Source organism: Triplophysa dalaica, chromosome 2 (genome assembly GCF_015846415.1).
Source record: "Triplophysa dalaica isolate WHDGS20190420 chromosome 2, ASM1584641v1, whole genome shotgun sequence".
Classification (NCBI taxonomy): domain Eukaryota; kingdom Metazoa; phylum Chordata; class Actinopteri; order Cypriniformes; family Nemacheilidae; genus Triplophysa; species Triplophysa dalaica.
Window position 1 is genome coordinate 6,428,835 of NC_079543.1, and position 121,896 is coordinate 6,550,730.

The window sequence follows — 121,896 nt, forward strand, 5'->3', positions numbered from 1 at the left end:
AAGCACAACACAATGTGTCTCCAAGTGGTTTAAAAAAAAAACCTAACCCTTTCTCTCAACAGGTATGATATATTGCTCACTAAACTCTTTGTAAGTCGCTTTGGATAAAAGCGTCTGCTAAATGACAAAATGTAAATGTTTACAAAGCGTCATATTTTCCTTCACAATAACCGTTAAAACATAGCAAACTTGAAGCGTGACTGCAGGCGAGTCGACCCGAAACTCATTACAGAGGCAGCACAAACGTTTTAAAATGCCATTGTTAATTTATCTGCAAATGTGGGCTGTTGCACGTGGCCTAAAAAAGCCTAAAGAAACCAGCACTGTTCCGATCAGTGAAGCGATGAAGTGAGTCCTATTGTATATTAAAAGATCGAATGACATGCTAAAAAACAAGTATGTGTGTAGTGGAGTGGGCGGAGCGAGACCGTGAGTCGAGGCCGGTGAGTGAATGTTAATGACCGTCAGCTGTGCGCGCACCGGTCTCGTATCACGGAGGAGATCGGGAGCATAAGAGAACGAGCGACCGGACCGTCAATGAGAGAGGACCAGGCCTGGATATTAGCTGTGGTTTGTTTTATATCGCCGGCAGTCGTCTGTGAGGGGCTGCCGGCTGTTTATGTTCTGTGTTATTATTTGATAAAATGTTTGCCGGTTCCCTCCTCCTTCCTTCCTGTATAGTGAACTTTGTTACAATGTGATTTGGATGATTGAAGAAATGTTATACAGTTTATGTAATATGTCTTTTTGAAAGATTTTTCACATTCATTACTGTCTCAAGCAAAGACAGACATGAGCCAATAGCGCTTGAGTGTGAGCTCTGTCAGAGCGTTTCATTGGTTGAATGTACTGATAAATACGCCCTTCACTGAGCAAACGAGTCAATTGAGTCAAAATGAGACTCAATGCACTGGTACATGTCGTTCATTGTCTAATGTTCTCTGTGTTACAACAATGCATATCCAGTAGTAACTCAACTTTTCTGAAAAATAAGGTAATGGGCTTCATTTAATTCCAAGGTAAAGTAAATTATGTTGAGACAGTTAAATCTTTGTATGGAACATTTAATTACAGCAACTAAATGAGTTAATCCAGATACATTTTAGTAGACTAATGTAATGTAAATTTTGTTGAATAAAAATAGACTAAAACTATTATAAATTGGGATGACTAAAAACTAAATTGCGTTTCAGTCATAAGGCTATGACTACAACTAAATCAAAATTTGCTGGCAAAATTGACATTGATCTTAATTCTAATTTCAATTAAATTCTTTATTAAATTGTATGTGCAAAAAAATAAGTTACTGAAATTGTTGATATTTAGAAAATAAATGTTATTTTAATGTTGTTTAAAATATCGAGATGTGTATCTTATCGTGAACCCAGCATCGAGATACCGAATCGTGAGCTGAGTATATCGTTACACCCCTAGAATCTATGGATTACTTGGGTTGTTATAGACAAAGTTCATGTCAACAGAATGTTTAGAAAAAGGGTGACGTGTTCAATACTTATTTTACTCACTGTATTTGCGGTTTAATGTTATTTTATGACCATTCATATTTATTATTGGCATCTAATACACAAACAGAAAGTATGCACACAATTTTTTTCTGGCAAAAGACAGTATTTTAGTGTAACGTCTTGGCACTAAAGACAAGTTGAACTATTTTGGGCATTAGGCAAAGGTCATTAGATTAGAATTAGAAATTAAGGTTTCATTACATTTAGAAAGCTAGGTATCTGCTACGGTTCAAGTGTAAAAGGAGGTCATACCAAATACTTGCCACTTTGGCCTATAGAATTTGATTTTAATGCAGATTTTCTGTATTATCGGATTGTATTCTAATAATACAATATTTTAATAATTATAAATCGTCATTATACCATTGCTAACACAAATTTAATGATCTAAAGTTCTGTAAATTAGGATATACAGCCACAGAAAAAAAAGGCATTTTTAAACTGTTTTCAGTTTTCCTAAATTCACCATTTACAGGTATGTGTTAAGGTAAAATGATTACTTTTGGTTTATTCGGTGAACTAATAACAATATTTCTACCAAATTTCAAATAAAACATTGTTTCTTTTTGCATTTATTTGAAGAAAATGAAAACTGGAGAAACGGGTTTTCAAACGGACCTCAAATACTGCAAAGAAACCAAGTTCATGTTTACTTTTAAGCAATACAACAGTTATATTTGTACATGTGTTAAGGACAAGTTCAAATTGAAATGTATTTTTCATGTGATAACCTAGATTTTCATCACAGTTTTCATGTGTCTTGTCATGCTGTCAGTCTTTCACATTGCTGTTGGATGACTCTATCACTCCTGAGGTTTGATTTTGTTGAAATTCAACAAACACTGGGCAGGAATGGCCACAATACATCTAGTTCATCTGTTTTAATGAAAATGTGGAATGGTCTCTTAAAGCGGCCCTAACACTCAGGGTTTCTGGCAATCTCATTTTAATCTTGAGTTCCTATAGAGTAGTATTTCATACTTCATATCTTCGAAGAGAATTTAGTTTGATCACATTTATAAAAGATGGATACAGCTGTAGGGGGGCACGGTGGCTTAGTGGTTAGCACGTTCGCCTCACACCTCCAGGGTTGGGGGTTCGATTCCCGCTTCCGACTTGTGTGTGTGGAGTTTGCATGTTCTCCCCGTGCCTCGGGGGTTTCCTCCGGGTACTCCGGTTTCCTCCCCTGGTCCAAAGACATGCATGGTAGGTTGATTGGCATCTCTGGAAAAATTGTCCGTAGGGTGTGAGTGCGTGAGTGAATGAGTAAGTGTGTGTGCCCTGCGATGGGTTGGCGCTCCATCCAGGGTGTATCCTGCCTTGATGCCCGATGACTCCTGAGATGGGCGCAGGCTCCCCGTGACCCGAGGTAGTTCGGATAAGCGGTAGAAAATGGAATGGAATGGAATGGATACAGCTGTACCATTACTTCCGAAATCATACGGCGCGTGCGGGGGGGAGGGGTAGGCTGAACTAAAGCACATTGTCAACAAAACACAGACATCAGTTTCACCCACCGCATGTGGTTCAAGTCCAGCATCTTTTAGCACTAGGACGGCTCCAAATATCACTTTCAAACGATCTCCAAATTCAGTGTTATATCCACAGTTTTTATAACATTCATCACCCAAATGCAGTGAACAAACAAACACTTGAACTTCGCGAACATATGCTCCCTCACTCTCTCCTGCACACAAGTGAAAATGATGTTTGCGCAGGCTCCTTCTCCTGCTCTCCTGCTCTGGGCTTGCCGCGTGCTTTTCCGGGAGAATCGTCCAAAACGGGACTAATAAAAACTGTCACAAATAGTTTTATATGTTCCAAAAAAACTCGCTGGGGAAGTGTATGAAGCACAAAAATACTACACAATACGCCCAACTCGTTTTTTGACAAGTTGACCATTTTAAGAATGAGAAGACAGCATGTTTAACATTGTAGTCATAGAAGTCAGATCGCATGACATATCGTTGCAGCACCCCTTTAATCTTTTCCGCAGCTGTATACCTTGAGCGATATTCATTTTATTGCAGAACAATAGAAACCAAATTTAGTATTGCTAATTGGATCCAGATCCGAGGAGCGACCAGGTGGTTTTACCCTTTGCGATTCTGAAATCTGTATATACAGCAATAATTCAGTCCTCCAAGTATAAACCCCTAACACACATGTAACCATACACATCCATATTAAAATGAAACAGGTTGCTATTCCCTAGTTTTCCACACGTTGCGTGAAAGAGCTCGTTTTAAATATTCTGTCCCCTGAAGCTCATAGCTTCTGTCTGCTTTAGATGCTTGTGGACCTGAGACACCAGACACGCACACACACAAAGCACACAGGTGGCTGGCCCTCTTCCAGAACACCGATATGGAAGCTACCTCTGAATGACTCGCGCACACACACGCTCATAAAGAGAGATAATTCCCCCTCGCCCACATGAAAGGAGCAGGCATTGGGCTGCTTGCCAGGTCTCGGCTACCTGGAGACAAAAGAGCGGCACCTCCGGGTGGGTGTAGATGCTCATCGGGGGTCGAGCGTGCTGACGGATGGTATCTAAGACGTGTGTGTGTGTGACGGTGCATGCATGCTCGTGTATGTAGACTTGTACATTATATGGGGTGTGCTGCCTGTAAGCTGTGTGTTCCCAAAGCGGTGTTCAATCACAACCTGCAATTAATCTGGCCAACATTCAGTCTTCCCTGTGGGTAAGACCCCGCTCCCCTCAGCCTGCCATTGATCCTTGCGGTAGGGGGGTGGGTTTTGCCAGACTGTGCCAGGGTAGCAGACAGTTGTATAATCGGTACTTGTGTACTGTTAGCGCTTAGTTGCTCTACTATAGTATTAAAGATGCAGTGAGAAATCTTTAGTTTTGGGATTATTTTAATTATTTAAAAATGGATTTAGGTGCATGTAATGTAACAAAATATTTCCCATGAAAGGTGCAGAGTGAAATGTATAAGAATAAGGATAATAATTGAATAAAAAAATGGCATCTTTGCCCTGTGTCAGCAACCGTAGTGTTTTGAAAGGGGAGTGAGCCGTTAGTTGCAGTTCACAACCTCACCGCTAGATGCCGCTAAAATTCATACATTGGACCTGTAGGAAATATTGCATTTTCAAAATGCTATTTTTCCAATCAAGTCTCTTAGTATGTTCATAAATGATATTTATAAATGGGCCACTCCTAATATGTTGCCCCACAGGAAGTGACATCATACACTGATATGCTGTAAAGATCACAGGGACCATAATGTCAGGTAAAGCCGTATTATTAACATTGCAGGTTGCTTGTGATTAGCATCTGTAGAGTCAAGCCAGAGTGAATTTGTAATGAAGAGTGTTTAAGAGAGAAATTGAGAATGTTTGGAGGCTTATCTGCGCTTCAGTGTTACATTACTCTTAATTAAAAGCTCTAACAGTGGCTTTGAAGTTAATTGAGTTAGTGTGGTTACGAGGAAGATGATATGCAAGAGGAGAGATATTTTGAATCGGCCATCTTTGATTCAGCTCTGTGATTCTATCTTATGTTCTTATTCTGCAAGTTACATAGTTTTTCACAACATATTTCCAACACAATCTTACAGGAATTTGTGACCATCTTACGAAATGGCAAATTCAAATGAATTTGTAAGATGGTATTCGTACGTTAAAGGTCGATTTGCTTTTGTGCCACTGACGTTAGATTTAGGGGATGGGGTTTAGTTAACATCTTACAAATTAGCCACTTCGTTAAATAAGATCAAGTCGATATTTTTTAACTTACTTGCTCAAACTAGTCAGTTATTCAGAATGTTATCTGTCGATGCTGTAATGCTTAATATTTTCTATATACAGAGCAGAAATGTATTGCATCTTCCTGTTTTCTTTTCATTGACCGTATATATCGGCCCTTGTCATCAGCTGTTTTTAAACAACCGCCCGATAGCTGATAACTGGCCAATATATCTGTATGTCTACTTTAAATTTATATATTGGCAGCAGATTGGTGCATCTCTGCCCCCTTTCTTTGTCGAAATGATTGATTCAGATGATGATAACCTTTTGGTAAACCCTATAAACAAACACAATATGCGTTTAAGACATGTTTGTCATTTCATCCCTTTTTCTAGTGTGGACTTCAATATGTTCAAACGTTATAGCATCATGATAAAGTTTTATGAACCCTTCCACTACACACATGTCATCCTGTATTGTCTCAAGTGCCATCATGAAGATGATTTCATACTGCCTCAGGTTTACTGATATTTATAGATCCTATGTTAAGAAAATATTATTTTACCAAATTAAAACAGTCTGTACAGCTACAGCTACATTAAACCACAAATGCAGTATACTGGTTTCACCAAACAAAATAGTCAATAATCCGCATTGAATTATGTTTTTGTGTTGCCAATAATGAGATAAACAAAAAGCTTGAATATTTTGACCCTGAGATTATCAAAATGAAATGAGACATTTGGCAGGTTGTATTTGCGCCCGTGGGCTATAGTTTTCCATTCTGATGCAAATAAATAGTCCCCCGTGCCCATATGCTGCCCATCTTTTAAATGCTAATTAAAAAGTGTTTAGAGACCAATTGTTTCATTCATTTCACACACAATATGAGAGCTTTAGTGGAGAAGAGCTTTTTAATAACCAGACACACTCAGCGAGCGCTGTGACACAAACAGATCAAATCAATGTGTGCTTGATACATCTGTCATCATGACGCGAAGCTATTAGCAGTCTAAAGCCGGTAGAAAGAGTTTGTTTGGTTATTGGTTTGGCGTGGCCTATTTGCGGCATGGCAGACACGTCTCCTGCTTTTGAGTGCTTTCGTTTGTTTCAAATTTAACCGCACCGTCTCACTCTCTTTCTCTGCCTTTGTCTGAACTTCATCGGCACGTTGAAAGCTTCGTTTTATTCCTCTGTTGTTTTTAACATCCTCGTTGACGTTTCCTGCTTTCAAAGCCCTCCGTTTTTTACCTCTGAATTCCCAGACACTTCACCTGAGATTCCAAAAACTACTGTTTTGTTCGTCTGTGTTCAATTCTTTATTCCCTCAAGTTGAGTAAATTTCAAAAGTTGTGTTCATCTTGCTATGGGGGCCATCGGCGAGAGCGTAGCCGACTGCATGAAAAAAGTAACACAGAATAGTCCAAATAAACGTTTTTGAGTTGGTTTGTTGTCTGTAGGTCTTGTTGAATCATTTATTGCCCTGTATTCTCGAAAGGAATTTTGAATGTTTACGTGTGAAATCGTTCAAGGCCTCAACAATTCGTTGTTTTTTTGTAGGGAACAAACAGTCGTGTGCGGACATCTGTCCTTAGAAACGCTTCTTTTTTTCATTTGCAAAATGCTTAGTACTCAGCAGAAAGACGCAGGCGTTTGAATACGACGCTATTGTGGGAACTCTTCAAAAACGCTGGCCTACTCCCGCATTCATGCATGAGTCTCCATGCATTTTGGAGCACTTCATGGTTTCGGCAAATTGCTTCTTTGTGTCTAGAGGTGTAATTCTCCGAAGCATCTTAAGAGAGGTCCATATCCGAGGACGTGGAGGTTCTTGCCACTCTCGAGGCTTTGTTCTGGATACACTTCGCTCATCAACCCCCGCCCCGCGACATCTCCCTACGGGTTCGACATCAGCGTAATTGAAGATCATTAGATGGCCACAATGCGTCTTGACGGAGCTCGGGCTCCATAATGGAGCTGAATAGCGGGACGTACTTCAACGCGTGCCGCTCGGGAGAATGGAGGGGAGAAGCCGAGGAATATTCCCAATTGAAATGGAGACGGGATTTCGCGTGCATAACGCCAAAGGTCCTCCAAGGAGGTGCAATAGCTACTTATTATTGGCTTACGTACAGCCACTCCGGTTCCTTATTTATTTATTTTCAGGGGGTTGTTTTGTTTTGGCTGAAGTGGGGTTGGGGATGTGGGGGTGGGTGGGGTTGCCTTCACACTTCAAAAGAATTTGTAACAAACCTAATTCATATGAAGCGTAGGATGAGCTGGTAAGGAAGATGAAAGTCTGTTGGCATGGAAACTGAAAGCACATCAGTGCCTTGCGCTGAACAAAAGGCTGCCTGTGTTGTGTTGCGCTCGTGAGAGCATCCAGAAAGGTTTTAAGTAGTAGGATAGATTTGCTAAGAAAATTACCCACTGAAGATTATTTGATCAAGTTCTGTTTCGACTTGTTTTGTACATTACAATCCACTCTCTTCCGACGGAAATTAATTTACCGGGCCACGCACGCCATTTATGCTGAATCATCTTTTCCTATAACTAAAACTAAGGCTTTTGAATCAAAATTTTAAATTGACGACGCCAAGGAAACAATGTATGATCAATACGTTACTTTGAAAAACATTTCTCCTTGGAATCAGTATCATCCGCTTACATGTTTAATAATATTTCAATTTAATAATTGAATTTTTTTGTACGATTTGCCTTCTCCACGTCCTCGGTTGTTAGGTTTTGGGGTGGGGTTAGGGGAGGAGCTTAGTTCAAATTGTTCGAATTCATATGAATTAGCCACTTCATAAAAAAGGTACATATTTCCTTAAGATCAGGTTGATATTGTTTTTTTATTTTTCTTACATTGTTACTAATAACTACCCTTATGGAAATGAATCATGGTTTAACTAATAATAGCAACAATTTGTTCTTTTTTATGTAAAATCATAGTAACCCCAAATGTACCATGGTCTTATATAGACCATTCTGCAAGATATAAACAATATACTATAACAACTATAATTATGTCTTAAAAATGTGACTTTTCCATTCGTTTCTAAACGTTCTGCTGGTTGTACTTGTACTAACTTTTCTGTAGAAACGTCTTCCTTACTTTTTGCAGGTGTATTGAAAACATATTTTAAATGATATTTAAGAATAAACTGTGATAATAAAACAATAACCAGTCTGCCAAAAAACATGAATAGATTTTCCTCAGGGTAGCATGTTTTTGGTGGATGTCTGTCTGTCTGTCTGTCTGTGTAATGTTCACAGGTGTTGGCAGTAAGAGTTAATTGGAGAGTGAATGTTTTGCAGAAGGGGAATTCCACACCTCAGGCTGTGCTACTCTTTTCTATGACTCCGAATATCTCATTCACACACGCAATGTGTGATTTACAGTAAGTGTACACAATTTATAAGCTTACATCATTCACAGATTTGCACAGTCTCGCGCAGTGACAGACCCTTCAGCTCTAAACTAAAAAATACACCAGCATTATTAAAACTTTGTTTTAGTTTATCGTGAACAAGATAAAGACATTTGTTGTTTGTTGTTTGCTAAGATTAGAACAAGTTCCTTTTATAAACACTCATAGATAAAACGGCTATATTAGGCAATAATCGTGTTAAGTGCCCCTTCACACTTTTTCTAACAATAAAATACCCAAACAGATCCGCTGGGCCTGCATTCATAACTTTTCATGTTTTCTATGCAGAGGAGGAGTTTGATCTCTCTGCCGATCCTACGGTGTCACAAATATGCAAAAGTAGACAGCCGCTTCAAAGACCGTCACTGGCGCGTTTTTTTAAAGAATAATGAAGTATTCGTTATTAAAGTGGAATAAAAATAAAAGTGATATCAGTACAGAAAGGGGAAAGAAGTCTGTGACAGGACTGTCAGAAGCGCTGCAAACATAAAAAAGCTTTAACCACTCTGTTCTGTTGACATCTTTGCCATGAAACAATGATGTAAATAGAGAATTTTCTTCATTGTTGTCTATTATTGGCATTGTGGAGAGTGTGGTTATTCAATTTGAAAGGTACAATTTGAAAACACTTGCTGAATAACAAATGTTATTCTCCACTTACAATACATTACAAATTGTCTGTATTTATGCGTCTTCCTTGTGAAATGACCTCATGATCTTTGCATTGAAAATACGCATTGAAAACGCAATGGTCTACAGTACTAATGTAGCTACACAATACTGCCATTCATCTTTGCATTATACCATGGGCTGTTGAATGCTTCAATCTGATTGGTTGACAAGCGTTCTATGGGTATCCATTAACTTTTAGTTAAATGCACACCTATGAAGGTGTTCCAGGTTTGCCGACTGAATTACAGTTCCATACCACTTCGCCAAGTTTAAACAACAGAAAGGTTATAGTGTAGCCATGACATCACCTCACACAGGACCCTGCTCTTGATCCGACGTCTAGAATGTCAAACTTTACTGTTAATGGAAACGTGAGCAGTATCGTTTCAATAAACAAAGCATTTCAAAAACAAAATATTTTATAAAATTTGTTATAAGGAATAATTGATGACGGGCAGTTCAATCATTCGAAAGATAATGCATCCGCTTCGGGTCGTGACCACAGTCCCACCTCAGGGTGGGCATTAACTTTCAAATAATTGAACGGCCCGTCGTCACTTATTCCTTACTTGCCACCTCGTGAAACTCTGGGTTTTAGCTAAATTAGCCTTTGCGGCTGTGGTTTTAGGGGTTTGGGGTGAGCTAAGATGGTTAGCTACCTTCTGAAAAACAGTACGTACAACTTGTTTTGATATCAGGTAAATATATAAATGTACAAACACACTTGGACCGTGAATTAAAAGTCGGGCTGAGTGACACGAAAAATGCTTGTGCTGACTGACACGAAAAATGGGAAATTCGTGTCGATGAACACGAATCAATAGATTCCAAATTTCGTACATATGCCACAAACTGCCTTGAGACTGGGTTGAGCTACAGGAACACAAACACAAAGCATATGCTGCTTAAACCAGCTCAAGACCACCTTAAACCAGCACAAACCAGCTACAAAGCCTACGTAACCAGCATGGATGTTTGCCACCAAGTCTGTGTTTCTCCTTCTTTTTTGTGGATCATTAGATGTTGCGCCGAGAGCGTCTTTGATTTGCCTGATTTACTCATGATAGCAAAGACGCTTTCTTTCCCTCCAATTAAAACTTTCTATGAATCTGTAGTTTGTTAATGCAGGGCAATCTTTCGATTAACTGGTAGCAACGTGCCTTCACATTTTGAGCTTTTAGAAAGTGACCACAAAATATAGATAAATGAAAACCTCATCTTTTTACCGAAACACAGCTCGTATTTTAGACTTGTAGCCCCAGTTGCGTTCATAATTGAACAAAAATTAATTACTTAATGCGTTTTATTGCTCTCTTTAGCAGCGTAATCTGCTGTCAAGTGAGGTTGATGCTCCTCGCCAAATTTGACAGCTCATTTTCAATGAATTTTCTCGAGTTTGAGAGGGATAATAGCCGCTGACAATAAAAATGCAACTCTTTCAGCCGTCCAACCGGACCTTTTAATCTGGCGCTCGTGTGAGGGCTCAGAAATTAAGCCCAGAGGAGGGATGGGATCCGCTGAGAATTCGACAGGAGGCCTTGAACAACAAGACCATCGGTGGACTGGATGACATTGGCACTCAAACCTTCTCTCATGCAGAGTTCTAAAACGGTCCTTCCAAAATCCATACATAAAACAGCCGTTGGGGTTTCAGGGTGATGACGGATTGGTCCTGCTTTCGGCAGCCTTGTACTTTAAAGCGGGATCCCCCGTCAATCTTTTCTGACAGTTTCTTTGGAAATTCCATTGGGAATGGAGGGGCTTGAGCAAACACTTACTTTGATTGTTTCGGTGGTATCTGTCTTTTTGACACAGATAATCTTTTTGTTGTCAACACAGACCAAAGATAATCCAGAACTCACACAGAACTGATCGTATTTTTTAAACAGGACCACGCCCCTGAGATCCCCTGAACACAAAAGGGAGTTTCCCACTTTGACCATATTCCTAATCTACCACCAAGGATGTCTGGCGAACATTTGAGCGTTTTCTTCTCTGACGATATCTTTTCGTTTTTATTTCTGCATATTTTATCTCTGCTCTCATGTTGAAAACCAGGCTCTTTTTTTATGTGGCTCCAATGGTTTGAGGCCTCAGCGAGAGGATGTGATAGCTTTACTGATGGCTGCGATGATAAGGGCCTTCTGCACCTTGACTCACAGAAAGACCCTTACTTCATTTAGCGCCAACAAAGTATCATGGTTGTCATCTGTCACCTTGACTGTGTTACTATGTCACTATTTCAACTACAAAATAACTATGAGAGCTGAGTGACTCGAAAAAGCTTGTGCTGACTGACACGAAAAAGGGCAAATTCGTGTCGATGAACACGAATCAATTGATTACATTTTCATGCCTAAGCCACAGACGGCCTTGAGACTGGGTTGAGCTACAGTAACACAAACACCCTGTTGATAAAACCAGCGTATGCTGCTTAAACCAGCTCAAGACCACCTTATAAAATAACTATGAGCGCTTTTCCACCATCGCGCTGAATCTTTCTCGTTGCTTAAAGAACTAGGTTGCTTTTAAATAAGCCCCCATTGACTTTCCATAGTAGGAATAAAAACTACTATGGAAAGTCAACTGGGGCTTATTTTAATGTAACCTGCTCCTTTAATCGTTCCTCTCCATGCTGGTCTGGGCCAACCGGTGCGTAAATGGTTACATTTTCCACCGCAGGGCTATAACGAAAATCTTTAGAATGTAAACACAAACACCTCACGCGCTGCCTTTGTAACACAAGAGACTGAGCTATAACGTTTCTGCACGCATTATTATGGTTAGGCAACCGTGACGAAAATTCCGAGCCGAGGACAAAACTGCAACTGTTCTAGACCCTGTTTAGAGCGGTTCGCCGCAACGATGGAAAAGCGCTCTATGATAGTCAATGGTGCCCCAGGTGTTTGGTTTTCCACATTTTTCCAAATATCATCTTTTGTGTTCAGCAAAACAAAGAAAGTGATGCAGGTGTGCAACAGTAAAGAGTAAATGAGAACAGATTGTTTATTTTAGGCTGAACTAAACAACTAAAGCATGTTATACCACGTGTCATTCTGCTCTGGTTCTTCTAGAAGCAAGGTTTGTATTTCAATTTTCGCTCTTAGTTTATTTGAAAATCATAAAGACCTCCTTTCCCAACTTTGAATTTCCTGGACAACTAAAAACAGATTCTCACTATAGGATTAAGGCCCTTAACCGTCCCTGTGTTGTTTCTCTTCCTATTTAGATTCATGAGCACCTCAGAGAGAGCTGTAGGAAGTGCGGCCCATGCTGGGTAGAGTCATGTAAAGCTTCACTGATAGTGTGCCAGAGTGACGCTGATCAGTCTCTTAAAAAGGCGCTCGCAGCGGGAACGCGAACGTGTGCGTGTGGATGGCCCTGCAATCTTGCGTGCTAATCCCTCCATCATTAAAGAGAAGACACCAAGTGACACAAAATGACATGAGGTCCTGATGTCAACCTTTGCTGCGGAGGCGGGTGAATGGAGTGCCGGAGAACAGGTTAGAGCAGGAGAATATGGGGTAAACAAATGTACCGCTGTGCATCCAGTAACAGGATTCTTCAAGCTAGGGTAATAGGATAGTTCAACCGAAAACTAAAAATCTGTCATCATGTATTCGCCCTCATGTTGTTCACAACCTGTATGTGATTTAATATTTTATTGTTCTGTCAATCACAAAAGAAGATATTTTGAGAAGTGTCTCCATGGTTGTGTGTCCATACAATGGAAGTCAATGGGTCCAGTGTTGTTTTGTTACCAACATACATCTTATTTAGTGCACTGCAGATGAAAGTCATACAGCAAAGCATTCTGGGATTTTTATGAGCAAGCAAATAGCAAGGTAGATGGGTGTCCTGTATTTCTGTCTGTCTCACACCTCCCCCAGTCTCCCGGGATGCAAATCCGAGTTGGCACATCTTCCACTTTAACCGTAGCCCCTCCCCTCTCCGCTGCACCGAGCCTTTGATCTGAGTCCAATGCCCACACAACCCATGGGGGTCAACTGCACTCAAACCTTTCGCAGGCTGGCACGTTCCTCCCTATTGGCAATGCCAATTCCCTGGCTGCCAGGGTACCTAGTGAGCTGCGCAAGAAACAAAGATGATGTGCGGAGTCTTCGCATTGTGCGACGACAATGGGGTAATTAACCCAAAAGCTGTTGGTATCCTTCTAGAGAAGAATGAAGAGTGGTTTGTAGAGGGCTTTTGGTTAAAACGAGGCTGCTTGGCTTCTTAATATAAATTAAAAAAGGGATGGTGTGATATTTTCAAAGGATCTCATATTTTGGATAATTAGATTGTATTGTGGTGAAAAATATTGTGTTTGGCTTTGTAATGCCTTTCAGAATTTTGCTTTGTTGCAAAGCAGCGTTATAAAATGTATATTTTAAAACAGACAGAAGAGACACAAGGAAAGAAACAACAGAAAAATACGATTAAAAAAAATCTGGAAAATATTTCAAATACATGATGACATTACAGCGACGAAATATGAATTAAAAATTAATATTTGTTTGTTATGTACATTTGTAATACTAACTGTTAAAATATTTTGGCTTGTAACTGTGAACAAAAGCATTTGTTTCTATTTGTATAGTATCTTTATCACTTAAAGGGACAATTCACCAATAAATGTACCAAATTTGTATAAATTTCTGTTCTGATGAACATAGAACGAGAGATTTGAAAGAATGCTTGCAATCAAACAATTCTTGGAACCCGTTGACTTCCATAAAAAATACTTTATATTGTTCTGTTGAATACAGAAGAAGATATTTTGAAGAATGGCACTTTTAACTGCCATTGTTATTTTTCCTACTATGGTAATCCATGGGGTCCAAGAATTTATTTATACAGATTTGGAACAACTAGAGAGTGAGTGACATAATTTTCAATTTGGTTGAACTATCCCTTTAAAGTAAAACTAATTATTTATTTATTTTTTACACTCTTCATAAATGTAAACATTTAACATTTAACTGCTGTGGTCACTTGGACCTTTGTTAATAGATGCAAATCAGTTTCTTTTACGTTTGACAAAAAAAATAACGGCATAAGGGTGGGCAAATAATGATGAGATGTTAATGTGGGGCGTACTGTCCTTTTAATGAACCTTGTATATGTGATGTGTGTGATTTCTGTTGTCTCTCACACCTTGTTCTCAAATAACGGCACGTGGTCTTTTCCCTCTTATAAGCTCATCAGTATTTACTCCAAGCTCGTCTTCTCCGGTGATGCTGTATGTAAATAAACTCCATTCACATGCAGATGTTTATAAACCCCGTCTCATTTTTGTTTCCCACAAGCCACCAAGCGACACTCGTCCCACCTGTTTGCTGCTCCCTATAGTTGCTGACATCATTTTAACATTCAACAAATGAAAAAACAGTAACGTCTTTTTAACACTTTCACAACCAGGTGGATGAATTTATTGCTCTTAAGTTGCGCTTTTATTGCTAAGCAAATATAATGGTGTTTGGAGTTGTGTTTTAACTTTGTCTCTGATGTTTCTCTTCAAATTGCAGAGGAAATCATTTTCATTATGCAATAATAATTAATCAGACTATATAGCGACAAAAAATCTGTTCATTTTGATAAAATTGATGACAGAACTGTCTAATTCATACTGACATTTTTAATAACTTTGACTTTTAGTTGCTGACTTGACAAATCTGAGTTTGGTTTGGAGAAAGAACTGTGATGCAACAGACTTAAGCAAGTTTCCTTTGTCCCTTCATTAAATTTGTATGTTAAGAAAGACAATTGAATGTTGAATAGAGACAGTATCTCATATGTAATCTTTCTTATTGGCAGGATTGTCGTTTCTTTTCATCTCTTCTGAAATGAGAAGGCACATGCGGTGACACAAGTGCATTGAATGTTTGGGTAATATAATAAAAGACCTCTGACGCCTTTTATAGATGACGTGTTTAAAACTAAATTGGAAGCTGCCACAAAGACTTACTTCCATGTGACGTTTTGAACAATTTTAAAGTTTCCATTTCACTCTAAACTGGTACTTTAAAAACTAGTCTTTAGCCATATTTCACAGTTTATAATACTTTTGATTCTTTTCTTAAGCAACTTTTCATCAACTTTTCATCTTTACCTCAGACAAAACTCTCCTGCTGAAACTGAATGATTTCAGTGTGTAACACCAATACTGCCATGAAACCGGCACCTACTTGCAATTGAACACATCCTAGCGCTCTTTCCCCGCGGTTAATGTAGGCCTTTATATAAAAAGGAGGAAAAAAGTTGCGGCAACTTAGTGATCGCTAATTATGTCATGCCTCTCAGTTCTGCAGCACGGGCTGAGTTGGTGGGAGATGAAGAAAAGGGAACGCTGGATAACTGACAGCGCCCCTTCCCTCAGGAACTCATTAGGCTACGGACTAAAAGCTAGTGGGCACACAAGCTGGTCTCGCTTCCCCTATTCCTCTTTTAGTCTAACATTCAATCAGATGGAAAAAATAAGTTTCTTATTTCAGTAAGCTGCAAGGAAAGGAGGAGAAAAACACGTCTTATTTCATCTGATCAGACGACGCTTTAAAACCCAGAGTTTTTGGCCTTTTCTTTTAATTATAGTTTCTTGGTAAGAGATTATTTTGCTCATTCAGATGTTTCCTCTCTTTTATATTTCCTCTTTTTATTAATGTACGCGTGCTCTCTCTCTCTTTCTCTATGACTGGTTCGGGTCTCTCACAGGCTTCTGAGGAGGGTTTTAAAGTGCTCAGCCCTTGGAGATTCTCAGAGACGTTGTAAAGTTCACATACATTTCCAGAAGTTTCCCTTCCCTGGAATAAGTTTGGTTCATGCTTTTATATTTGGTGTACTGATAGCACTGTTTAAAAGGGAACATCAGCGGGAATATGGGAGATTTTGGCCTTTGATTTGTCATGCGTTGAATGAGTATCATTTTTAAAGACATCAACCGGAGGCAATAGCTGAGCTTATGAAAACCAAACTTCAAGTAATTCTTCTATACATAGGAATTAGAGTTTTTCATAGCATATTTATTTTATATGATGTCAAATGTTGTTTGTTATACAGCCTGTAAACTGTTTCAACTGATTATGAACAATAACATTAAAAGAAAAAGAAAAAGTTACTTTAAAAACTTTTAAGATGAACAATGAAGAAAAGAAGATAGAGTAGTTTGGTATAATCATGGATTGTAATTTCTTTAAATGAATATCAGCTTGTAAAGCAGTTTTGTTGTACAGTTACTAACGTTTGAAAATACGGCAAATAGAAGTCAATGTGTGGTGGAAGAAACGCACACAATGCCATTTTAGTGTTATTTCTCAAGAAAACCTTACAAGAGGAAATGGTGTCATGGGGGGAAATCGTTGTTATGACTCTGTCTTGCAAAAAAGTTTCAAAAGGTTTCTTTTTTTTTAGAAATATTTTGATAACTGTGATAATATTGATTTGATGTTTGCTTTTTAGTATCTTATATAGACAGTTTCATCGGATGCACGTGTCTGGCACTGAAGGTAACTTCCGGTCTGTGATTTGACATAACAGGTATATCTTTTTTTGATCTATATTCATATTAATTTATATAAATATGTTTTTTGTATATTTATTGTATTAAATTATATTAAAACTACCCAACAGTTATTGATTCATTGCGGAGGTCTACCGAAGTTAAGTTTGGGTCACGACTGCTAATTTTCAGGAAATTCAAAAAAAGTTTTTTAATCCTTTTCACTAAAATGTATTTAAAATAAGTGAATATTTGCTTAACACACAGAAAAATATTAGGATTAACCAATAGGGGCTGTCAGAATGATTTCGTAGTTCCGGAACGACTTGCCGCAAGTACCCACTTTTAGTTGTGTTCCTCCTGCAAGAACCGGCCGGAATTTTAGTTCGGGAGAACCTTTTTGGAGGAACACTTCAGCTTCTTCTCTGTGGCAGTTCCGTGACGTAAACAAACGATTGGCCGAACTTCTGTTGTTTGGTTGTTTGTCATTGTTCGACTGACACGCTAAAATTATGGTGCGGTCGACCTGCTTATGACACTATTTAGCTCCTTTTGCCAGATCAGGGAAATGGCCTCGGTTAAAACTTAATTCACGAATGACAGCCCTCTATCCAGAACTTTGTTCCTGACCGAAAATCGCCTATTTATTGAGGAAAAATGTAAAATCGAAATTATGAAAATTGAGAAATTAAGTTTCTGTCCAACCGCAATAATAGGTTATACTTTGACCCTATGTTAGTGTTTTTTAATCACCCTTGTTTATGTGTTCTTAGATGTCTTAAAGCCTATGTCTTGAATAGACGCTGATGACATCACAATGGCCCTGCCTGGATTTTGACATCATGAGTCAATACGCCCTCAAACGAATTCGGCAGGCAGCTATGCTCTGTGCTCAGCCAAAAGAAATGATGTGCGATGCTCGGATGGACACATTGTAAGTCTTTCTATGTTTTAAGTCTGAGGAGCTCAGAAAGATAAAAGGCTCAGTTTTCAAGGAGTCCAGCTATTAGCCGTCCCCAATTAGAGCGGGAGGGTGTAGGGTTCTTCCACAAGCCTAATCCCCTCTTAAATTAATAGAGCCTGAGTCACAGCCACTCAGAGCGCAGGATCTGCTCCACTCACTAACCGCTTTTCATTATACATGTACAAAACACACATCCACACACATTCAAAGAATGACTCTCATTTCAAAGCTACTGTTGCCCCTTCGTTGGGATTTGTACACTCAAGCAAGACGTCTCTCAACCCTCATTTTTACCCTCTTTGGCCAATTTATTCAACAGGCAATGGATTCATATGGCAAAGAGCTATTCATGGCCCAGACCCTCTGCGTTTTAGGGCAGTGGAACGTGCCATATGCTTATTAGCATTTGAAGAATGTTCCTAAGATGCACACATGTAATATTTTGTGTCCGTTTGAAAAGATTTGTTGCGATGTGAAATTATTAGCGTTCGTATTGAGCTTCTCTGTTTGTGTTTTCGGTTGTAAATAAATAGTTTGGTATGAGCGATTGAGTAATTTTCTCGCGAAGAACTCGAATGTTTTGGAAAATTATGTTTGAATTAAAGAGATTCCACTGTATTGTGTATGAATTCGGCACCGAAACAGGATTTGCCAAGCTGAAATTAATGACTGTTTTGAAGGCTTTCTAAAAGTTTTTCATGGTAATCCTACAGTTTCGTAAAAATTAAGAAGAAAGCTTGAAGATCAGTGGAGTTTGTTTCCCATCAAATCCTGTTGCTTAACGTTTCATTTGAAGTTTCGAGCGAAGAGGCTCATTTGCTGGAAATCAAAGTGCTCCCGCGATTTGGTTGTCTTGGGCTCGTGATGTGTTTTAAGAGTTTTAAGGGTTTCAGTCGTAATCTAAATATGAACATCAAATGTGATTAAATATCGACTCATTGCTGTGCACAAACAATAGTGATCCCAAAAATTCCTCAGATGAAACGAAACATGAGTCAACAACAAACAGTGCCCAGATCCGCCAATAAACCGTCGACATGTCATTGCATCACCGTTGAAGAGTAATTTTTGACATCCTGAAGAATGTTGGGAAGCGACCACATCATACGGCCAAGCCAAACACAATTGGAAAGAACTCATCATCCAAACTCAATAGAACTACTCGTATATAACTCTTGTAAAGCGGTCTTGTATAACATTCCGAGGCCTGAAGCATAAATAAATTGTGCTCTGGATGGTTCACAGTTTTACAGAGTCCCACAAAGAACACGTTCCAGTCAGAGCTCCCTGGCACACTTCAAACCGGCTGCAAAACCTGTACCCGACCAAAGACCTTCAGTACCGAACCTCTCGAAAACCAAACCCAAGATTAGCTGAATGTGGCCTGGCCCGAAGGCTTTTGTGTGGCGTTGAATGCTTTCTGACGTTCTCTCGCTCCCCGATTCCATCTGGCTTGTCTGAAGCGACGGGCATGCTCGTCGAACCCCTCCGAGGGCACAAAGGAGGGATTACTGCAGATGCCAGTCACACTAAAACCCTCAGCGACCCGCACCCTCACCACCGACAACGTCTTGAGCCCTCATCCCAGCCTCTCACAAAGGGACGTCATTAGCACGGGACAATGGAGGATCTCGACAAATCGCCAGAATTAGTCAGGCAGTCATCTTCGCCGAGTACACACTGTACCCTTGTTAAAGCCGGGCAGGAGAAGGTCCTGAAATATTCAAATTAGAGGGAGATTCGCGAAATGTGATTTATGATGATTTCGCTCATCAAGAACAACCTCATTTTCAGAGACTTGGGATGGGTGGCACAGCGTATGTTTTTGCACTGCGTTATTTGAGTTACAGTGATTGAAGTAGAGTTGTAAGTGTCATAGGAGTGAGAAAAGGTTGATTTCTTTTCTTCTCTTAAGGAAAGCAAGCATGCTATAGTGCATTAAAAAAGCATAGTGGAGCTGAACAGAGAGCAGAATGGCGCTGTGTGCGGATGAGGTTGGATTAGGGACTCATTTTCTCAACCCCTGGGATCCAATCCGCTGGCTCGCCACGCTCCCCTCAGGGGCCCACGGTTTCAATGGGAAAGATCCTGTGTCAGATGGTGAACTGGGGTCAGATACAGAAAGGTTTACAGACTACTCCAGTGGGTTTAATGGTTACTGTAGGTTTTTTAGAAATAGCAACCTTAAAGGGAGACTTCACCCAAAATAGAAAATTCTGATATTATTTACTCACCTTATGTGTATACATTTCTTTGTCATGATGAACACAGTTGAATACAATAGTGGGAAAAATGCAATGGTCGTCAAAAGTACCCCAGAACGGTTTGCTGTACTACATTCTTCAAAATGTATAATTTTTTCCTGCTATGGGCAAGATCTGTCATCTTGGGCACGAAAGTCATGCAGGTTTGAAAGGACATGACAGTGAGTAAATGATGAAAGAATTTTCAGTTGAGGTGAACAGTCCCTTTAAGAGCATTGTTTGATTCAGAAAGACAGGGGCTAGTTGACACATTTTTTTTCTAATTCATTTGTGAATATTTTGAAAAAATATATTCTGAAAAAATCTTGAATGTTTCTGCAGTTTACCTTAATGTCCTGATATCAAAACATTTTTTTACAGTAAATAAGGTAAGCTTTCACAAAACCATGTTAAAATCAAATATAATACTACAAGTTTTACTTAATGTTAGTACATTAATGATAAAACATTATTTATTATGAAACATTATTCATAAAACAGCAAAACATTGCACTTGTACTTTAAAGTAAAAATGTAAAGTTAAGGTAATTTAGCGTGAATGACGATTAGCCCTGGTCTCCCCTACATGTGGTCTATATATACATAAATATATGAATTTATCAGAATTGCTTCAGGGGGATGATGGTAAATGTGAATCACACTTCACGCTAATATCTGTTATCTTCTGTTAGTCATCCAATTATCACATTCTGGTGGGATGTAACATTTTAAATAGCACTTATACAAAATTACTGCTAAATATTACCTCTGATTTGGACCTCAATTTCTGATTTTCGTTAAGACTTATTAAATTAAACATAAAAGCTATAATGAATCATATATAAAGACAATTATCCAGACAACCGTTTTACCCACAATTCCATAACATTGCGGCTCTGTTAAAAGTGTTTAAAAAAAACAGTTATTCAGTGCTGGAAGGGTTTTTAAAACCTACGTAAATATTTATGTCTATATACTTCACATCTGGAAAAATATAATATACCTTCCAATTTATGGTTATCTCCAACTCCAATCAGAAGCTGTAGATGAACCGAATGTTTGCGTGTCTGTAAGGGTGCAAATATTTTCCTACCCTGTCTGAGGTTAAATCCGTTCTCTCCAGACATACTTTATCAAAGCGCTACCATTTACGAAGTGCTTAAAAGATGAAAAAATTGAGAAAGACCACTAGGGAAGTGTGTTTATGGCACTGATGCGAGAAATCAAAGCTAGGGTACAGCAAGTGGGAGATGGAGAGGTGGAGAGAGCTGATTTAGGGAAGGATGATCTGTCGATGTGGAAGAGATACACCGAGAGGAAGCCCGTATGATGAGATAGAACAGTCGCCCATGGGAAACAGGAAGGACATCGGAGTGCACGCCCTCCCGCATAAACACTGTAAACAAACTTGTCGGGACCGTGGGGTCCTCCAGAAACGCTCCCTGTTTACCCACGAATCCCCTCGCAGAAGAAACGATTCATCGTCAAATGAAAGGCAGCAAATATTTACAGAACCCTGCTTGGCCGATGCTGTGGTGTTGTGTGAATTCATGAAAGGGCTCTTTGATTTCTGTACTCCCTTGGCTATTGATGATAGGGCTTGGACAGATGGTTAGGTAAGGTAATGACTAGACGGTGTAAGGGGAGGGGTCTAATCAACTGGGCGGGACAAAGGGGTTTGAGGGTGGGGGCATGTACGATAGATGGTGGGAAACCATCAGCAATGAAACTGTACTTTATGCACATCTGAGTATGACAAACATTAATGCATTTTGAATTTATGAGGGTAATTTGGTCATGTGATCTTGACACCGAGAAAGTTAATGTCTGTACTGCACTCATGGGTTCCTTCAGCCCATGGTTGGGTAAAAGACAAACTGTTGGGTTTAAATTAAAGTATGCTGGAATTTTTCAACCCATGATTGAGTCAAAAATTTAATTTAAACCAACGATTGTATACTTCCATATTTTACCCGACAATGGGTTGAAACAACCAAACACCATTGTTAAGCATTGTTCATTTTTGTAATGAACACCCCAACTTCAAAGTAAGAACAAAAGTAAGCTGACTACTCTGCTTCTAAAAATATTAATATTTTATCCACTGTGTGCCTTAATGTCTTTAGCTTTCAGAATTTGCATCAGAAATGTTTTTTTGACTTAATATTTATTTTGTTTAGTTGCTAAGGGACGGGATCCCAGACAAGGCTTATATTAAAGGGATAGTTCACCCAAAAACAAAAATCCTGTCATTATTTATTTACCGCAATGTAGTTTCAAACCTGTATGACATTCTTACTTCTGCAGAAAACAAAAGAAGATATTTGGAAGATCGTTGGTAACCAAACAACATTTGCTTCCATTGTATGGATACAAAACCACTGAGACATTTCTCAAAATATCTTCTTTTTTGTTCCACAAAAGAAAGTAGGTTTCCAATGACACGACGTTGAGTAAAATATATATTAGGACATGTAAATAGCTTTTATGTACATGCATAAGAAACAAATATTGCAAAAGAAATAAAGATGTGCATCTTGAGACAAAACAATGAGACATTTATTTTGATATTTTTCATCGTAAGTTGTTTTCAGTTAAGACACCTCAAACGTTTAAAAATGTGGTCTTGGACTAGGTCTACTCCTCATCTATGAAGCCAGTCCTACACGTCCAGCGATACTCACGCAGTGAAATCAGCTCCAATTAAATGCTTCCTTTAAAATAATATATAACGGAAAAAAAACTGAAACGCTGTGTTGGATAAACATTTATCATAAATGACAAAACATTATTAAAAAGGCTAAGCTTAGTCATGCAAATCTCAAATATTGTTAAATTGGTAGCCCAGCACAGCTACTTGTAAACTTCTTTCCAAAACTACATTGTACACCAACGCGATATGATCTATTTTAAGTTTGATTTCAGTGAGTTTCCTTAATAAAGCAACTAAAGTAATGGGCTTTTATTTTGTAGTGAAGATTATTTCATCACACTTTGACTGTCAGTAGAGGAAAGAAACTAACCACACAAGGAGGGTCTACTGAAAACAATGAACAGAGCACATTTATTAATCATCTCTTTCTGAATGCGTCCTTTACATAAGATACTCGTCAGAGTTCACAGATTTCCCTCCTGCCCAGTTTGTCTTAGAGTTTTTGAAATGGGTCTTAAACTCAAAAAGCGTTCACTCAAGGTTAAAAAGCAAGTGCCAAGTGTTTTGGAAAATATGAATCACTTGCGAATCACTGAAACAAACTCAAAACTCCATTGTTTTCAGTTGATTTGTTTAGAACGATCACATATATCGTCGTCCGTTATTCGGCAAGAGATAGTGATATTTCTTGTTGTTAAGTATTAAGATGACCCCCTCGAGGGCTGTGCATGAGTGCACGCTCTGTCTGCTTCATTATAAACTGGTCTGGGATTCTGTGACCCCTCAGCAGGATGGCCGTGACCTCTGACACCTTCTCAGCAGGCCTCTACAAAAGCTCAATGTGTTCCTTAATAACGCGGCGAGATGAAATGACACAGACAGCATTCTGGGCTGCTGGTGGACTTCCTCTCTGAAGCCAAACACGGCCTGTGGAAATTGCATTGTGTCGCGTCTACGATGTGAACCCTGCGGATATTGAATGGTTTGACTCATAAGCCGCAAGCTCACATTCTGGAGTTGTTGCCTGCTTTGCGGTTTTGTATATTGACTCGTATCTGTTTTTAATTAAAAATCGACTCCGTTTTAAAGAAACTTCGGATAAATCTACTTCTTCAATGGTTTTGTGTTTATTTGTTAAATGTCACTCGTCGTCGCACATGTGTTTTGAATCTGAATTTTAGTATTGAAGGAAAGAATGCTGAGACAACTTTTATATATTTTTTTCAAAGTTGTTCAATTCTTGATATGATACATCTTTCCATACGAAATTCATTTGTATTCTGTGATGTTAAAATATTAGTTTAGAGAATTCACAAAAATTATTTCAGTTCATGCATCTCCCTCCCTGTGTGACAACTTGCCCCGCATATGTGTATACTGTACATACACAGCATTATCCTCCACATGCCCCTCGAAGTGTTTTTATTTTCATTTTTTTCTTGAGACTTGTTTTTTAAGATTGCTATGTGTGGAAAACTCCAAACTCAATAACCTAGCGTAACAAATTTCCCCTGTTGGGCGTTTTCCCCTCCCCAGCTCTAACCAGAATATGATTTTATTTTAATAACAGTATGTCTGCTTCTCGCCGTATTATAAATCAGCAGATCACAGAACAGACGTGGGGCCGAACGCTTTGCACATCCCCTGCAGACACTTTCTCTTCCTCTGAACATCACCTGTGTTCCCACCAATAAAAGAGTAGCGGAGCATCTCTCGCTTTAGACCTCACCCACCGTTGACTCTTCTGCATTTTTCGGCTGATAGATGGCTTTCTTCCCCCCTCTTAACTTTAATTGTATGCTGCTTTCATCTTAATGTGATGTTTGTTTCCTGTCGTTTATTACAGCTATAATTTTGGATTTGGTGGGACGTGTCAGAGCTCATGCAGGTGGAAGATTCACTGGATCTGTATAACAGCTGTATATCTAAGAGCCAAGGGTGGGGTTTTAACATACTGTACTGTAATGTAGCGTATTCTGCTGATTCTTCAATTAGTGGATCTTTATTAAGGTTAGAAGGATACTCCACCCAAAAACTCTGTCATGAATCCCCCCCCCCCCCCAAGTTGTTCTAAACCTTTTATTAATGTCTTTGTTCTGTTGAACACAAAGAACGATATTTGAAAATGTTTTAGCAACTGACATTTCTAAAGCATCATTGACTATAGAGGAACATGTAAATGGTAGTCAAAGGTTCCCTAGAACTGTCTGCTTTCCTAAATCCCTCAAAATATCTCATATTTTAGATACAATAATTTTCCTACTATGGATATTTAGTCAATTAAGTTCCAGAAATCAGTTGCTAACATCTTTGTTTGTTTGTCAACAGCACAAATAAATGTATACAGGTTTGGAACAAATTGAAGATGAGTAAGTTATGAAGGAAATTTATTTTTTGGGTGAAGTATCCCTTTAATGCTTCTTAATATCTCTACTTTTTGACATTAAAAAAACGTTAGAACAAAATACCACAGAACATTTATAACCGAATCAAAATAAATGTCTTTAAGACTTTAATGTATATGTAAGATTACAAAAAAGATAAAAAAAAAGTGAAACTGCTGGTCTTTTGGACCAGTTTTTATATCTTGCAAAGTGGTCTATAGAAAAAATGTCAAATTCAACATTTATCTCATTGAATATCACAGAGACACAATGTCACATAACAAAAATAAATGGTTTGTGTCACTTCATGTTGACTATCTGCAGAATTCTCATTCATTTTTTCGATCCACATTTTATTCATTTTGAAACAGTTTTAATCGTTCACACTAGATCAGCAAATTTCCCTTCTCGCTATATAGGTCGAGTCTGTTCTCAGATTACAGTTGAACCAAATTATTAATCCACGTTCCTTGATCAATAGCACTAGATTTATGAACATCACAGCACACAACCCTGCTCTGAATATCTCTACGCTCTAATTCTCCTCTAGATTAGCAGCGCTATGATAAATTATGCTGTGTTATGGATACGTTTCTGGTCCTTCAAGGTTATATAACATTCAATATGCAGTAGAAGAACGAAGACAACTAAATTCAGGTCAGGACACAGCAGGAGGTTTTCCTTTTCATGTTTGATCCAGAGCGGTCACTTCGGCAAACTCATTAAGACTGAAATGCAAATGATCTCTTTTAGTATATTTCCCTCTCTCCCTGTTTTATTAAGAAAAAGCCAATTATTGTGCTTCCAGTTACTGTAAAAGAAAATGTTACGCTAGAACTGTACAATCGAATCTAGTTCTGCTCTTAACCAGCACATACTTGATGCCATTGTGCGTGGTTAAGATGTTTGCCAACTGGTCCAGCGATGACAACGTCCGCCACCTAATTTCACTGGATTGTGGATTAGCTTTTGTTGTGCCTATGGTCAGGTCAAATATCCTCAAATTATTGGCAAATCAGAATGTTATGCTTGTTTTTGCATTGGCTTTCTGGTGTTTATAGGCACACAGAGCTATTGCCAAAACAAAGAAAAACTGTATTACATTAAAACCTCAATTAAAACTGGGAAATCCTTCAAATATCTGACGTGTATAAAACATCTTTAAATACAGAACACTGTAAATTTTTCAACTTCAGGCTTATATTGTTTATGGACGTTTTGTAGGGGTAATTTAGAATGAGCATTTTTGTACATGCTTCGTCTTATGTTTTCTAGCAATAAACCTGCAGTTCACAGCTCATTTTCATTTTATCTCTTTTAATTTACATTCTTTTTGCAGAAGCTTGTATTCAAATTGACTGCATTCAATGTATGCCTTATATTAATACTGGTGTGTTAACTGAGGGCAAAATTCCTTTTTCAGATTGTGTATTGACCATTTTATCAGTGTTCTTTCTAGTTGACTTGCCAAGGCCTAGAAGTATAAAGCCTGTCTTTAGAGAGAGAGAGAGAGAGAGAGAGAGAGAGAGAGAGAGAGATAAAATGTTTTACATTTTTTAAAATTGTTGCAGCATAATTTTTTAAGTATATCAAATGGCTGTACATGTCCTGACTAGTGATAAATTATCACTTATAACAAAAACGTTTAACCTTAATTATTTTGATGATTTATTGATTGCATATTTTTTCACAGTGTATGATCTTTAAACGCTTGTTCTTCATTAATGCTTTTATTGTTATTACTTGCTCAGCACTATAGAAAAACTCCCTGGTATTTTGCATATGGCTGTTGTCCTTCTGAAACCTCTTATCTCCATACTTCATGATTTAATATTTTTGCCATATATCATTATTTTTAGTCACCCTTTATGTTTGTCACTGGGTTTTGCAAAAATCTTACCAATAATGTCAATAAAATTGAGTGTTTTTTCCATTTCCTGAAAAACTTGGACATTAAAGGTTTCAGAAGGACGATATGAAGACCTACATTAGGCATGCAAAAAAATATACATTCCCACAATTTGTAAAAGTACCACATCAGCCTTGTCATATGCATATATTCTTTACATCTTTTTTTTTATTGTGGTAGCAAATGTGACTGTGTGTGTTTTCTAACAGTAAACTTGCCAGTTGCCCTCTCTTCGTAATTTCCATTAATTTCCATTTTTTGCATTTTTGCATTCAGCAGCGCTTTTATTCAAAGCAACTTAAAGTGCATTCAGTGTATACATTTTATCAGCATGTGTGATCTGAATTCAATCAGTTATTCAGAGAATAAGGGTCAGATCTGTTCATATTTAGATTTGTTGTTGATATATTGATCCCTTCCTGCATGCTTTCCTTCTTTAAATGAATTCTCAATTTTTATTTCAAACGCATATAATGGTTCGACAAAAATCCTGACATGGTGGATACTTTAATTTTCCAGACCTTGTGCTTTTTTATGTTAATTAAAGAAATGCATGACTTGTTTTTACCTTTGCCAGAGCTGTAGCAACACAGCATTTTAATTATGTATATAGAAAATATGAAATAACCAAGTATAAAAATAACTGCACACAGTTTGCTATAAAAATAACTGCACTTCAACGCATACATTTAAAACCTGAAAGATTGGATTGTTATCCTTGGAGCGTGTGTGCGCGCGAGGCCCGGTTTTCCGCTACACTCTGGAATGCGGCCAGTCCCTTCGTCTCTCTCCTCTCGCTCTCTTTTGAATCCGCATTCGAGTTCCAGTCCAAAGCCTTTGATCTTTCTCGCTGTGTCTCCTTTACCCGGAAGAGAACCCTCGCTTTCCCTCTCAGCTGGGATGAAGGCGCGCGTGGAAATGTTGGCCCGTCTCCATCCTCATACCAAATATGGTCATACAAAGGCTGGGGATGAAAGAGGCCGCCGCCGACAGATCAAAGGCAGCCGCGGCTCCGCCCACAAACCCCACCTCTGCCTGCCTTATAAAGATCTGCCTCCTGCTCCAAACTTATTCTCACGCAAGCGACAGAAACACTTCCCAATGTTTTTCTTCCCTCTTCTTGTTTTTGGCTACGTCGAGGGAGGGCCCCATGAATTTAGCCCGGTTTCATTTAGCCCATTAATCTCGAACACATTTTGTAGCTGCTTGCGTTTATGGTTAATTCATCGTGTAAACACAAAATAAATTCGTACACCGTGGTTGACATGATAATATTTAAATGTTCTTAAATAAATGAAATAGCCTACTGCTAATTACGGATTCTTTACATTTTTTACGTCACTGTGATCGATTTTCCCCGTCACACCGAGTGCTATTTATTCATATGATCAAAACATTTTTTAATTTGTCCTAATTTTGTAAATGATGTTACTTTAATAGTTCGTAATATAAATGCAATATTTTTCTTATTTTACAACCCATTTATATGATTAAAAATGTTTTAATTTGTCCTTATTTGGTCAATTGTGTTACTTCAATAATTTGTAGTATAAATGCAGTATTTTTCTTTTTTCATAGAATTTAAAATGAGATGATATAGCGTTTTAATAAAATTAAAAACATTTAAAAACAAAAAAAGATATCAAAATAAGAATTCCTATATTAATGTAACTTAAAATAGGGATTTAAGGACAATGCAAGACTGCAAGACCACACTGTTTTGTAAAGAAAAATACAACAAAAATGTGATTATTTTAACACGCCCCTGCCTTCATATACACAAGCAAGTACCTGGATCTTTTCCAACTGAATTTTATCCTCCATTACAGCTACTACATCTGTAAACAAATAAGACAAAAATGTAAATGCACGAATCTTATTTTCCAACGTACAGCGGATCGATGTAACACTTGGAGTATCAGCTGATTGTTGTTATTTTCTGTCAATACGTAACTAAATGTTTTCGTTTTTTCGTACTATTTTAATGTTTGAAATAATGCTTTAATAATACAATCGCCTCTATATTTTACGCAGTACATTCTATCACAGCGTTGACAGAATATGGTTTGGGTTATCTGATCACCAACCTTCCCGTTTACGACAATAGTGGATTCAGTGTTTTCTACCTTTTTACCTCTCTGCCTATTCTTTGTAAAATATGTTTAAAATCCCCCCTTTACTTTTGTCGGGAGAGCCAGTGTGTGTGGTGTCAATCACAGCGGCGGCTTGTGTTTCATCTTTATACTCAAGTCAGAGATCAGGGGGAGGAGTACAGCACTACACTCTCTCCTGCTCAACATTACACGCAGTCTCTGCTGGGCTCACTTCTGAAGAGGGACACCTTTTACAACTCAACAAAACAAACGGGAATGACATACAACTTTTTATTTTCTATTTTTTTAACCACGGAAACAGTCGAGACTGCGCTACATTCAACCCAACTTTAACTTGTGTCATTGTTTCTTTTTATGTACACCGAAGGAGCTGCTATTTATCCTCGACACTCGTTAAAAGCCGACCGGCGATTTGTGTATTTCCCACCTGGATTCACCGCGCAAGTACGCGCACCCCGTTGCCGTGTGCCGAACGCTGAAAGTACACGCGTGTTAGGAGCGCGCACGCTGAAAGTACACAGGGTCCTCTGTGGCACGCTTTCGTTCTGGGCGTTTTTAGGGTGAGGTGGACTTTCATTCACCCGAAAAATGCCGCAGTTGTCGGGCGGAGGAGGCGGCGGGGACCCGGAGCTCTGCGCCACCGACGAAATGATCCCGTTCAAAGACGAGGGGGATCCGCAGAAGGAGCAGATCTTCGCGGAGATCTGTCACTCCGAAGAAGAGGGAGACCTGGATGAGATCAAATCGTCTCTGGTCAACGAGTCAGAGATCAGTCCAAACAGCAACAGTCACGACGTGAGTATCAAACACACGGGAAGCTCTCGTGGAAACTTTACCGGGCATCGACAGAACGACGCACGATGTGCAGTTGTTGAGAAGTTGGGATTTGTGTTTATTATTCGTAGTCATGTTGCAAGTTGATGTTTTCGCCTCTTCCCTGTTGGCGTGTCTCGAGCTGCACGTGTCGACGACAACAAACTTATTTTGTTTGTGAACAAGGAAAGAGTAAGTCACAGGGGTGTGTTGTCAGTGGTTTTTATTAATCATAAAAATGCCATGTTATTCCAAACTAATCTACAAAAAAGACTAGTATTAAATTAACTTTACTATTAATGGTTTGTTAAATACAATAAGATATTAGCAGGGATGAATAAAGAAACTCTTATTAAAAGAAAACCTGCGACATACGCACGGATACGATATTTCTGATATTCGCACGTGTTCATCTATTCACAATTTTAATTGATTGTAATATTCAGTTAAATAGTGAAAGTGCAGATTTATATTTGAGTTTTCTTTCTAATAAATTGTAGTCTATTAATTGTTGTTATATTAAATAAGAAATTAAGAATTAAAATGCAGCCTTAGTATTTTGTGTGATCTCCGTTTATTTAATATCACTTCAGTTTTCCTCGATTCAATTTTTTTTCTATTACTACAAGGTCGTTTATAACAAGTTAAATGAATTGGAATAATAATAAAATACGTGCGTTTGTTAATGAAATGTATTTCCCCCTGGCATCAACAGCATGCAGGGTTATATTATGGCATGCCTAAGAACAAGCTGACGGGCTGCATGTTAATTGGGAAAGCGGTTCAGATCTCAGACTCTGTTGGAAGGCGCCCTGAGGGAGCTGAACTCCAAATGGAGTTTATTTCTACGCACCTCTGATTCATAATGCAGGGGAAACAAGAATAGTTGCAAAGCTTTTATTTTATGTTCACGTTTTTGGTCACCACACCAGACAGTCGCTGTGTTTGTCTGTATGGATGCTTTCTGCCAATGAAAAATGAAATCAAAACGGGCCCTTTCTTGTTAACATTTGATTGAACTTTCTTTGTTGAACAGAAAATGCTGGGAAATATATTTTGCTATTCCCTTTGTGTGTTTCAACAGTGACAATTACATCAGAAAATAAGCTGTTAATATCTGTCTTCTACATTTTTGAACAGGCAGCTAGACAGTCCCAAATACCACCAGACTCTTATGAGAAGCACAGGGACCATCCGGATGATGGTAAGTGGTATGAAAATGTGTGTTATGTTGTTAATTCAGTTCAGACTAAATACATTCAGTGGTGCCAATGAATTTTTAGTGACATGCTCTACAAAGTCATGCCGTTGTTATTCTTGCATAGTAGACAGTTTCTAGTTGTAAAATATGGCTTGTGTTTCCTTTTTTCAATGAAAGTTTCTGTCCATATTTGTTTTTTATGACAACGTTCATTTTTTTCAAACCAAATAAGTCACATTATTTTGATGTGTTGATGTGTTTTATTGGCTCTTTTAACATTCTTTATGTAACATCTTGGTGTAACATTATTTGGCATTCCTCGCTCTGTTTGTATTTGACACGTAGTGACACGTGCCAGGGATACTGGGAATTGCCCTATCTTCCTGTTACACTCCGGTATCCAAACACACCGTCTGGGACGCTATTGTCAGGGGCAGCATGTTGCTGTGATGGCCGGAGTTCATTTGATCTCTGTTTGCACCCGGGTCTTTTTTTTTTTACGCCGGGCAGGGTGCTAGTGTCACAGTGAAGTGACTTGATTGTCTTCGTCCCATTGTTCTCCGCTCGCTGTGAATTAGGATGCAAATGTTCTGCCAAACACTCCGCTGGCTTCAGAACGACTCCCCCTGTTTTAGATACTGTGAGAAACGGCAGGCTTTCCTGTTTGGTTTGGGCATCTTACATTAAAAAAAGTAGGTCTGGTGCTGTTTTCTGTTAATTGTTGTTGATTGGCACAAAGGGACTTTTTCTGTAGTTCAGCTGGTAGAGCATGATACTAACAGTGCTCAGGTCATGAGTTTGAGACCCGCCGTTTGCACATACTGTAAAAAAATAAATAAGCTCATCTCATCTGTTGAATGCACAAATGTGAAACTAGAAGTGAATGTTAACGGGCTACATGCAAAACTCATGCAAACTATTTTTGCATGACATTATCACAAATGCAATAGCGGAGTATAATTTAAATCAACAATTAAAGTGATCTTGTCATCTCTTTCAGGCAAACTCCAAGACATGTACTGCAAAGGAAATCCGTATCCAAGTTACCCAGGATACATCATGATGACAAATATGAACAATGATCATTATATGAACAACGGCTCTCTCTCGCCTCCCATTCCCAGAATGGTAAGTCTTACCTGTTCACTCTTCAGCCCTGTTTTTTCAAACAAAGATATCACCTCTTAAAGAACCATAAATGACAGTTTTTCCAAAACATTTTCGTCTTCTGTAATCACGTACAGCTCCGAGTTATGATGTTAGTGATCAATTGGCAGCGTGACCGTGACTAATGTTGTGACCCATATCTGTGCGACTTCGTTGAGGTGCATTTCTTATATCATCTATACGTTCCACTGTGGAATACGAAGAAAGAAATTATAACTGTTGTTTGGATGGTTGCTTTGAAGAGAGTCAGAACACAGAAGTTAGTGACAGACGTTGGGTGTATATTTTCGTGCGTCTTCGCCGTGCATCTGTCCCCGTCGCAGTGATTCTATAAATCGACCGCTGGTGGGGGGTGGGATGGATAGAAAATAAAAGATGGTGGATATGCTAGCAGCTGTCCCCTCTAATCCTGTTTGGTAGTTTTTTTGTGTGTTGAAGATTCCCCGTTTGCCAGTTGACTGGTGCCTGGAAAAGGCGGCCGCTGCGGGCAGTCTGTGAGCCCAGAAAAAGAGAGCGAGCTTTCTCAGCTGAGCTCATCTCATCCATTGTTTGCACAGCTCCTGTCTCAGCTTGCGACTGGGAGATTACGGTTTGGTTTGTCTTCGTTTCGCCACTGTGTTAATGGACATTGAACTCAAGATGATTCTGTCATTGACATAGTTTAATTTAGACATTTTGATGAGCTGTTTATAGTTGCATGCGGATGCATTGGATTTGGTTTCGTTTTTTAACAAAGCAGTTAGCAAAAAGTTTACATTTCAACATTGGAAGGGATTTAGATCCAGGCTGCTTTGTTACACAAGGCTGTTTAGTTTTCCTCAGATTATTTCTAAACACAAAAATAGCTTTGGCTCAGCAAGGTTGTGTGACCGAAGCATCCTTGTATATCCTTTGGGGTTTAAAACCATTACTCTGCAAGTACATTTAAAAATCCCCCATTTTATATTCGCTTGACAATGATTTTGCAGAGGTGTTGCAGAATATGCGGCTATTCACTTCACTCTGTATGCAGTAAAAGCACAATCATGCCAAATCCATTTCCTATCCAACCTCTATGTGTCTCTCTCTCCTTTGAGGTGGCTCAAATATTCGGACACAGTATCTCCAAAGTCTGGGATCGGTTTTCAGCGAGATCAGAGGCATCTTCTTTTTTCTCCCCACCCCCCTTTCATCCCCCCATAGTTTGGATTGATTTCCATTGGCCATGACATTCCAATGCCTAGTATCATTCCAAGATCTTTTTGGCAATGCACCCTGGTAAAACACCGGCTGTGTGACTACAATCCCATGGGTCAACTGTATTGACACGTGTGACCGTTGGCATCACGGCACCAGTGATCCATTAAAGCTGTACATGTTGCTGTAATGTAAAGCCTATCTGATGTCTGATGGGCGACATCTGGAAATGGCATCCATGGTTCCTTTGAGATGGCTAACTCGGGGTCAGCAGATAATGTTTCCAGGTAAACAGTGGAACTGCATTGTCTTTAGTGCCTGAAGCTTTGAAACGCCAAAATTTAAATTTGTATGAAATAGTGAATTGGGAATAGGACAACCTAGGAATTTCCTCCTTTTGAAACGACTTCCCTCCTTTTCTTTAGGAGTAGGACTTTTCGTGTAGTTCTGTTTATATTTGTCTCTCTTTCATCAGGAAGAGAATTGATGTGATTGGGTCTTGGATTACATCATATCTATATATATATATATATATATATTTGTCATGAACACCATATGTTTGACACGCAAGTTAACACGTTTGTTCAGGTGATCTTACAAAGATGCTTAAATATATAAAATTTGATCAATCTAAAGGCGTTTTTAAACCGAAATTGAATTAATTTAAGGCGTGTCCAATAGGTTTCAGATTGAACTTTCAGCAGGACAGGACATGTGAGGCAAAGCTTATATTTTATTGATAGATGGATTTCTCCCTGTTGTGGAAAACTTGTTTTTGTACAATCAGTGATGATTTCCAATGTGTATGAAAACAAATATCTTCAAAATTATTTTATCTAAAATAAGGTTTAGTGCGTTTAACGAAAAGTTTGTATTTGTTAACATTAGTAGATGCATTAGCAAACAAACAATGTCTATATAGTGTTTCAGCATTTATTCATCCTTTTTATGTGCATTTCTGTCAAGCTGCTTTAAAACAATGCTACATTGTCAAAAGCACTGTATAAATAAAATGTGCTTTCCTGTAGATCATTGCGAGGTCGTGGGTTCGATCCCAGGGGATTGAACAAACAGTTCTTACATTTTTCTACTATAGTAGTCAATGAATCCACAGAAATCTCAGTTGCCAAATGTTTTCTTAATATGGTTCTTTGAGTTCTGCAGAACAAATAAATTTATACAGGTGTGTAACATCTTGAAGAGGGGGTTATTCAGACAGACAGAATTTTCGTTTTTGGGTGAACAATCCCTTTATTGTGACGTGTTTCCAACATCTCTTTGATTTAATTAACAAATTGTACTTGCTTACTGTGAACAAAAGCAGTTAAACATTTAAAAAATGGACATTAAAATTATGTAAAGGGTGGAAAATAGGCTAATGATTTAAAAAAAGCTGTACAAATAATTATCGTTAATTCAAGTGATGGAAACAGCTTTTTTTCTAGCAAGGTTTTAAGGTTAACCTCTTGTGACTTCTGTATTGTTTTGATTTGTGAGCGAGCTCTCATAATACTCGACAGCTACTGTAGTGCATGTGGAAGATCTGCTGTCCATGTTCTGTTTTTCTCCACTTGGATTGGCCTCTGGCAGCGAGACTGAGAAAGAACCACCCCGAGATACACACTCTCAGTCCCACATCCACTCTGCTTTGATGTGGTATGTGACGGATCTTCTGCTTGCCGTGGACACGCCATGGAATCGCAAACCCCCCCAAACCCTGGCTTTACCTAAAGAGATTTTACGCAGCTGGGTCTCCTACTCCCAATCAGCTGCATTTAAGTAAACCACATTTCCCAGCAGGCCTTACACCTTGTAGTTGCGCAATATTTTGTGGCCATGCGACTTCATATTTCCCTCCTTTTGTGTGATTTTTTTTTTAATGTGATGCCAACAATTCGATCGCAATTGATGCTATCGCTCTGATGACGACATCCGAAATCGACCTAGTTAACATCATGACCAGTGTTCCACCCATATGGCCCCTAATGCTAATAGCGCATACCTTTACCATTTAACTTTGTGTCTTTCAACTCCACACATGGGCGATAAGGGGCAAGCAAGTAGCCGTATCAAATGCTGTGCAGGTCTGAGAAGCGGGCTTGGCCTAGACCTCGCACGTTTCGGCATCCCACATCCCTTTGAAGTGTACTGGTGCAGACCCAGGGTTTTAACACAGAGGGCTATTGATACTCTGTTTACATCGACCACTAACCACAGCCATATTGAATCCATGTGCTGGATTTACGACGAAAAACGCTGGCAGTGTTATTAGGTCTTTTAAAAGGCTTTGACAGCGTTAAGCAATCCACCAGCAAAGCATGAACTTTGCGATTTTTAATCTCATTAGCGACTCGATGGCCATTAGAATGACTTTGTGTCAGAAGCATAAAATTAGTAGATTGAGATGTCCATGAAAGGATGATTAAACTGTATTTCTCCATCCTGTGTGTACAAGCAATGACAGTGTTTATTTATCTTCTGTCAGCGTTTCGTAGCACATGGATTTTGATATATTTGAATCAAGTATGCAATCTTATGGAAAATTAGAGTATAAATGTGCTCTTTAGTTTTTTATAATTCTTCTAATACGGATAAATATCCAAAAAATAAAAGTTCTGTGATCATTTATTTACCCTCATACTGCTCAAAACCTGTATATGACATGTTCTTCTGTGGAACACGAGAATAAGATATTTGGAGAAACGTCTGTGGTTTTGAAAAAAAGTTTTTTGGGAACCAACGTTCTTCAAAATGTCTCCTCTTTTGTTCTGCAGAAAAAAGTCTATGTGAGGGTAAAAAATAAAAACATTTTGTGGTGAACTATCCCTTTAATGCTCTGCTATACTGCAGCACCTGTTGAGGGTATCCCGAGGCCAGATGCAAGTGAAATGCACTGTTGTGTTTTGTCTTCGCGCCACAGTTGTCATCACTCCATTGCATATTATGTCTCCAGGTCCAGCTGTGACCTCAGGCACCCTCCAGCGGTCCGAGTTTATTTTGACAAAGTGGCAGACGTCGCGTTCTTCCCAATTTAGGTTGCTTATCCTTATTGGTTTCTCACTCCTTTTATTGAACGTTTGTTGTTAAATTTACTTTGTTCTCGTCCCCTGTTGTCTGAAGCTTGTTTTGTCCTGAGGGATCTAGAATTTGAACACGTGTTGTGAAGCTGCATACATGGTAAAATCACTGTAACTTACTTCTACGGTGTGAGTGAAAATTGGAAGTTTGGATTTCTGCTAATATCAGCAGATACCGAAGATGATTAGATTTAATGTTAATTCAATGTTAAATGGGTTATTATTTATGTTGTACGAATGCAAACATAGTCACATTGGGCCTCATCATGAAAAATATGTAAATGAATGTGTAAATGTCGAGTCATTTGCGCGTAAAACGTTACCTGAAAACTTTCCTCCGGATTCACAAATACTCACAAATACAAATACTGTAAACGTCAGATGTGATGGTGAAATGTGTGTTTGTTAATAAATTCCAATCTCTCGTAAACAGTGCGCGCATGCACGCTCATCCACAATTAGCATAATCTCCGCCTCTGCACTACAGCTACGCAAATTGCGTATCTAGAAATGCTGGAAGCCTCTGGTCTTCATTCTCTGGTTTGGCAACATAATTGCATAAATGCATAATAGGCTATATGCTTATTAATGAATAAATCAATTAAACCTTGTCCACCAAACTGTGTCTTCTGAAAATGGCCAGCTGGTCATCACTTCGCGTTTTTCCGGAGACGTGTTGTTTCCTGCTATTTGGAATATCCATGACAGTCTTATGTTACTAGTGGCTTATTTTAAACAATATTACTGAATCGGTCGTTATAAAAATACAGCAATGTTAACTTCTCCATTGTTATGTATGATGGTTGTTCAATGTAGTGTTTGTCCCGCCTCTCCTCCACTGTGGTTGGACAGCTGTGCAAAAAAAGGACAGTGATGAGCTCTGCGTTTTTCCCAAAGTTAAAAAAATGAAAAAGACCGGACCAAAGACCTCGTGAAATGTCATTATGACTCACAGTGCATCAAATAGAGCTGTCATTAGTTGTCTAAACAAGGAATACAGAACGTTTGAATGTTGTGCGCACCATTTACATGTCGTAGCTGTACATTTCTTTCGTACTAACTAACATTTTGATACCGGAAATTTATGTCAAATAGACTTTACGAACGATTAACACAAAAAATGTTCTGCTCGTGTTTAATGAATGAGACCCATTGACTGTGTCGTCAAACCGTTGTTGTCTCAAAAGGCCCTCGATGATGCAAAAGCTTTCTGTGTTTACATTAAGCTCTGCGATGAACTTCATTTGCACTTGTTCCGAGCTGAACAACAGAGCCTATGTGCCACTAGGTTGTGCCACTTTTTTCAAGCTCATTATTTTCTGCCGGGCTGTTTGTGTGTGTGGGGTGTGAAGAAGCTTCACATGCTCCATGGATCAGACAGGGCTGAAATATTCATGCTCCCTGGTGTAGGAGTTTGGGAAAGGGCTTCTCTGAGTTGCAGTACAAAAGATGGCTCGCCACCAGGCTTTATTAGTTAGGCTGTTTAATGGTTACACGAATGCAGACTCCTTCTGTGGGGCACATCAAACCATCTCTTTGATTCCATCCTTTTGCTCTCTGTCTTACGCACTGTTGTTCTCTTTTTTTTCCCTCTTATTCTTAGTCATTCAACTTATGCTTACAGAGGACAGAATTTGTGGGGGAGCTTGGCTATCAGCGCTTTTTGTGTGGTCCCGGCCATAAAAAACACCCTGTTCTTTGAATGAGAAAAGAGCCTGTCTTTAATTTTTGGGGAAACTCATAAAAGTTTGTCGCTCCTTTCATATCTGCCGCAGAATTGAAAACAAATGCTCTCTTTTCTCGCCCGCCTTTGAACTGCCCAATTATGTAGTCGTGAAAATAAAAAAACACTCTGTCAATCTCTCGTTCTCCCTTTTTAACTTCTTCCTTTTTCCATGTTTCTTTCTTTGTGGCTTTCTTTTCGTCACTCTCTTGTATAAAGGTGTGCGTGCGTGCGTGTGTGTGTTGGGGGGGATCAGTGATGTCAAAGTCAAAACCAAGAGCATTAAGAAAACTGGCGAAATGCAATCCAGCTGCAATCCGACATGACGCTGGAAAACGAGGGCTGTGGAGCAGAGAGCTACGGCGTATTCCCAGGGCGCACAACTGCTCGCGGCCTTGGCTTTGATCTCTTCAAAGCCTTCTGCCTCCTGCTAGATGAAGAGTCTTGGCTTTCTTTCGTGAGCACTGGAGAGAGAAAGTGAGCGAGCGAGAGAGGGAGTGAGTGAGTGAATTAGGGGGGTTGTTTTGCATGCGCACGCATGTGTGTGTGTTAAAGGAAAAGACAGAGAGAGAATGAGGGAACTTCGAAAGTAACAAAGACTGGGCAACAGGAAGTTAAAGGTGTTTTTTTGTTGTTGCCCTTTTCGGGTCAAAATCGATCAGCTCCCGGGAGTAATTATGTGCAATTCCACGCAAGCCTCAGCGGGTTATCTGAGGGACTCTGACCTCAGAAACGGAGACGCGCCGCGATAAAGGGGAGCCCGGGCAGGGACGGGAGGGGCAGAGGGTGGGGAGGTGGTGTTGAAAAGCAGGCTGTCCTGTTGCCGTCCAGCAGAGCAGAAAATGGGAGCACAATGCAGTGATTACCCTTGCAGATGTCCCCATATTTATGCCGGCAATGTTTTGGTGGCGTAGGCGGTGGGATTGCTCCGGAGCTAACGAGGCCCCTCTATTGTCACAGAGCGTGTGCCCGGTTCTGCCCCCTCAACACCCCCAGCACGCCCCTATCCACCCCCTCACAAATAACCACATGAGACTGTAACATGGAACGATTCCATCCCAGGTGTTGCGTTTGTGCAAGATACACAGTTACTTAGCATGTAGATAAAAACACACACACGTGGTCAACTAATGTTGAGTATTTCATTGGCTGATTTTAATACATGTGTAGCAGCGTGGCCAATAGGGATGCAATGTCTATATTCAGCTGGTATCTGTAACTTTTTTTTTTAGGTTAAAAATAGGGCTGTCACAATATCAGGTTTAAACTTCATGGTTATCGTGGCATTCACTTTAAAACTATTATCTTTTTATTTATATATTATCTAATATCATGTTTTTTTTAAAACAAATTAATAATGTATTCAGTCAAATTCTTTAATTCTGTTTATTTTTTTTCTTCTGTCTGGCCAAGTTTGTGGTTTGTAACTGTTGTGAATTCTTTACGATATTATCATACGTATGCTGCTTTTTCAATGCAAACCACGGCACGGCACGGGACTTTTGGGGGGTTTTCCACTGGGTACAGTACCTAGTACCTGACACTTTTTTTAGTACCACCTCGGTTCAGGTTCCAAGCATACTGTGCCGATACCAAAATGTGACGTGTTTACACACAGATCACTGATTGGGCGGAGAGAATCATTACCAGTAACACATGAATACACATTTTAATACGTAATATTTGGATTTCGTTATATGCTTCGTGATGGTAGTACAGAGATTGAGACCCTCAACACAATGCTAAATGCTACCGTAGCTTACCCTCTTGTGCCGTCGAGCAAACCAAATGATCGCTGTCTGCTCTTTGCTGTAAGATTTTCCAAACTCTCTTGTATTAGCAGTATTTTGTTTTGCTGCTATCCGCCAATGATATGCTCCATTACTCCTATGTTGTGCTTGTGTTTGTGGTGTTCACCGTGATGCTACAGCAGTAGTGGTGACGCAACAACGATTATAAGTTTATAATCTCCACCCACTTTGACTTGCTACTAAACTGCTGTAGAAACGAAACGTGAGCCGAAGTGAAATGAGCTGGGCCGAGCAGAGTCGTACTAAACCTAACGGTACCATGCTGTGGAAAAGCGGAAATTGGTAATCCGAATGTTTAATATCACTGTATTTGTCGGTATCGGTGTATTGTGACGTTGAAAAAAAAACATTATTGTGCAGTCATGTTTAGCAGTATTCTTAAATTATAAATGGATGTTTTAAGCATGATTTTACAACTAATGTAATTTTGAAGAAAACCTGCAGGTTTATGTTTCTAACTGAGATGGCGATAGAGAGCCTGTCGCCGTTACTGATTGAAGCTTTAAACAATATTAAATGTCTTTTGATTCTAATTTAAAGTAGACAAATAACACGTATGCCAAATTGCTGAAATTATTTTATGTGAGACTTTCTCAGAAATCATCATCTTGCTTGATCAATCTACTAATATTTACCACGGTTTGCACAAACTACGTAAGCCGCAGCCATTACGAGTACACTGTCATGTCAGGCTATTGTTAATATGGTTCATCAAACAAATTGACTGCTCTGCCCCTTTGATCTGATCTTTCATCTCTGAATCTGGCATTCGGCGCGGCAGTTACAGATCTCCACAGGCCTGCATTGTGATGTTTTTTCGCTATCACTAATTGATTTGAACCCATGTGGAGTGCGTTCATTTATCACTGAAGGGCCCTTCACAGATGTACGGAGGATCAGATATGAGGCTGCATATCCAAATGGACTCTAAAAGGGGTTTGCTCTGTGCTGTATTTTTAGGATCCGCTATTATTCATCCAAGCACTCCCAGAGTGTCTCTCGCTCTCTATTGGTGCTGATGTCAGACCTGAGGAGAGCAGGACTTTGTTTACCTCGCTCGCTTGTTTGATGCTAGATGATGAAACCTGTAAAAATCCTACGCAAGAATGCATTTGTTCGTCTCTGCCTTTGTGCCACATACAGTCTTCTCCCTGCCTCTCGTACAGTTATTAACTTCATCTTTGACTCTCAAAGGAAGTGCACATGTAATAAGGATATTAAATTTACAGCTTTGTTCAGACCCAGAGCGCTGAGGGCGGGCCCGTGCAATGTTGTGTCTAGAGTCGTGAACGTGGGCTGAGGCGAGATTTGGGAAAGGACTGGGACACTTTTACAGAGAGGTTTTGAAACTAGATTACAAATGATCTAGCATGTGTTAGCATTTTATACAACAAGCAAAGTTGACCATGCATTGTCCATTAAATCCTTTCATCATTTATTCGCCCTCATGTCACTCCAAACCTGTATAGGGATGCAAGGCAAGGCAATCTACCGAGGTTCATTTATTAACCATGCTTAAAAACGTCACGGTTAATTAATCGTAAAGGCTCCGTTACACCGCATGTTTCTATTTCACGGAACGGAACGTTGCAACTTACACAAAATGAAAACAAAGTTACACCAGTTTAAAGAGCCATGCTTCTCAGACACACGGAGGCCACGACCCACACTAGATCAACTATGGCAGAGACACCAAACAGCCTATCTTACTTGTACATTCACTATCAAGGCCGTAGCGGTGACCATTGGGCTTTCATTGCAATGTAAACAAACAAAGCAGCATCTAAGTTAGCACAAGAAGCGTCGCGTCGAGGACAGCTCACAGGATGCGGACATTCTGTATGCACAAGCTAAAACTCAAAGTTTACTCCTGACGCAAGTTGAACCAATTCAACTTATTTTATGTTATATTTCGAGAAAAGGCTCTATATCACGTTGATAAATCCTTTATAGTTTGCTGTAAATGAAAACAGTGGAGGGAAATAACGTGTGATCCGCTTGCTCTTAAAGGGACAGCAGCATAACAAATGTATCTGTTTTAATGCTCGTCAAACAACAAAAAGCGAAGACAAAACCGACTCGCTGCTCCTGACTGATCAACTTTAATAACTTTATTATGGTTTGATCCATATTTGTGATATTTAAAATGTGATCCCTTTATTCAGTTACTGTACCTGATAACCACAGTTAGACCAACCTGAAACGCCTAAAAAGCCCTGATAATTTTATTTGTGTGTTTGCTTACATTTAATTGTGCTATTGCTCATAATTGGATAATTTGTTCTAAGTTTATTACTAACTGATTGACTTTTATTATTAGAGTGAGGCTAATAGTTTTATGGTATTATGAGCTTATTATTAAGATTGCATGGGTAAAACTGATCAAAAGACATTATTATTAATTTATTACTTTTTGTGGCGGGCAAGTAACATTTTTGTCAGGGCCAGTAAAAATATAGAAATTAATGTAAGCATAATAATCGTCATAATTGTGTAACTGTGATTATTCCTCAGACTAAAATCGTACCAACAAAATCTATAATCGTTGCATCTCTAAACCTGTATGACTTTCTATCTTCTGCAGAATTCAAAAGAAGTTATTTTGAAGAACGATGGTAACCAAACAACATTGACCCCCATTGACTTTGATTCTGTGGACTACTTTCTTATAATATCTTATTTTGTGTTCCACAGAAAAAAAGATCATATATAGGATTTGAACAACATGAGGGTTAATGAACAGAATTTACATAATTTTTTGAAAGGAGATTTTGGATGGTTTTGATTGGCATTGACTAACAGTTGTACCTGTGTATTGTTCCCCCATTTTTAGATGTTTGGCAAACATTATAGATTTCGTACAGGAATTATTTCAAAGATGATTCATTTCAAAGATTTGAACATATTTCAGAAATGTTGATGGATAGTTACCTTCCTTACTCTTTGTCCGCACCCTCTTGATGTAACGATTACATGATCTCATTTCGGGTTTGAACATCGATTCAGAATTACTTTGCAATACTGTCAGCAGAGCACGTCATCTTTATTTACATTTCCATTTATCTAAGGACATTTAATGGACAAAGCACAAGAATGAAATCCCAACCCTTTGCTCAGTGGACACAGGGTTAGGCAAATTTTATAAATCTTTATCAAACAAAAGCCACGTTTCTTTTCGTCAGACCAGATCTTGGACCTGTTCCCTCTCCTGTCCCATTATCTCTGAGTTAAATCACACAGAGTCGGGCAAAACAAAGGCCTTGTGCACGTTTACATACCCCGCCGCACCGTCTAGCCTTGTTTGAACACAGCCGATGTTTTGTTTGCTGTAGCCGGGACAATAGTCACAAAAACTCCTTCAAAAGTATCGAATGGGGGTGGGAGGTGCCCGTCCTGTGTCTGATCCAGCTCTTGAGGGCTTGTTGAAGTGTTCCCCTACTCATGCGTGGGCCGAGAGAAGTCATTTTGTTCTCCGGGGGATTATTGTGCGGGTGTGTGCGTTCTCAGGCTGAAGGTTTTCGACGGCTGACGGTAAATTGAAGAGCAGTTGTATTGAGGTTAACTAGCTAATTCCTTAACAATGTGGGAAGGCCAGATTTTATTCGAGATGTTTGTTCGTGATGCGGTTTGTCCTACCTACAAACAAAGCAATGAGACAAAAGCTGTGTGACAAAGAAGAGCAGGGTTGTTACAATTGATCCTGTAGGCTTATTGAGTCATATTCTTAAATAATGAATCATCTTTACACAAGATTTTGATTCAGTGGTTTGTGGTCTTTGAGATATATTGGATTTTCTATAAAGATGAAGTTTGCTATTTATGTAATGCTAGCGACACCACAAAGAATTAGCAACACTGCTTTTTCTTGGCATAGCATACTGTTTTTTCTGATATATTTGTTGTGATATTGACACATCAATAAGAACTTTAGGTACATATCAATTCCAACTGGTTTGTTTGGATGAAGCATCTCGTATATATTTGGGCTCTTTCTTTTGGTCACATGAACAACCTCCTAAACAAAAGTAACTGCAAAGCAACACCAAAATCCCTTTCAGGAAAGTCATCCCACTCGGCGGCCAAATTTGCAAGACCTCCAGGCAGGTATTTCAGTCATAAAACACAAATTCCTATCAATGTGAGGGTGGGACGTCTGGTATCTCTGAAATTGTTTGCTATGGTCGTAACTTAACAAAACTTTTTGGACCGAATATTAAACCTGGCTGTACCATACATTTATTTTCTGAAGCTCAAAATGCACAAAAATAAAACATTTCAGCTTCACGACATACAAAGGCACACTCCCAGAGAATCATCCGTTTTTAACAATTGATAATTGGCTGCTTTTACTGACAGGCGGGATTTGGATGCTAGAAAGGCTTTACTAAGCATAACGCTTTCTGGGATATTTTCAACCATCACATTCTTAAGCAAAAACGTTACTATTTTACGAAAAAAAAAATAAACCCATCCGTTGTGTTAAATTAACCCCAAAAATGTGTATATCTGACCCAGCCATAGGTTAAAACAACCCAGCATTGGTTGATTTAGAACCCAATGTTTTTTCTTTGAACCGGCGCTGGGTTGAAAATAATCCTGCATTTTTTTGGAGTGAAATAATAAAACAGTGACATCTTGTGAACATCTTTAATCTTTCATATTGAAACGACTTTTTTGCCCACATCATACAACATCCTAGAAACAAATCACGCTACCCTGTTCTGCACATACCCGTTTTCTTCAGAATCTAGTTCACGAAGAACTTTTTTGACAAGTTTGCTCGTTGGTTTGCTCCGTTTTATTTGAGGTCTCACAGAGGGGTCACAGGCAAATTGCTGTGATGGTTAACACGATCGAAATAAGATGCAGATGTTATATTGTAACAGAGACCCTTATGTTCTCGTGCCATGCCGATGTTTATGTAGCGTTTGGAGCACAAAGCCACATCTTCTGCTATGTAAATGAGCTTTCTATCGATGTCTCTGTCTCACCCTCCCCCCTGCTCTGCCTTCTTTTCTCTCTCAATCCTCAACTCTGGGCTGCGAAGCTCTGGCTTTGTTGCAGCGAGTGTGAAACTAGGTCACTACCCGACATCTGAAGTAGCTCCGTTCACTGCCGCCCCCTTCGTCTTATTTTGCAGGTGAGCTTCGTACATTCTCGAGCGCTTACATGCGTGCAATGCCGCGTCAACGTTTTAATCAAATATTAACCTGATACTCTAGGCCTGCAGAGATGGAACGGGAGGGAGTGGATTGTTGCACCCCTCCATCACAGGGACCCCCACAGGGTTCATTCTACTCTCTATGCTAGTTCCTCCCAAATCCAGAGTGACGTTCATTCGCACGGCGCATACCTGTGTGAATGTGCTGGCAAAACTGCACGGGGCAGGCAAATCCCATCCTTAAAAGTCAAGTCAACTGTTCGGAATGTGTCAACCCTCTCACCGTAATTTTTCTGATTTAAAGTCATCTTAACGAAATTCTCTTGTGTGATGCTTGTCCGCAATTTTCCTTGCCATGGTTGCTACGATGTTTTCGTTTTTTTGTCGTTCGTGCATTCAACATGAACTCTCATTGAAAGTAACCTGCAGTGCATTTAAAGTACCCAAATATGCATTGCATTGTGCATGTAAGCCTGTAGTCGGTCAAGAGATTTTATGCCAAAAATAACCAAGCAGGAGTGAAAGCTGGCTCAGAATAAAAGGAAGGAATATATTTTCAATCATATGCTTTCTGCAGCGAGCACTAAAAACGTACCACAGTTTCCACAAAACGGATCACACACGTGTGTTATTTTGGCACAAGGTAAAATTCATGTGACTGCGTGCATGCTCATGGCGTGTGCTTTTGGTCAGCGGGGGCAGCGATGCCTGCCGGACGGTCCCCTTTACTGGAATGCGTGACCTTTCCGTGGTGCTTTGAAGTGACCAGGGCCCGCTGTGAAAATGAGCCCTGCGTAAGCCGCGAAGTTGAACGTGCCGCGGGATATGGAGAGCTCTGCCAAACCCTTCCACTGGCTCCACGCAACGCCAGAAATGTAAACACGGTCTGTTAGTTGTCATCACAATCCCATCATTCTATAACTCAAATAAAATTGGTTTTGTCCAGTATGTTGCCATTTTTAGAAGCATATTTTCACGTTCAGCCTCATTTTGTTAGCAGGTATCAGATTTGAGTTTGTTTGACGGTTCGAGTTTGGTTTTGTTTTGGTGATGGTAATGTGGGTTTCTGGTTTCAAAGGAGATATGTTTGATGTTTCTGCTTTTCTGTTTGCCGCTGTCAGTTTTCTCCGTCGTACCCTGAACTTTAGCATGCCCTGCAATTTACAATTTTGAATTATCCAGTGGCTGTTTCAATTTATTTAAAAAAAAAGTTTTTACATCATGCTACAAATCATTTATTTGTAAAAATCTCAAGCATTTTTATATAATTAATATAAATTAATATTAATATATTTAATATGGTATACCTGCTTTTTTGGTTTAGCTTTTTTGCTTTGGTCTTAGTTTTCTGTTTGTGTGTGATCAACTATGGTGTTATAGAAAAAGTGACCGTGCTTTGTATAACCACTGTTTAACTGCAAATACCGTGGTGAAACTATGGTAAACAATTGTTAATTTGTGGTCACTGCTGTCATTTAACTGTAGAAACCATGTTTTTGTTTATATTTGTATTAAAGCCATGGTTCATTTCTTGTATGTGATGCCTACATACACCAACCCTAAACTAATTTAGCGTTTTAAAGGGACTTACTGCTGGGAATCCTAAGAATAGAGGATTGGGATCTTTCTCGGTCTCTTTTCTTAAAGCCCTCAGGGCAGGCTTTCCTTCATTCGTTCCCCCCTCTTCCTCTCCTCCAGCTCTCCCCTCATGCTCTTGTTTGTATCATTACCTTGGGCATGTGACATGTGCCACCAGAGCTCTTCATTAATTGGGTTTGGTTACATTAAGCCCCAGAGCCAAAAGGCCATCCTGCCAATATCACATTCCATTTATGACCTGCCACTCCAGAACGGGTCCCTGTCTTATTTAAACCATTCGGCACTGTGGTCGCTCACTTACTGTTTTTTTTAAAGGGACCACTATATCGAGTGAGCTGTGTGTGTTCATCTTTTGTTGTTTAAAGGTCATGCATTCACATGGCTGTGAGTATGAACACCTGGTCTGTCCTTGGTGGGTGTGGGTGAGAGCGAGAACTGTTTTGGCCAGTAATGTTGGGTGTGTTTCTATTCAAGAGCAAACTGTCTTTTGTCCAATGTTTAAATGGTTTAAAATCATCTTGTACTATTTCCTTTTTATCACTTTCTCTGATTTGGTCACAACGATACTAATATGATCCAGGTTTAAAAGAAGTCACACTTGTAGAATAATGTTGATTCAACAAAAAAAGTTTTACCTATGCATTGAAAACTTTAATTGGGTGATTCATTTAATGACCAAGAATGATATTTTGCTATGAATTCAAATTTGAAGGTTTAACTTGTACACATAAATTCACGGATTAATTTTTCCATTGTGTATATTTATAGGCCTCCCTTTTGCTTTTGCTTTCTTTCTTTCTTCTTTCTTTCTCTGTCTCTCTCTGTCAACAAACTGAACAGCAGGGCTTCACCTACATTTCTAGCTGTGTGGCAATCTGTACTTGGTACTTAAGTTTCCGACTCCCTGAATGTTTGCGAAACACCTAACACTCTTTTACGCAGTGGTTTTATTGTAGCTGCGGGCATGAAGATTTCTCATTGCATATAAATTACAGTAGAGAGAAGAGATCATTATAAATGCCCCCCCAAACACCACGGAAATTAGATAATTGAGTGGAGGACAAAGGGCGGGTGGTGCGAAGAAAACATTGGTGGGGTAACGTCAACAGTGTCGTGGAAGTGAGAGTGGAGGCTGACTATTTAGTGGTCTCTAGCTGACAGAAAATTTGTTCCCGGCTGTGTTTGGCATGATTTATTTCTTTGCTATCCCTAAGAAATGTTTATGTCAACGTGTTCCTAACTTGGTAGAGCTCTGCAGAGGTGATGGGTTTGATGTCAGGAGGCTTTAAAGGGGTCATGTGATCGTTTGTTTTGGATGGAATGTGTATACACAATTTAAGTTTCAAAAACGCTGTATTTTCCACATACCGTGCATGTTTGTCTCCTCTTTGCTCCGCCTCTCTGAAACGTGCACATTGTTTACTAAGCTCTTCGCACCGAAAAGTGAGGAGTGCTTTGATTGGCCAGTTAACCAGCGAGTAGTGATTGGTCGAATACTGCAAGCGTGTGACGGAAATGTAACGCCTCTTACCATATTTGGAACATCAGGTTCCAAAGCAATTGTACTGACAGGTACGCCCCCACCTTACTTGTTTATACATTTGGGCGGTCTTAGTCAAACCATACCATGAACTGACGTAGATTTGTGGGGGTGTGGTTACACGTGGCGTTTCAGGAAGGTCAGAGTGAGCTTTTTGATAGAATGCATCTTTTGTCTAATACATGCATGGGCAACTTATAACACACCAAAAACACGCCATACGACCCCTTTAATTCAATTCAAGTGTGGTTCCATTCATGTATAATCAAATAATTTTTTTTTTTAACAAAACTTTCCAAAGTACATTTCAGATAATTTTTTTTTGATTTTTAATCTCTTTGTTTATAGGTTTGTGTAACTTTTCTGTTTGCTGATTGGTTGAATCGGTGAGGTCTTGGTGGATTGTTGAAATAACGGCTGTCCATTTTGTCTACAAACCAGTTGCACCCAATTGCATTGCTTCTCATTTTCTCTCTCTGGAATTACTATGGGCCTTCAGCCAGCTTGAGTTCTGCACAATGAAATTTCTTTTAAAACCACATCTAAGGGGCTCTAGAGGCAGGCTTGGCCAGACCTGCTTATAAAATTCTAAATGGACATGCTTCTTTTCAGATGGCACCGCCTCTCCGCAAATATGAATAGAAAGACATAAGCCTATTATTTTCCTTCATAATAAAAAAGAAAAGGGGTGGGGGGCATATGACCGTGCTATATCCTGCCGCCGCAGCCTGTGAAAGTCTGGCCACCATGAGATCTTTGGGATAAATCGCCACTGCACCATCTGACCCGGTTCCTGCGGTCACTCTGGGTGTCCGGCCACTTCCTGCTCGGATTGGGCAAAAGTCATTTTTGTTTAATACGCCGTCGAGCTGGGCTGGGAACCGGGTGGTGCGGCTTGTGATCTTAAACCACCTGGAAAGCTTTGAATGGCCTTGAGTGGTGGTCGAAACCGGCTGCGTGACTTCTTTAAAACTATGGAAGGCCGAAAGAGCCAAATCCACATTTTTGGAAACCTCGTATTTTAAATTTGACATTTATTTCCTTTTTTTCTTCTTCCAAAAATTGAATGCTTTTTTGAGGTTGTGAAAGGTTTTGCCTCTGGGAGCTGTGAATTGGCACAGCAGTCTCGAGGTTCCCTGCTGGATTGTTGGCTTTACAGGGCGCTCTGAGATGGCAGTTTATTAAGAAGTTGAGCGAAATGAGTTGTGACAGCTGCAGCGGAAAGAACAGAAAAGAGGTTCCGATCAAATAAGGTGGAACGCGAAGTGCCACCGTACACTTTTAATGGGTCCTGTATGTAAGAACCCCTCATTGACACAATAGACGTAAAATTATATTGTGCAGTGTCTTTTTATTTCGTTTATTTGACCTGTTTTTAAAACTCCTTTTCTTCTTTAGACACAGGCTAACGGCTTAAGTAAAAAACACTATGCCAGTCTCTTATTTCTCTCCTGGTGGGAAAGCCAATAAGGTCGGAGAGGCGTAAAATGAAGAGGGAGGGTGAGGATGCTATCGTGAAGGCTCGTCTCGTTGGCTATTGGCCCGAGTCTCTTTATAGTTACGAGGACAAACCAGTAATAAGGTTGCTTATAAGGTTTAAAAAGAGTCTTTGAAAACTTGTCCAGAGAAGCACTTTTGACCATGAGTAGAATATCTAATGATATTTTTATAATAAGAATGATAGTACATAAAGAATTGATCGCTACTCATTTACCATGTTTTCAAATTTGAATAACAAATGATTTTTCTCAAATTTAAGGAGTTGGTTGGGTTGAGACAAAATCATTAAACAATTTATCAATGGGTCCATAATTTTCAACAAACAAGCATGTTCTAAAACCTATGAACTGTTTTACTGTTGTGTTATAGTTGCAGGCAGAACAGTGATGGATTTTCGGTCTGTTCAAATCATAAGGCCAACAGTACATCGCAACTCAAAGGGCATACAGATTTGGACAGCTTTTGCATTGTTAAATTGTTTCACAATGCCATAAAGAACCATTTTTTTTTGTCTGAATGGTTCAATAAATAACCAAAAGCATTTTCTTTCACAAAATGTTCTTCACTGTGAAAAAGGTCATTTAGATTCCCAAAAACAGTAATAAATGAGGAAACCAAATATGGTTCTTCTCTTGCATTAATAACCTTGTACAGCACCTTATTTGACTTTCTCTGAACTCTTACTTTAAATTCCCAAAAGTGCCTTTGTTTTCTTTCATTCATTTGTGTTAAGCCATTAAACCGCTCCTCAAAACTGACTCTACAGCTTCTGCTGTGCTACAACATAAAAACACAACTCTCTTGTGTGTGAGAGACTGCGAAATAACATCCCAAACCACAGACGCACGTTTCCCGCCCCGTGGAAGTAGCGTGTCTGCCCCTGAAATTGCTCTCTACACCTGCCTCTCTTACCAATTAGCTGGCTGGGAACGGCAACCTTTGCTCCCAAATTAGAACAAACCGCTAGTTCATGCCCGCAGGACTTTTGTAGATCATTTCTAACCCGCCTCGCCTTTCTGATGGTTCTGCGATTTATGATTCAGAGTCGCATTTAAAAATGATAACGGAACCTTTAAGGAGGCATAATGATAATTCTGATCAATATCTGTGCTTGTTTTTGTATGTAGTTTCATGCCCCTGTGACATGGCCCCCAACTCAAAGTCACGGTTGAAGGAAAACTCAGTTTTGCTATAGTAGTTGCGTTCTTATGCGTGCGTATTGAAAATACGATTCGGCTGGAACTCGTGACGTCACAGCGACTGCAAGCGTAAGGAGACTTTCACAAATTTCCTTTCATATGCGATATGCGGGACTGTGTGTGCTGGTTCCTGTCAAGAGCATGGCTTTGTGAATCAGCTCTAGAGTTGCATGCGTGTGTGTGTGTGTTGAGTCCACCGCTGACGTTATTAACCCTGCTTAGTTCCACCGCAGACAGCCGGAGCTCTGTAATGAACTCCCTTATTCACTGACTAATGACTCCCTTTGATCTTCAGCCCCGAGACCTCTGGTCTGCCTCTGCCCTGTGGCGCTCCCTCCCCTCCCTGTTTCTCATTCTCTTCTCCGCTCACCCACGCTTGTTCTACCAACCCCCCTTTTTCTCTTTTCTGCCCCAAAATATTGCAGTTGACTATCTGCACATCGTCAGAGTTGCGATGGTTTATGGGTGTGTACGTTAAGAGGGTCGTGTTCCTGTTACAAATGTGGGTTTGATTTTCGATGTGTATGCATTCAACGTGTTTGAATTAAAAGTTATGAATGTTGTCGGAATGTTGTAAATGCGTTGCGCTATATGAGTTTTTATCTCTGTGTCTTGCAGTCAAATAAGGTGCCGGTGGTCCAGCCATCGCATGCTGTGCACCCTCTCACCCCTCTGATCACGTACAGCGATGAGCACTTCGCTCCTGGGCCGCACTCGGGGCATCACCCTCAAGACATGAACCCCAAACAAGGTACAAAATCCGCACGAAGACACATTCCTTATAACGTTATAGTATGTTTCTATATATATATGAGTACATGTCGATGTTAAACTGCATTCACATACTTTCATAGGTTGAAACGAAATGGCTGAATATTCTTCTGGCAAAACTGTTGGGTGGACTTACCTTTATGAACCATGATAACCTTCACTTGATGGATTAAAACGTCCTTGAGCAGCACAGTATTTACTGTAATATAGAAATGATATTTGTACGGTAATGTTGAAATGATATTTTAATGGAGAGGCTTTTAAAAGTTCCCCTCAATAGAGTCCTACCACTGCTAAATTAGTTGAAGGGTGGGGTTAAAACCTTCTTCCGGTAGGACAAGGGTCAGTGGTTTTTGGTCTGTGAGCCAGACGCCATATGCACGGTTTCCGGCTGTTTCGAAGGCCGAGAGCAGACAGGATGTGATGCAATAAAGTGGGGGAGATTGAGGAACTATAAACAGCCTGAACCACGGCACACGTCCAGATTGACACATGATCCAAATACAGGCCATCGTCTGTTGTTGTCAAACAACAATACACTAACATACTCATGAAACTTAATAAAATCTGAAATAGCATGAAACTCAAATACATACTTATTGAAGTAAAATGGGTTGTGAATGCCATTTCATGTTGACTCGAAACTTTTATTAATAGTAGTTGTGGTTCAGGCACACCCTAGTAGTTAAATATTTCATCCTCAGGTAAAACAACACGGATAACACGGAGCCGCATGGAAATTTTGGGTACAGGTTTTGCCAGTTCTTCAGCTGGTTTTGACCGTAACCATCTTAATTTAAGACTTTTACAGGCGGCACATTCAGAACGCCTGCTTTCAGAAAATAATAAATGAACAAGGTTATTACGGTTATTAATTTGAGATGTTGGGGCTAGTTTTTATCTCAAAACGTTTGTGGCCTTGTGGCTGGCCGGGCCTTCACTTTTTCTTCTTTGATTCAAAGCTTTATACACAAACATAATCTTACCCTTGGTGTGCAGGCGTGTAGTTGTTTGTGCAAAGTACTGCAGACTAACCAACACAAATTAATCATATTAGCAGGATTTGTGAGCATTAAAACAACACCAAAGTATTCCATATCCTGCAATCCGCTTCCTCTGAACTCCATCAATGTCACACTGCTGTTCTCCAGATGTGTCTGTCGAACACACACACACGCCACTCTGATTTTGCTCTCCTCTTCTTAAATCCTGAAGCAGGTATGCCCAGGCATCATCCTGGACCTGACATTCCTAATTTCTACCCTCTCTCTCCTGGAGGAGTTGGACAGATGACCCCTCCACTGGGATGGTGAGTGTGCACATGGGTGAATGCTTATATTGGGGGAACTTCACGGTCGGCAAGCGTGAAACGAATGGATTGGATGTCTGGACGAGCTGGTTGTCTTGAATTGGAGACAGAAAGATTCTATTGGCTAAACTGACCACAGTCATGATAGGCTGTATGTATGCCTGTATAGACTATGTATTCTGTCATCTATTTATTTTCAGGTCATTCAAAACCCGTATGGGACTTTTTCTTCTGTGCAACACAAAAGAAGATATTTCGAGAAATGTCGTAGTGGTTTTGTGTCCATACAATAGAAGTCAATGGTGTCCAACGTTGTTTAAAATATCTTCTTTTGTGTTCTGCAGAAGATAGAAAGTCAAACAGGTTAGCAATGAATTGTCATTTTGGGAAATCATTCACTTTAATTTCATTTGACACAACTTTACCACACCTTCAAAAACAAATCATACGCATTCCTTCTCCCTCGAAGCTTTCTTAAGTATGGAACAGATTGTTGTCCCGTCTCTCACAGCCCCTTTTTGTTCACGTCAAATTCGATATGGCATCTGCCTTGACTGAAGTCAATTGCATTAGAGTTCTCCCGCAGAGAGAATCTTGAAGTACAACCAACGTTGTCTCTTTCACCGTGCCACTAAATTCCTTCATCGCTAAACACAGGCCCGATTGCAACAGCATGATTGTTCCACCTTGTTTGGCAAGTTACAACTGATTTATAGCACCATCATTTATGGTGAATTATTTTCAAATGGTTAAGATTAGCATTTACGTGTTTGCCGCATGAAGCACATGCTTGCTTTAATAGGCACATCATGTTTTTTCAGGTTCTCTCATCACATGGTACCAGGACCTCCTGGACCCCACGCCACAGGAATCCCCCATCCCGCCATAGTCAACCCGCATGTGAAGCAAGAACCACATCACGACTCGGAACTGATGCATATGTGAGTTTCTCGTCTTCATTGATATTTTTGTTCATTTGGTGAGATTTCAATCAATACAAGTACATAATTTTAGCCACTTCTGGAATATGTCGCCATAACTGAATTCTTAAAATTCTTAAATTTGCTTAAAAAATGGGTCATATCACGCACTTCTATAATTTCGTATAATTTCATTTATTGTCCCAATGAAGTCTTCTGGTCTACTTGAATAAAGAATGTAGGTTTTTGGAGCTTCAACATTTAAAGTCGTCCATGTTCGGCGTCTATTTTCTATTGAAACTTACGTTGCGGCGTGAGGGTAAATACATTTTCAAAATGGATAAAGAGTTCCTTTAAGATGGTTTACTGATGTTTGCCTGATATAGAGGTCACAGATGAAGGTAGAAAATGCGTCGGTTGCCCCTTTGGGAATCATAGTATCACATGGGAGTGAAATACTGGTTGAGTTTTAGTCGCGGAGTGAAAAGTAGGTTTGGATGCCATTACTGGTGAAGTAATCTCTCTGCATGAAAGCACCCAAATGGACATAATTAAAAGCCGCTGCGAGCTTTTCGGCACCGGCTCCCGGATCGTTCTCTCACGCAGCTCGGGGTTGGCGGGTGGAATCAGATGTTCAATGCTCTCACACTCAGTGGCGTCGCTGTGGCTTTGACGTTTTTTCCGCATCACTTAATAATTCCCCCCATACGCTTCTTATACCTCCTCTACTGTTTCTCTAGGAAATCTCATCACGAGCAGAGAAAGGAGCAGGAGCCCAAAAGACCTCACATCAAGAAACCTCTCAACGCTTTCATGCTTTATATGAAAGAGATGCGCGCCAATGTGGTGGCCGAATGCACGCTGAAGGAGAGTGCTGCGATCAATCAGATCCTCGGCCGAAGGGTACGTATATTATTCGCCATCACGCCTGGGGGTCTATCGCAGAACTTTTCTCAAACTCAATTTAAAAACCTCCTGACAGGTAGTGGGTTTAACGCGTTACTTCTTTTTGGAACTGGAAAAAGAGGAACGGTTGAACATGTTTAATGGTTTAACCAAAGCCTTATCGCTTTATGGCGGCTAGCCACAGCAAAGGACCGCTCTGCGGTGGCGTGGGGTAATTGCACCCTGACATAGTTTGAAGTTAAGCGGCGCTAAATTGGAACCAGTGTTTTGATATGAAATCGAAGTTCAGTGTTTTTTTGCTTTCCTTCTCTCGTCGCCGAATGTTAATCTCTTCATCATGTTCCCTTCCACCCCCAGGCGTGCCTGAGACACTTTTCACATGCAACATTAGATGGTTAACAAGGATTTTTAGCAAGACGCCAGCACGCGTCTCTTCGGAAGGAACTTGAAAGTGCGTGTCAGTAATTGACTGCTGTTTTTTGCTTTTCCTCTCTAATCTCCCTCCGCACCGAACAGTGGCACGCTTTATCTCGGGAAGAGCAAGCTAAGTATTACGAATTAGCCCGCAAGGAACGGCAGCTCCACATGCAGCTCTACCCAGGATGGTCTGCCAGAGACAATTATGTAAGTGTCCACACTAACACGACGCCTGAGAATTGTTGACTGCAAGATTTTAGATGTAATTCATTGCTTGTGAAAAATGTGCATCAGTTACTCCTGTAAAGTGCACGATTCAATCCCTTTTACCACACATTTTTATTGATGGTTTTTGTTCAAATGTTCATCTTGAGAGACACTATAGACCACTTCGCAAGACATGGTCCAGAATTTTTTTTTTTAGTCTTATATAATTAAATCTTATATTCGTTTAACATTTTGATTTGGTTGTAAATATTCTGTTGGTTGTATTTTGTTCAACCGTTTGTGTAGTTATGTTTTTCTGGACTAGCATTGGATCAGCTTGGGAAACGTTTTCCGAAGTGGTCTATACAGAAATGTGGCAAAACAATGTGTGTCAATAAATAATATGTGAAATATATGTGAATGAATCATATTTCTGTATTAGTTGTAGTGAAATGAGGTTAAGTATGCTTTTTTATTAGAAAAGTTTAAATGTCGACTCTCATAAAGTCCATAGAGAAGTATTAGGGTAGCCAATACTGGTTGCACAAAGTCTGATGTAATTTTGATATATGAAAATGTTCAAATGTAAAAGAATTGCAATGTATTGGCTACGATAAAGGAGATGATGTACACAATGTGACTGATTTGTGAAACGCAAGCGGAACGAATTAGTTTTTTCTGTGAGAATGGTTTTACAAGCGATTTACACAAATTTGTTATGCTTGTGTATTGTAAATGTAGTCCTGAAACATGATCAGGTGGAATTCCAACATAAATCGGTCGTCAATTTGGACATTTGATACTAAAATGAAAGACAAACAGTTTTCTGTTGTTTTCTGTTGATTTGCCTCTTTTGTGAGTGCGGCCCAGAAATCTGAGCGGAACAAATTGAGTTATTGGTTAACCTATTCCTCTGTTCATGCTGAAATATATACAGTAATACAAAAGCATATCAGAGTGTAGCTCTCAAATTCCTCCAAAGGTTCACCACTTCCTTTTGTTTGTCTGTTGAACCACCGTCACATCACTATTGCATTTTAGATTATACTATCGACCGTCACATGCTACGCCCAACTTTTGGAGACCAAAGTGTTTACGTTTCAGTTTACTATTTCTTTTCAATTTATACAATTATTTAAATGTATACAAGTATGGCAAATATCCAGCTAGCTTGTGTAGTTCCCATCCAAGAAATGTTGTGATGGCAACTTTCGACAACTAGCTTTTAACTGGCATAAATGTCACCCAATACATAGCGCCAGGACGTGATGCTAAAACTAAACACAGCCTTTCAAGCTAATCGTGGAATGGAAAGGCCACAGGACAAAAAAAAACACTTCAAAGATAGATGAACTTTCATCACCCACTTAAACATTAGCAGTGGGAACGGACTTGTATTTAATAGCGCTAAGGATTCTGAGCGTATCCCCGTTCTGTCAGAGATGTTTCAACTGCTCTGGGCTTCGCGCTTATGTCAGTCGGGGTTCGAATACACAGATTAGCGACTGAATAAGTGGATTATCAGAATTTACAGCAGGCAACCAGAGCGTGCCTCATATTGGACTGCGAAATGACACTGCGGCGCTATCTATACCTATAGTCATCCTGCCAGGGGATTCTGGGTAAGCCACAAATCCTAAAGCAGTCCAGACTTCTCACTCAAGTGGAGTGTTTGTCGTGTCAATTGGAGCAGGGGTAGATGTTTTATTCTCGTTTGACTTTGTGATTGGGCCGTTCTGTCTTGTGAACGAAATTAAAATCTGCGATTTCTCAAATCAAGATAAACGTTGATATTGTGGAGAAAATTTGACAAAAAAAAAAAAGAGTGCCCTTGTGGCTGTGAATGCTGGTGTGTTGCTTTAAATATATTTACCGGGATATTTTCTAGGGAAAGAAGAAAAAGCGGAAGAGGGAAAAGATCCAGGAACCTGCACCAGGTAAGACCCAGAACTCCATTGTTTTCCCTCATACCTGTTGTATTTTGTCCAGTTTTGTTCATAAATATCCCAACACAGGTTTATATCATTTAGTCAAGTGACATCTGGTCAGTGATGGGAGACCACGTGCTTGCTCACAAAAGAATGTTTTTACTTTTTGTAACGCTGCTCAAAACACTGGGTTTTGTGACTTACATACTTCTCTGAAATACGCAAAGCAAACAGGTTTACAGTCCGTGCGATTTCTGATTACTTCTTGGAAGTTTCCCCACATCACGATCAAGAACTGCACACATCACTCCACCCCTCCATCTTTCCATCTTGTTCGCCTCACAATTTAGTCTTTTAGGATTAGTCTGTTTTGAAGACATTGGGCTTAATTCAGTCTTTTCATTTTTTTGTGAATGACCCCGACACACTTTGTCCTATAAAAATTCATTGGCCGTGTGTATTTGTACATTCAATCATTCAGTGATTCTCGAAGTTAAACCTAAATGATGCAATGTAGAGTTAGGTTAAAGGGATAGTTGACACAAAAATAAAAATAGTCATTTATTCATCCTCACGTGATTTAAAACCTGCATATGAAAACAAAAGTGGATATTTTGAGAAATGTGGTTTGTGTCTATACAGTGGAAGTCAATGGGGACCAATGTTGTTTGGTTACCAACTTTCTTCAAAATATCTTTTTTGTGTTCTGCAAAGAAGCTTTGGATTTGGAATGACATGAAGATGAGTAAATTGTGAATAATCGTAATGTTACATTACATAATTGTCAATAAAGTGCAAATAAATACAATTTAAGACCAGAGATGTGTTACTTGTGTTCCTGTAACTGAAGATCATGGGTTCGATTCCCAGGGAACACACAAACTGATTATATGTATGCCTCTAATGCACTGTAAATAAAAAGCCTGTTCCAAATGCATAAATGTCAATTTTGGAGGCACATCCTGGTGATTAAAAGCTACGATTTCCTGCAGGTACAGGCCAAAGAATGAAAACGGCGTACATCTGAACAATGGTAAGAACTTCTTCCATACCTCTGGTCTGACTATCATAAATTACTTTAATGTGGTTTTGGCAATTGAAAGAAAAAACTAAGACTAATCCTAAAGGTTCACCAATCAACCATTCACCGTTGCATTGTGGAAACGTTCCTCCTAACTTACAGATGTATTACCTCCACTGTTATGACGGGTCATTTATTTTTCAGTACCTGACATCCCTTTCACATGTAGACCGATGTGTGGTTTGTTGCATCGGGTGCTGCTTTAGTGTTTTTTTAAAACCAATTCTTTTATCAATAGCCGTTTGTTTGACGGATCGCAGAACAGAATTATCTTGACAAAGTTGGCTGAAAACATCAAAGTCCACACTATCAGGCGTCTTTGTCCATTCATTTCTTCCATGTTTGATATTTGGCATACGTCTTTAAGACAGTCTAGCGGCTCATGTCTATTTTGCCCCGGCTTATTTTGGTCTTTTTTGAGAACATTTGGAAAGTGGAATAGTATTGAGAGTCGACCCAGATGTAAGCTAACACTTTAAGCGTTTACCCATATGGCCCGCATGTGTTATCAAGCCAGCTCTATGAATGAAGAATGCCTCAACCCGGCATATTTAGCCTGAACTGTCGTTTAATTTTTTTTAGCGATTAAACTAGCAAACGTGTGGCCTGAAGGTAGAGGATCTAACAGTCTACAAAAATAATAAGGATGTTAGCCAGCAATACACTATCTTATTTTAAGTCACTCCACATCCTGTTATTACATTTCTTTTTGCCATGAAAACTACGCAGATGTGCCAACTCGTCCAGACAAAGGTTTTACGCTTGATCAGTTCACTACGCCGTTGTTCCCGAACACAAATTGGACTGTTACACAGTCTCTTTCTTATTTTTTTCGTATTTTTCGCTAGCCGCGAAGCTTTATAAAGGCGCTGTATCTTTCATTCAATAATTAGCGGTGTCAAAAGAAGAGCGGATGGAAGCCCCAGCTGATGTATTGTGGCAGCCTTTAGCTCATATACATAATACTGAGAATATCACCAGTCAATTTATGCAGATCCTAAGAACTGAATGCCGGTTGGTGAAGCGAAAAAACGCAAAAACATTCTCTAAAGGAAATTGTCTTCGATTTTAAAACGGATAGCTGTGTTACAACATTGTAGAGTCATTTTCCTAATTTCTTAACCTCTTTCATGTTTCTTCTGTGTTTCTAGACATGGGCATCTCTTTGTTTTAAGTCTTAGGGCAATGGTGCTTGAGAGGGTTTGTATGTTTAGGGGGATCTACAGACACTAATGTCGCAAAAGGGGAATGCTGATTTATCAATTAAACCATAATACATAAAGCATATTCAAGTTGAACAGATGGCAACAGAGAGACAAAAGTTACGGATTGCAGCTTTACCATCTTTTACAGTTTTGAATATAGCCAAAGTCTGTTTATGGAAGTTGTGGCAGTCTGTGGCCATGTTTGCAATGCCTCTGGACAGTTATTTACGCCATAGCAAGTCCGCAGTCCAATCTACTTGAATGGGGGAAGGCAAAATTAAACTGCACATTTCAGATCAATAGTTAAACATGACTTGAACTCTATCATAACTTTGGCTTGCTAAGCTTAAATTGCGCCAAAAATCACCTTATCGGGGTCGCCTCATCTACTGCGCACAGGCTGGCAAGCACCTCACGAGAGCCCCGCCCAAGAGAATCGCCAGTCTTTACTGATTGGCGATTGGCTCGTTTCACGTGAAGGCAGGACTTCCTTCGCTAGAGCGGCCATATTGAGCGTTCCATTCCTCGCCATTCATTGTAACGCCAGTGACCAATCTTGTCAATATTAATATCTTTGATATAGTCTATATGATGTTTTATCCAGAGATCAGCTATGTATTTCTGAACAACCCCCACTATTAAAGACACCCTCTTTCTCATGTACATCTCCATATCCGTTTCTTGTCCCCAAACTGTTTTTTCAGATTTTTGAGTGTTTGTCTGACTAACCCTTGTGATTTACAAGCTTTGAGATTGTTATCTGACCTGGGGCATACATGGCCTCCAGGTTTCTTTGCCACTGTGCGTTTTTTTTCCTTGAGGACTGAGAAAGCGGCGTAACAATGCGAGTCTTTTAACACGGCTGCCTCTTAAGATGTTAGTCACTCAGAAAAGCCAAGGTTGTGAGTGACCCCAGTTTGGCACATTTGAACATGCTTCTTTGTGGCCACCTGGACACCGCCGTTGTGTTCTGCGGACTGTTCAAATGGACTTCATTCTTCTTCCAGGATTGATGTTGGTGCCGTATGAATAGAAGTGGTCAGCGGAAGGTTTAAGAGCTTTCAGTGTTCCAGAGGTGGACAACAGCGGGCCATTGTAGGAAAGCGATGGAGGTACTGGCCTCTCTGAAGTTCATGACCTGCTCTATGATGTGGAGGTGCTGTTGGACAGCTGTGCCCGAGTTGGGTCGTCTTTACCGAACTTCATTTCTGTGATGTGTGAGGCCAGAAGTCAGCCTTTGATAAAAACAAAAAGTGGAAGAACCAAAAGATCCTTGTGTGGCGATGAGAAGCGCCTTTCTTTGTAATCTTGATGTCCACCCTGTATCAACCCTATGGACATCTTCATCCAAAGCAGTCATTGTGGGCTTATTGCTTCCCTTTTTGGAGATGAAAGGTGCCTCAGGGGGAAAACTGCCTAGAAAGTGAAGGTTTAAGATCAGTCACTTATGATGTAGGGGTTAATATCATTGTAGGGAGAGAAAAGCGATTGACTAATGTAAACGTTCTGCTGGCGTGAGTCACGTGTGGCCAGACATAGGTCGAAACCCGCCACTCTAAGCGACGCAGGAATCAATAAAACTGTGTGGCGTCTACTACGTTTCCTCTCCGATCTCTTTCACTCCCCAACTATCGTCTGCGCTTTGCTGGAGTTTTTTTCCTAGGCAGTAAATCTGGCTCCCATTGTGAAAGCAGGCGGAACCACCGCTTCTCCTCCCCTTTTCCTCCACCCCTCCCGCTGCTGACTGCGAGCGAGACTAGCCCTTTGAAGCAGCCGGGCGGTGGAGGGGAGCAGTCATTGTGCTTTTCTTTGATAGTGCCGCCCTGGCTTGCAGTTCAGGATTTGCAAGAGCACGTCGTTCCTGCGCTCGGGCTGAGCCAGCAATCTCCAGTCACCACTTCACAGATGTGGGCAGACCCTTCTCATTGCCTCCACTCAAACCTTCTTCCCTGTGATGTTTCTCTGTTTTATAAAAGTGTGATTTGTTGGCGAAATCATATTTTTCCCTCAACCTTTTTGAAAACGGAAGGAGATTGTGAGAAAAAGACCTCCTCCCCCCTTTTTAGCCACGGTTGGTTTCCGTGCAGTTATAAAGACGTAATTGTGTGGGAGATTTTTTTTCTCTCGCTTTAACGTTACAGAAACTGCTGACCGAATGAAACGCTTTATTTAAAACAGGACTTTTCTTCCAGGTGCTGTTTTTATTACTCAGACCCGTTTTTTTTTTAAATCCCACTTCCTCCTGGTAGATCATTGGTCTACCAATGCCCGTTGAATTTTTATAGACTCACTGAACGTGATGCCAAGTGCTACAACATAAGGTCATTGGGCCAAAGTCGGTTTGAAAAGGACCTTTTTGCTGACTAGACTTAAGTTTGGGCTCCAAACTCATTTTCACCGCTAGCGTTTCATCATCGTCATGGATGTTTTAAAATTTCCCCTCTTGTTTCCAATCATTTAATGTACAGTTACGTGTCAGTAAATTCATTATATTTTTACATTGGAATTGCAGTTTTCAGGTCCCTGTATATGACCTACTTCATAGATTTTTGGGGGGGAACATTATACATTTTTCCTTCAGAAAATGCTTTGGCTTAAGATTTGCCCCAACATTCACTAAACTGAACAGTTAAGGCCCCAATCACACCATGAATGATAACTATAAAGACAACTCTTCCTGTAACTTTACTAACGTACAAACCAACTGATCGTAATGTTTCACATTTTAATCCGCATTTGTATTTTGATTGGTTGTCAATGTTTTAGCGTTGATCGGCTGAAAATTTGCTCTGTGATTGATTAAAAACTATATTGTTCCACTGTAAAATTTAGAACGATTTCAAACTTTATAGTCTATCGCTCTTGTTGCGAGCGAGTTTTAAGGGGTGTATTTTTCCACCATTATCATTATTGTTTATGGATTCTTACATAGTAACATTAGTAGTTATTATTGGAGATATCGTCAAAGTGTGAACAGTCCATTAAACTTTTTTTGTATTTCGATTAGTGTAAAATAAAATAAAAACCTCCAACTTTTCAATATTTGACTGGACTTATGGGGCACAAAATGATATTTTTGTGCATTCCAGGCTGTTACAGTGGCCTTCCACTAGTTTCGGGGGATAAGGGAAGGTTAGACGAGAGAAGGGGGTGTGTTCCTCCCAGCTGCAGGCCTTTTGATTTGCCCCAGGAGGTGAACGGGCCAATTGAGAGACACTGGGGCATGTCTGTTATCTTAACCTCCCACACTTCAAAGGCAGCCTCACTGCCGAGAGAGAGAGAGCTGACGAGAAGGACGCAGAGTGGCTGGCCCTCGAATACAGAGGAGCGTTTCATTTCCTGCAAGTCAGGGATCGGCATTCCACGCCGCAAATGGGAAGTAGCTCTTGAATGGATTTGTGTCCGAGCGGACTATAAAGGGTGGCCCGATGGCACCACCGCCCCCCGCCGTACTAACCTCTCCCACCACCCCAACACACCACCCCCCTTTCAACATGAGGCTGGCGGTGAGAGGCAGGAAAGCTTGCCAGTCTTTTTCATCTGCGGCCGGGAAGGGAAACGCTCTCCAGGAAGGGGGCATAGGGCACAGGGAAGCTTTGAGATCATAGATGAAAAGAGTGGGCAGGGGAGGTAAATAAAAGCGTCGGGCCCTTTGGCCGCCACCAACCCGGCCGCCTTTCCCCTCTCGCTTTATTCGGCGACTCTTTTTCTTTTCACGCGTTCGGCAGCAGGGTCAGATCTCTTTGGAAAAGTAGTTACCTTTCATCCACATGTGGTAAAGCAGTACACGAGTGCAGGGATGTGTGCTCGTATGTGTGGAGCCGAGGAGCTAAACTGACAGCTCGCAGAAAAGGTTGAATTCGACCTGAGCTTCAGGGAGGAGACAGTTACTAGTTTTATATTTAATCCATCCCTCTCTCTCTCTTTCTCTCTCCATCAGAGGTTTGCTCCTGTATCCCTGCTTCTCACTTTGATCAGGAATTCCATTTGATGCACTTCTGAAATAGCCCCATACAGCTTGTCGACCAAAATAGAGCCTGTTACATTTAATATTTCACCTCTCAAAAGGGATTCAGATTGGACAACCATTTTGTGAGATAGAACATTGGGTTTCTCACAAAAGGGTTCTGATTAATGTTGGGAATAAAGTGGGGAATGTTCTTTTTGAGCTTGAATGGTGAGCTTGGGAGTATTTATAGTATGGTGGGTTTTATTATGCTAGTTGAAATCAGCAAAATGCACATTTCTTCTTTTGGAACACAAAGGAAGATATTTTGAGAAATATCTTAGTGGTTTTGTGTCCATACAAGGGAACTCAATAGAGTCCAATGTTGTTTGGTTACCAACGTTCTTCAAAATATCATCTTTTGTGTTGTGCGGAAGAAAATAATATAGCTTTGAAATTAGGGCTGTCACAATTATTAAATAATCATCTCATGTCAATTATTTGACATAATTGCAATTATTTCAGATAACCATAATGATTGTAAATCCTTAGAAAACAAGGGTGATCTGCAGCATTTTTCATCCACCGTCCTTGATCTGTATTCATTGTTACGTTCAAATGACATTTGTACTTTTTGTGTTTATGAGTTTCGTTAAAGTGATTCCAGATTTGCTGCATCTACACAGCCAGACGACATCATCCTCATATGTCCATTTTTTATGTTGAGACCATCTTTTCTGTTTAGGTCACTCTGTGTTACAAGTTATTTATGAAATTTTCAAATTTCTTAATGTATCTATATTTTATTAATGGAATAAACTAATTGTAATAAATCTTTATAATTTTCAAAGCCTCTAAACAGAAAATTAATCAGAATAATCGCAATTATTTAATAGACAATTAATCGTCAGCCAAATTTCATCATCGTGACGGTGAATAAATGATGAAAGAAAAAATTATAAAATGTTGGTTTGAGTTTTTCACAATGGAGCATAAAAATGCATTGCTTGTCAGAAATGTGCCGTTTTGACTTTTAATATGAAAATGTTGGAATACATGTTTCTTTCAAAATGATTTTGTCTTTAATTCTAATTTTTCTCTCTCTTTGTGTTCTACAGGAGGAAAACGAAATTCTTTTTCTTCTTGCAAAGCAAAGACTGGAGCTACAGGCCCCCTTTTAGAGATGGAAGCCTGCTAGATTCCTCAACCTCTCACCCTCTCCATCACCCCTTGATCCCTGTGGAATTTCCAGAGGGTCCCGGTCCTCGCAATCTGCTCCTCGGCCGCAGGCGACGCTGTAGAGACATTGAACCGAGAACAGACAATCATCAACACAGGCCCTCACGCAGACCCGTGAATAACTCGTTCCAACGTTCCTTTTCATTTCTATTCTTAATTCACTCCCAAAGCCTAAGGCATTGCACTGATTCTGTTTTTGACCGTTTGTAGAGCGCACATATGACCATATGTAGACACACACTCACTCTTTCCTACACCTGTTCTTTAAGTTATTCTTTAAGTTATTTGGCACCTGTCCCTCGTGTGTTCACCGTCACCCCCTCACGTTCATTCATGCCTCATAAAATGTAGCATCACAGGCGCCGCCTGGGACACCTCACGCCGTTCTGTCGCAATATTTAGGGATCACGTGTTGCCCGGAAACGATCTCTCTAGGTTGCATTTTGCATTATGACGCGCCGGTGCAAAAAGGATCAATGTTGTTGATTTATCTGTTACATCTTGGGTTTGTTTATTTTGAATGCTTTTTTAATTCTCTTCATTTCTTGGTGTATATTTTAAGTGAATTTTTTAATCATTATTTTATATATATATATAATGGTATATGAAAATAAGCTTGGAGACAGGAAAGCCATTTTTCTTGTTGGAGCTTCTTGCAGAAATAACATTTGGAAGTCCTCTTTTTGATAACTATTTGTAACGATTATTGACCTCCGAGTCTTGCGCAGATGTAAAATAATGCTCAATGTGTACTTTTTAACAAGATGTCTGGATGTCACTTTTCTCTGTATTTTTGCAGGCAACATTAGGACTAAAGTGAAAGAGTAGGTACCCAGAGGCCTATATTTTATTGATCTAAATTGACAAATGAAGCAGATATATATCTATATATATTTACCCCAGCACTTGGTAGTCCTCCTTTTTATTGCAATGTACCTCTGTCCTCTCTGGTAGGTAATTGAGTGGTCTTTCACCATGTTTATTCCATGCAGACATTTCCACATTTTTTTTTAATGTTCTTTTACTATTTTCAGGTGTTTTTTTTTAACATTCATTGTCATATTTTGAATTGTCAGCTTGGTTTAGCACTTTGCTTCCAAGTAGTCACATCTGAACTGTTTCAACATGTCTTTTTTATGAAAATAAATAGGCATCTTTGACTGAAAATGATGCCAACGTGTTTTCTTTTAATAGCAATACACTGACATTTTGGGGGGAATATCAGTGTTCTCCGTATCCTTTGTTCAGAAGAAATCAGGATAGGCGTGTTATAAAACAATCACATGCATCTGTGCAAACTTCAAAGGATCTTAAAATGAATGGGCAATAACATATATAGACAGTTTCATTCATTTTCGACATGCATTTGAATATTCATTCAGCCCCAGGAACATGATTATAAAAATGTGAGAGATAGTATTTTCCTTTCACATTAAAGACAAATCAATACTCTCATATTTCATGATCAGTTTGGTCTGGTAGTATTATTGTTTATTTTATTTATCAAATTATTTTTATAGTTATTGTAGGTTACGTTAGATGAACTGTCGTAAAGACCGGACCACAGGATGTTTTGCTCTGCATGCATAGATGTCGGGGAAATTGAAAACTTAACAGAATTGCTTTTGAAGTGCAACAGCGCCACCTCGCGCAGAAAGTACAGATCGACGCCCACAGGTGATAATTTTACACGCATACGTGCTTTTTTTTAGTTCTGCCTTTATTCCTTATGTATTCAGTTTTACCTTGGTGTGCTCCAACGTAAACACTTTATGTGGCCAAAAGTTTAATTCTGATAGACATCCGCAAAAATCTATAACTGTTTGTATTGGATGGAAATGTGTTATACACAAATGTGTATAAATAACTTTGTTCTGCTGAACATAAAGATATTTGGAAGAATGTATATAACCAAACAGATCTGGGGCAGCATTGACCACCATAATAGAAAATTACAATGGTAGTTAAATTTGCCCTGAACTGTTTGCATTTATACTGTACATTCTTTAAAATATCTTCTTGTGTGAATTATTAGTTTGTTCTGTTGAACACAAAAGATATTTTAAAGAATGTTTGTAACCAGACAGTTTTGGGGCACTCTTGACTACCATAGTAGGAAAGAACTTGTGTGAATTATTAGTTTGTTCTGTTGAACACAAAAGTTCTTTCCTACTATGGTATTCAAGAGTGCCCCAAAACTGTCTGGTTACAAATATTCTTTTAAATATCTTTCTTTGTGTTCAGCAGATTATACAGATTTGGAACGAGTAAATGATGACAGAATTTTCACTTTTGGGTAAACAATTCCTTTTATCTAAATGCATACACTGTTTGGTAGTTTAAAGTCTCTATGCACCAGAAACCTATTTCTAATCATAGTCACATTGTAAAAATCCTTAGAAGGCACAGGAGTTAAAGAGTGTTTTAAATATAGGGCCTCTATATGATTGTTAATACACGTTTTAATATTCCCAGCCTGACATTTCAGAATAATAATGCCATCAAGTGATCAAAACATTCAATTATATGCATATGAACGTGCAATCTCATTAAATATAGCAGGAGTATTTTGAGTGTGAAGTGGGTCTATATCTTTATATTTTTTCTTTATCAGATAAAAAGCTTTGAAAATACTTATCTTATAATGACATTCATAAATAATTTACTACATTGGGTTGATGAGTACCGTTTCTTACAATGCAGTGTGTTGGAATAAGAACCCTTTTCTCTCATTTCCCAAAATTATTAAAATTAAATAATTGTACACATTTTTATGTAAAACAAGTACATTTATTTCAGATGAGACTTGCACAACATTTTCCAAATTTACACATGCAGCATGGTTTATTTTCATCCAACAATAAATTGGAGAACAACGACCTCTCGTGTCTAAATGTTATATATAACCCTTTTGCTATTTTCTGACGTTTCCATAACAATGATCACAGCAATCACAAACTATTTATTTTAATGTGACAGTCATTTATCACAGCAAGGCACTGGGTGTAGTGTCAACAGATGTTCAGAACATTCTCATTTTAAAGACCTATTTAACAGGTTCCAACTGATTCAGAATTTGTACTGTATTTTTAGTCGTCCTTGAAAAAAACAGGACATAAGATTACATCAGTTAAAGTTAATTTATAATCAAGTAGCACGTTCTTATAGTTTATTGCAGTCCAGACCAGGCCGTTGCTTCTTTTATTTGTATTTATAGAACCCTTCCCCTGTTTTCTTGCCCAGCTTCCCCTCTGACACCAGTTTGTTGAGCATTGGGCTTGGTCCAAACAGTGGGTTTTCGGGGTCCATTGCATGCCAACCTATACATCAGCAAATTAATAGGTTTAAAAAAAAATCAACCGAAAGGTATGACAACAGATTTCACATACGATACTCGAGTTATAGAAAAAGCTCACCGTCGATAATAAACTTTGAAGTGTCCAATCCCACATAATCCAGAAGCTCAAAAGGACCCATAGGATAACCGGCCCCAAGCTTCATAGCCACATCAATGTCTTCTTTGGAGCCGTCGCCTAGAAAGAAACAGACTACATGAAGAAAGACAGTCCAAGTTCATATGTTCACATCATACTTGGCTTGCCTTAAACATACCTCTCTCATATAATCGAACAGCCTCCATCATGTATGGAACCAGCAGACGATTCACTATAAATCCTGGAGTGTCCTAAGAAATGAGGAAAAGTTGTATTTTGAACACAATTCCATCCAATACAACTCCTATAATCTCCAAAACCAACCTAATTTTGGGTGTTCTAAATAACAAAATACAGAAACAGATGGAGAATCTGTATGCGTAAAAATAGACAACCAGGAAATTGAGAAATTAATAAGATCAAGTCTAGGATTCATGAAATTTTACAGTTTGTACAAGACGAAAAGAAAGCCATAAGGCACAATAACATCATTTTTATTGCAATAGAATAAAATATATTGTAACATATGGTTGGTGGCAGAACTTACTTTACACGATACAGGGTGTTTCCCCAAAGCTTTGCTGAACTCAAGAAGAGTGACAAATGTCTGTTGACTTGTTGTTGGGGTCTTAATCACCTAAAATAATAATTTATCAAATTCTCAATAAAGCTGATCACATTTAATTCAATAATATTGATGAGCCAGAGAGAAAACAAAACCACTAGTACAGTTTCCAGCTAAATTATGCATTACAAAACTAGCGTATAATGTTATTTTTAAGTCTTTTAGAATTTCAAGAAATGTGTTGCAGTGATTTAAACAAAAGCACAATCCAAACCTCCACCAGTTTCATCATTGGGACAGGGTTGAAAAAATGAAGACCACCGAACCGATCTAATCTGGAAGTGGAACTGGCGATCTCTGAGATGGGCAGGGAGGACGTGTTGCTTGCAAATATGGTATGCCTGAAGACAGCAGAAACATCTCACTTTTGAGACACTGACATGTAGGCATGTAAATTCCTTTACATTATACACATTGTGTGTAAAGATGCAAATGAGCATGGCTTGCTTACTCTGGAGCGACCTTGTCCAAAGATCCAAACAGATTCTGTTTCACTTTGACGTTTTCTACGATAGCCTCCACCACGAGATCAGTGCCTTGAGCTACAGACGCAGCAGCGTCAGTGGCTATGGAGATGTTCTTTACAACTTTCTGAACGAATGCTTCCCCATCCTAAAAAGATTTGATTGACGGTCACCTTTCCATATTTGAACCAACAAAATGCCATCATTTGTCATTAATGTTTATTAGCTTAGAAAAAAAATGTGTGCTGTTAAAATTATTTGCACTCACAAATTACAGTCGCTGCGGAGAAAACAGAGCAAAAATACTGATGATAATGTGTGAAACTCACCTCTGGTTTCTCTGCAAACTTCTTTTTCGCCACTCTCTTTAAACTAGTCTCGATGCCCTTGAAAGTCTTCTTTAAGATGTCTTCAGACATGTCCACCAGGACAACCGAATGTCCCGTGGCTGCAGCAACCTGACAAGTAGAGATACCGATGAACGTCAATACGTCATGCGTCCAGTGACGCCATTAAGCACAGACTGACGTGTTAATCTACAATGTAAGTTGCAAACACAACGCTACTAGATTTGTCTATAGATCCTATGACACGAAATCGCCCCAGTGCAACATGCAATTATTAATAATATAACTTTACTTTAAGTTCATTCAAGCTTACATAGAAAGTTGTGGTGTAGCACTTAGCTTGTAGCAAGGCTAAGCAACGAACTCGAGCTCACTGCCGGTGAATGCACGCAGATTTTACCTGTGCAATGCCTGCACCCATCAGCCCGCCTCCGATAACGGTGACATGTTTAATCGCTGCATGTCGAGCAGCAGACGATGACAGAGATCTGAAGAACCGGTGTGTGATGAAGGCCATGACCGTCTCGAGTACTGACACTGCGCGTGCACGACAACTGGAGCAAGGTTGAACAGAACACGTGGTTTCCTTCCTATCCCGATAGATGTGCTGCGCTGACCATTATAAACATTTCTACGACATGTTAGTTTGTTTATTCCTCGTAGAAAGTGTTTTTTGATAATGTTTACTTTTTTAATGTATTTATGTTGATATAATTCATTCGCAATATTGTCATTTATTTATATTTGTTTCATTTTCAAAAAAATACATAAAACGGTCTTGACATTATAAGGTCCTTAATGATAAAATTAATAATAACAATGATGATATAAGTAATCAAATTAACATTTTTTTACTATACACAAATGCCATAATATGTAATTATATTTTAAAATTGCTGCAGAAACCCAAATTACAAAATAAGAAAATGTGGAAGAGAAAAAGTACATTTTAAAACTACATTAAATAGTAAAACTGAAATGTGCTGCTGTAATACTGCTGTATGACCTTATTGTTTTTAATTGTTCGTTTTCAATCTGAAATATGACCAATTTTATGATACAAACTTTCTCATAAAAAACGATAAACTTTTTGCTTCATTATACAATTAAATACTATAAATCTCTTCATCATTTATTGGTCCATAAGACAAGTGTCTCCAGAAATTGGATGTCAGGGCTCTTAAAGCCTGGTCAGCGTGCTGTCACGCACACTGTATACGGGCATGGAGCCAGGGTGAGACCAAATCGCCCGTGCATGGGCGGAGGAGGTTTCCCCTCTGGAAGTCTGAATGTGAAGGCCTGCATCAAGCTGGTGAACATCAGAAATATTTCCATTTTAGCCAACTGCTCTCCCATGCACACCCTACGACCTGTGAAAGGAGGACAAGCTCTGTGTGAACACAGTTCTGTGTGCGGCATTGTATCAGATGCAAACAACATAATATCTTATTTAAACAGGAAGCATAAAAAGTGATAAAAAACGTCCTAAAACATACCTATACCAAATGGAATAAAGCATTCCTTCCTGAGAAGATTTCCTTCTTCATCCAGAAATCGCGCTGGATTAAAATCATCAGGATTTTCCCACACGCTGGGATCTCTGTGTACTGACCACAGGTTTGGGATGATAACTGTGCCTTTAGGAATAGTGTAGCCTCTGAACTCTTGGAAGACACAAACGTAGCTAAAATGATTGATCCGTTCTAGGTTTTATTCATGCGTCTTCGGAATGTATTTAGACAGAAATACTGTTGTGTCAATGGATGCAAATGCAGACGTAAACAGACAAATGCCCTATGACCCGATCAATATTTTATTTCACTAGCTGTGGATTATGGTAGAGGTGAAATTGACCTAATTCAGTTTTATTTGTTAATAATTTATGGGACCGACAGTAAAACTAACAAGACTGTGTTTGATTCCACTTCTTGTCATGTGCATTAGCACCAGATTAGCACAATAAGTAGTAAATGTGTAGTATATATTCTGTAAAAAGCCTTGTTTTTTCCTTTACCTGTGGTTTCTGAGGCCATGTGAGGTATCGCCAGAGGAACAACTACAGCCAATCTCTGTACCTCCATTATGGTGGCTTCTGTGTACGGCAAACTTCCCTTATCAGTCTGAGACAGGACTCTGTCACGACCCACTACTGCATCAATCTCCTTCTGAACTTTCTCTGATGGGACAAAGATTTATAATATAAGTTTTAAAAGGATAGTTTACCCAAAAATAAAAAGTCACAGAGGCAGTCTGCACATGACTGAACACCCATATACCTTGTACGTCAGGATACAAGCACATATAGAGTATACTCCACAGCACACTATTCGTGGTAGTATCAGTCCCCGCAATGAAAAGGTCCCCGATGATGTAGAAGAGATCGTCCTCAGAGAATTTGCATTCGTCCAAAACGTCGCCCTTTTGGGCCAGCATCTCAACCAAATACATATCTATTAAATCTCGAGGGTTGTCCGGATCCAGCGTGGCGCTGTGCCTCGCTATGATCTTCTTCAGGAAGGCTGTGATGTCGACCACCACGCGCCGCAGCTCCCTGTAAATGCCGTAGGGCAGGTAGTAGAGCCAGGGAAAGATGTTGACCAGCAAAATGGAAGTGCTGACGCTTATTTCCAGCCCGTGAGCCATGAGTTCCCGCATGGTCCGGAATTCTTCGTCCTGGTGATGGAAACGCTGACCCAGACTCATGGATGAGATGACGTTGGACACGGCACTGCTGACCAGAGGAGTCAGATCGACACCAGAAGTCCCTGCTGACTCACTTAGGCTTCGTAGTTCTGTTTTGATCATGCTCACACCGTCATGTATGCACGGCTCCAGACTCAGTTTGCCGAACCCAAAGTTGCGGAGAGTGCTGTGACAGAATTTACGATTTGTCCGCCACATGGATCCATAGGGTGCAAACACAATCCCTGTAGATTGCCAATGTAATTGTTGTGTCATTTCTTTGGAAACTTTATCAAGAATAGTTGTGTAACAAAATGTATATTTCACCTTGAGTAAATTAACTAATTAAGTATAGTCGTGAAGTCATGTTTATCGTCAGATGTGCATTACAGTTTAACAACAAATGGCTAAACTGTGGTTAGAAAGACCATGGTAAATTAATGGTAAACTATGGATACTATAGGTAAACTTAATTTCGACAATATTTCAAGATCTTTTATGACTGATTAAAAGAGTGACCGCATTACCTTGGTTTTAGTGCGCCATTGCGTTTTCGTTGCTTGGCAACCAATTTGTCGTTTCTTAAGAACTACATTGTTTGACGGAAGGATATATTTTTAATTATAATTATATAATAATATAATATAATAATAATAATAATATATATTATAAATATATAATTACATTGTTTATTCATGACAATGATTTGCTAATTTGTGTTTATTATATTAAACATTGCAGGGTAACGTTGTATGAAATAACAATTTTACTAAAGCAATACGCCCCGTGAATCTGCAGGTTACAATAATATTCGTTTAAATGTATTTTTATCCTCAAAAACTTTTATATGGACTTGTAACCTTACCTTTCCTCTTAGTTATAATAGTTATGAGAGAGATCTCTGGTCTATCGGAGAAGACCTCCGCGTGGTTTGACAGCGCGTCCCGGACAACGTCATATCCCGTCAGCACGACCATTAGCTGAGGTCCAACAAAAATACTGAATATGTCGCCATATATTTTAGACAACTCCGTTAGTCCAGTTTGCGGCGATAGCGGATTAGACGCCGTTTTTGGCAACTCCTCGCGATTCTTCACAAATCGCCTCAAAATGAACGAGGGCACAAGGAAGCCCCCGAAGTTGCCCACGATGGGCCACGGTTTTGGACCCGGAGGAATGTTCGAGTATTGTTTTTGCCTTTGGTACCTCTGCAACACACAGAACACAACTACGAACACACTCAGGCCCACAAGGTTTGCAAAAGAAAACACATTTGTCAGGTTGAAATCCTGCCATAGACGAGGCATTCTGTCCCCTAGTTCACTAAACAGATGAACTAAACTACTAAACATTTCATTTCGATCAATACTAAACTACTGTCTGCTGATCAGACACATTTTCTTCCCGTTTTGTTGTGTCTGCTGCAGCATGTGGTTGACTGTTTTTGTTCTTCATTGGACGAGAGATTGCACACTGATAGATGATTGGTGGGTCAACCGATGACGTAAGTACGGGTAGGCCAGAAAGAGAGTTGCGCCAACGGAAGTTACACATTTTCGTGTGTCACGTGATTCGTGGAGCTTTCAGATAGCTCCAGGAAGTTGTTTTCTCTGTAAATGATTTATTTAGTTCATTTTTATATTCATTAAATAACTAACGTCTTTAAATTGTTTATTAAAGTTTGCCCTCTGTTTAGCCGCAGCTCCATAGAGCTGACGCGACTCTCTTTTTTAATGCAGTGGGGTGTGCCAAAATTATCCAATAAGAACAGTTTCTCACTGTAAGGGCTCTGTTCTGTAAAAGTTTAACCGCAAGTTTACAGTGTGTACTTATGCCGTTTTATTGGGCGTTGTCAAAATTATACATTTTTTTTATTTTTTAAATATACTTTATGGTTTAAATATAACCCGACAGTAGTATTATACATACAGAAGGCATTTCTCTTCTGACAGTCTGATAAAAATACTTTTTTCTTGCACTACTCTCATCAGCACAGTATTATTTTTATTCAACTGGTTTGCCCTTTATCTGCCATGTGCCAATTGTCACTTTATCTCTCTTTATTTTTATTTTTTTATTGTTCTACAATGTCCTCATTTGTATATCCATATAATTTATATGTACATATGGTTAAATCGTATTTATCTTTATTTCAACGTCTACTGACAGTGTTTAATGTTATTTGTATGCACCAAGGGTCTGAGAGTAACGCAATTTCGATTCTCTGTATGTATGTACTGTACATGTGGAAGAATTGACAATAAAGCACACTTGACTTGACTTGATTTGATGGATGATGCATTCTTGATCATTATTTTTTATTTTATTATTAAAAACTTCAAAAGCCTTTAATGTAAAATGTATCTAACAGGTACAAGATATCTTTAAAAAGAAATAAAAAAGACAATAGAAAGAAACATGCATTTAAATAAAATGGTATTGTAATAAACATTTGTAAATGACACCAATTGCAACATGTGTGTGTGTGTGTGTGTAAAAGAGAGAGACAAAAAGAGAGTGAGAGCATTTCTGGAAATCTAAAATTGTATATCCATATCACTTCTAGTAAGCCATTTGAATTATAGAATTTGTGTTTCTGCGCACATTGACTAAACATAAATAAACATAACACTCGTCAAATAATATTGGTTTGGCTACATATAACAAAAGTTTCTCTCTTGCTCCAGATGGACATGAGGAAGATAAGACCTCACCAGCAGCCTTTGGTCTGTTGGTCTTTTGTATGATGTAAATATTTAGATGAATTCACGATGACAAATAAAGTCACTCTTCGCGTCCACTCTGCACCATGGAATATTTCTTACACGGGGTTCTTCAGACAAGTGGGGGGCCATGTCATCGGCCAGCAGAAAGAGCAGGGCACTTGAGTCAGGATGTTCCTCTCAAAGAAATTAAACACAGGGTTCCACCAGGTGTGAGTGAGGTAGTTGTTCGGTGAACACTTTAACGTCTGTTGAAAACAGCAGAGAATTAAGATATCCATTCAAGCACAGTCTTTAGGAAAATATAAAGATTTAAATGAACCTTTTTCACCAGGTTTCTTATTTTCAATTTTCTTAAGAACTATTGCAAATCATATGTTTTCATAACTTATTTTTTTGTCTTTTACATACAGTATATTTAAGATGTGCACTGCTTTCAAACTATACATTTTATTATACCCACAACCTTGGCAATTCTTGTCATTTAAATGGCACATTCACTTGAGCTAGTGAAAGGCTGGGTTTGATTATTTTTAATGTTTAGAAAAGTTTTGATAAGCAATGCATGTTCGATATATGTAATGATAATCAATATGTTATTAGGGTCATACTCCTGACGTAACCTCATGAAGGACAAATGCAGAGATATGTAGTAAAGGTTCCTCCTGTTCGAGTGAAATCATTTGCCACTTCGCTTGCAAAACAACTTTGATTTGTCTGTATGTGTGTTTTGATAGTTTGAAAGCATTTTCTAAAATCTAGATTGGCTTTAACATCAAATATGCTGCACTTTGTGACCAACAGGGAGTCATTTCTCAAATGCCTGTCCTAATGGATTTTCATAGTCTGAGTGTACACTTTCTGTAAAAGGCTCATTGCCATTTTGTTTTGATTTTAATGATATTCCGGGTCTAATTTACAGGTTCTGAAAGCCTGGGTGTGTGGGTCCCTGAGGTGTCAGATGTTTGTATTATGTAAGATATTTGTGTGTTTATTTGTGTGTGTGCAGGGCTTTTAGACCATGCACTTGCCGTGCTGACCGTTTTTCCCGTCCTTAAAGTCCCAGTGAAATAAAATATTACAATGCCAATTTTTCTTGTAAATAGTTTCTTGTAAATAGTTTATCAACTTGGGTCATTCTTATTTAAAAAATCGTGTGGCTACATAATCTTATGTTAAAATCTGAAAATGCACTTCCGTCCTGTAATGAATTTCCATATTAGATGACGTATGTTAGACGGCTTGGCCGGTGCATCCGTTAACTCCACCCCCTTAACTGTTAATCTGCAGCCAGTTCCATTTCAAAATGCAACGGCTGTTTTTATACATCCAATCAAATTGCAAAGAAAGACGGAAAAAAATATTTCACACGTAAATGCGTCAAAATACGGAAGTAAAATGATCGCAACTTCCGGTTGACAGAGTCTTTAAACTATCAAAAGTGGATTTGGACACGCCCTAGATCGTTGAAATAGGGCCCTTGCATTTAAAAATTATTTTAGGGTTCATTTATGTTATACTTTTAGCTTTTATTCATACAAGCACACTATACATTACAGCTTTTTGTCAGTGTGATCCCTGGGAATCAAGCCCATGACCTTAGTGTTGTTAGTCAAACACTTTAAAACAGAAATTGTTTAGAGGTTTTAATGTTTAGTTATTTGCCAAGTGTATCATTTCTAACCTTAACTTGCATGAGTTTCTCAAGGCACTTAACTAAAAAATGTACATTAGATTTAATAATAACATCTACCTGCAAATTGGCCATAGTGTGATACCAATAGAAGAGTCGGGTGGTGATAAAATAGGCCACCACCACATCCACAGTGTAGTGTTCATGAGCCACCAGGATACAAACGACACCCACAGCAGCCATTAACCAACACACAAGGTGATACCACCAGAATGAACGAGGAGAATCTGTAAAAAAACGAATAAATGACAAGTAAACTTATAGATCATACTATGGCATCTACCTCAAACATTAAATAAAAACAACAAATAACTAAAAGCTATGCATGAACCGAAAGCTGCAAAATGGCAGTGTTTAATAGCAAATGATGTTCGTTTGTTAGGTAAAATGTGAGACATACACTCCTTTATGAAGAGGTACGTGAGCGTGAGAATGACAGTGTGGCCGCTGTAGAGGAAATCTCCACACAGCAGATGAGAGCCATTGATCGATAAGCCCCCACCAGAGAGTAACTGCAGAACACGCTGCAGCTTCGCGTCAGAATCGCCATAAAGCTGAATGAAAGAGCAGGAGACAAATGATGGGAATGAGTGCAAAAATGAGTAAAAACAAGGTGACTGGATGTTGAGCGTTTTCTTGCTGTGATTAAAACAACATTAAAAAGCTATCTCATAAATCCTCACATTGTTCAGAATATTACAGTATACAATATTATTTTTATCTAAGATCTTATCTCATATTGACCTATATTTACCTTTGGTGCACACACCATGTGCATGCCGGGCACGGGTAGAGTGGTAACATACATGGTTATACATCGATACATGTACAGTGTGCCAAGAAGGAATAAATATCGTCTTCCCACAATAGCCCTGTTAAATAAATAAATTCATGTCATCATTGTGGGTTATGTTGTGAATAGCTTCTAATGCACCACACTGACCACAAGTTATTCGATTATTAGGGGTAGGGCATAAATTTGCACAGAAATGTGCAGACTGGAGCCAACAAACTCAGATTCAGTTAAATTAATATAAGGTTACGAAATCTCGAGACTTTACTGGCACTTCAAAATGACAGCAAACAGAAATATTCAGAAGAATGAGCGGTTGTTTATACAGGTATGTTAGCAATAATTAACAATTGTGTTGAATGAGCATCTCTCAAAGTATTTAACTAATTATGAACGTCATGACAATTTGATATATATATATATATTTCCTAATACATTGACCAATGAAAATCCGTTATACATTTTATAAAGATTATAATGGGATCATTATAAGTTTATATTTCTTCATAGGATATTCATTATTAGATAAAAATAATAAAAAAAATATATTGATGTCTTATGTTTCTAAATTCTGTGTGAATTCCTATATAACAGTTATGTGTTTACCTACATTTTTACACCTGTTACTCATTGTGGCATATTTTAATTACGCACCGTTAGGCTATTAAATACATTTAAATGTGTGAAAAACATATATATTATAAATAAATTAATGTAAAAAAAAAAAATAATGATTCTTAGTATTGGGACATGTGTTAAATTTCAGAGACAGTGTTGCATATTTTGCAGACCTCACATAAGATGAATTGCAACCCTCAAAACTTTCTAAATCAGTGGTTGTCAAACTGGGGGCCCCAAGATGGATGGAGGGGGGGCACAGATTTTGTGACATTTAATGAATTTTAGAAATCTATCAAAATATTTAGGCAGTCAAACATCAGAGAAATAAAATCACCAACCAAAATAATTTGTGTTCTAGCATTGTATATCTAAATATTAAGATTTATTCTTCATTTGGGGGGCAACAAAGCGAAACCCTGTACACAAATTGAGAAACACTGTTCTAAAGGTCAGGTGTCTCCTCTCACAGAATTGTGATAACAATATACAGTGTCATTAATACTATTCTGGATCAACACTAGACATGTCCCTAATGGCACCTACCTGTATCTGTGAAAGAGCCACTGAATGGCCCATATGGACACCAGCACCATCCCATTCACCTCAGTCACTGTAAACGCCCACTGAACGCGATCGACGTAGTCAAAGAACTTATCTGGCAAAGGTGGGCTGCTCTCCTTAGGAGGCACTCTCTCGTGAACCACTGTGATCATAACCGTGGTCAGAACCAAGTTTAAAACGGCATAAACCAAAGCGATGATGGTCTTCCACCATTCTGAGGGCAACCTATTGCCTTTTCCTTCCGGCACAGAGATTTTGACATAGTCTCGATGTCTTACAAGCCCGTTCCTTAAACCGTTCCTCTTCGGCCCTTCGGTGGCGTGGCTGTGGACGGGGCAAGACGTAGCAGTGGATGGAGCTCCATCTGTTCTGGAGATTTCTGTGGGGTCCTTGCGTCCTTGGTGGTCTGAAGACGCCATGAGTGCCCACAAATACCCACTAATGATGGCTTTACAGGACACTCTCCTGTACGGGCCAGTGGGTTACTCTACTCAGGGATGATAATGAAAGCCCTCAAATAATGCAGCTGTGGAAAAAAGAAACCAGGAAAGATGGTATAGAATATTATGGGCAAAAACGAACATTCAACATGTGGATAATAATCAACTTTTGGTCCCTAAGATATATGACTTACACTAAAAGCAATCCTATTTTACTTAAAGAGAAAGTTCACCCAAGAATGAACATTCTGTCATCATTTACTCACCCCATTACATTGTAAACCTGTATGATTTTCCTTCATCAGCAGAACACAAAAATAAGATATTTTGAAGAATGTTGATAACCAAATAACACTGAACCCTATTGACTTCCATTGCATGGACACAAAGCCACTAAAACATTTCTCAAAATATCTTATTTTGTGATAAACAGAAGAAAAAGTCATATACAGGGTTTGAAAGACATGAGGGTGGATAAATGATGGAAGAATGTTTTTCTTTGTACACTCTAAAAATGTTGAGTTGTTTCAGCCCATGGTTTGACTATATTTGACCTAAACATGGGTTGGAGTGTATGTTAAATTACAGGACTTGTGGTTAACCGGTATGGGTTTAATGACTGATGCCAATATATAGCGCTCAGCAAATAAGGTGTACATTAAAGCATATTTTATCAAATTCTACCTAAAAAATAGTTGTTTATCCATTGATACAATTTCTAAAAGATTGTTTGGGAACTATTTGTTTAAAATCTACCATAATGTTTATTGTAAATAACAAATTGGTCAACCGTTATTATATTAAAGTAGAGCAGTTAATGCATTCCTTTTCATGTTTTCAGTTTTCGTGTTCCAAAAGTTGTTTTTATATATCTTTCGTCTAATAATAATAATATATAGCATAAAGCAATTGAGCAGCAGGAACATTCTGGTTTAACCGAGAAACAAGATCATTTCAGACTTGGCTTCTTTGCATTTCAACCCCCCTCATTACGAAGACATGCAATATTTACAAGCCAATAAACAGAACATTGTGAAAAACACAGAGAGAATGATTAATCGCAGAAATCACTCAACACGAAGGCATCGATTTCCTCCAAACCAATTTAGGCTGAAATGTAATTGCATTGGAAATGAGTTCCTATTGCAAATCTGCTCCTGTCGTACATGGGATTCTTTGCAACATGATGCATGAAAAACAATCATTATCAACAATATCTTCTGTTTCAGAATACGAAAAAAATGAAAAGTTTATTACCATTAATTTATATATTTGCAATTCAAGTGAACAAATAAAATTCACTTGCCTTTGTGTCCCGTAGCACCGCCTGCAAAACTCAGCTGTGTCCGTCCCAACGTAACTACAGTCTTCATCTGACGGTGGTTCTCAAACTTCCCTTCATCCCTTCAAGCTCAGAGAGGCAGTCTCCACCCTGCGCTCTGATAGTGATGCTTGTGGTGGAGAACCAGCAGAGGAAAATCTGTACCACATGCAGTAATGGATGGCTTTGCTGGCTCGGCGTGTCCCCTGCCCTGCCACTGTGCTATTTCCAGACCTGACTCCTGCCTTCCAAACCAAAGCTGTATTTTTCTCCCAGGGAGCAGTGGTGCCCAGTGGCAACAAAATTGGTAATGATAGGGCTCGGGCCTGTTGCTCGTACCCCCTCCCAGCTGGATGCAGAGTAAATTCAGAATCAAAAGGACGGAGAGTGGAGGCTGAAGGGAGACCCCGCCTCACACTTAAGTAGATGAGAGAGAAGAGCTTTTTTTCACGAGATGATTGAATTATCCCTTTTAGATTCTCTCGTGCACTTGAACTTGCATGCTTTACTGTATTTTAATGGTTTGTTGTGTGGTATCCTCTTGTTAGTCACTTTGCTTAAAAACATTTACATACATACATGTCAAGCAAAATTTGCATATATACATGAACATTTGCATATAACCTTTTTGTGGATTTTAAACCAACCATTGATCTTCGCCAGTAGCATCCAGTTCGCTTTAAAATAAGCACCCATTGACTTTTAATATTATTATTTTTTCCTACTATAGAAAGTGAACTACTCTTTTAATTTTACACGTGAATAAACACTGCAAAACAGCAAAACAATGTCTTTTTAGAGGGGATCGTGCAATTCTAAAGCTGTGTTATTTATAAAAGGTTTGAATTTTCATTCAGAAATAAAATAACATAGGATTGCAAACTTCGTTTGTTGAACAAACAAATATATTATGTAAAATGCATACAGATCTTCACTTTTTGTTATTACATCTTCTGCGATGTGTTATACATTTGAATGGATTGTTTCATTTATATGAAACAGAGGTGACAAAGTAGAGAGAGAGAGAGAGAGAGCGTTGATAAGCATCTTGACCTCTAGACAGTCTCTATTTGCATATGAAAATTCCATATTTTCCCTAGCTTGGACAATGTGTTGCTTGACTCTAGCAGCATGCTACATGAAAAATGCTTAGGTTGCAGGTGCAACCGTGACATAAATTTACATTTACATTTAGGCATTTGGCAGACGCTTTTATCCAAGCGACTTACATTGCTTTATCCTATACATTTTACATAGGTATTTGCAATCCCCTGGGATTGAACCCACAACCTTGCATTGTTAAAGCAATGCTCTTACCACTGAGCTACAGGATAGCATAAATTAAAACATAAAACACGAATCAAGAATTTGGGTCCATCTCTATCTTATTCAGTACCATCTGAATAATGTACAGTTTCAACGTAAAATCATACAAATATTTACTGAACGTTGAAACTTTGTCAAATAAAATAATTGGAATTTGACGCCATGGCGCCTCAAGTGGCGGAACTCAACGGCGAATTTGTTTACATCCGGAATGTTTTTAGTGTGACACAACAGCTGCACATGTGCTTCCTGCGGGATTTTTTCTCTGTTTAAACACTGTAAGTATCTAACATTGTTCTTCATTTGAAACTGTTACTTAGAAAAAATCAATAACAACAGTAACCAAATGCTTAAACATGAATAAATACATCAGGTAAATACATCATGTTGCATTTGCATTCATTTTGCATATGAGGCTTTCTACAGCAGCAGTAAACATATTTTTTTAAGACTTGCATGATGTCAGAAGATTTCTTAATTCATATAGTTCTAAATTATACACAGGCTGTATGTCATTGTTTACTTTTGTAATAAAACAAATAAAGAGACATTTTACTGCTATTAAACATCATATAAATTCAGATAGCAACGTTAGTTTTTGATAAGATCCTGTGTTTTTTCTCTTGCAGATTTCCAGTCACCCATGAGATCTCACCAGCACTGAAGTATCAAAATGAAGCGACAGTGTGACACAGAGCGACTTTATCTGGAGGTGTCCACTGTAAATGGAGCAGTGTCTCTCCCCCTCCACACCTCCATCACGCTGTTCCTTCTCTCCTACACCGAGTGTTCATCCTTTCACGTGCACCTGGTCACAGATCAGCCTGATGTTCTGCAGTCTCTGTCAGGTTTGGTGCCCGAGGGTCTCGATGTTGCGGAGGTGGTGAGAGAGGAGCTGCCAGATCTGGTTAGGCTGTGCCGTCTTCCGGCCGCATTAGAGCCTGACGCTGGCTTCTGCAGAGCCGGTCTGGCTGTCGTACTGCGACGCATCATTCAGAAGACGTGCCAGCTGACGCCAGGCCGCAGGGATGTCGCTTCACTCTTGGGCTTTAAGAACACCTGTCTGAAGGCTTGTGCTGAAGTGTGTTAATTACTTAAAAACAAATGCGCAAATGCTAAACAAAACAATACAATGTTTTTACATACATTTTAATTTGTCGGCCTTGATATTTATTCCACAATCAAGAATGCTTATAGGTTTCCAAAAGCCCGGTTGGGAGACTCTGTTGATGTAAACATGCATAGTTTGACACAAATTGTTCATAAATAAACAACATTCATATGTCAAATCTTTCTTTACATGTTTTCTGTTCCTCAGGTGAGTCAGTGGACCAGACTGTGTGAGCTGGAGATTCCCTCCGCAGTGGAGAAGCACTTACAGAACCCTACAAACCACACGTTTCTTCTGCCAGTTGCGATCCTCAACTTAGAGAAGAGCTTAGGGGAACCCGTCAAAGTCCACAACAATGACAAGATACGCAGACAGAAGCTTCAACAACAGAAGACGAATTCCTCTCAGAGTGATGCCCAAACAAATGGACCCAGTACTGAGCTAGGAGTCCAAGAAAAGAGCCACAGGGTTGAACTCGATGCTGCTCTGGCTAAGCTTTCTGTTGATGCCGTCCCTTCTGTCTCCACCAGAGAGCGCTCTGACATTAGGAAAGTCAAGACCACAGATCTGCCTGAGCTGGAACATGTGTTCACAGAGGGCTTGTACTTCACCCTCACTGATGTTGTGCTGCTGCCGTGCATCCATCAGTATCTGGTAAGAAAAGCAATGCTTACAGATTGCAAGACATATTATTAGACATGGGAAAAGGATTGTTCTAGCAATTGTTTTTTAGTAGTGGAGTCATTTAAAGCTTGTAGGGAAAGGATGTTCCACTGTATCTTAAAGAGCACGTTCCCCGTGATCCCATTTTTCAACCTTTTGTTAGTGTGTACTGTTCGCTTTTCAAGGACTACAGAAAACGGCTGGATCGGACTACTTCCCTCTATTTCCTGGGTACATGATGTCACCATTCCGAGTGCTTTTAATAACCTCCGCGCAAAGAAATAAGCAAAAAAATTGCAGAGGTCTTCCTTAGAGAAGAGCCGCTGGAGTAGTGTTTGGTTATCAGAGATTGTAAACATGAGCTACGCGCTAAGCTATTCACTTTCATCACAGTCCTACAGCTGTTATAAGAATTCAGCTTTACACATTCTAAGATAACCAACTGTCAAATAACAGCTTCCATGACTTTAACATCGGCTGTGAAAGCTGTTCTGTGTAATACACTGATATTGTGTGTGTGCGCGCATACCTCTGTCTAAAACACTTCTATGAAACGTCCTCTGAAGTCCTGCTTGCAGTCTCCTGGTCAATCCGCTTGTTTTATCATCCAGCTCTCTTATTACTGATAACGAGGAGCGGAACTCGCTAATATGGTATGGGTGGGACATCTTCACACACACATTCTAAGCGGGGAACCAATCACGACAGACCTGGTCAGCTTTACCAATCAGAGCGTTTCGGAAGGCGGGACTTTGAAGAAACCGGAAGAAATCCAGTCGTTTTGTGAGAAGAGAGACAGCGGTGGACGCTAGACTTAATTGTTAAACACCCAAAAAAACACAATCAAAGCTTTGAAAACAGAGAAAGAACAGGGCCTTTAAATACTGCAGGTGGCTTCTTAGTGGATCTAAGGAAACCTGTCAAACACTGTTGACTCTTTCACAACTAAAACCACTGTCAAAAAACATAAGGAAAGGAAACATTGTATAATATTATTTCCCAGAACATTTGAGAACCATCTGACAATTTCTACTCAATAAGATATTCTACAACTTGGAATAACTAGAAACATATATATATATGTGTATGTGAAATATCCAAGAAATAACTTTATTTTCATTTGTTTTAGCTTATGTTAATGCCTGTTTTGTCTTTATTTATCTATGTTAAAGAAGTAGTTCCCCCTAAAATGAGACACTGAGATATTTCTTAAATTATCTTCTTTTGCGTTTCACTGAAAGAGTCAAAATACAAGCTTTAAATGACATGGAGGAGTAATTGAGGACAGATGATTTATTATTTTTGGGTGAACTATCGCTTGAAGACATTTAGTTGCTCCTTTGCGTGTTTGATGAGTTCCTCTAGTGAAAACCAGGCTCTGCAGTAATGTGACGCAGACACATTTTTCATGCTCCTTGTGCCATTGGTGTTCATGGGAGAAGTATACCCTGTGTGCCTTTATAACAGAATTGTTTTATCAGATAAACAGACAAATTGGGCCATTTGGTTTTGCTATTTCTCATGAACTATCAACTTTCAAATTTGTTGTATTTAAATTGGAATGCCCATAATAGTTACCAGAATTGCCTTTTTATTTTATATTTCCGCCTTAAAGCCCACAGCACATTTAGTTCCCTATCCTATGATATGACTTTTGGGTCAAATCTCTTGAATTTATGTCTATTTTGTGTCTTTCTTATATTGTCACAGTTGGTTGTGCACCCTTTTCTCCTGCCGTTCTCCCACTGTAGGCGCTGTGCGGCGCATCGGTGCCTCTCGTTTCACACTCCGTCTAGCATGTCTCCCACTCTCTGTCCACGCCTAAGTCCTTCTCCTCGTTTCTCTCTGAGAAGCAATGATATGAGCGTCGGGAAGCTCCCGCTTCAGTGGACACGGCACCGTGATGGGTTACTCAAGTTAGACCGTTTCACTGTCACAGCATTTTTTAAATGCACGTTCACGTTACTTTAGAAAATGTAGTGGCCGCAAGGAACACCAAACACACACAGAGTAGAAGTAAAGATACTTTATGATGAATGTCTTCATGAACATATCGCATCCATGAACAACTTATTTTTGGTACATTATTCCTTTAGTTTATAAAACTTTTTTATGTTTCAGATCTCCCTTCAAAAGCACTCCCCCACCACCCTCTCCCATCTCCCCTTGTTGCTGAAATGGTACCAGCGTGTGCAGGAGCTCCCCATTGTTTCCAGGCCCGCAAAGGATTGTGGGATGGCCCTCCTCAGTCTAGGCACGGCTGACCCTTTCCCCTCCCACCCTGAGCACCCGCTACCCATCGAAGCAGAGCAGAAAAGCCCCGCAATCAAACAAGAGCCCTTCATCGGGGGCCCGAGGCCAACTTTGACCAAGCTCCAAGTAATTGAATTTCTTTTTCGCTTTTCTCTCTATTTTATTCCCCTCAGTTTTCTTTTCCCATCTATTTTCTACGGAAAGAGATAACGTATGCGGCTCACAGTCACGCAACTCTTTGCCACTCCGCTAAACCTGTCAGTGGCAAACTAGCATAATCCCCAAAGACCGATCCGCTCTCAATGTGTTCAGCATCCCTTTACGGCAGGCCCGCGTGCCACTGCGGGTCTGAACCGTGATGATAAAGGATTTATGCACTCCAGCGAGGCAGAACAGCAGCCGCACTGACTCGCTCTTAACTGATGGGACTCCCTGCCACTTGATACTTTAAGGAGGCCGGTATTAAGGAGCTATCAGACTCTGACAAACACAGCGAGTACACTTTCAAGTCCTGAATCTGACGATTAAAGTCCCAGTGAAAATAATAATTACAATTCTTTCTTATTTTTTCATGAATTATTGCAGTTTTTAGTAAATCGCTTATTAATGTGGGTCATTTTCTTTCTAAAAGTTATGTACCCTCATATTCTTCAGTTAAAATCTGAAAATGAACCATCTCAAATGACATTAATTAGATGGCTTGTGCAGAGCATCCGTTAACGCTCCCCCTTCATTTCAAAATGAAATGGCTGTTTTTAAACATCCAATCAATATGCAGTGAAAAACACAAGCCACACAAACTTTCCTCCTTTGAAATTCCTTTTCACTCGGAAATGTGTCAGAATACGAAGTAAAAACGATTGCAACTTCTTGTTCACGGGGACTTTAATAAATAGTGGTTAAGAAAATACTGTAAGGTGGTACTTGATAACCTAAACTTTAGGTCATCAAGTATAAAAATAAATAGCTTGAAGCTAGTCTGTGTTAGTACACTATCCGTTTGACATATACACTTAGTTTGATCACATTTTAAACAATAATAAGAGTAGTGTAAGCTATGAAATGCAAATCAAAGTCTTTGTAAATGATTGAGCGACTAAAAATGTTAAATAGCTGAAAGTTTTGGCTACTTTTTCTTTACGATCTGGCCCAACTAATCCTTATTTTTTTAATATTCAAGATATGAAAATAAATGTAATGTTTATTTAGGAAAGCAATGTGCCAAGGTTCTATTTATTCAGGACGAATAAAGATAATATTTTTCTTTAAAAAAAAATAGTGTCTGTCTGTCAGATACCGTAAGAAAAGTGAAGGATTTTGTTTGTATGACTTTGATCGTATATTAAACCCTTAATTACATTGCTTGCAGGAATAAAATCTTCATCTAAAATGATATCATGCATTGACGAGATGGGTTTACATTTGGCAACATTCAAATCCTTAAGAAAAAGACTTCACGTTAATGTCCCTGCATGGGAGATGTTCAAGGATATTTTTGGATGCACAATCGAAACAGCCACCATTTCAGACCATAACCCAGAGTTTCTGAAGATTAATTTAGTATTAAATGAACATTTATTGACATATTTGAGATTGAATGTTACAATGTTAAGAGAGCTCCAAATTAAACAAGAATTGAAGCCTTGAATTAATATTTATCCATTAATGATGACGGTAACATTCCTCCCTCAGTAATACGGGTCTAAAAATATAAACATCCAAATCTCCAGATTCTCCAAACAACAAAACGTGTGTCATGTTATTTAAATTCAAGCACAAAACATCTAACTTTAAGGTCACGAGAAAGCCAAACATGACAAATGTTCAGTTTTCAGTAGTAGAGTAAAAATGTATGATAGTTTTGAAAATAAAAGCTTTTTTAAATAACCTTAATTTGGAAAATGTATGACAAGAATGCATTCACAGAAGCTCAACGTATAACTAACGTAAATAACGTCTTGTATGGCAAGGTCATTTTTGTCGAAAAGCCGCTCAACCGAATGAAAGTACATTCGTGAGATGAAAATGATCGTCTTATGGGTTTAAAAACAAAGGGTGAGGTAAACAAATCATGTTATCAGTCATCTTTGATGTAGTTTGGTCATAAAGTCATTATTTATTGGAAGTAATATATCAGGCTTAGTATAAAGAGAATCCGATGGAGAATAATTGAATGGAATTTCACAGTCCATTACTTTTATTATTGAAAGAGGTAGCGATTTATTCATCTTAACTGTCTTTAGAAACTCTGCAGATATAATACCATATGTTTTCATTTATCTAGTAATGATATATTATGGCGGAAGGCACACAAAATCCATTATAAATCTATCCTGCAGTATCTTTTAACAGTTGACCTAGTCTCACTTCATGAACAGGTGTTTGAGTGTAATGTTTTAATGTTTTATGGTTGGTTGTGATATTACCATGGTAATCTTTGGAGTCCCATGCTTCCACCACTGTAGTTTCTTCTGTCTAACTTTAGCCTTTTATTTCAGTTCTTCTAATATTATTGTCAGTTCATGATAAATCGCTCCATTACTCGCAGACCCCCGTGTTTCACACTTTTGTTCACTCGCTGTTCCAGATAATAATGGACCCATAAGGCTGTATTACACAACAGGCTCAGCTTGTGACATCATTACTGTTTCCTGATGAACACTCGCCTACCCCGGAGGATGGGCTGATTTAGTTTGTAACCTCCTACGCACTCTTCTCGATCGCCCACCACCTCTGTAAGAGTCCCGCTGTTTAACCCAGCTTCTGAACACACCACAAACTCCAACAACACTTTATCCCCAGTGCAGAAATCTGCCGATAATGAGTAAAGACCCCGCAATGCTCTCATACTCCTCCGCAGGAGGGGCGACCAGAGTATCCCGAGTGTTTTTTTGGACCACAATGCTGCAGTTGAGTCTCTAGCAGGTGATAAATGCACAGCTGCCTTCAAAATTCTCAGTCCCGCAGCAGAACCCTACTCCCACCTTCCTGCATGTGTATGTGTGTTTGCCACTTTTGGCATTCAGCTACTATAAATCAGATATTTCCCGTCACGCTAGTGGATATCAATTTAGTGCGTGCGAATGAGTTGGAGCTCAGCGTGCACTCCTAAATGCATCAACGTCCGCAGGGATTTTCAGTCTGCGTGCTTTTAGCTTTAGGTCTGCTTTGCAGCTGTTGCCTGCTGGTTTCGTCCGTGGAGTCGGACCTTATAGCCTTCCTAGATTTGTAAGGACAGGACGGCAAACGGGGAGGCGAATAACAAGATACTGTTTAACAACAGGAGCTGCTGATAATCAGACAGACATGCCCTGAAGCAATGAACCTGAGAACTCTTAAAAACTCTGTTTTGGCTTCTAAATGATGTACCGTGATTCTGCATTGGGACCTGTATTTGTGCGGAGCGATTGTTAATCGTTTTAAGGATTTCAAGGTGTCTTACAAGTTCCTTTTTAAAGCAATAAAGTTGTCAGGTACTTATCTTTAAAGTTATAATGTTATGATATTCACACTGGGGATGAGCGGTGTAGATGAGCTTGTTGTCATGATTCACTGACTGTATTATCATGGGCATTTACACACAGTTGTTTTATCTTTTTGGAGCTTTTATTGTGTGACTGTGGAACAGGACATTTTTGGATATTGAGGGGGGAAATAAATCAAGGCTAGAACTGAATCTACGTGTCCCACATGAGCATCTTTGCTGAATGTGTCAGGGACGTGTGTGCTGATGGAGAATCATACTTCCTCCTTAAAAGAAGTTGTTTCCCCTGTCATCCCGTTGCAGACGCCAATTCCAGACCCATGAACCATGTTGGAAAAGAGAATCGCCATTGGCGGTATATGATGAGGTACACCTGGTGTTTGTTGCCTCCTATTATAAATCAATAAATCCACCCACTGCTTTCATGAGGGGTTCCTGAGGTCCAGTCTGGTCTTTAGACTTCAGCCCTTTCTCTTCTTACGAACAACCTGGTTGCATTTTAAAGAAGCAAATGACTCACTTGTCTGGAGTGAAGTGTGTGTAGCAAACTTAATGTGTTTTGGTTCCAAAATGGGATAACTCGGTTTTTAACTTTTTTCAAAAATCATGTTTTCTTATTGTGCTTTACAATTAATATCAATCCAACTACAGTTGTTTTGTTTTGATTTAAGCCACAATAACGTACAAAAAAGCAAAATAAAAATAAATCTCATATTTTATCTCATTACTCTTAATTTTACATTATCAATTTGCCGTTAAGCCAATGCTTTTATCCAAAGGGACTTACAAGAGTGAGGTAACAATGACGGGATACATCATTTAGGGGAAATATTACGAGAAGTGCAATAAGGTTTTGTATGTGCGCTCTTAGGCCCAATTCACATTTCTGTCTTTTCGCTTATTCGTTATTTTAATTAAAGCAAGTAGGGGGCGACGTAGTGCGGCACGCACAATTTTCTATGAGCCGGCGCTGCATCGATATGGAAATAGTTCAACTTTTTGGAGTTGCATACGGTTTTAGACGCTGTGAATCGGGCCTCACTGTAGTTACTGAACTGTTTTTTTTATAATTGACCTCCAGCTCCTTAAACAGCTCTTTCTTTTTTTAAATACTTGCTATCACCATTCAGAAAAGTTTTTGCTTTTTTAAACTTACAAAGAATTGTAATTTTTGCATCACTGTTTTAGCCTCTTTGACTTGGAACCAGTTTTTTCTTTACCCTAAAAAAGCAATTACTAACTGTAGTATAAATGAACCTTATATACCTCTAAAGTAAATAAAGTTTACTGTTATTTTCCATGCATTTTAGAGCTATATACGGTTTCATCTGAATCACACGCCTGGCCCTGAAATTAACTTACAGTCAGTTTGTTTGTCTGGCTAGAAGCTAATAGTATAACTATTTGTATTTTACTTATATTAATATTAGTTTACATCAATATTTTGTTGTATAATAATTGTTTTAAATGAACAATTTGTTTACTTTTATTGTATATTAATTATATTAAAGGCGTGAATTAAAATCACAATTTTAACCTGAGCTTTTGTAATATAAGAGGGAATCGTATTCACGCGAACGTCATGTAAGTGTTAGAACTGAAATCACCCGTGTTACTGGGATAACATGTGTTATTGATACCAGGCCCAGCGAACGGCAGGTTCTGGAATGCACCTATCTATGACGACATTGATAGGTTTAACACCACCTCTACAGAAACATATCAATGACTACTTCTTTAGCCCCGCCCATTAGTTTGCGCATGACAGAACTCAAATCATACGGTGCGAATGCGTCACACGAAGTACTGATGTAGGGAGGTCATTTATAGATCACAGTAGGTCTCCAGATAATACTGATCCTGTGCGAAAACTGTGAATGGTTCTAATGTGTATCCTAACGTTACATCTCAAACCAAATTCACAGAAGGCTCCAACTACGCAAACTGCTATCCTATCAAAGCGGTGGGCGTTTACTTCCAAGTGTCTTCAATGTGGCACGCCCATTAAAATCGAGCGTTTGCAGAGCTGGCCTCAAAAACTGGGTAGAAAATAGCCTACTACTTATTGATTTTGATGTTGTAGGATGTAAAAAACACGCAAACGTTATTAGTAGTCCTCATACAACAGTATAAAGCAATAGACAATGCCAGTTCATTACACCTTTAAATAAACTTTTTGTTGAATGGGTTGTGTTATTTTTTTCTTATAGCCAAGTGACAGTTCTTCTACTGGTAACCCAAAAATTATTGTCTAGACATACTTTTAACTTGCTAGCTAATCTAATTTACTTGTTAATTATTTTGCTTGTTATCAGAAATAATCTACAGGGACTCTATTCTTTGCGGATGTGTACCGAAAGTTAAGTTTAGGCCACAAAAGCGCACATGCGCTATAACGTTTGTTTATGCTGTTGCTTTGAAACTATTTATATATGACTAGGGATGTAACTCTTCACCATGAGCCGGTTGAAAATCGATTATAATGTGTGACGATTCTAATCGGTTGAGTTGTGAACTGAATCGCAATAAATTTTTTGAACAATAGGGGCCGCCATGTTCACTGCAAACCTAAACGTGGACATGCTGATATTTCTTAAATGCAAAAAATCCAAAATTACTTTGTTTATATTAAAGAGACTTTCTATATTATTATTATTTTTAAATTGCAGTATAGTTTTGTTATTTAAAATAAATGAAAATGAAATGAGGTCTCTGGTGGGGCGTCAATAATTATACCTAATATTACCAATAAATGCTATAAATCTTTCAACTTTAATTAATACAAGGAACAATAAAGTTAACAAATTATTTACCGGGCTTGAGACTGTGGCTAGGGGGTTTCCAAAATGACTAACCGCTCCTACTTTACCCACTCCGGGTCTCGAATCAGCGTCCCATGCTTTGAAAAAACATGCCAAAAATAAAAATGAAAATGTTCCTGCGCGTTGACAAAAACAAATGCATGCACATATGTGATGTGAAGATAAGTAGAGTTAGTTTGGCGAAAGGTGGATTTGAACTTGGTTGATAGCATCAAACTATAAATACTAAATACTTGTCACACGTCTTACTGACTGCGCCACTGAAGCTTCTGACAAGTGACGTTTTTTACCCTCAGATTTTTTGTGCTTCTGACACCCATGGTCCTTATTAGTTGTTATTTAAAAGGACACATTTTCAATACAAAAATTTGCTAAATACTGACTTTAATTCCGGACCTTTGACCATGAGGGGTGGGTCATTCGAACCCCCCCTGGCTAGTGGCTACAGGCCTGCTTATGTACCGCTAGTCAAAGTAGAGTTTACTATTGCTATTTTTGTATTAAACATACCTTAACTTCTACTTCAAAAAACTGGTATGCGAACACTAAATATGCTAACACAACAAGTGTTCCTGCTCAAGATTCATTCTTGTCATTATGTTATCTCAAGCACTTGGTTTGCGTCTCGCTGCCAAAGCAAAATAATTATAATGAAGCTTCTTGCTCGTTTTTGTATGTCGTCAAATGTTAAATTCTCTTTTAAAGAAGCAAAGGACATTTAACCCTGAAAGGGTTTGAAAAGGAGGATTTCTCAAGCTTGACCTTTGCAACTGTTTCTCGATTTAACAAGCATTTTATTTCAGGTGTTCTCAGCTGAGGAAACACAAGCAGTTGTCAGCTCTAGTGTAAAAGCTAGTTTCCTAAACCCATTGAACTAACTTACTGCCTACAGACAGCACAACCGGAGTGTAATCTTATAAAGAACTCATTTGTAACCCTCTACATTGACAGCGGCTCTGGTAATGTGTTTATATGCTCTTGTCGTCTTTAGGAAAATGGAATAGATGCTGTTTTCTCTCCTCATCCGTGCCCATCACGGACCCTCGACTGGGATAGTTTCCCTGCGGCTGTCAACCCAACTGAAGGTAACCTGGGGTTGATTTTTCACAAGGACAAAAACATTGGGAGCATCATTCTTCCTTCTTACATCCCTTTTGCAATATAGTGGCCTGTTGGCGAAAACAGATGCTTTTGACTTTATTCCTATCCAATCTTTAACGGTTTCATTTTCAACTGTACGCTATGGTAAAAGTGGTAGAGGCAGGTTTTACGTTAAATGATTGATGGCGGCCATCTTAGATGCTTAATAAATAAAACAACGCCACTTAAGGAACTTTTTATGCCCCGGACAAACGTTACACTGCTTGTGTCTGCATTCTGGAAGCAGATCATACCTGCGGAAAAGTGTTTGCGACTGGAAAGCATTGACGCTTATCAGCAGGCGTGCTCAGGGGTCTTAACTAGCTAGAGCAGCATGCAGCTGTTTCAGAGGGAATGAGCGAGATGCCAATCAACTTGCGCAGACAGACGGAAGAGAGACAGCAATCCAGTTTGTGTAAAACGTCAAGGAAACAATCCTCATCGACAAGTGCTCCTCAGAGCATCCTTTACTGGAGTCTGTAAGAAACAACAACAAATAGGAGGGTTTCAGTTTATGCTTGAAAAGATGGGTAGCTGCTTTTTTGTTTTTTAAGAGATTTTTGATAGTATATGGACATATCAACGCGCTTGGTACAATTACAACGACTGATCTATCTTCCATTTGCATTTCGAAATTTTTTGTTATTTAGAGGATTTTTTTTTTCACTATAGTGCAGATTCAAATGGACTTTAGTGGACATCTCTTCATATTTTCAGAATTAAACTCATAGAAAAGATTGTCTGCAGCACGTCGTAAAGACACACAAATGTTTTCTTTTTGCCCAGCCATTTCCATTCCTCATTGATTTTGTACAGTGCTAGACACACCAGGGAAGTTACAACACATTTCTTAGAACAGGATAAAGTGTTGTTGACCATCACACACTGCACATAGTCTTTAGCCGAACCACCACATGCAGGAGAATGTTGCTTTTTTTGTGGTTTTCCTTGTGCTATAGCAGCTGTATCTGTCAGAACACGCCTACACATGCCTCTCTAATGTGTTTTCAAGTGCTAAATCTGTGAACGGTAACAGAGGAAAGGTGTAAGAACAGCAAGACCTGTGTGTGTCCTGCTGTTTGTTATGAATCCCCCATGGCTCTAGCATCCCACTAATCGCTGCTGACATCTTTCGGTGGTCAGGTAGCCCGCGGCGTTAAGACAGGCTCCATTGTTAGGGGATTGTCGTAGTCGGAAACAACCAAAGAAAGTGCCTCAGCAGTCTGGTTGTGCAGAGAAGTTCAAACTCTTTATGTGAATTTTTGTACTTCACTTTAAAACCAGATTGCTCGTCCAGACGTAAAGATGCGTGGAGGACCTAAGTCAGCACATTCTGTCTTCCCACAGAAAAACATGATCTCTCGGTATTGTTAGTCTGTACAGCATCTGACAAGTCGTTGGTGTGGGAGAGCCACAGAACTCTGTGTTCGGACCCTCCACATCTGCAAATTGAACATCATTCCTATCAGATACAGTTACTGTGTGTGGTAGTAAGCAGCTCATCTTTTCATTAACTTTTCTGGGATTTTCTGCTTCTATTAAATTATTTTTACCCTCACCTGTTTATTATCAGGTCTGTTGGTTTTCATGCTTGCATCACTGTTTTGAAACACAATAAGATGTGCGTGCTTGTGCAGTAAACCGAATTCACAATTTTGTATGTTACAAACCAAAAAAGATTATAGAATCCTGTTACTTTTGGGAGATCTCTCATAGTCTTTGAAGACAGGCATTCAAATTTTACATGACTTGGCCAATTTTAGCCAAATATTTAGAGGTTTGAGACATACACAGCAATTACCACCCACATTTTGCAAGCCTCCTCCAGAGCGCTGATAAATATTGTTTTAAATTGAGGGCAGTCTGTGGGTGGATTGCATCGCCGGGGTGTCTATTATGCAGTTTGTCGAGGATGGGAGAGAGAACCAGCGCCTGTCACTACAGAGCTGAGAGAGGCCCAAGGGGCCACCTGGGAAACGTGGTTGGCGGCAGTGCCCTGAATGCGAATTCATTTCCCTTGTCAACACTGGCCTTGTTGAGCTTTAGGAGACTTCTGTGACTTTATGTGGGTAGGGGCCTTTTACATGGGAGGCGTGTTCCGGATGCGTCTGCCTGTTTTGGCAGCTACTTGTCAGAGATGCTTCATTTCTAGATGGTTTATGGCCTTGCAGGGACGTGGAGGAGGGAAGGTCATCACCGGAATCAGTCGTTGACAGCTAAATGGTGAAACGTAGCAATAATGTGTCTTGCAGGTTTTCAGGATAAATTGTCAAAGACGCAAGTCGCATGCAGTCAGATTTTAGACAGTTGCCATTAAAATGTCCACATTGCGGTTTATTTATTTGGAATAGTATCGCGCACTTGGACTGGACATTCTTACTGCATTTTTTTTAGGGAACGGCAGGAATGAACTTAGTCTAAATGTGGATTAGTGATAATGGAGTGGTGGTGCATTTATTTGTATGAAAGGTTTTCCATAACTTAGACTCTTTATTCCCATCTTTGTTTGAAACATGAAGTTGGAGGTAACTCAACAAACTTTTCTTCACATAGGTTGAACTTAAAATGACGTTAAAAACCGGCATTTTCTGAAAAAATCGTACCTAAAATTGTAAATCAATACATTAAGCTTACCATTGTGAGTTGTCATAAGATAAGCAGGCAGTTTCTGTGTATTTGCTCAATAACTGATTTTTGTTCTGTTACCCCAAAATGTATGGATTGGTGTTTTCAGTCCTGATTCTCCAAATTCACTTCCGTTTTGATATCCAGCTTCTTCCGACGTTCCAGTAACTGTACATAGATTCATCTGAGAATTGAATGCGAAGGTCCCACTTTATTTTCTAACATGTGCCAGCGACAAATGGCACTTACCCTTTCAGAAGGCGACATTTGGTTTACTTTGATTAATTGAACCTCCATCTCTTCAGTTAGATCGGCTCAGTTAATCAATAACAATTAAATGTGGCTGTCACAGCTGGCTTTGCAGTTTTGTTGATCCCGATTGAAGTTTCATCAGCACTTTCTGAGCTCGGTCTCCGTGTATAGTGCACACACCAGAGAGCCGTGAAAGAACATTACCAGTGGGCGAAATGTTTGAGTCATGATTTTGAGCGTGAATACAGCGGTGCTTTTATTTGCAAAATGCCATGTCTTGGCAAGGCTTTTCTTATTATTTAGGATTTTTTGTTCTCTTTTCTTCTCAGTTCTTTGCTTCAGAACGCTTTTTTTTTTTTTTATTAAATCCTATCCATCACTGTTTTATATTTTCCTGTTTTGTAACGGACATCTGTACAACCTTGAGACGCTGTCCTTCAATTTAATCACCTGTCCATCTTTCAGATGTTTATTCCTGAATGTCCACCGTGGGCTTCTGCATATCTGTGTTCAAACAACCATCTTGGAGCCGGTTTATCAGAACGTGCTGAAGTCTCAATTAGACCCATTTTACAAAGTCTATTAATAAGAACGCCAGAAGTCACACGTTCAAAAATCCTCATGCTATTCTCACCTCTATTTTCTGTGTTCAACAGCACAAAAAGGCTCCAATTATCACCCGTCCCTTATATAAAGGGCTGTGAAGACTCTCATCGAGACAATGAAGATCCATTTAGCTCATTGATCCGTGGTGCCGATGAGGTTATTTGGTCCCCCAGATTTGAAAGCCCTGCTGTTGCCTTGGAAATAAAAGCATCCTTTGATTGCTTACCCGGCTTTTTTGACAACATTTCGCATCGTGTTTTCGAAAACTAATCCTTCCCCTGACGGTGATTTCTTGAGTTGTACGATAGAGGGCTCATTATGTTTACAAGAACAGTAAAAAGCCAATACCGGGATCTCTGTTTTCCCCAACACATTTGTTTAACCGACAGATTGTCTGAATCTTTTATTAACCACGATTTCACTAGAGACTTGTGTTTCAGCCACAAAGAAAACTTTGAGACCAATCCTGTTTAAAAAATCTTGTTATGTAACTGTGCCACAGACATGAATTGTTTCCGTAAATCTTATGGCCAGCAGAGTAAAGGTGTGATATTACTTTGTTCCTTGGAAAATATACAAATACAGTTGATATATATATCTATAGCCTTTCAGATTGCTGTGAACACAATTTTTCACGTCACAATATGTGCTGTTGTTGTTGAAATCAAGTGTCAACGTTAGTTCTTCAGGTGTCCATCTGTAGTGTTTGAGATGAAGATCCAAGGTGAACGATAATTTGACAATACAAGTAAAACAGATGTACTTCTGGGGTATATCAGACTTCAAACTGAAGTTCTCCGAGTTCTTGTTAAAGTTAAAAATAAGATGACTTAAACACATCCAGTTCATCATCGCTCTATTCCCTTTGTATTTTTAAAGGTGTCTTCACATTTGACAGACGCTCAAGGAGTGACTTCCTGTCTCTGTAGGGTTGCTTGTACCCGACACGTCAGTTTTTTTCAACACCCTCGCAATTGGAGTGTAAATGTGAAACACTCAGGCACAGCGGCTCTGAGCTAAACAAACAGCACAGCTTTTGTGCACATCACCGTTGAACAATGTAATCTGACGTGATGTTTAAAGATGTAGGGGCGGTTTTTGGTTTCAGAGGCTGTATTAACATTCTCTAGACATGGTATGGGTGTGTTTTGCGGCGTCTTTGTCTGACGCGAACCCACATTCGCTGAAATACCTGTGAGGAGAGCAGCGCTATCGCTGGAGTGTTTACAAGATTAATGTTTAGCTGATAACCTGTAATTCACCACTGAATGTTGGGGGCTTGGTTTCATGAGGTTAGATTTGATATTCTTCTCAGTTTTAAAACTATAATGTTCCTTCTCAGTGCAAAACGACTATTAGCGAAGAGCAATTCCTTCTAAAATTTCAGATTTTATCACAACGTTAGTACCATAGCATGTGAGAGCCCACATGTGTAAAACAACAATTCCTACTTGGTCTTGATGTACAAAAATAAGAAGTAGGTTACTCGTTTACCTGTAGAATGGAGGCTGTTATTGGTACAGGTGTTCTTGTGAGTCCTATATACATTTGCACATGGGTCATGGGTCCGAAGAAAGTTTTGCAAACATCACAGAAACTTACAATTTTATGACTGACAAGACTTACCAAATCCCGCTTAAGAACCAATTTGAGCGAATGGGATATTTTTTGAGCGTTAAAGCTAACAGAAAAGAGTTTTATGTGCTTCTTAAAATGCCGGTTGAGCACCTGGACTCTAGTGTCTTAGTTTTCTTTCTCAGTCTGAGATCATTTCCCAGGCCTTTCTTAAATCCTGACATAAAGCTCAGTGTTTCTGCACCCTTTATTTCCGGCTCGTCTTTTTGTGAGAATAAAACTTTTGCAAGCGTGCACTCTTAAAAATAAAGGTGATTTAAAGGTTCTTCACAGCGATGAAATAGAAGAACCATTTTTGGTTCCACAAAGAACCATACAGTCAATGATTCTTCAAGGAACCATCTCTTTCTTACTTTTTTATAATCTGCAGAACCTTTTTTGCCACAAAGATCCTTTTGTGAAACAGAAAGGTTCTTCAGATGTTAAGGGTTCTTTATTGAACCAAAATGTTCTTCTATGGCATCGAAAAACCTTTAGACATACATTTTTTAAGAGTGGTACAGAGAAATCCAGAAGGTTTTAGATTGTTATTTTCAAAATGGTGTTGCTTCGTACCATGGACTTAGAATAAGCTATTTCTATCCACATACACCGCGGGTCCCCTTACATGGCTAAATAATAAAACTCCAGCTCTCTTACTCATCTGCTTTTAAAGGTGCATGGCAATCAAACCTCCTTCCGGCCTCTTAGAAAATCACTTATTTTCTTATTTCTTCTCCCTGGATTTATTATTTTCACTTAGAAACCATTTGCCAGTATAACAGTAAATATTTTATCTAGGTATTGAAAGACTTCTCGACTCAGAAGCACTGCATCCAGTTCGCTTTTTCTCAGAATTGCACAATTTTAAATTCTGTTCACATTTATGCATTTATCCAAAGCAAATTACACTGCATTCAAGCTCTTCATGTTTTATCAGGATGTGTGTGTTCCCTGAGGATCGATTCAGTTATCTTTGTTGCTAGCGCAGTGATCTACCAATTGAGCCACATTGTGACATTTTGCAAGTCTTTATTTTTAATAAATGCAGTTAAATAACAACAAAAAGTGACTATTGATTATCATCAATAATCTCTTACAGCACATTGACCATCACAATCCTCTACCTAGAAGGGTTCTATTGAAAGTCTTCCACAAACGCTTTCTTTTTCTGCAGTCTCGCTATGCTTTCAATTTCTTCTTTTTTTTCCTCGCCACGAGTGATAATTTACACTCTACGAACATAAAAAACACCACCAGCGCTCTTGTAAATCTGTACAGGTCTCTGTCTATAAGTATCTGAGGATATGTCTGTGAGTGTTGAAATGGCTTCGTTCCAGTGGTTTAAGTTGGTCAGGCATTATCAGTGTGTTTTATGAGGAGCGTTTCTCTTCAGCGTCTGAATTTGGGATTCGGTGGTTTTCTAAATCTCTCATAAGTGCATTATTTATGATTTTTTTTTCATTTAAGAAAGCTTGATGTGTTTGTTTTGCAGTAATTCTCAGCTTTCTGTACACTTTCTCTTGTCAGGATCAGATTTTCAAATTCTTGGTCATGCTTGTCACAGTCTAGCTTTGTTTTATTCTTTTGTGTTAACAGACACCCTTTCACAAACTCGCCATCTAATCTGATGCCCGGCCTGCCGGCCAGTTTCATAGTTTCAAGATATCACTCTTCATGAGAGGTTGCACTGGTTATTTAAAGGACCATTGGGTCCATATAGCTTTGTCTGAGAGATGAAAGAAGGTTCTGGAACTTGGGTTTGAACAAAGGCGCTTCACGGCCATCATCACTGTTTACATTTTGATCCTCGCAATCTAAGGCGCTTAGCGCTGCTGATGGACGACAGATAAGAAGTCTTCAGCATGTGGAAGGAAGAAAGAGTTTGGAAATGATTTACCAGACAAGACGGAAGGTTGTGCACAAAGTAGTTGGGGTGTTCGTGCAGGCTAGCCAATGTTTTATATATAAGGAAAGTCTGATATGAAACAATTCAGATAGGGAATTGGATTTGTTCTGAGCATTTTCCAGTATAGTCTATTTTTTGGGCACTTGTCAGTTGTTCCAATATTAAACGTGTGCCGAATACACCTCGATGCTAAATAGCTCAACTTTTATTGTGGTGATGAAGATCTATTTCTTTTTATTACCCTTTTTATTTAATTACCCTTTCAGTCATCAGCAAACAGCTCATAACTCAAGAAGGGGCTTGTCTGCAAATCATGGTCCCATCCTCTCTAATGTCATTGGTTAACCTCCTAATCTGTTCATACAAGCTCTGGGTTTTGAGCTTCTGTTGGCTGCTGTCTTCATTCCCTACAGTCTTCCCACACAATCCACGTGGGCTCCTGGGAACGAAAGCTCAGCCAGATGGGCTGCGCCAGTTCCTGCGCTAGCACCGGCGATCCTGCTTCATCACGGACGTGTTTGAGATACAGCTGTTGTTTTTCTCCCTCAACAAACATGTCGGTCTTCAGACGACAGTGCAGACTTGGCCAGAGATTGTTGGCTGTGCTGCCACGTCTCCACAGCGCTTCTAGCCTTCAAACAATGTAATCGTGGACCCACAGGCCGGTCGTTTCTCAGGAAAATACTTCTTTGGTAACGTTTTAGCAAAAGGTTTGTTTCGAAAGGCAGAGCTCATCACAATAAGGTTGTTGAGGTTAAATGGTTCGGATGTAAATCTTACCAAAAAATAACAAAAAAAAACTTTTGTGTCACATTTTCTCTTTTTTTATTGGAAGCTCTTTTTGTGATCAAGTGTTCCAAATATCGTCAGACAATTTTGAATACAGTATAGACCACTTCAGAAGACGTAAACAACCCTGCTCCACTAAACACAATGTTTGAACAGAATATAACCAGCAGAACCAAATCAAAATATCAAAAATGTCAAAACATTTTTTTTAACTTAAACCGCAAGTGCTGCTGGACCAGTGTTTACATCTTGTGACAAACATAAACAAACGTTATGTGGCCTAAACGTAACTTCCGGTAAACTGTCAAGTAATTTAATACAATTCATATTTATGTTAATAGTAATATAAATGAAATATAAAACAAATTGTTACATTATAACCAAACACATTTAAGAAGTTGACTTGGGGCCATATGCGTATGTCTGAGGAAACTGTCTATTTACGCCGAAGCAACTCAAACTAAAACGTTTCACACATTTTTTGTTGTGTTTGTTGCTAGGCTGCTTTTAATAATAACGTAATTGTTTTTATTTTTGTACCCTATTAATGGTTGGAATGTTGCGTTGCAATACACTGTGGCCTGAGTTTTTGTAAACTGAAGAAAATAGGTCAGAACTTTTTGAGCTAAGCTACATTGCTGTTATGTGGTTTTTAAAGGTTCCAGCTTTCCATCTTCAGCTTAAATTTCACACAACATTGTCCAGAAAACAAGAACCAAATTTTAGACGAACTGGCTTGGATGTCTGAGGTTTGGCTTTGTCTCGAGAGAAAGAACAAATCTGTGTATTCAAGTGAAGAAACTGGCATGCTTGCTTATGAAGTCTTTTATCGGCAAAGGGGCTAAAATGTGGCAAATGTTTAAATCTTTAGAATGATTTTAAGTTGTATTTCTCTGAATCCATCCATGCACACATTTACATGTTATCACTGCTACAGTGGCAGCACCATGGTACAGAAATGATGTCACATGGTAATACCGTAGTTACGTTTATATTAGTGGTGGGCCGTTAACGGCGTTAACGGCGTTAACGCAGTGAGACTATTATCGCGCGATAAAAAAAATGTCGCCGTTAATCTATTCTCAAAGTTGGGTTGGCAGCTGGGTCTATACTACGCAAGCTATGATGACTTTCACCTTGATATTTTAGCGCGGATGTATACCAGCTTAACTGCACTGTACGGGGCGAGAACAAGATTTTTCAACTCGCGTGATTCGCGTCATTCGCGGAAGCAGAAGCCGCCTCATCATAACCAGGGCTTCATTCGCGCGATTCGCGCAGCAAGTAGGTCTGTTGGCTCTTTGCATTACCATATAAATCACTCGCGCTTGACACGCCATTCGCGTTTGGTCTGAACACAACATAACGTTACTGTGAAATTACCGCATCAAACGTGACGTGCTAACATGGATGCAGCTATGAAGCCGCCGGGTTTGCTTCAGGGAATATTAATTTTTAAGAAGCTTCCCAATAGAAACATCGACAAGACTAACGTTGTTTGCACCTTGTGCAATGCGGAATTGGTTTAAAAAAAACACTTTCTCTCAACAGGTAGTGGTCTAGCTTTAGTTGAAACCAGTAACTTTGTATTGAGATCTAATGTATTATGGCTCCTGTATGACATATCGCTTGTTGCTCCCTAACTCTTTGTAAATTGCTTTGGATAAAAGCGTCTGCTAAATGACTAAATGTAAATGTACTGTAGGAGCTCTTCCAGTCTCAAGAACCACCTAAACGCAAAGCATCCCTTAGCTATTGCGGAAGTAACACAAGTACATCTTATTGAACATAATTTAATTTTCATCACAAATTATCATAGTAGAACAGCTTTCTCAAGCAGTTTGTGATGCATTTTGGAAACAGGAGATGAGACCCTGGTCTAATGCGCCACCTGGCTTGAGAAACCCGTTCTCAAAGACTTACTTTTAGTCATTATTTGGGTAGCACACATATTCTGAATGCCTTCTGCAGAATTCAAATCAGCCATTTTAATCTAGATTAATCTAGATTAATCTTGGAATTAATCTAGATTAATCTAGATTAAAAAAATTAATCTATGCCCACCACTAGTTTATATATACAGCAGAAGGATTATTATCGTCATGTTGTTCTTTATATAGAGTCTGTCTCACGGTTCTTTGCAGAAACTGTTACCGGTTGGTAGAGAAACAGCATAGAGAATGTCCACTTGAACGATTGTTGTTTAATTGCTCTCATTCAGCCATCTTCTCATCTCACAAACACAGATGTAGCCACTTGAACACACCGTTCTGTTCACCCACTTGAAGGGCTCTGTTTTCTTGTGCTTTTGTATCTTTGGTAAGGGTCCTCCCCCACTCCATCTCCTCTCACACATTCGAACATTACAGAAAAGCAGGAAATTGAGGTCTGGAAAATATTGCCCCTTTGGGTCGTGGGGGAAAATGCTCTTTATTTTTCTTTCCATTTGTATTATTATTTGTATTATTAGCTTTGATACAGAAGGACTTAACAGATAGCTTGCAATACAATACACATTGTAGCATGTCACATTTCGCAATGTTGTAGTTCATTGAAATGTATGAATGAGATTGGAATAGTGTAAAGACTCGCAGTGTCTGTAAGAGAGTGAATCCATGAACATTTCTCTCTCGTTTGAGTTTTGTCCTTACCGTCTCACCTGCATCTCAATGTCTGTGCTGTCGCCGTTCATCGCCGAGGTCTTCGGAGTGTCTATCTCCAGCAAATTAAAACCTCTGCCCGATCAATATATCTCATTATCCTATGAGCATCATTCTGCCTGGATTTTCCCATCACATCACCGGTAATGTGACTGCAGAATGCACTAAGCGAGTGATCTTGATAGTTATGTATCCTGAGAATTGTACCTGTCACCTTCTGCCAACATTATCTGGGGTTTTTGGGTGATAACATTTTTGCCCACTTTTATTGATCTGATAGTGAAAAGAGTAAAGAAAAGGATTGAGATAATGAAGGGATAAGAAAATGTGAGCTGGATTCAGATTTGTCCATGTTGTCGCAGTTCAGTGTTGTAGCATGTGTGCCATGCCATGGATGTGACCGAACATAACTAATTGATCATATTTAAAGCTGCAATCTGTAACATTTTTGTTTTTGGTATATTTACCTTTCCCCGATTTGTAATGTTAGGCTTTTAATAATGATTTAGAAGTTGAACTGTCCTATTCGATTTTGTGGTGAAAGTTAATTAGAATTTTACTTCAACAAACACAAAGAAGAACATGTTAAATAACCTGCAATTGTATGTTTCAGACACAGATGGCGATAGGGAGGCAAACGTTACAAATTGCAGCTTTAATGTTTTGTCATTTATGTAACTCTTAACTATGTAAAAGTATTTTACCATTGGAAAAAAGACATATTTTACCTTAGATAAAGCCAAATGCTAAAAATAACTGAGCATAAACAACATAAGTTCTGTTCATTGGAAGATTTTCTGATCTGATTTTAATGATGAGAGCGGGATCTTGTTTTGAGAGCTAGCCGACATTCCTTTAGATTTATGGCTTTCAGGCTCATCTCTGGCTGGCTGAATGACTACAAATGTGCATTTGGTTAATGAGCGACGTCTTTTCTGCATTCCTTAAGCCTGCTTCACAGTGATATGACTCTGCGTTTGAGTTTCACCACAAAAATCTTCAGCAAAAACCTTCCTGTGTTCTGGATTTACCTTCCTCAGCTTCTCAAAAACAACCTGATTGCTTCATTTGTTCCCCTTAAAGTTGCAGACGTTAATTATGTCAGGGGTTGTGCGTGCATGATTAACAAATCTGCACAAATCGCTGTTTGTTTCGTGGTTTGCTTCCTGTTTGGCTCCAGGTAGCACTTCATCAGAGAATGAAACCACGGTCGGCAGAAGCATCTTGTGATGTATTCAACATTGATGGTGTTCCTTCAACACAGCGTGAGCGCTTGGTTCAAAACAGGAAATCTGCGGCAAATGTATTCCCCGTGGCAGTGAGCTTAGCTGTGTGAAAACAGATTTCGTCTCCAATTAAAGTGTCAGACGTTTTGAGTGGTTGAAAAAAGGTGGAAAAATTATTTTGGAGATTTCTTGCTTTTAACATGTCCCACACATCAGTTGAGTAATTCAGTCCATTTAATCACAATTTAAAGCGCTTCTCAGATGTTTCGTTTTGGTTTGTGAGGTGTTTGAACCTGAATTTTCTGGCTTTTTTTCAGTAGCAAATAGTGTAGGACCTTATCACAGCAAATGCCAACAAAATCCAAGTCTTATGATTTTTTTCTAAGGCATAAAATTCTCAAAACAAAACGCATATTAATGTATGTGTGAAGTGTCATTATTTGTTCAATCTTTAGGCAATAGTTTTTAACTTTTCAACTCGCCTTTTTTTTTTTGCTGCTGTTTTACTGAAACCTTGCATCTCCACACTTTTTTTTTTTTTTTTTGTTGCATTATCATCAGCAACCCTTGTGTTTTTATCACTATGTTTTGCTGATATCTAACCAACAAAAAGTATTAAAAAATGATTTATTCATTTAAAAAGTACAGAGTTTTTCCCGTTTTCTGAGTACAGTGAATTCGGACATCCAAGGTTTCGGAATAACAGCAGCAATATTTGAAGTAATACAAAATAACTTTCAAAAGAATTTATTTAGTCAGTTTGTGTCTTTGTGTTTTTATTCACTGTCCTCCAAAGGTAAAATGTCGGATGCCCGTGCCGTACGAAAACAACAGCAACTAAATAACCTGGTCGCCATGGTGATGGAGATGGCCCGCCCAGGCCAGACTGTTGTGGATTTCTGCAGTGGAGGGGTAGATTACTTTTTGACATTTGAAAAAAATCCTTACCATTCTTTTTTCATGTGCATCACCCACTATCTATTCCCATCTCATGTCGTATCATGTAATCTTTAAGCGAGCTCTTGCTGTTCTGCCTTACAAGTTAGATATTTCGGCCCACAGGCAACAGGTATATATATCTCTGGCCGGCTGTGTTCCCCTGACCGGACTTTGATCTGATCAGCTCTTTGAGTTTTTTTTTTTCAAGTTCCTTTGCTTTCCTCTGTTTGTTTTCGCAGGGGCACGTCGGGATTGTTTTGGCGCACACGCTTCCGAAATGTCAGGTAAGACTTTGCGATTTGTTCAAGTGTGGCTGGCTCAAGTTAACCGAGACAGAGATGGGAAACAAAATCCGTCTTCTTTCCAGGTGACCTCATTTGTAGACAGTAGAAAAATAAACTCATTCCATGATATTGTTTAATTTCGCCCCTCACCGCATTACTGCAATGCGGATAGGATAATCAACTTTTATTAGAATACTACCTGAGGGTTAACACGCATCAGATTTTTCAGTGGATTATTGGGTAAAGATGTACATTATTATTCAGTATTATCTCTTTAAAAAATAAAATTGTTGTCATTTTAAATAAATCAGTTCGTAATTTGGGAATGATTCAGTAGGTTACGGTTTGGAAAAATAACAAATTTTTCCACCGATCAGGTGATCCTGATTGAGAATAAAGAAGAGTCGCTGGTCAGGGCGAGAGAAAGAAGCGCTCAGCTCGGGCTGATGAATATCGGCTTCATCCAAGCAAACCTTGACTACTTCACCGGAAACTTCAATATCGGGGTCAGTATAGCCTTCTACTTTACCCATACATGACATAACATTTCTTCAACGCTGTATTATAAATGTAATATATATGACCCCGTTTATAAATCCAGGCTTAAGTCTAAAAATCTATTTATGAGATAATGTGCATCAAAGTTTTAATTGAAGTGTTCATTTCACTATGATTTTTCTCTTTGTCACAACTTATTCAATTAGTATTAAAGATATCAAGGTTATATCTTTACAGGGTCTTATTTGTATATGTAGGATGATTTTATGTAGAGAGCATGAGAAATCTTACATGAAGAACACACAGAACAGTCTCAATTTGTATTGCTAAGTCTTAAAAGGATAGATTAAAGCACTTCGTAATTGGAGTTTGTTTCATTTTGCCTTCCCTCCATAACATAGTGGGTAAACCTAATGTTTGTCCTTTATGCAATTTAGAAGCAAGTTGGTTTTCCATTAGCTCATTTTGAGTGATGAAATTATCTGGCATGCTCAAACATTAAGACTATAATTAACCTCGGAATGAGAAAAGCAATACTAACTGTACAGCAATATCTCCACACCGTAGTATAAAAAGATTTGTTTTTACCTGTTTTTCATTTTGCCAAGTATTGTGGTTATTAATATGAATGCAAATTTTGAAGGAACCAGTACGGTTGTAGTGTATTATGAGCGTTTAAAAAAATCTATGTCTGCTTTTTTGACCCTTGACATTTAATGAAGTTTCCATTTGCATTAATATCTATGAAAATTTCATTATACATTTACATTTACAAATTTGTCATGCAGCATTACATTTTACACCGAACCTTTATGGTTTCAGTGTGTATTTGTTTCATTTTAAAGTTAGATAGTTCATCAAAAATACAAATTCTTTCATCATTTACTCGCCCTCCAAGTGTTCCAAATCTGTTTAAATAGATGTATTTGATATGATGAATGGAATGCTTGTATCCAAAAAGTCAAAAGTGCCAAAGAACTATTTGCTTTCCTACGTTCTTCAAAATATCCTCTTTTGTGTTCAACAGAACAAAAAAATCTATAAAGCAAAATTATCCTACCATGGTAGTCAATGGTGGCCTAAGGCTGTTTGGTTACAAGCATTCTTCCAACTATCTTTCTCTGTGTTCATCGAAACAAAGAAATGTATACAGATTTCTAAATGACGACAGAATTATCATTTTCGGTGTACTGTTCCTTTGACTTATACTATACTATGAAAACGAAGAAAAAATAAGTTGGAAATGTTATTCTTCATTTTAAAGAATTTTTCAGACTTAATATCAAAACATTTGATTAAAAAAAGAAATGATCCCATGCTTTGGTCTTTGAAAGACGTCTTTGACAAATGAGGACATATGGACTTTGTGCAGTTGTTGCATTTGTTAAAAGCCATATTCAGGTGTTTCGGGCTGTCCGAGACCTGCAGCTGCATCCACAGAGAGCTGTGACATTGAGCTTCACAGGGGCGCAATGGGGTCAATGATTTACCACTGGCACAAAGGGTCTTTATTTAACTGTTTCTGTCCTGCCATACATCACACCTTACATCTTTAAATAGATTTTTAAACACTATCATTGATTGGATTTTAAAGTAACACTATCATTCGTACTATTATGGCGGTATGTTATTTATTATCTTCATCACGCATGCAAAGGTTTAGTATTTGACGTTTTTATCATCTATTCAGGAAGTGTTGTAGTAAATTATTGTAGCTCAAACAGCCCATGGAGTTGTGAAGATTATTCCACCAGCGAGTGATTGTGAAAGATCTAGAAAGTGATTGCGTGCCCTCCTGATGGTAAATTACAACAGATTGCCCTTTTGTTAGAGAACAGTACCTCGGGAGAGGAAGAGAGTCGAGGATTTCTGTCAAGACGTTGAATTCCAATGATGCACAGTCGGGAGTTCCTCAGCTATTGTTTCTGTGTTTTCTTATGTAACTCGAAGGGTTTTCATTTGCATAAATGATTAAAAGGTTGTGTATGCGGTTGGCAGCGTTCGGAACCGTGCGTCGACAGATACAAATCATTTCCCGGGGGTTAAAAGTGTGAACAAAAATGCTTTTGCAGAAACAGTAGTGAACATAAAATGACTAGTCATGGTAGTTAATGATGAGAAAAGAAGATCGTACGGGTTTGTTGTTGAAACTTGATTAGTTGTATCGGTTGAATAAGGCCGAGACAAGCACACTGCTGTGTTGTTTCACTGTAAATAATAAACTTAATCAACTCCTGCCTTCCGCAGCTCGGGCGAAGCACTTCATTATAAGGACAAAACAGTCGTGAAAGAAAGAAAAAGACCCATCTTCAGCAAAAACGAAGCCAGGTTCCAAGAGACTAATAAAGATATTTGCTTCTGCAGCACTGGACTTATCGTTTATTATTTGTCCTTTGCCAAGGCCCTCCGATGGGAAAAACAACTAACAATGAGTTTGACGTTATGCTTTTTGTCAACATCCAGTATTCAATATCCAAATCAGAATAAATAAAGTTAGTTTTATTTGTAAGATCCTCTCAGTACAAGATACCAAATAAACTTTTATAGGAGAAACAAACGCCAGTTAAGACGTCTCCAATCTCACGCTAAGCATCTGATCTCTAAAGGAAAGGACCACCGGTACAGTCATTTCCAGACTTCCAGTGTCGTAGTGAGACCGTGATGTGCATTTCCCCTCTTTGCTTCTGTAAAGAACATACACTCGGGTCTAATCGCATGGTATCCGGTGCCAAGAATGATTTCATCCTTGCAAAACACTGAATGTGAAAAAAAGAGCTTTGTGTAAGATTTAATTTAGCCGTGGGCCATATTTTTGCATTCAGTGCATTCAAGATCTACATTTTATCAATAATGTGTTCCGTTGAGATTTGAACCAACAACCTTGGTGTGGTGTCTTGCATTAAAGCATTCAGAATTCCCAAATGCTGTTTGTTTTACTCTTTTGGTGAATAAACCTTCTCTGTGCCTTTTCATTTCGACCTCTTTGTAAACGGAGCTTTTATTCTCGTTGCTTAGTTGCACTTGTACATTGATTTACTCTTTTTCTTTTGTCCTTTTACAAAACAAATTCTAAAGTTTCTCCCATAGTCCTGTAAAAACAGTATTTATCTGGAGTATTGACGCTTCGTTACTATCTTACATCCACAAAGGTACACGTTTTATGGTTAATTCTTCACGTTGTGCGGAGCTCCGACAAGCCGCCGTCTCTTCAGACGTGAATGGATGGCTCCATTACCAGATAGTTGTTTACTTCAGAGAAGCTCAAACCGTCTGCTAATGGATCGCGATTAGGGAACATAAGTGCTGCAGCAAATAAGCAAACACCTGCCTAGGTTTTTTTTTCCAGATCCTGTTAAGAAGACATTATGAATTATTTCAGTCTAATTAACGTCCCCAGAACTCAATTAAAATCCGCACCGAGTGCTTTGCCAATATCCGTTTTTCCCTTCATTTATTTCTGTTTGACGTATAAAATGTCAGCCGAGGCTGAATGTTTTCCCACACTGAGTTCACAGGCGTCTTTCCTCTCGCCTATGACAACTCCGAACCGCGTGCAGGGTGAATGATTATCCTCTGGGAGCTGAACACATTCCTGAGAAAATATCTTTTAGGGGATTTGAAGGGAGTTAAAGGGGTCATATGACACAGCTAAAACGAATATTATCATTTGTTTTAGATGTAATGCAATGTATATACACGATTTAAGGTTAAAAAATGCTGTATTTTCCACATACCGTGCATGTTTGTATCTCCTCTTTGCTCCGCCTCTCTGAAACGCACAGATTTTTAACAAAGCTCATCGCTCTGAAAAGCAAGGTTTGCTGTGATTGGCCAGTTAACCAGTGCGTAGTGATTGGTCGAATACTGCAAGCGTGTGATGGAAATGTAACAAATCTTACCATATTTGGAACATTTCGCCCACCTTAATTGTGTATACATTTGGGCGGAACTCATACCACAAACTGACGTGGATTTGTGGGGGTGTGGTTACACGAGGCGTTACGAGGTAGGTCTGGGGGAGGATTCGCTTTTAGAAAGAAGCATCTTTTTTACGATACTTTCGCATTTGCAATTTTATTTGTCTTAACTGAGCGTTCACAACAGACACGACTCGTGCGGATAAATCACGCTATTCACGCATTGTTGGACATTTTGAGTTTACTGGCTTCATTCGTGCATGAAATTCGCTTCATACGCTTGTGAAATTCTCTTCACAACAGACATGAATTTACGTCATGGGAGGGGCTTCTGCCAGGCGGCTGCAGTCTCGTTGCAAAATGGCTGACTTGGATTTCGTTGAAAGGGTTGCTGTGCTTCATGTGCTATGGGAGGCTGAAAATCGGAGTGTATCCCTCCAACTCTTCCACTTCTTTCTGCACACTTCCTGTGAATAAACACATCAACTCGTCAGCGGGAGAGTAATTGTAAAATACGGCAGAAAGCTCAATTTGCCGCCTTTAGCTACCTTGTGGTCTCACTTTGAGTAATGAGCGTTTTTTTCAACTTACCAGATTGTCCAACCTCCTCACTCACTTTCAGCAAGATCCTTTTTATTCCTGTTTCGATAAATGTAAGAAGATGTATTGTACAGCTCCAGGTATCCACATACAACTACGATAATTTTGTCCTCCATTGTTGTTTCGGATTTCTGATGAATATTCACCAATGTTCCGATTTTTCAACTCGCGCGATTTGTGCGAATCACACGTCACGTGCATCAAACACCCGAAACGCTCTATTCGCGCCGCGTCATTTGCGCCCGGATGGCCGTGTGTAGCCTTGTGACAAAGTTGAGAAATCTTCAACTTCATGCAAATGAAGAGCGACTTTCAGAAGCGACAGCAAATAGGAAGATGGTTAAGCTAACGTGATCAGAGGATGTGATCACACATTCCATCACTAGTGGGAACGCCCACTGGTGACTTGCAGCGACAAAGTCGCTTCAAATCTCAGTTCAGTGTAAGGCTGACTGCTTGATCCTACACAGATTTAACGACATCTGAAGGGTTTTTGTCCCCCCCATCAAGCGGTTTGATCCACTTTGTGGCTAATAGACAATGAGACGTCTGCTGTCGGGGAACCCTAGCTGAGCGGACACTTCTAACAGATCAATGAGAAGTGCTGCTGTTTACAGCAAGGTGGGAAAACGTTTGTGAGGATGTGCTTGTGATCAAGAAGACATGTAGAGGTTGGGTTTAGTCTGGGTTTTAGGTATCAAGTGTGACGCAAGACCCATTTGCACCCACAAGCACTATTGTTAAATGTTTTTGATATGTATATGTGTGGTTTATTTTAAAACTTTCTAAAAATAAGGTACAAAAGAGAGCCTGTTGCCTGTTTTAGTGGAAAGTAGCTAAAGTTCACTGAAAAAATCACTGGATGATGTCATATGCTAATTAGCATAATTACGACATCATCGTGTTGTATTTGTTTTCAGTCTGCCTCACTTCTCTCCTACTTGGTGTACTTTCACAAACTGTATTTAAAACAGCTAAATGACCAAATGTGACCCATTATTACTACAAAAGTCAGAAAACTGCATTAGTACAGTGTGCATTTAAAGTACAGTGACTCAATTTCAATCATTAATACTAACAAAAGTCTAAAAACTTGCTAAATTAAAATATGAGTAAATGTGACCCACTCATAATAAAGAATTCAGAGACGTTGCAAAGTCGCAAAGAGTTCCCAAAACGTTTTACTATTTATTCTTTAATTATACTTTATTTGTTTTTAATGTGCTTTATTATACTTTTCTTATCAATTTGTTATTGGTACTTTTTGTTTATTGTCATTCACAAAATGTTTAGTATTTCAGTGTTAAAAACAGAAATCCAATGTTTGACTGCGATTAAACTTTTGCCTTTTTCTTCAGTAAAGCAACTTCATTTTACAGTGTGTTTGACAATTTCTAAAAGAAAAAATTGCCTGGTCTTTTTTTACAATTAATCCTTCATTTTAATGATTTTAAATCTATAAACTCGCTTTTGCGAATTATCCATGTGGAACCTTGTTTTTACCTGTTTTGTATGCGAAATGCATATGATGGCCAGTGGTGGTCCATTTGAAGCTTAGACTCATAGTTTGAACCTGCAGCCCTTTTCAGCTATCGGCTCATATCACCATCCCTGTGTGAGTACAAAGTACATGTACGTGTTTTGTGTCGTCATCAGGTGGCCTTGCATGCGTGCGGAGTGGCTACTGACATGGTGCTGGATCGCTGCCTGCAGGCGAGGGCAGGATTCGTGGTTAGCCCCTGCTGCTACGGATTCATTCAAAACACGCTCAAGTTCAACTTCCCCAAGAGGTAGAATGTAATATTGATTTCTGTTTGTCTCTCTTTCTGACTCGTCTCTTTTATTCTTGGTTTCATCTTTCAGTCAACAGTACGTCCATCAATTTCATAGTACGCAGGACAGTGAAAAACCTGTATCTGATATAAAGCTGATTTATTGGCTGCGCAACTGTCTTGCCAACTTGCCTTTCATTTATGCATTTATTTATTTTTAGTATTTAAGTTTCATTGTTTTACCCATGTCCCAAATGCTCTATAATGCTAGCTATAAAATGAAGAAATCAAAAGAAGTTTAAAATGTAATGCAATTGACATTTTTTTGTTCATTTTAGTTCAGGGAAAACAAGCAGATGTAATGCATGTATATCCAATGCTCGGCTTTGTAAGTTAACAACATAAATACACTTCTGAGTGTGTAATAACAGAGTTTAATTTTAAAATAGTCCACATGGCCAGAAGGACTCTGAATTGAAAACAACACCCTCATAAATAAAAGAAAGCCTTAGAAGATTCGAAAAATGAATGATGGATGAGAAAAACAGACAATATTATCCAGTTACCGGATAAAGATAATAAACATTCATTATTGTGTCTATTTCTGTCTTCTGGTCTGTGAATGTTCTCGGAATATAATGTCCTACGTCAACAATAACACAGCTGAGGCTCATCAGCCCCGCATTACACGTTGGCAGCAAAACTGAAAGATTCCACCAAGTAAAAGAGAGGTTGCTTAAACTTTTTGACAGTGAGGATTAATCATCATTCTTTTCGCCATATCAGAGACTATCGGTGTAAAAGATCTCAAAATTCGGTGTAAACTTTCATTTCATCATAAAGGGGAATTTCGCTCCAGGGCATGACCGTCAGGGTGGCAGCGAGCGCCGGAAATTATTTTTCAGGGTTGTGTTCACGCCGTTGCCATGACAGCGGTCTGTCAAGTCTTTCGGCAGCAGTGTCATCCGCAACGTCAGGCAGTTAATGTACCAAACAAACACATAATCTTGAAGGGATTTGAAGACCTTTTCTTGACCTTTATACTTCTCTGTATGTGAATCATATCGTGTTCATTTTTAATGAATTAGTTTATTGTTAATCCCATGTTCCAAATGAATTTCATGTATTTATAATTCATAAAATGCTAGATATAAAATGAACTTTAGCAAGACAAAGCATGTTTTTATTCCAAACCTTTAATTTCCTCTACAAAATTAATGGTGATTTAATCTGTAGTGCAATTTAACTTGTTTACTGGCATTAGCTAATGTGAAAGAAGCAAAAAAGAATGTCTTGATATTTTTGTTTTGTTTTCCTGTACAAATGTAGGAAAATTCTTGAATCAAGATACATTTTCTGATACTACTTATAATAGTTACCTGAGATGTTAAAGGTGCAATGTGTGAGATTAAGCAGGATCTATTGACAGAAATGAAATATAATATACATAACTATGTCTTCAGAGGTAATGAAGTGTTATGTTTTTATTACCTTAGCATGAGGAATGAGGAATTTCTATATACATACACTGCGGGTCCCCTTACATGGAATTCACCATGTTGTTTCTATAGTAGCCCTAAACGGACAAACTGCTGTACAGAGCGTGTTTTGTAAATATGTTATCTCCTTCAACAAAGAAGCGAAAACGTGTCGACGTGTCCTCTGTCACCCACCTCAGTGCTTCGAAAGGAAGAGGGGAGGGGTGGAGTGAGCTGTTGGTTACAATTTGCAACCTCACCCCTAGATGTCGCTAAAACTCACACACAGAACCTTTAAATCTTGTTTTATGAAAGAAAATATTTATTTATTTCAAAAACAAGAAAAGTGCAATACAATACTGGTAGAAATTTGTGGTTGTTAAGTGTAAACTTTCTTTATATTTATTATCTTTCAGAAAACAAGATTTAACATCTTTCACATACATTTTGGTATTTGAAACCTTTTATTTATCCTAGTTTTACATTCTCTGTACATTAATCATTTTTTTTACAATACAAATGATTTACAGTATTTGAACAATGAAACGACTTGTTTTGGTCCTTATGAAAGAGCTTGTGATGTGTTGCTTTTCTCAAGGAATGAATACATTTAAAGCTCCACTAAACATGCAGGACAGGTGTGCTACTATAGGTATGAGACAGCGATACGTTGCTCAAACACCAAAAGGTCCGTCCATGCATTAAACATTGTTTAACTGAGTCAATAACTGCATAGAGTTAAAATTCATGGAGATAAAAACTTGTTTGTTAGTTCACCTGGGCCACAAAAGATAGGAGAGTTGGGCTTGTTGCCCTCGGGTAAATCAAGTTTGACGTCGCCAGTATAGATTGTGTATCACGTATGATTTCCTTACATCCAAAAAAACTGTCCTCTTCTTTATATTTCGTTAATGCGTCATGTCATATTTCATTTGTGCTTCAGTGTTTCTGTGCGAGTTCATTAATTCCCCCCTGTCCTGTCTCTTTCTCTCTCTCTTCACAGTATGAGGTTTGCTGAGACTTTGAGCTATAAGGTTAGTGTTCCATTACTCATTTTCACTCATTATAGCCTACACATATGTGATGTTGCCCCAACTTATTCAAGCATGTCTTTCAGTTTAGTCCACTATAGTACTTCATTTTTTGTCTTATTAATAATTGTATGGGTCTAATCTTTTTCTTCCTATCCAGACTGTGTACCAGATGAAAATTACATATTTTTTGAGCTGTGCATTGAAATGCTGTTATAGCTGACATTAAACATTTACTTTTACTATGGGAATGAAGATCTGATTCAATATTCAAACCTAGCGAATGGTTATTAAATTCACTTACGCTGCACTTCTCGTTGTCAAAATGTTTTGTTAGGTGTAGACCGAAAACTGTATTGAAATACTTGCATCGTTGTCAGTATCGGTTAAAATATCAAATTCTTTACATCAGCAGAGCAAAACTAGATTTCTGAAATTGGTTGTATTAACAAAAAAGGCCACATTAACACATGAGATCATCATTGTATACTCTTTGTATAAATCAACCCTTCAGTTCTGTTTGTTTTCATTCTTCGTTGTTGAATTTCCTTCGCTCAAACCATCCCAGCTGCACAAATAGGGCATTCGTGGGAACAGGGCAACCTTTTTTCGGTCATATCTGTAGATGCTGATGGAACGGTGAGTGACGGAGTGGCAGAAGTGAGAGTAATGGATGATTTTAATCAGACGTATCTCACCTTCAGCGGGGTCTCTTCACATTCTGCCTCTTCTCCTCACACTGTGCTATGGACCCCTGCGGGAAAGATCGCCAGGTCATGGGCCTTCACACATTCAGACTTTAGAAGAGCATCACTGTCCCTGAGCAGATACAGACATTACATTAGGTATTGTTTTGCTGAGGCATGCATCACTTTTACGGTTTCTCATTCTTAGAGGGGTAGTTTACTCCAAAAATGTAAATTTTGTCATCATTTACACTCCCTCTTGTCATTTTATACCTTTGTAATCAACAGCGGTACACATTTACTTCTTTTGTATGGACGCAATGCAAGTTGTTTGGTTGTCAACATTCTTCAAAATATCTTCTTTTGTGTTCTGCAGAAGAAGAAAAAGCCATAAAAGTTTGAAATGACAAGAGGGCGATACAGTTTGATTTTGGGATCAACTATCTATTTAAAGACCCACTGAAGTACCTCGATGTGCGCTTTGTTCGGTGCGTTGATGAAATTTTCACTGAAACTGGAAGTTAGGGTGACATATCGAGTGGCTCCTCCCACATAAAATAGCTACATGTAATTGTGTCTAGCGCACTGGATGGGAAGCTGAAGTGCAGAATGATGACATCAAATTGTTGGTCCGTATTTATTCATGCTAAAAACCAAACAAAAAGCTTTAATTTTGACAATATCATTTTTATATTTTGAAGAACTTTGGTAACCACACAATATTGGAATCCATGGAGTTCCCTTGTATTGCCACAAAACCATAAAGACATTCCTCAAAATATTATAGTCATGTACAGATTTTAAATAAAACGAGATGACAGAATTGTTATCATCGGGTGAACTGTCTTTAAGAAAAAAAAAAGTCGGATAATGTCGGCTGTTCATTGGGATTCTCCACAGACAAATCAGTTTGTATTTAAATCTCTAATCTGATTGCACTTTAATTGGTTAAAAATACAAAGTTTGGCTTATTAATGCCATAGTTCTCTATATGCGTGTATTGGAAACGTTAGACAGGGTAATAGCATTGATCACAGCTATTAGCCTAAAGGACTAAACCTGATAGCAGGAATCAATCTGGCTGGGCAGTTACATTCCCCTCCATCTCAAGTAGTTTTACTCAGTTAATACAGAATAATGGTGCCTCAAGTCATCATTTGTGTAGAACAGAAGCTGCATTCGCTGCATTTCCGCTCAACAGTCGCAATTAGAGTCGCCTGAGCGTTGATTGATACAGAATTGTTTCCTCTCTCGGCAGTTACAACAGTTGATAAATGTTCTCTTCCCTCACCAGAACCCTAATGATCTGATATATTGATATTCCTCTGCAATTTACGCTCGCTGAGCCGTGCGCTACATTTATTTTTTTGTTTGTTTGGTTGTGCAAGTCTGTTTATTGCGTTATGTCATTATGTTAACATATGTTGTTTGGTTTTTAGGAGCACATGATCCTGTGCAGGTTTGCGGACCAGACAGAAGTCAGTTTACCCCTGGAACGACGAATAATAGGTACTTTAGTCTTCTAGCAGGTGGTAAGAGAGTTATTTAGCGTCGGAATTGCCTCAGAGGGGGGAAATTATTTTTAATAGAGTTAAACGGGATAAAAAAAACGTGTGGGTTTTCCATATGGCTCATCATCGTTGTTATGAACGTACAGTGTGATCATTATGAACACTTATGTTCGCACTTGGCCTGTGTCATGTATTCATTTTCAAACAGGTGCTATTTGTGCCTAGCGGATGAGATTAAGGTGAACATGAAAGGATAGAAGTTTTGCATCTATAAGAAAGCTGTAATCTGATTGGGTGGTTTTTCATATCTACGTAAGCATGAATATGTTTATGCATCAGAGCCTTTATCTGGACCAGACCGTTTGAACAATCCAGCAATTGCTACTGCAGTGAAAGCTACATTTTATTTAGACTTAGATTTTGGTTTGGTAGGAAATGGTAGGAAACAAAATCAGAGACGTCTGCTCGGTAGCATTGGCCTCTTCGTGACCTCTTTCTTCACCAAACCTCTCGCTCCGCACATCTCGCATAAATCTCACGCAGCTGCCGTCTTTCCTTTCGAAACCGCGGAGATGACAGGGCTTCAACCTCTTCACAAAACACATGTTAACCAGCACAGATGCCAGTCAAACTGCTGCGGAGGCTTTTAACCAGATAACTTTGAGTTTAGATGAGACGGCCTGATGAGATCAAGTTTATATCTCATTCTTCTGTTTGCCTTTGAAAGGCACTGCTTTAAGATTTTAGTGCTTTTAATGACTTGTTATCATTAGAGTAATCCTTTTCTCAAAGTTGCTTGGATGAAGTTTGACATTTTATGCAAATGTGAAAGTTGAACAAAATTGAAGTACTTTTGAAGGGATATTTAGTGTCTTCTTTGTATTTGACGCTTTCTCTGTGTTATGTTTTAGTTACGTTCATGTTTAATTACTCTATATTTGTTTAGTTGGACTGTTTGTCACTGGACGTTTGCCAATATGTAGAATACCAAAGTGTACAAACTATTTATTCCTAGTTATGTTCTGACGTTCTGCAGTATCAGGAAAGGACCCGTCAGAGAGGTTTGGAATTCAGAGTTGCCAGATTTTTGTTACAAAACCCGCCAGTCAAAAGTAGCGAAGTGGCCAATCAAACTAACCCCAAAATTGTATACTTTAAAATATACTTTAGTGTTGTTAGAATATACATTTGGGACACTCTTAAAAATAAAGGTGCTTCACAGTGATGCCATAGAAGAACCATTTTAGATTTTACAAATAACCATTCAGTCAAAGGTTCTTTAAAGAAACATCTCGTCTGACGAACGTTTTTCACCACATTATGGTTATTTATGGAACCACTTAGAAAAACAATGTTTCATGGCATCGTGAAGCACCTTTATTTTTAAGAGTATATTAAGAGAAAAATTTATGTCAACTTTATTTTGCAGTATGAGTATGTAAAACTCGAGGAAACAAAAAGAACCTGTGGAATCAGTTTTAAAGTTGCCAGATTCAGCAGGAAAACCACTGAGTTGGCAACCCTGTGTGAATTGCACATTATTTGTATGAAATCATATAAGGAAAAAATATATATATTAAATATAAATACTTAATTTTAAAAACATAATTGCAAATAAATATAATTTGTTATATATTATAATATAGAAATATTTTTTCTAATATTTTTCCTGATTAAAGGATGAAAAGGGTGACAGAATTGGTATCATAAAACTTTTGATGCTTTTACATTATAAAGGTCAGATAATGACTGCTGTTTTTTTATTCTGTACTGACAATCTGTTTTAATATTTTATCTGATTGTACTTTAATTTGTTAAAAATCCAAAGTTGGGCTTAATGCAATTTTTTCTATATTTTGGTGACAGCACCATGGGCACAAATGGGAAAACCAGGTTCGATAACTTCTCTTACATCCATTTTGTTTCCCAATCTTCAGGGAAACGTTGTATGGGATTGGTAGACCTGGACCGAAGCTGGGCCGCCGAGACTCATAGGTATTCTGTAAAAGTGATGACCATGGTCCCTGAGGCTTGCTCTCCCAAAAACAATTTGCTGGTGGGGGAACCTGTGAGATAGCATTGCATTAGAATCTTTCTTGGACTGATTTGGTTTTAATTTGCAATCTTTAATTCATTGTTTTTATTCATTGTTTATTTACCAATAGCATGGGTCTCTCTCTCTCTCTCTCACACACACACACACACACACACTGTTGAATAAACAATGGTCCCATTTAATTGTGCAATCAGTTTATTCATTTCTCTATCATGTGCTCTTTAAATAGCTTTTTAATTGTGGCTGCATCGGAGTGAATTTTGTTGCGGTAATGTCGTAGAGTTCAGCGCACCGCCGCTTGACGTCTCACCCTGGGTTTGTTTGTTAAAAGCCACAAAAAGCCGCACCCCCCCCCTCAATAAATTAAACATGACTTCAGACGCAGTTTGCAAATTAAGGACAGTGAATGGCGTTAAAAGCACCTCGCACCCTCTTCGCCGCATTATCTCTTATTATTCACGAGACAAAAGGCTCTCGAAAGAGTCCGCTTTTCACTAGTTATTACAGATGTAAAATTATTCATTGTAATCTGCTCTTCTCACTCGCAAGAAAACCTGCGTAGCGTTCTTGTGCTGCTTTGTCTTGGAAACATTTTTATTGAAAGTATCGGAAGTAAACAACAGCAGGTATTTATCACCGTTCCCCGGTGACGCGGGTCAGGAAGATCACAGAGGGTTAATAATTATGAAACGCGCGCGAGCAGATTTATCGAAGCGAGTTTATGAATATTTGATAAGGCCGTGACTCATTCAAATGTCGAGATTTGTATGCAGATATCAAAAACTGATTCCCTCTGCTTTGTTTTAGATCTTAAAACTTTGTTCACTACTGAACAGCTGTGGACCAGCAAACTTGTGCTTGTACTGCAAAGGAAAAAAATTCGTCTTCTTGAGGAATTGTGCAACCTTTAAACTGGTCATATGGCGCCAACACGTGTTTTTCTTTGTCTTTGGTGTGTTATAAGTTGCCCATGCATGTACTAGACACATACAATTGCGAATTTTAAAATGTCGGAATAAACGATGCGTTCTATAGGAATGCTTACCCAGACCTTCCTGAAATGCCTCGTGTAACCACAGCCCCACAAATCCACGTCAGATCGTGGTATGAGTTGACTAAGACCGCCCAAATGCTTTGGAGCGGTTGTTCCAAATATGCTAAGAGTCGTTACATTGCCGTCACACGCTTGCAGTATTCGACCAATCACTACACACTGGTTAACTGGCCAATTAAAACACTCAATACTCTTCGTTTTAGCCGTGTCACATGACAAGCCTCGGAAGGACAAGCTAGCAAAGCTCATCTGAATTCTGCCAGCAGAGCCAATCTATCTGAGTGTGAAAGGATGGAGACGGGGCGCCTTCCAAAGTCGTGGAATCATTTCAGTGGGAAGCGTTTCTTCTCCCAAGGACTAGCTCAGCGCCCTGGCCAAGTGTACACGAAAGAGCATATAGAATTGAATGAATAAAATGAGCAGGGATGTAAACGGATTGCTGCGATGTACAAAAAATACTTTATTTATAAACTTATTGTCAAAATCCAAAACTGGCCCATATTCGGCAATACGCACATAGTTCAAAATCAATTCTAAAGGTATGAACAAACACTGAACAATAAAAGATTTATTCATCTTAATTAATACATTTCTTTGTATTATTAATAATAATAAATAAATACTTATTCATTATTACTTTATTAATTCATGCTAATTTTAGCATTCACTGATACATTATTTAAAGGGGAGGTCTGATGGAATTTCACTTCTTTAAATTTAGTTAGTAAGAAGTAGAGCTGTTAAACAACATCTGCAAAGTTGCAACGCTCGAAGTTCACAGAAAATATATTTTCTTTAACAGAAATCACTTTTTAAAGACCACAATGAGCGACTCGTTGAGACTACAACAACCTTTTTCTGGGTTAGTGACATCATGACTCT

The 121,896-nt window shown here is 39.0% G+C and overlaps 5 protein-coding genes across 9 annotated transcripts; 2 read left to right on the forward strand and 3 right to left on the reverse strand.

Annotated features, from left to right (window-relative positions):
• The first annotated feature begins 29,289 nt into the window (after nt 1-29,289).
• lef1 (lymphoid enhancer-binding factor 1) lies at nt 29,290-66,165 on the forward strand. 3 transcript variants are annotated; one of them, XM_056737562.1, is made up of 11 exons: nt 29,290-29,903; nt 31,062-31,125; nt 32,123-32,250; nt 51,694-51,826; nt 53,062-53,155; nt 53,977-54,096; nt 54,816-54,978; nt 55,498-55,605; nt 57,494-57,542; nt 58,526-58,566; nt 64,884-66,165. In XM_056737562.1, exons 1-10 carry the CDS (start codon nt 29,697-29,699, stop codon nt 58,558-58,560), a joined length of 1,101 nt encoding a protein of 366 aa, XP_056593540.1. In that variant the 5' UTR covers nt 29,290-29,696; the 3' UTR covers nt 58,561-58,566; nt 64,884-66,165. The 3 variants fall into 3 exon arrangements, with proteins under 3 accessions (XP_056593540.1, XP_056593538.1, XP_056593539.1); XM_056737560.1 differs by lacking the exon at nt 58,526-58,566; XM_056737561.1 differs by lacking the exon at nt 58,526-58,566 and having other exon boundaries at nt 53,065-53,155.
• Nucleotides 66,166-67,780: 1,615 nt separating this feature from the next.
• Nucleotides 67,781-70,440, reverse strand: hadh (hydroxyacyl-CoA dehydrogenase). The gene is made up of 8 exons (XM_056737573.1): nt 70,275-70,440; nt 69,857-69,985; nt 69,515-69,675; nt 69,278-69,404; nt 68,986-69,075; nt 68,617-68,689; nt 68,421-68,537; nt 67,781-68,324 (listed from the first exon to the last, which is right to left on the reverse strand). Exons 1-8 carry the CDS (start codon nt 70,389-70,391, stop codon nt 68,206-68,208), a joined length of 933 nt encoding a protein of 310 aa, XP_056593551.1. The 5' UTR covers nt 70,392-70,440; the 3' UTR covers nt 67,781-68,205.
• Nucleotides 70,441-70,709: 269 nt separating this feature from the next.
• LOC130412596 (cytochrome P450 2U1) lies at nt 70,710-73,992 on the reverse strand. Its single transcript, XM_056737572.1, has 5 exons — nt 73,422-73,992; nt 72,151-72,801; nt 71,889-72,050; nt 71,371-71,538; nt 70,710-71,244 (listed from the first exon to the last, which is right to left on the reverse strand). Exons 1-5 carry the CDS (start codon nt 73,906-73,908, stop codon nt 71,066-71,068), a joined length of 1,647 nt encoding a protein of 548 aa, XP_056593550.1. The 5' UTR covers nt 73,909-73,992; the 3' UTR covers nt 70,710-71,065.
• A 1,069-nt stretch (nt 73,993-75,061) lies between these two features.
• On the reverse strand, nt 75,062-79,366 carry sgms2a (sphingomyelin synthase 2a). Its single transcript, XM_056735721.1, has 5 exons — nt 78,930-79,366; nt 77,727-77,844; nt 77,373-77,526; nt 77,033-77,199; nt 75,062-75,527 (listed from the first exon to the last, which is right to left on the reverse strand). Exons 1-5 carry the CDS (start codon nt 79,364-79,366, stop codon nt 75,378-75,380), a joined length of 1,026 nt encoding a protein of 341 aa, XP_056591699.1. The 3' UTR covers nt 75,062-75,377.
• A 2,881-nt stretch (nt 79,367-82,247) lies between these two features.
• On the forward strand, nt 82,248-120,136 carry gstcd (glutathione S-transferase, C-terminal domain containing). Of its 3 annotated transcripts, none has more exons than XM_056740390.1 (12): nt 82,248-82,312; nt 82,664-83,115; nt 83,353-83,799; nt 85,930-86,187; nt 93,359-93,452; nt 105,985-106,100; nt 106,367-106,411; nt 106,789-106,917; nt 113,083-113,216; nt 115,680-115,710; nt 117,833-117,902; nt 119,842-120,136. In XM_056740390.1, the coding sequence occupies exons 2-12, from the start codon at nt 82,708-82,710 to the stop codon at nt 119,979-119,981; spliced, it is 1,872 nt and encodes a 623-aa protein (XP_056596368.1). In that variant the 5' UTR covers nt 82,248-82,312; nt 82,664-82,707; the 3' UTR covers nt 119,982-120,136. The 3 variants fall into 3 exon arrangements, with proteins under 3 accessions (XP_056596368.1, XP_056596385.1, XP_056596378.1); XM_056740407.1 differs by lacking the exon at nt 119,842-120,136 and adding an exon at nt 116,412-116,552; XM_056740400.1 differs by lacking the exon at nt 82,248-82,312 and adding an exon at nt 82,323-82,407.
• Nucleotides 120,137-121,896: the final 1,760 nt, after the last annotated feature.

Coding starts and splice junctions, on each gene's coding strand:
- hadh (XM_056737573.1), bottom strand. CDS start 70,391: ATGGCCTTCATCACACACCGGTTCTTCAGATCTCTGTCATCGTCTGCT. Junction 68,690..68,985: donor AACACCCTGTATCGTGTAAA/GTAAGTTCTGCC, acceptor CTCATTTCTTAG/GACACTCCAGGATTTATAGT. Junction 68,325..68,420: donor TTCAAAGTTTATTATCGACG/GTGAGCTTTTTC, acceptor GCTGATGTATAG/GTTGGCATGCAATGGACCCC.
- sgms2a (XM_056735721.1), bottom strand. CDS start 79,366: ATGGCGTCTTCAGACCACCAAGGACGCAAGGACCCCACAGAAATCTCC. Junction 77,845..78,929: donor TGGCTCTTTCACAGATACAG/GTAGGTGCCATT, acceptor TTTATTTAACAG/GGCTATTGTGGGAAGACGAT. Junction 77,200..77,372: donor GTACCTCTTCATAAAGGAGT/GTATGTCTCACA, acceptor GTTTTTTTACAG/ATTCTCCTCGTTCATTCTGG.
- lef1 (XM_056737560.1), top strand. CDS start 29,697: ATGCCGCAGTTGTCGGGCGGAGGAGGCGGCGGGGACCCGGAGCTCTGC. Junction 32,251..51,693: donor CGCCTCCCATTCCCAGAATG/GTAAGTCTTACC, acceptor TGTGTCTTGCAG/TCAAATAAGGTGCCGGTGGT. Junction 54,097..54,815: donor GACTCGGAACTGATGCATAT/GTGAGTTTCTCG, acceptor CTGTTTCTCTAG/GAAATCTCATCACGAGCAGA.
- gstcd (XM_056740390.1), top strand. CDS start 82,708: ATGAAGCGACAGTGTGACACAGAGCGACTTTATCTGGAGGTGTCCACT. Junction 106,101..106,366: donor TGGATTTCTGCAGTGGAGGG/GTAGATTACTTT, acceptor TTGTTTTCGCAG/GGGCACGTCGGGATTGTTTT. Junction 113,217..115,679: donor AAGTTCAACTTCCCCAAGAG/GTAGAATGTAAT, acceptor CTCTCTTCACAG/TATGAGGTTTGCTGAGACTT.
- LOC130412596 (XM_056737572.1), bottom strand. CDS start 73,908: ATGTTTAGTAGTTTAGTTCATCTGTTTAGTGAACTAGGGGACAGAATG. Junction 72,051..72,150: donor CTTGTATCCTGACGTACAAG/GTATATGGGTGT, acceptor TTGTCCCATCAG/AGAAAGTTCAGAAGGAGATT. Junction 71,245..71,370: donor CTTTATTCCATTTGGTATAG/GTATGTTTTAGG, acceptor CTCCTTTCACAG/GTCGTAGGGTGTGCATGGGA.